General features: G+C 39.8%; 1 protein-coding gene and 2 pseudogenes across 1 annotated transcript; 1 reads left to right on the forward strand and 2 right to left on the reverse strand.

Annotated features, from left to right (window-relative positions):
* On the reverse strand, positions 28,330-107,377 carry LOC108636117 (annotated as a pseudogene).
* Positions 126,822-130,139, reverse strand: LOC102186205 (killer cell lectin-like receptor subfamily B member 1; the record flags this gene model as incomplete). Its single annotated transcript, XM_018049059.1, is given in 4 exon segments — positions 126,822-126,941; positions 127,332-127,486; positions 128,909-128,983; positions 130,052-130,139. Coding segments are annotated over 4 exon segments (438 nt in total), but the record flags the coding sequence as incomplete, so codon positions are not given.
* The window catches only part of LOC102181205, a 15,416-nt pseudogene continuing 13,939 nt past the window's right edge, over positions 131,437-132,913 (forward strand).

Genomic DNA, 132,913 nt, shown 5'->3' on the forward strand with positions numbered 1-132,913 from the left:
CTCTCTGCTACTGACAGTCATAGGACAAGGGCTTTTATAGATGGAGGGAAGGTGCTACATGTAAGAACAGCACATTCAGCCTTGACGGTCATCTTGAAATTGGTCATATATCATCTGACCAGCATCATCTCGACTGTTTTAAGGACAGCTAATCTCCAGTTCTAGGGCTGGTTTGTTCCCATTTCCTTGAGGCCAATTTCCAGAATAGTGGCAGCTTATGTCATGACTACAGTCTGGTCCTCATGTAGTTAACTTCACCACTTGGGGTTTCAGGATATGTAACACAGTTCACAGCATATGGTTCAGAATAAAATACATAGCCTTGGAGGAGAAACTAAGGGTCCTTGACTTTGCTTACTGGCTAAATTGTTATTTGATCCCTGTTGACTATTGAACTTTGTGTCTGCATTTTCTTACTTGTATGATTATTCTTTGGCTAAAGTTTTTCCATAGACAAAAGGAAGGCTGAGGACCTGATAGGGTGGTGGGGAGGATCACTGGGTTCTGCTCCATTTCAGTCTCACTTATTCTAAGCTTAGAGGTTGACTTCCAACAGCAAGCTTCCCTAGAGCTTCTCAGTGTAGGTGGAAGTGGCACTGATTTTCATGATTTAGCAAGAGATGCTACTTTGGCTGAAAACAAATTCAAGGGCAGTGGGCACACCTCTATTCTCAAAGGTGAGGTCAAAGAAACTGGAGGTTACATTTTAAATTGATGCTAAAATTTGAGGGAACAATCAAATCACTGTCCATAATGGACTCATCTCATATGCTAGCAAAGTAAAGCTCAAAATTCTCCAAGTCAAGCTTCAATAGTAAGTGAACTGAGAACTTCTAGATGTTCAAGCTGGATTTAGAAAAAGCAGAGGAACCATAGATCAAATTGCCAACATCTGTTATATCATAGAAAAAGCAAGAGAATTCCAGAAAAACATATACTTCTGCTTCCTTGATTAGGCTAAAACCTTTCATTGTGTGGATCACAGCATACTGGGGAAAATTTCCATCTTTTCAAGAGATGATAATACCAGACTATCTTGCATGCCTCCTGAGAAGTCTGTATGCAGGTCAAGAAGCAACAGTTAGAACTGAATGTGAAACAATGGACTGGTTTCAAATCGGGAAAGGAGTACATCAAGGCTGTATATTGTCATCTTGCTTATTTAACTTAAATGCAGAGTATATCATGTGAAATGCTAGACTGGATGAAGCACAAGTTGAAATCAAGATTTCAAGAAGAAATATCAATAACCTCAGACATGCAGATGACACCACCCTTATGGCAGAAAGTGAAGAAGAATTAAAGAGCCTCTTGATAAAAATTAAAGAGGAGAGTGATAAAGCTGGCTTAAAGCTCAACATTCAAAAAACGAAGATCATGGCAAATAAACACTTTACATGGAGGGGCTCCTAAATCACTACAGATGGTGATTGCAGCCATGAAATTAAAAGATGCATGCTCCTTGGAAAAAAAGCTATGACAAACCTAGACAGTGTATTAAAAAGCAGAGACATACTTTATCGACAAGGTCCGTGTATTTGAAGCTATGGATTTTCCAGTAGTCATGTATGGATGTCAAAGTAGAACTATAAAGAAAGCTGAGCACCAAAGAAGTGACGCTTTTGCACTGTGGTGAAGTTTGGAGAAGACTCTTGAGAGTCCCTTGGACTGCAAGGAGATCCAACCAATCAATCGTAAAGGAAATCAGTCTTGAATATTCATTGGAAGGATTGATGCTGAAGATAAAGTTCCAATACTTTGGCCACCTGATGGGAAGAATCACCTCATTGGAAAAGACCCTGATGCTGGGAAAGCTTGAAGGCAGGAGGAGAAGTGGATGACAGAGGATGAAATGGCTGGATGGCATCGCCGACTCAATAGATATGAGTTTGAACCAGCTCCGGGAATTGATGACGGACAAGGAAGCCTGGCATGCTGCAGTCCATGCTGTCGCAAAGAGTTGGACAGGAATGAGCAATTGAACTGAACTGAACTGATCCATAATGCAGGACATTCTACAATAAAATGGACCTAGACTCTTTAATAAATGAATGCAGTGATAAAACAAGGAAGAGTAGATGGACAATTCTTTAATAAAAGACACCAAAGTAATGTTGAAAACAAGTAAACAAAACTCCAAATGGATTCACTTGCGCTAAGTCCCATGTCACTAAACCAAGATTTAATTACACTTTAGTCTCTCTCGGAATTGGAATCTTAAACAAGTCAATCAGAAATTGTTTGATCAGCACTAGTTAGGTCATCTGCCTGAGAGTTGTCTGTCATCCATTAAAGCTAAGTAGCTTTGCAATAACCAATCTGCTTTTACGCCTACATCAAATTCCTTGTTCCTGTTCCCTTCTGCCTAATAAATATTGTTCATTTTGCAAAGCACACAGGAGTTCCTTTCTGTTTGCTAGATTGAAAACTGCCTGATTTGAATCAATTTTTGCTCAAATGAACTCTTAAAGATTTTCTAATATTCCTCATTTTCTCTTTAAACAGGGACAGTAACCCAATGAAAAGTGCAAACTTTCACTAGCTCCTGCACTGAGGAGGAAAGGGATTCTAAACATTTTGGGAAGACTTGTCAAATATATCTTCAGTTCAGTTGTTCAGTCGTGTCTGACTCTGCGACCCCATGTATCGCAGCACACCAGGCCTCCCTGTCCATCACCATCTCCCAGAGTTCACTCAGACTCACGTCCATCAAGCCGGTGATGCCATCCAGCCATCTCATGCTCTGTCATCCCCTTCTCCTCCTGCCCCAAATCCCTCCCAGCATCAGAGTCTTTTCCAATGAGTCAACATTTCGCATGAGGTGGCCAAAGTACTGGAGTTTCAGCTTCAGCATCATTCCTTCCAAAGAACACCCAGGGCTGATCTTTCTTAGGATGGACTGGTTGGATCTCCTTGCAGTCCTAGGGACTCTCAAGAGTCTTCTCCAACACCACAGTTCAAAAACATCAATTCTTTGGCACTCAGCTTTTTTCACAGTTCAACTCTCACATCCATACATGACTACTGGAAAAACCATGACCTTGGCTAGATGGACCTTTGTTTGCCAAGTAATGTCTCTGCTTTAGAATATGCTATCTAGGTTGGTCATAAGTTTCCTTCCAAGGAGTAAGTGTCTTTTAATTTCATGGCTGCAATCATCATCTGCAGTGATTTTGGAGCCCCCAAAAATAAAGTCTGACACTGTTTCCACTGTTTCCCCATCTATTTCCCATGAAGTGATGGGACCGAATGCCATGATCTTCGTTTTCTGAATGTTGAGCATTAAGTCAACTTTTTCACTCTCCTCTTTCACTTTCATCAAGAGGCTGTTTAGTTCCTCTTCACTTTCTGCTATAATGGTGGTATCATCTGCATATCTGAGGTTATTGATATTTCTCCCAGCCATCTTGATTCCAGCTTGCGTTTCTTCCAGTCCAGCATTTCTCATGATGTACTCTGCATATAAGTTAAATAAGCAGGGTGATAATATACAGCCTTGACCTACTCCCTGTCCTATTTGGAACCAGTCTGTTGCTCCATGTCCAGTTCTAACTCTTGCTTCCTCACCTGCATACAGGTTTCTCAAGAGGCAGCTCAGGTGGTCTGGTATTCCCCTCTCTTTGAGAATTTTCCACAGTTTCTTGTGATCTACACAGCCAAAGGCTTTGGCATAATCAATAAAGCAGAAATAGATGTTTTTCTGGAACTCTCTTGCTTGTTCCATGATTCAGTGGATGTTGGCAATTTGATCTCTGGCTCCTCTTCCTTTTCTAAAACCAGCTTGAATATCTGGAAGTTCACAGTTCACTTATTACTGAAGCCTGGCTTGGAGAATTTTGAGCATTACTTTACTAGCATGTGAGATGAGTGCAATTGTGCAATCTTTGGGATTGGAATGAAAAACTGACCTTTTCCAGTCCTGTGGCCACTGCTGAGTTTTCCAAATTTGCTGGCATATTTAGTGCAGCATTTTCACAGCATCATCTTTTAGTATTTGAAGTAGCTCAACTGGAATTCCATCATCTCCACTGGCTTTGTTCATAGTGGGCTTTCTAAGGCCCACTTGAGTTCACATTCCAGGATGTCTGGCTCTAGGTGAGTGATCACACCATCTTGATTATCTGGGTCGTGAAGCTCTTTTCTGTACAGTTCTTCTGTGTATTCTTCCCACCTCTTCTTAATATCTTCTTCTTCTATTAGGTCCATACCATTTCTGTCCCTTATTGAGCCCATCTTTGCATGAAATGTTCCCTTGGTATCTCTAATTTTCTTGAAGAAATCTCTAGTCTTTCCCATTGTGTTGTTTGCCTCTGTTTCTTTGCATTGATTGCTGAAGAAGGCTTTTTATCTCTTCTTGCTATTCTTTACAACTCTGCATCCAGATGCTTGTATCTTTCCTTTTCTCCATTGCTTTTTGCCTCTCTTCTTTGCACAGCTATTTGTAAGTCTTCCCCAAAGAGCCATTTTGCTTTTTTGCATTTCTTTTCCATAGAGATGGTCTTGATTCCTGTCTCCTGTACAATGTCACGAACCTCAGTCTATAGTTCATCAGGCACTCTATCAGATCGAATCCCTTAAATCTATTTCTCACTTCCACTGTATAATCATAAGGGATTTGACTTAGGTCATACCTGAATGGTCTAGTGATTTTCCCTACTTTCTTTAATTTAAGTCTGAACTTGGCAATAAGGAGTTCATGATGTGAGCCACAGTCAACTCCCAGTCTTGTGTTTGCTGACTGTATAGAGCTTCTCCATCTTCGGCTGCAAAGAATATAATCAATCTGATTTCAGTGTTGACCATCTGGTTACGTCCATGTGTAGAGTCATCTCTTGTGTTGTTGGAAGAGGGTGTTTGATGTGACCAGTGTGTTCTCTTGGCAAAACTCTATTAGTCTTGGCCCTGCTTCATTCCGTATTCCAAGGCCAAATTTGCCTGTTACTGTTAGAGACCAAACGACAGGCTCTAGGACCTCAGTCATGTTTACCAGAAAGAGACAGGATATGTGCTCATCCTGCCTGGCCAATCATGTAACGCCAGCTACTCCTGAGACAAAGAGCTGCCTGTATATAAGCTGCCATACTCCTTTGTTCGGGGCTCTTGTTGGATTCCCTTGTGTGGGATGAGACTTGGGCCCTAGTGTGCTAAGAATAAACAAACTTTCTTCTTGCTTTTGCATTACTGTGGTGGACTTGCTCTCTCGGTCAGTTCGGAGATACGGGCTCGGAGCATAACATTTGGGGGCTCGTCTGGGATCTCCGTCCCGCCAGGGAGGACAACTCTCCTGGTAGAAGGGAGTAACCTCGTTAGGAGATAAGAGCTCTGAGCACCGGTGCTAACGTTGCAAAAGCCCAGATTAAGTCCGGGGCCCAGTATCGTACTGGGGAGGCATCTGGGTGTAAATTGCAGAGGCAAGTCCAGCATAAGGCCAGGGCCCGGTTTCATGCTGGGGAGGCGGCTGGCTCTGGTTACTGGATTAAGTCCAGCGTAAGGCAGGGGCTTGGTTTCATGCTGGGGAGGTGGCTGGCTCTGGTTACTGGATTAAGTCCAGCATGAGGCCGGGGCCCGGTTTCGTGCTGGGGAGGCGGTTGGCTCTGTGAACATCCTGCAGGTAAGATTGAGTGCATTGTCGGTGGCCACATTATGTTTGTTATCTGTTTGTCTATTCGTGGTGTCTGTGTTGCTCTTTGTGTGCTCTGTTGGCTCCCAGTGTACTTTTCTGTGATCATGGGACAAACAACTTCTACTCCTTTATCTCTTATGATTAACCACTTCTCTGATTTCAAGTCTAGAGCACAGAATCTATCATTGCTGGTGAAGAAAAGCAAGTTAGTAACTTTTTGTTCTGCCGAGTGGCCTGCTTTTGATGTCAGCTGGCCACAAAAAGGCACCTTCAGCCTGCCTACTATTCAAGCGGTCAGAGAAAAGGTGCTCGCCCCCTACCCTTCAGGACACCCAGCCAGACCAAACTCCATACATTTTGGTCTGACAGGACCTGGTGTAAAACCCCCTGGCCTGGCTAAAACCTTTTGTTTTTCAGCCCCTCACTTCCCTTCCCTTTTCCCCGCCCTTGCTTCCACAGGTTCCACAGGTTTCATTGGGAGAAGCCAGAAAGAGAACCAAGCCTTCAGCTCCTCCCAGAAAAAGGGGCCCCGCCTAGGGAACTTGGGGAAAGGTGAAAAAAAATGGCCGGAGTAGCAGAAGAAGACCTGGAGGTTCCCTCCTCCACCATTCATGCATTTCCGGTCCGGGCGGGGCCAGCCAGAGAGGGTGGAGAACGGACATATCAGTATTGGCCCTTCTCCACTAGTGATTTGTAGAATTGGAAAACCCAGACTCCCTCCTTCTCTGAAAAACCACAGGGTCTTATTGATCTTTTAGAGTCTATCCTGTTTACTCACAATCCCACTTGGGATGAGTGACAGCAACTGTTACAGGTACTTTTTACTACAGAGGAGCATGAACGGATCCTGTCAGAAGCCCAGAAAAATGTGCCAGGGGTGGATGGGAGGCCCACAATACAGCCTAACCTCATTGAGGAGGGGTTCCCCTTGGTGCGACCCAACTGGGACTTCGAACGCGCTGAAGATAGAGAGCGTCTCCGAGTGTACCGTCAGACTCTCATGGCTGGCCTTAGAGTGGCCACCAAAAAGCCAACTGATTTGGCCAAAATAAATTCAGTGAGACGAGAGACAAATGAGAGCCCAGGAGCCTTCCTGGAAAGGATAATGGAAGCTTTTAGACAGTATACCCCTATGGACCCACAGGCAGATGAGTCACAAGTGGCAGTTATGTTAGCATTTGTAAATCAAGCAGCCCCCGACATTAGAAAAAAGTTACAAAAGATAGAGAGGTTAAGTGAACAATCCTTGCAAGATCTAGTGAGGGCAGCCGAGAGAGTTTTTAATCATAGAGAGACCCCAGAAGAGAGAGAGGACCACATTTAAAAAAAATCTAAAAGAGGGGCCCAAGAACCCCCAAAACGAGACTCCCTCCCTAGACAGTCATATCCTCTATGCGGGTGAGGATAGCGACTAGGGGGGTCAGGGCTCAAAGCCCCTCCCCAAGTCCTGGGTAACTATAGATGTGGAGGGGAAACAGGTTGGCTTCATGGTGGACACGGGAGACCAGTACTCAGTCTTAAACCAAAAAGATGGACCTATGTCTAAAAAAAAAAGTAGCTGGGTGCAGGGAGCAACTGGGACTAAACGATATGGATGGACTACAAAACGGCAAGTGAAATTAGGGGCCCACCAGGTGACCCATTCTTTTCTGGTGATACCTGAGTGTCCAGCGCCCTTGTTGGAAAGGGATTTACTGTCTAAAGTAAATGCCCAAATTCATTTCAACCATGGACAAGGTGTTGGTTCTAGATGGGACCGGGCATCCTCTTCAGGTCCTGTCTCTGGCATTAAAAGATGAATACAGACTACTTGCCAGAGGCCCCAGCGACAATAAGCCCCAAAGTACAACCATGGGTTCAAAGATATCCTCAGGCCTGGGCTAAAACAGCAGGAATGGGACTAGCCAAACAGAGGCCCCCTATTATTGTGGAACTGAAAGCCAGTGCTTCCCCGGTGAGGGTACAACAGTATCCCATGAGTCAAGAGGCTCGACAAGAAATTACTCCTCATATACAATGCCTCATAGACGCTGGGGTCCTGAAAAGGTGCCGGTCCCCATGGAACACTCTCCTGTTGCCTGTGAAAAAGCCTGGGGGAACTGATTTTAGACTGGTTCAAGATCTACGAGAAGTCAACAAACGGGTAAATGATATTCATCCTATGGTTCCTAAGCCTTATACATTGCTAAGCAACTTGCCTCCAAACTACATTTGGTACACTGTTTTAGATTTAAAAGATGCCTTTTTCAGTTTGCCTCTTGCCCCTGGCAAGCCAAGAGATCTTTGCCTTCGAATGGCAGGAAGACGGTGGTCAGACCCCTGTGCAGCTGACATAGACTCGCTTACCACAGGGTTTCAAAAACTCGCCCACGTTATTTAATGAGGCCCTGGACAAAGACCTCTGTGAGTATCGGGTTGAACACCCTACCATTGTTTTATTACAATATGTTGATGACCTTATGCTGGCAGCGGCTACAGAGAAACAGTGCCAAGAGGCAACAGGTGACCTTCTCCAAACCTTGGGGACTTTAGGTTACAGGGCCAGTGCCAAAAAGGCCCAGATTGCCAAGCAAGAGGTTACATGCCTCGCTTATAAGATAAAACAGGGCCAGAGGTAGCTAACACAGGCTATGAAAAAACCATCCTCCAGATCCCTGAGCTGGCTAACCCTAGACAAGTGAGAGAATTTCTGGGAACTGTGGGATATTGCCGGTTATGGATCTTGGGGTTTGCAAAAAAGGCCAGGCCCCTATATGAAGGGACCAAAGAAAACAAGGACTGGAAATGGACTGAGCCAATAAAAGAGGCCTTCCAAGAGCTCAGGCGAGCCTTGCTAGAAGCTCCTGCCCTTGCCCTCCCTGATCCATCTAAGCCTTTCCAATTATTTGTAGATAAAAAGCGGGGGATTAAAAAAAGGGGTACTAACACAGAGATGGGGACCATGGAAGCGACCTGTAGCTTACCTTTCCAAGAGAATGGACCCAGTGGCAGCCGGATGGCCACCTTGCCTCCGTATCATTGCAGCCACCACGCTCTTAGTCCACGATGCTAATAAACTGACTTATGGACAGAGACTCTTGGTCTACACTCCTCATGCCATAGAGAGAGTTTTAAAGCAACTCCCAGGTAAATGGATTTCTAATGCCTGCTTGATGCACTACCAGGCCTTGCTACTTGACACCCCACGGATTCATTTCCAAACGCCCTGCACTCTAAATCTGGCCACTCTTTTGCCCAATCTGGAGGAAAATAGCCCCCTCCGTGATTGTGATGAGATACTGGCCGGGGTAACAGCAATGCAAAAGGACTTAACCAATACTCCACTGGATAACAGTGAGCTAAAATGGTTCACAGATGGCAGCAGTTATGTAAAAGATGGACAGAGACGGGCGGGAGCCGCAGTAGTAGATGACTCTGGACAGACGATATGGGCAGAGGCCCTTCCCCTGGATACCTCAGCACAAAAGGCAGAGTTAATTGCCCTGATTCAAGCATTAGAGAGAGCCAAAGGAAAAAGAATAACTATTTTCACTGACAGTCGCTATGCTTTTGGCACGGTACACATCCAGGGCCCGATATATCGGTAACGGGGGTTTTTGACAGCTGAAGGAAAAGAAATTAAAAACTTGCCTGAAATCCGTAGACTTTTAGAGGCTGTACAGATGCCTCGGACTGTGTCAATAGTACACATACCTGGACATCAGAAGGGTGACAGCCCCACGGTACGAGGGAATCGTGCCACAGACCTGGCAGCTCGAAAAGTAGCTGATGAAGATTTCATCACCCCTATGTTGGCGATCGGACTTCCACCTCCAGGTATAGGAACTCTGCCCCCAACCCCTGAGTATTCATCCACAGACCTTGCTTGGATCCAAAAACACACCAACCTTCAAAAAGGTGAAGATGGATGGTACCGAGACTCAGACGGCTACCTGATACTCCCTGCTCAGTTGGGACGGCAACTATGTGAGCATTTACACTTGTCTACTCATCTGGGAAAAAAGAAGACTCTGATGCTCTTTCAAACTGCCCCCTTGCGATTTCCCCGGCACCAGACAACTGTAAAGAACATAGTGCATGCTTGTAAGGCGTGTCAACAGATGAGGCCAGAAAAAGGACAACATGCAGGACTGAGGTATCGGGGAGAAGGACCAGGGCAACACTGGAAAATAGATTTCACCGAGGTAAGGCCAGGCAAATATGGTTACTGGTACTTGTTAGTGTTGGTGGATACCTTCTCAGGGTGGGTGGAGGCTTTTCCTACAAAGGGAAAAACTGCGATGATAGTGGCAAAAAAAAGATTTTAGAAGAAATAGTTCCCAGGTTTGGCCTGCCAGTGACCATCGGCTCTGATAATGGACCTGCTTTTGTGAGTCAAATAGTTCAGAGCCTTGCCCTAGCCCTGGGGACTAAATGGAAGTTACATTGTAAATACAGTCCACAGAGCTCAGGGCAAGTAGAAAAAATAAATTAGACTCTAAAAAAAACTTCAACTAAATTGGCTATAGAGACTGGCGGGGACTGGGTGACCCTCCTTCCCTTTGCCCTCTTCCGTGCGCGTGATACTCCTTATCAACTTAATCTGACTCCATTTGAAATTCTGTATGGGAGACCTCCCCCTGTATGTCCAATATTTAAAGGGAAAAATCTACCGCCTCCCACAATGGGACAATTCCAAGAGGCCTTGATGGCCTTAAGCGAGGTGCACACTCGTGTCTGGAAACTGCTCCGGGAAATACATGTGGGTCAAAATAAGGGAACTATTCCCTCACATGACATTGGCCCAGGAGACTGGGTATGGGTCAAAAGGCACCAAACCAAGGCACTAGAACCCAAATGGAAGGGTCCTTATGTTGTTCTTCTTACCACCCCAACTGCCCTAAAGGTCGACGGTATCGGGCCTTGGGTGCATTGCAACCACGTATGCCCAGCTGCTTCAGCAGAGCAGGAAGACGCTAAAAAAAAAATGAGAAGCATCTCTGCACCTGCCCAACCCCCTGAGGCTAAAGCTTCGAAGGCGCCAACAGGACCAGGACAGCTCGGCTGGGCCATCTTGTGGATGACCCAGTTACTCTGCTCTGGAGCTGCCAGCGTGAACCCGCATCAACCCGTCAAAATCACCTGAAAACTGCAAAATAGACTAACACGTGAGATGCTTAACTCCACCACTGCAATACATCCATCAAATACTTGGTGGCCAGACTTATACTTTGACCTTAAGCTGGTAGTAAATATACCCTGGAAGAGGGGCAAGCTCCGAAATCATGCATTCTGGGCATGTCCAGGTGTGCCCAGACATAACTAAAAGATCTGTGGGGAGATACAGGGGGGACTCTGTGCTGCCCTAAAAAAAAGAGTGTTGTTTTTATGCTGATTATACAAAAATAGTTTAAAAATCTATGGCCAAAATAAGAGAGGGACTAGCCCAACGTAAACGAGAACGTGAGGCTCAACAAAGGTGGTTTGAGTCTTGATTTCAACAATCCCCTTGGTTGACCACCCTAATCTCCACCTTGCTGAAACCCCTGCTAATACTTTTACTAATGCTTACCTTTGGCCCATGTATTATCAATAGACTTGTAGCCTTTGTAAAGAAACGCATAAATACAGTACAGCTGTTTGTGCTTCAACAACAATATCAAACTGTGTCTCAGGACCGAGAGGAAGATTCCTCTATATGATCTAAGGACATGGGGGAATGTTAGAGACCAAACGACGGGCTCTAGGACCTCAGTCATGTTTAGCAGAAAGAGACAGGATATGCGCTCATCCTGCCTGGCCAAACATGTAACGCCAGCTACTCCTGTAACTGAGACAAAGAACTGCCTGTATATAAGCCGCCATACTCCTTTGTTCGGGGCTCTTGTCGGATTCGCTTGTGTGGGATGAGACTTGGGCCCTAGCGCACTAAGAATAAACAAACTCCCTTCTTGCTTTTGCATTACTGTGGTGGACTTGCTCTCTCGGTCGGTTCAGAGATACGGGCTCAGAGCATAACAATTACTCCAGGTGTTTCTTGACTTCCTACTTTTGCATTCCAGTCCCCTATAATGAAAAGGACATCTTTTTTGGGTGTTAATTCTAAAAGGTCTTATAGGTCTTCATAGAACCGTTCAACTTCAGCTTCTTCAGCGTTACTGGTTGGGGCATAAACTTGGATTACTGTGATATTGATTGGTTTGCCTTGGAAATGAACAGAGACCATTCTGTCTTTTTTGAGATTGCATCCAAGTACTGCGTTTCGGCACTCCACTCCAGTACTCTTGCCTGGAAAATCCCATGGACTGAGGAGCCTGGTAGGCTGCAGTCCATGGGGTCGCGAAGAGTCAGACACAACTGAGTGACTTCAATTTGACTTTTCACTTTCATGCATTGGAGAAGGAAATGGCAACCAGTATTCTTGCCTAGAGAATCCCAGGGATGGGGGAGTCTGGTGGGCTGCTGTCTATGGGGTCGTACAGAGTTGGACACGACTGATGCGACTTAGCGTAGCGACTGCATTTCGGACCCTTTTGTTGACCATGATGGCTACTCCATTTCTTCTAAGGGATTTCTGCCTGCAGTAATAGATATAATAGTCATCTTAGTTAAATTCACCCATTCCAGTCCATTTTAGTTCGCTGATTCCTAGAGTGTCGAGTTCACTCTTGCCATCTCCTGTTTGACCACTTCCAATTTGCCTTGATTCATGGACCTAACATTCCAGGTTCCTATGCAATATTGCTCTTTACAGCATCAGACCTTGCTTCTACCACCAGTCACATCCACAACTGGATATTGTTTTTGCTTTGGCTCCATTTCTTCATTCTTTCTGAAGTTATTTCTCCACTGATCTCCAGTAGCATATTGGGCACCTACAGACCACGGGAGTTCCTCCTTCAGTATCCTATCATTTTGCCTTTCCATACTGTTCATGGGGTTCTCAAGGCAAGAATACTGAAGTGGTTTGCCATTCCCTTCTCCAGTGGACCACATTCTGTCAGACCTCTCCACCATGACCCGCCTGTCTTGGGTGGCCCCACAGAGCATGGCTTAGTTTCACTGAGTTAGACAAGGCTGTGATCCATGTGATTAGATTGACTAGTTTTCTGTGAGTATGGTTTCAGTGTGTCTGCCCTCTGATGCCCTCCCGCAATACCTACCATCTTACTTGGGTTTCTCCCTGGTGGCTCAGAGGTTAAAGCGTCTGCCTGCAATGCGGGAGACCCGGGTTCAATCCCTGGGTCAGGGAGATCCCCTGGAGAAGGAAATGGCAACCCACTCCAGTATTCTTGCCTGGAGAATCCCTTGGATGGAGGAGCCTGGTAGGCTACAGTCCACGGGGTCGCAAAGAGTCGGACACGACTGAGTGACTTCATTTCACTTCACTTCACTTCACCTTGGACGAGGGGTATCTCCTCACCACTGCCCCTCCTGACCTTGAATGTGGAGTAGCTCCTCTCGGCCCTCCTGCTCTGGCGCAACCACCGCTCTTTGGATGTGGGGGTGCTCCTCTCAGCTGCCACCCCTGACCTTGGACGGGGGGGGGTAGCTCCTCTCGGCTGCTGCCCCTATATATTAAATTATTTTTATTTCCTTAAATTTATTTATATATGCAACTTACTAATCATCACATTCAGAAAAAAAAGTAATAGGAAACAAGTGAGGGGAAGTAAAGGATATATTGGAAAATTGTAATAATTGTTAGATTTAGGTGAGAAAACATTGATATTGAACAAATTGTTCTTGAAACAATTGGTATTGAACGAATTGTTCTTGAACGTTTTTGCACATGTGAAACTGCTTTTACTGTTGCAACTACCTACTATAGTCACAAGGTGGTGATAGGCTCACTTATGAATTCGTACAAGAACACTCCTGTGAAAGGAGAGTCCAGAAAGAAATATTTCTCAACATAACATCCTCAAATACTGGTTCTAAGAGGAGAAATGTGAAAATCCCAGAAGGCAAAAATCATTGAGAAAATTCACACCATATTTGAATAGTTAATGTTCAAATCAGCATGCTGGAAAGTGGAAGAAACCCTGAAGTAGGAAGAAGCAAGGACTGATACTTGTTTCAGGGAAAACCTAGTCTCTAGTCCTAGCTTCATCAACGTCTCATTCTGTGACCTTACTCAAGTCAGGAATGAGTAGCTGTCACGTGTAAAGTGAGGAATAGTTGAAGAAAAAGCTGGAGAGCAATTTCAGTCAGAATTGGAATTGCCTTTAAAAGTTATGCCTATTAGAGTTCTTTGTTAGAAATTTTTAGCCACATACCAGTTTAACTAATTCTTGTCATAGAACATCAGCAATTTCCCATGAAGCACAGAGGGTGAATCCAAAGCATATTCTGGTTATACAGACTTCAAAGTTAATTTTGAAAGAATCCTTATAGATTGTTTTGACAGGGAGTGCAGTTGGATCCATATACCTGGGTGGTTGTATTTAGGTTCTAGCCTTATTAGTGCATCGCCTCCTGTTCTCATGTGCTCAGTTGTGTCTGACTCTTTTCAGCTCCATGGACTGCAGCCCACCAGGCACCTCTGTCCATGGAAATTTTGCAGGCAAGAATACTGGGGTGGGTTGCCTTTTCCTCCCCTACAGGATCTTCCAGACCCAGGGATCAAACCCTCATGTCTTGCATCTTCGGCATTGGCAGGTAGATTTTTTAGCACTACCACCACCTGGAAAGTCTCAGATCACCTCCTAAATGCTGACACATCATTCTATGCTGCTTATTATTTGAAAAATGGTCCTTTCAGAAAACTGCTCTTATAACTCAGTCATCCTCCTGAGGTTTTGAGTAATCAGTAACCACGTATATGAGTGACAAAGACTTTGAGCTAACCCCAGTCCAGTCACCATCTCACTCCAGTTGCAAGAGAGACTCCAAACAAGAATCACCTAAGAGAGCTCATTCAGTAAACAAATTCCATTAGATAATTATTTGTTTGTTGTTCAGGAAATACTTATTGAACATTTACTATGTGTCAAAACCATGCATGGACTAAAATGCTATGAAGGTCTTGATCTCATGGAGCTCAAATGGCAATAGTGGTAATAAAATGATAACAATAATACAATGATACATAAATAAATATCAAATTTCATATCATTTCAGTTCAGTCGCTCAGTCGTGTCCGACTCTTTGCGACCCCATGAATCGCAGCACGCCAGGCCTCTCTGTCTATCACTATCTCCCGGAGTTCACTCAGACTCACGACCATCGAGTCCGTGATGCCATCCAGCCATCTCATCCTCTGTCGTCCCCTTCTCCTCCTGTCCCCAATCTCTCCCATCATCAGAGTCTTTTCCAATGAGTCAACATTTCGCATGAGGTGGTCAAAGTACTGGAGCTTCAGCTTTAGCATCATTCCTTCCAAAGAAATCCCAGGGTTGATCTCCTTCAGAATGGACTGGTTGGATCTCCTTGCAGTCCAAGAGACTCTCAGGAGTCTTCTCCAACACCACAGTTCAAACGCATCAATGCTTCGGCGCTCAGCCTTCTTCACAGTCCAACTCTCACATCCATACATGACCACAGGAAAAACCATAGCCTTGACTAGGCGGACCTTAGTTGGCAAAGTAATGTCTCAGCTTTTGAATATACTATCTAGGTTGGCCATAACTTTTCTTCCAAGAGTAAGAGTCTTTTAATTTCATGGTGCAGTCACCATCTGCAGTGATTTTGGAGCCCCCCCAAAATAAAGTCTGACACTGTTTCCACTGTTTCCCCATCTATTCCCATGAAGTGATGGGATCAGATTCTGTGATCTTCGTTTTCTGAATGTTGAGCTTTTTTTTTTTTAATTTTAATTTTTACTTTATTTTACTTTACAATACTGTATTGGTTTTGCCATACATTGACATGAATTCACCATGGGCGTACATGCTTTCCTAAACATGAATCCCCCTCCTTTAACCCAACTTTTTCACTCTCCTCTTTCACTTTCCTCAAGAGGCTTTTTAGTTCCTCTTCACTTTCTGCCATAAGGGTGCTGTCATCTGCATATCTGAGGTTATTGATATTTCTCCCGGCCATCTTGATTCCTGCTTGTGTTTCTTCCAGTCCAGCGTTTCTCATGATGTACTCTGCATAGAAGTTAAATAAGCAGGGTGACAATATACAGCCTTGACGTACTCCTTTTCCTATTTGGAACCAATCTGTTCTTCCATGTCCGATTCTAAGTGTTGCTTCCTGACCTGCATACAGATTTCTCAAGAGGCAGGTCAGGTGGTCTGGTATTCCCATCTCTTTCAGAATTTTCCATAGTTTATTGTGATCCACACATCAAAGGCTTTGGCATAGTCAATAAAGCAGAAGTAGATGTTTTTCTGGAACTCTCTTGCTTGTTCCATGATCCAGCAGATGTTGCCAATTTGATCTCTGGTTCTTCTGCCTTTTCTAAAACCAGCTTGAACATCAGGGAGTTCCCGGTTCAAGTATTGCTGAAGCCTGGCTTGGAGAATTTTGAGCATTACTTTACTAGCATGTGATATCAGTGCAATTGTGCAGTAGTTTGAGCATTCTTTGGCATTGTCTTTCTTTGGAATTGGAATGAAAACTGACCTTTTCCAGTCCTTTGGCCACTGCTGAGTTGTCCAAACATGCTGGCATATTGAGTGCAGCACTTTCACAGCATCATCTTTCAGGATTTGAAACAGCTCAACTGGAATTCCATCACCTCCACTAGTTTTGTTCGTATAGATGCTTTCTAAGGCCCACTTGACTTCACATTTCAAAATGTTTGGCTCTAGACTAGTGATCACATCATCATGATTATCTGGGTCGTAAAGATCTTTTCTGTACAGTTCTTCTGTGTATTCTTGCCACCTCTTCTTAATATCTTCTGCTTCTGTTAGGTCCAGACCATTTCTTTCCTTTATTGAGCCCATCTTTGCATGAAATGTTCCCTTGGGATCTCTAATTTTCTTGAAGAGATCTCTAGGCTTTCCCATCATTTTGTTTTCCTCTATTTCTTTGCATTGATAGCTGCAGAAGGCTTTCTTATCTCTTCTTGCTATTCTTTGGAACTCTGCATTCAGATGCTTTTATCTTTCCTTTTCTCCTTTGCTTTTTGCCTCTCTTCTTTTCACAGCTATTTCTAAGTGCAGGCGGCTGCGAGCCGGCTCTCCCTAAGCATAGGCGGCTGTGAGCCGGCTCTCCCTAAGCGCAGGCGGCTGCGAGCAGGCTCACTAAGCGTGGCAGAGAGGAGCTACCCACGTCTGAGGTCAGGAGCAGCGGCCTAGAGTGCCAGGCTGCGAGGGCACAGGAACAGCCGAGAGGAGCTACCCTGCATCCCAGGTCAGGGGCGGCAGCCCAGAGGAGCTACCTTGTGTCCGATCTCTGTGGCGGTGGCTGGGAGGAGCTACCCCGTGTCCAAGGCCAGTGGCGGCCGGGTGAAGAGACCCCGCATCCGAGATCAGGGGCAGCCAAGAGAAGCTACATTGCACCCGAGGCCAGGGGCAGTGACCTTGAGGAGCCACCCCGAGCCCAAGGCCAGGCCCCGGCAGCTGGGAGGAGCCACCCACACCCGAGGCGAGGGCCAGCGGCCTGGTGGAGCAACCCGAGGAGTGGTGGCTGCGTAGGCACAGGAGGGCCTAGAGGAGCTATCCCAATTGAAGGTCAGGAACGGTGGCGATAAGGAGATAAACCCTCATCCAAGGTAAGGAAGGGCAGCTGTGCTTTGCTGGAGCAGCCGTGAAGAGATACCTCATGCCAAGGTAAAAGAAACCTAAGTAAGATGCTAAGTGTTGCAAGAGGGCATCACAGGGCAGACACACTGAAACCATACTCACAGAAAACTAGTCAATCTAATCACACTAGGACCACAGCCTTGTCTAACTCAATGAAACCAAGCCATGCCTGCGGGGCAATCCAAGATGGGCGGGTCATGGTGGGGAGGTCTGACAGAATGTGGTCCACTGGAGAAGGAAATGGCAAGCTACTTCAGTATTCTTGCCTTGAGAACCCCATGAAGAGTAGGAAAAGGCAAAATGATAGCATACCAAAAGAGGAACTCCCCAGGTCATTAGGTGCCCAATATGCTATTGGAGATCAGTGGAGGTATAACTCCAGAAAGAATGAAGGGATGGAGCCAAAGCAAAAACAATACCCAGTTGTGGATGTGACTGGTGTTAGAAGCAAGGTCCGATGCTGTAAAGAGCATATTGCATAGGAACCTGGAATGTCAGGTCCATGAATCAAGGCAAATTGGAAGTGGTCAAACAAGAGATGGCAAGGGCGAGTGTCAACATTCTAGGAATCAGGGAACTAAAATGGTCTGGAATGGGTGAATTTAACTCAGATGACCATTACATCTACTACTGTGGGTAGGAATCCCTCAGAAGAAATGGAATAGCTATCATGGTCAACAAAAGAGTCTGAAATGCAGTACTTGGATGCAATCTCAAAAACGACAGAATGATCTCTGTTCGTCTCCAAGGCAAACCATTCAATATCACAGTTATCCAAGTCTATGCCAAACTGAAGTTGTATGGTTTTATGAAGACCTACAAGATCTTTCATTTTATTTTTATTTTATTTTATTTTTACTTTATTTTACTTTACAATACTGTATTGGTTTTGCCATACATTGACATGAATCCACCACAGGTGTATACAAGCTCCCAATCCTGAATCCCCCTCCCACCTCCCAGCCCATTATCATCTGTCTGGATCATCCCCATGCATCAGCCCCAAGCATCCTGTATCCTGTATTGAACATAGACTTGTACTTCTTACATGATAGTATACATGTTTCAATGCCATTCTCACAAATCATCCCACCCTCTCCCTCTCCCTCAGAGTCCAAAAGTCCGTTCTATACATCTGTGTCTCTTTTGCTATCTCGCGTACAGGGTCATCATTACCATCTTTCTAAATTCCATATATATGTGTCAGTATACTGTATTGGTGCTTTTCTTTCTGGCTTACTTCACTCTGTATAATCGGCTCCAGTTTCATCCATCTCATTAGAACTGATTCAAATGTATTTTTAACTGCTGAGTAATACTCCATTGTGTATATGTACCACAGCTTTCTTATCCATTCATCTGCTGATGGACATCTAGGTTGTTTCCATGTCCTGGCTATTATAAACAGTGCTGCGATGAACATTGGAGTACATGTGTCTCTTTCAATTCTGGTTTCCTTGGTGTGTATGCCCAGCAGTGGGATTGCGGGGGGTGCTCCACAGAAAGAGAGAGGCAGTGGAACTTCCCTCAGCAAAGCCCAGGGGTCCCGAGGATAGGTGAGCCTGCTGTCTTCCAACACAGCCCCTCATGGAGAGAGAGACAATCAGACACAACAGGGGTTCCATCTGAGCAGTTTCGCTTTATTGCCACAAACTCTTGGTTTATATAGGCAAGCAAGGGGTTTTGCGAGGGACTTTCTGTAGTTGCACCAATCACATTAAAGGTCAAATTGTAATATGCCATAGTTGCACCAATCACATTAAAGGTCAAATTGTAATATGCCATAGTTGCACCAATCACGTTAAAGGTCAAATCTTAATATGCCATAGTTGCACCAATCACGTTAAAGGTCAAGTCGTCATGCGCTTCATTGTAACAGGAGTCTATGGTGATCACGCGCTGTCCACATGCACGGAAATCAGGAGAGCCAATCAAAAACTGTAACAGACCATGCCCCATATCTTCCACCAGGCACCATCTTAGCTCTAAACCGCAGAGCTAGCCCTTCTTTTTCAAGGTTTCCCATTTAGGGCCCCACAATAAGGTAGCTCTATTTGCAATTTTTTTAAGGAATCTCCACACTGTTTTCCATAGTGGCTATACTAGTTTGCATTCCCACCAACAGTGTAAGAGGGTTCCCTTTTCTCCACATCCTCTCCAGCATTTATTGCTTGCAGACTTTTGGATCACAGCCATTCTGACCGAAGCAATCTACAGATTCAAGCAATCCCTATCAAGCTACCAGCGGTATTTTTTCACAGAACTAGAACAAATAATTTCATGATTTGTATGGAAACACAAAAAACCTTGAATAGCCGAAGCAATCTTGAGAAAGAAGAATGGAACTGGAGGAATCAACTTGCCTGACTTCAGGCTCTACTACAAAGCCACAGTCATTAAGACAGTATGGTTCTGGCACAAAGACAGAAATATACATCAATGGAACAAAATAGAAAGCCCAGAGATAAATCCACACACCTATGGACACCTTATCGTCAACAAAGGAGGCAAGAATATACAATGGAGTAAAGACAATCTCTTTAACAAGTGGCGCTGGGAAAACTGGTCAACCATTTGTAAAAGAATGAAACAAGATCACTTTCTAACACCACACACAAAAATAAACTCAAAATGGATTAAAGATCTAAACGTCAGACCAGAAACTATAAAATTCCTAGAGGAGAACATAGGCAAAACACTCTCCGACATAAATCACAGCAGGATCCTCTATGATCCACCTCCCAGAATACTGGAAATAAAAGCAAAAATAAACAAATGGGATATAATTAAAATTAAAAGCTTCTGCACAACAAAGGAAAATATAAGTAAGGTGAAAAGACAGCCTTCTGAATGGGAGAAAACAATAGCAAATCAAGCAACTGACAAACAACTAATCTCAAAAATATAGAAGCAACTTATACAGCTCAATTCCAGAAAAATTAATGACCCAATCAAAAAATGGGCCAAAGAACTAAATAGGCATTTCTCCAAAGAAGACATACAGATGGCTAACAAACACATGAAAAGATGCTCAACATCACTCATTATCAAAGAAATGCAAATCAAGACCACAATGAGGTACCATTTTACAAGATCTTTCAGAACTAACACTCAAAAAAGATGTCCTTTTCATTATAGGGGACTGGAATGCAAAAGTAGGAAGTCAAGAAACACCTGGAGTAACAGGAAAATTTGGCCTTGGAATGCGGAATGAAGCAGGGAAAAGACTAATAGAGTTTTGCCAAGAAAATGCACTGGTCATAGCAAACACCCTCTTCCAACAACACAAGAGAAGACTCTACACACGGACATCACCAGATGATCTACACCGAAATCAGATTGATTATATTCTTTGCAGCCAAAGGTGGAGAAGCTCTATACAGTCAGCAAAAACAAGACCAGGAGCTGACTGTGGCTCAGATCATGAACTCCTTATTACCAAATTCAGACTCAAAATGAAGAAAGTAGGGAAAACCGCTAGACCATTCAGGTATGACCTAAATCAAATCCCTTATGATTATACAGTGGAAGTGAGAAATAGATTTAAGGGCCTAGATCTGATAGATAGAGTGCCTGATGAACTATAGACTGAGGTTCGTGACATTGTACAGGAGACAGGGATCAAGACCATCCCCATGGAAAAGAAATGCAAAAAAGCAAATGGCTGTCTGGGGAGGCCTTACAAATAGCTGTGAAAAGAAGAGAGGTGAAAAGCAAAGGAGAAAAGGAAAGATATAAGCATCTGAATGCAGAGTTCCAAAGAATAGCAAGAAGAGATAAGAAAGCCTTCTTCAGTGATCAATGCAAAGAAATAGAGGAAAAGAACAGAATGGGAAAGACTAGAGATCTCTTCAAGAAAATTAGAGATACCAAGGGAACATTTCATGTAAAGATGGGCTCAATAAAGGACAAAAATAGTCTGGACCTAACAGAAGCAGATATATTAAGAAGAGGTGGCAAGAATACACAGGAGAACTGTACAGGAAAAAAAAAAATCTTCACGACCCAGATAATCATGATGATGTGATCACTCACCTAGAGCCAGACATCTTGGAATGTGAAGTCAAGTGGGCCTTAGAAAGCATCACTACGAATAAAGCTAGTGGAGGTGATGGAATTCCAGTTGAGCTGTTTCAAATCCTGAAAGATGATGCTGTGAAAGTGCTGCACTCAATATGCCAGCAAATTAGGACATCTCAGCAGTGGCCAAAGGACTGGAAAAGGTCAGTTTTCATTCCAATTCCAAAGAAAGGCAATGCCAAAGAATGCTCAAACTACCGCACAACTGCACTCATCTCACATGCTAGTAAAGTAGTGCCCAATATTCTCCAAGCCAGGCTTCAGCAATACGTGAACCTTGAACTCCCTGATGTTCAAGCTGGTTTTAGAAAAGGCAGAAGAACCAGAGATCAAATTGGCAACATCTGCTGGATCATGGAACAAGCAAGAGAGTTCCAGAAAAACATCTACTTCTGCTTTATTGACTATGCCAAAGCCTTTGGCTGTGTGGATCACAGGAAACTGTGGAAAATTCTGAAAGAGATGGGAATACCAGACCACCTGACCTGCGTCTTGAGAAATCTGTATGCAGGTCAGGAAGCAACAGTTAGAACTGGACATGGAACAACAGACTGGTTCCAAATAGGAAAAGGAGTACGTCAAGGCTGTATATTGTCACCCTGCTTATTTAAATTCTATGCAGAGTACATCATGAGAAATGCTGGACTGGAAGAAACACAAGCTGGAATCAAGATGGCTGGGAGAAATATCAATAACCTCAGATATGCAGATGACAGCACCCTTATGGCAGAAAGTGAAGAGGAACTAAAAAAGCCTCTTGAGGAAAGTGAAAGAGGAGAGCGAATATGTTTTCTTTAAGTTCAGCATTCAGAAAACGAAGATCATGGCATTCGGTCCCATCACTTCATGGAAAATAGATGGGAAACTGGAAACAGTGTCAGACTTTATTTTTTGGGGGGTCCAAAATCACTGCAGATGGTGATTGCAGCCATGAAAGTAAAAGACGCCTACTGCTTGGAAGAAAAGTTATATCCAACCTAGATAGCATATTCAAAAGCAGTAACATTACTTTGCCAACTAAGGTCCATCTAGTCAAGGCTATGGTTTTTCCTGTGGTCATAAGTGGATGTGAGATTTGGACTGTGAAGAAGGCTGAGTGCTGAAGAATTGTTGCTTTTGAGCTGTGGTGTTGGAGAAGACTCTTGAGAGTCCCTTGGACAGCAAGGAGATCCAACCTGTCCATTCTGAAGGAGATCAACCCTGGGATTTCTTTGCAAGGAATGATGCTAAAGCTGAAGCTCCAGTACTTTGGCCACCTCATGTGAAGAGTTGACTCATTGGAAAAGACTCTGATGCTGGGAAGGATTGGAGGTAGTAGTAGGAGGGAACGACCGAGAATGAGATGGCTGTATGGCATCACAGACTTGATGCACCTGAGTCTGAGTGAACTCTGGGAGATGGTGATGGACAGGGAGGGCTGGCGTGCTGCGATTCATGGGGACGCAAAGAGTCGGACATGACTGAGCGACTGAACTGAACTGATGGCAGTTCTATTTCCAGTTTTTTTTTTTGCCTTTACTCTTTTCACTGAATCAAGGACTTGTCTACTTTTCATTGTTTTATTGTGATACTTGTCCAGCTCTAGCCAGGAGAGAAGCAGAGCAGTCTTACAATCACAAAAAAAGGACTAATTATAATATTGCGAAGAAGAAACTAAGTTCTGTTTTAGAAAAGTGGAAAGAAAGAGAGTCAGAGAGATTTGAGGAAATTTTCAGAAAGAAATGAACATTTGATTCAAGCTTTCTACAGTTCCTAGGCTTTTTCTAGGCAAAGAATAAAAGGATTATATGAAAGGAGCCTGTCGCATGTATGGCGCGACCATGAAATCCTAAAACATCAGAATGTGTTCAAAGAGTGGTCAGGAGCCTTCATCTGAAGCATGGGCTGCACAGGGGAAGTATAGATGGCCGATGCTGAATGACGTAATAGGTTGATATGACTTGGCTTTGCAGTGAGTTTATTGTCAGTAAAAAGTGAAAGTCACTCTATTGTGTCCAACTCTTTACGACCCCATGGACTATAGAGTCCATGGAATTCTCCAGGCAAGAATACTGGTATGGGTAACCTTTGCCTTCTCCAGGGGATCTTCCCAACTGAGGGATCGAATCCAGGTCTCACATTGCAGGCGGATTCTTTACCAGCTGAGCTACACAAACATTGACTCAAATACTTCAACCAAAAAATGTTCTCTTAGATCTGATATTTTTTAATCTGTCTAGAATATGGTTAGACTTGTCTTCCTCCTGGCATTGCATCTTTATAGTTTGAGTTTCAGAGATGACCTTAGCCTTATCATATCCAAGAATGAATTCATGTGATTATCTAATAGTGCAGGAGGAGGAAATGGCAACCCACTCCAGTACTATTGCCTGGAAAATCCCATGGACAGAAGAGCCTGGTAGGCTACAGTCCATGGGGTCGCAGAGTTGGACACGACTGAGCGACTTCACTTTATCACTTTTCTTTATCTAATAGTGCAATAGCAAATGACAGTTCAAGAACCTAACTTCTTGGGCTTAGTTTCATTGTAAAAGGTTCTTACGGATGTGTGCTTTAGGGGTGGTTAATTTCAGATCACACAAATATACGAGAAAAAATGTGTTATATTTGTTTTTTTTTGTTTTATTTTTTATTTTCATTTTTTTTAATTTAAAAATCTTTAATTCTTACATGCGTTCCCAAACATGAACCCCCCTCCCACTTCCCTCCCCATAACATCTCTCTGGGTCATCCCCATGCACCAGCTCCAAGCATGCTGTATCCTGCATCAGACATAGACTGGCGATTCAATTCTTACATGATAGTATACATGTTAGAATGTCATTCTCCCAAATCATCCCACCCTCTCCCTCTCCCTCTGAGTCCAAAAGTCCATTATACACATCTGTGTCTCTTTCCCTGTCTTGCATACAGGGTCGTCATTGCCATCTTCCTAAATTCCATATATATATGTGTTAGTATACTGTATTGGTGTTTTTCTTTCTGGCTTACTTCACTCTGTATAATCGGCTCCAGTTTCATCCATCTCATCAGAACTGATTCAAATGAATTCTTTTTAACGGCTGAGTAATACTCTATTGTGTATATGTACCACAGCTTTCTTATCCATTCATCTGCTGATGGACATCTAGGTTGTTTCCATGTCCTAGCTATTATAAACAGTGCTGCGATGAACATTGGGGTACATGTGTCTCTTTCAATTCTGGTTTCCTCGGTGTGTATGCCCAGCAGTGGGATTGCTGGGTCATAAGGTAGTTTTATTTGCAATTTTTTAAGGAATCTCCACACTGTTCTCCATAGGGGCTGTACTAGTTTGCATTCCCACCAACAGTGTAGGAGGGTTCCCTTTTCTCCACACCCTCTCCAGCATTTATTGCTTGCAGATTTTTGGATCGCAGCCATTCTGACTGGTGTGAAGTGGTACCTCATTGTGGTTTTATTTGCATTTCTCTAATAATGAGTGATGTTGAGCATCTTTTCATGTGTTTGTTAGCCATCCCTATGTCTTCTTTGGAGAAATGTCTATTTAGTTCTTTGGCCCATTTTTTGATTGGGTCGTTTATTTTTCTGGAATTGAGCTGCATTAGTTGCTTGTATATTTTTGAGATTAGTTGTTTGTCAGTTGCCTCATTTGCTATTATTTTCTCCCATTCAGAAGGCTGTCTTTTCACTTTGCTTATATTTTCCTTTGTTGTGCAGAAGCTTTTAATTTTAAGTTGATCCCATTTGTTTATTTTTGCTTTTATTTCCAGAATTCTGGGAGGTGGATCATAGAGGATCCTGCTGTGATTTATGTCTGAGAGTGTTTTGCCTATGTTCTCCTCTAGGAGTTTTATAGTTTCTGGTTTTACATTTAGATCTTTAATCCATTTTGAGTTTATTTTTGTGTGGGGTGTTAGAAATCAATATAGTGAAAATGAGTATACTACCCAAAGCAATTTACAAATTCAATGCAATCCCTATCAAGCTACCAGCAACATTTTTCACAGAACTAGAACAAATAATTTCAAGATTTGTATGGAAATACAAAAACCTCGAATAGCCAAAGCAATCTTGAGAAAGAAGAATGGAACTGGAGGAATCAACTTGCCTGACTTCAGGCTCTACTACAAAGCCACAGTCATCAAGACAGTATGGTACTGGCACAAAGACAGACATATAGATCAATGGAACAAAATAGAAAGCCCAGAGATAAATCCACACACATATGGACACCTTATCTTTGACAAAGGAGGCAAGAATATACAATGGAGTAAAGACAATCTCTTTAACAAGTGGTGCTGGGAAAACTGGTCAACCACTTGTAAAAGAATGAAACTAGATCACTTTCTAACACCCCACACAAAAATGTGTTATATTTGGAATGAATTCTGAACTAACTGAATGAACTTAGCTTTATCCTGATCTGCTTTAGAAGGTTTCTTTGAACATCATTCCAAGGAGGTAGGAACATACATTGTCAATTGTGGGAACATTTTTTCTAAAATCTGTTCTTTATAGGTCTTTTCCCTCGAAGGAAGAAACAATTCAAAAATCTCACTTTTATCATTTATTATTTTGTAAAGATAATCTTGTCTAGAATGTTTTTCTAAAAATGTATTGATGTTTCCCAAGTAACTGGCACAAAATGAATTATCCTTTGAATATTTGATGTGTTCAAAGATTTACATTAATAAGTATTATAAATCAACAGGCATGGAAAACAGAAACTAAAATTTTATTTTGATCATTATAGTATTATTTGAATTTATATGATTCAGGCTGGCACTGACATAAAAGGGAACGAAATTGGGTCATTTGTAGAGATGTGGATGGATCTAGAGTCTGTCATACAGAGTGAAGTAAGGAAGAAAGAGAAAAATAAAATTAGTATTAATGCATATACGTGGAATCTAGAAAAATCGTATCAGTTCAGCTCAGTTCAGTTCAGTTCAGTCGCTCAGGCCCTCAGTCGTGTCCGACTCTTTGTGATCCCATGAATCACAGCACGCCAGGCCTCTCTGTCCATCACCAACTCCCGGAGTTCACTCAGACTCACGCCCATCGAGTCTGTGATGCCACCCAGCCATCTTATCCTCTGTCGTCCCCTTCTCCTGCTGCCCCCAATCCCTCCCAGCATCAGAGTCTTTTCCAGTGAGTCAACTCTTCGCATGAGGTGGCCAAAGTACTGGAGTTTCAGCTTTAGCATCATTCCTTCCAAAGAAATCCCAGGGCTGATCTCCTTCAGAATGGACTGGTTGGATCTCTTTGCTTTTCAAGGGACTCTCAAGAGTCTTCTCCAACACCACAGCTCAAAAGCATCAATTCTTCAGCACTCAGCCTTCTTCACAGTCCAACTCTCACATCCATACATGACCACAGGAAAAACCATAGCCTTGACTAGACGGACCTTAGTTGGCAAAGTAATGTCTCTGCTTTTGAATATACTATCTAGGTTGGTCATAACTTTTCTTCCAAGCAGTAAGCATCTTTTAATTTCATGGCTGCAATCATCATCTGCAGGTGATCCTATCTGCAAAATAGAAATAGAGACACAGACATAGAGAACAAACGTATGGATAGCAAAGGAGAAACGGGGTGGTGGGAGGAACTGGGGGATTTGATTGACACATATAGACTATTGATACTATGTACATATATAAAATAGATAACTAATGAGAACATACTGTATAGCATGGGTCCCAAATTTCCCATATCTAATGCCTGATGATCTGAGATGGAGCTGATATAATGATAATAGAAATAAACAAACAAATGTACAATGAATATAGGGCCCTCGAATCATCCTGAAACCACAGGCCACTCCCTGATTGGTGGAAAAATTGTCCTCCCGAAATTGGTATCTAGTGCCCCAAAGGAATTGATACCTGGTGCACAGTGCATATAGCACATGGAACTCTAATTAATGCACTGTGGGAAGGAAGTTCTAAAGGGAGGAGACAAATGTATACGTAAGACTGGTTCAATTTGCTGTACAGTAGAAACTAATACAACATTATAAGGCAATTATACTCCAATAAAATTATGTTTTAAAGAACCAAGGATACAATTAAAATGGGAAGAACTTTACAGTGATGGGGAAGAGTTAAGTTCCCTTCCTCAAATTCCTTTAGTAATGGAGCTCTGATATAAAAGTCAAGAGAATGGAGTTTAATCAATGCTTTGCCACAAAGCATAAAAACAGAAAATAGAGGCTGTGGAAGAAGCAGAACACTTTAGAAATATTGACTAAAACTTTTCGGAGTTGAGATAAGGCACAGAGGGGGATTGATGAGAGCTGCAGGATTAGAAACCATTCCCCTTAGCTGGTCTGGACTTTTATCCATAGCGCATCACTGTCTCTTAAAATGAGACTTTTCATTAGAGTATAGCTATTTTACAGTGTTGTGTTAGCTTCTGCTGTACAATGAAATGAATCAGCTATAAGTACACATATATCCCCTCCTTCCTGCCTCCCATCTGCCCCCCTACCCATCCGACTCCTCTAGGTCATCACAGAGCACCGAGATCAGTTCCCTGTGCTATATAGCAGCTTCCCACTAGCTATCCACTTTACATATGGTCATGTATTTATGTCAAAGCTAACAAATCCGTCAGAATGACCATCATGAAAAAAATCTACAAACAAGAAATGCTGGAGAGGGTGTGGAGGAAAGGGAACCCTCCTACACTATTGGTGGGAATGTAAATTGATACAGCCACTATGGAGAATGGTATGGCAGTTCTATAAAAAAAATTAAAAATAGAACTATCATATGATACAGTGATCTGACTCCTGGGCACATGCCCTGAGACATCTTTTCTTTAGGTATATGTTTTCTCAGTTATTCAGTGAGGGGCTTAGACATGAACTTTTGTAAAATTCACAAAAATTAGAATTCTCAGTGTGTGTTCACAAAATGTACATGGAGCCACTATGATAATATATACAGTTAAAATGACAGAAATCTGAAGTGGAAATGAAAGAGATGGAGGGGGATGGCTAGTCAACTGGAAGAACATACTACTTTATTTCTGACATGTATTAGTTCTTTTTGGCAGATCCGTCTATTTTCTGCAGCACAGGTTTCAGAAATAAATTGTGTCTTCGATATACAAACGCAGCTATCTTCTTTAGAATCACCAGAAACTGTAATCTGTGGAGCAAAAGAAAAGACTCTCTTTAGAGTTCATGATTTTCTCACATAATTCTCCTCATCCAGCCAGTATTTTCTGTAACTTTCAGGAAACAACGAGATGCTCAGTTATTAAGCTTTGGCTAAGTAAACAGTCTATGGCAGAAAGTGAAGAGGAACTAAAAAGCCTCTGAAAGAGGGTGAAAGAGGAGAGTGAAAAAGCTGGCTTGAAACTCAACATTCAAAAGCTAAGATTTTAGTATCTGGTCCTATCACTTCATGGCAAATAGAACAGGAAAAAATCCAAGCAGTGACAGACTTTGTTTGCTTGGGCTTCAAAATCTCTGCAGACAATGCCTAAAGCCCTGAAATTAAAAGACACTTGCTACTGGGAATGGCTACCCACTCCAGTATTCTTTTTTTTAAAAAATTTTTATTTTTACTTTATTTTACTTTACAATACTGTATTGGTTTTGCCATACATTGACATGAATCCACCACGGGTGTACATGCATTCCCAAACATGAACCCCCCTCCCACCTCCCTCCCCATAACATCTCTCTGGGTCATCACCGTGCACCAGCCCCAAGCATGCTGTATCCTGCATTGGACATAGACTGGAGATTCAATTCTTACATGATAGTATACATGTTTCAATGCCATTCTCCCAAATCATCCCACCCTCTCCCTCTCCCTCTCTGAGTCCAAAAGTCTGTTATACACATCTGTGTCTTTTTTGCTGTCTTGCATACAGGGTCGTCATTGCCATCTTTCTAAATTCCATATATATGTGTTAGTATTCTGTATTGGTGTTTTTCTTTCTGGCTTACTTCACTCTGTATAATCGGCTCCAGTTTCATCCATCTCATCAGAACTGATTCAAATGTATTCTTTTTAACAGCTGAGTAACACTCCATTGTGTATATGTACCACAGCTTTCTTATCCATTCGTCTGATGATGGACATCTAGGTTGTTTCCATGTCTTGGCTATTATAAACAGTGCTGCGATGAACATTGGGGTACATGTGTCTCTTTCAATCCTGGTTTCCTCGGCGTGTATGCCCAGCAGTGGGATTGCTGGGTCATAAGGCAGTTCTATTTGCAATTTTTTAAGGAATCTCCATACTGTTCTCCATAGTGGCTGTACTAGTTTGCATTCCCATCACTCCAGTATTCTTGTCCAGAGAAATTCCATTTCTGTGGACAGAGGAACCTGGCAGGGTACAGTCCATAGGGTGGGAAAGAGTCAGACAGGACTGAGGGACTAACAGTTCCACTTTTTTTCACTTGCTCCTTGGAAGGAAAGCTATGACAAACCTAGACAGCATATTCAAAAGCAAAGACATCACTTTGCCAGCAAATGTCAGTATAGTCAAAGCTACAGCTTTTCCATTACTCATGTACTGATGTGAAATTTATACCATAAAGAGAGTAAGTGCCAAAGAATTGATGCTTTCAAATCGTGGTGCTGGAGAAGATTCTTGAGAGTCCCTTGGACTGCCTGCAAATCAGGCCAGTCAATCCTAAAAGATATCAACCCTGAATATTCCTTGGAAGGACTGATGCTGAAGCTTTGGGAGGACTGATGCTCCAATATTTTGACCACCTGATGGGAAAAGCCAACTCATTGGAAAAGACCCTGATGCTGGTAAAGACTGAGGACAAAGGAGAAGGGGGAGGCAGAGGATGAGATGGTTAGATAGCATCACTGACTCAAATGGACATGAATTTGAGCAAACTGGGAGACACTGGAGGACAGAGGAACCTGGAGAGCTGCAGTCTATGGGGGTCACAAAGGGTGGGACACGACTTAGCAACTGAACAGTGATAACTACACAGTCAGTCATAAATATAAACTTTTAATAGAAAGCTCATATAAACATCTGGAACTTGCAAGTTCATCTTCACTGGAAGCGAAGCATTCTAAACAGAAATGTCATCATGATATATACAAAATGAAGCTTTAGAAATTGGAAACTGAATCTCCTATTAACATATCACATGAAAAACGTATTGCTTTCACAGAACTTTCATTTTCTTTTTTTTTTTAATTTTTATTTTTTTCTTAAATATTTAGGATATAACGACCTAGTATTTGGGGAGGCATTGAGATGATACCTATACAAGTGTGATCAGACTTAAACAGAATATGTGCTCAGGAAATGCAGTTAATTACGTTTAGACACACAGGGTCTGCAGAATTTGAATGTGGCCCGAAAAGGAGGCTCAGTTCATGTTGTATGTAGTGGAAGGTTCCTTTTTTCCCGTTCCAAACAGTTCACGAGTGTCTGCTGTGATCAATGTTCTCTTGGTTCCAAAGATGCAGGAGTGTTGTGGCTCATTGCAGATGTGGTGTGAGTAGCCGTCAAAGAATGGGATGGCAACACAGAACTGGCACGCCAGGATGGGGTATGCACAAGACATTCACCTGTTTGTCCTAAATTGAAAGCAAAGTGGCACGGTGGGCAGGGCTCCATCACAGATTTTCTTTGTTCCTTTGTTCCATTTCTTCATAAAACCCCTTGGCCCTGAGAAGTTCACCTTAATTCCCTCCTAGTGCCTGACAGTCTAGTCACATCAGCATTTCTTTTAAGAGAGTAATAGAAAAAGTCTCTTTTGCTATTTTATGTCTTTCACCTTTCTGGCCCCTTCAACTTTCAAGATAACCTTTTTAATGCTCAATTGACCAAGCCCGTTTCCAAAAGGCCCTTGCTGACTTCCGAGGCTTGCTTTGACCAGATCTCTGCCTAGTTCTTTAGTGTTAACTTCTTTAATCCCCAAAGCAGTCCTGTGAAAAAAAATTATTATCATTCTATCTTTTACTTTACTTGAAAACCAGGGTTCAGTTCAATTCAGTTCAGTCGCTCAGTCATGTCCGACTCTTTGTGACCCCATGGACTGCAGTACAGCAGGCCTCCCTGTTCATCACCAACTCACGGAGTTTACTCAAACTCATGTTCGCTGAGTTGGTGATGCCATCCAACCATCTCATCCTCTGTCGTCCCCTTCTCCTCCTTCCTTCTATCTTTCCCAGCATCAGGGTCTTTTCAAATGAGTCAGTACTTCACATCAGGTGGACAAAATTTTGGAGTTTCAGGTTTAGCATCAGTCCTTCCAATGAATATTCAGGACTGATTTCCTTTGGGGTAGATTAGTTGGATCTCCTTGCAGTCCAAGGGATTCTCAAGAGTCTTCTCCAACACCACAGTTCAAAAGCATCAATTCTTCTGCACTCAGCTTTCTTTATGGTCCAACTCTCACATCCATACATGACTACTGGAAAGATATAGCTTTGACTAGATGGACATTTGTTGGTAAAGTAATGTCTCTACTTTATAATATGCTGTCTAGTTTAGAGCACTACATAAAAGCAGTGTCTAACTGCTGCTGTTTTACTATCATATGATACCTTCCAGATTTACCTGATCGCAGTCTTACTGAAACCATTACTTTACTCTTCAGAATAGAAGAGAATGTTCAGTCACATTTAATCTATCAACTAGGCCTGTATTTCTTGTCATACACCTCAGAGTTTTCCAATTTTATAATAAACCTTTATAAAATAAACATAATGCCCCAGTAAGAAACATACACACATGTAACCAAAATTAATCTTTTGTAATGACAAAGAAATAAAAGTAAGCTAATATCAGAGTTGCATTTATATGTCAATGAAGTATAGATAATAATCCCTATAAAACAAATAAAAATTCAGAATAGATTTTATTTAACAAAATACATTTGCCTTTTAATACGTTTATTCTAGTCCAGAACACTTTATTTAAAAATATTCATGTACGGCAAAACCAATACAGTATTGTAAATTAAAATAAAAAATTATACTAATTTTAAAGTACTGCACTTAAAAAAATACTGTATTTTAGAATGAGTCAAACAAATGAAAACTTGGTCATTAAACCAACATATCTCAATGTTTGGTAACTTTCCACACAATAAAGTATTACTATATTTTGGATAAACTTGAATATGCTCCTGGGTCTTAAACTTCAATGTCTTGGTGTTTTGAATGAGAAAAAGAATTGATTTTAACTGTAATTTATACAAATGTCAATAAATCTTTTGCAGGCTCAAAAAACCATACCACAATGTCATCTGCTCTGGAAAACTCAACAAAAGTTCTTTTCAGAAACTAGGTTGGATGCCTGAACACTTTCACTTTCTAGGGAAAAATAGTGTCCTGCCCTTTGATGTACAAAAATGATGAAGTCCGTTAAAGATTTGTAATTTAATTTGTAACATCAATCCTAAAACATTCACAGTTATCCTGGCCATCTTGCAAAAAGAGACTATAGTGAGACAACCAGAAAGAAATGGCAAGGGCTTCCCTGACGACTCAGCGAAGAAGCCACCTGACAAAGCAGGAGACACAGGTTCGATCCCTAATCTGGGAAGATCCTACATGCTGTGGAGCAACTAATCCTGTGCAAGACAACTATCATGTCTGCGCTCTAGAGCCTGTACCCTGCAACTACTGAAGCCCGAGTGCCCTAGAAGCTGTGCTCTGCAACAAGAGCAACTATCACAGTGAGAAGCCCGCATACCACAGCTAGAGAGTGGCCCCCACTCTGAGCAACTAAAGAAAACTCTGAGCAGCAATGAAGACCCAGCACAGACAAAAATAAATCAATACAATGGAAGAAAAAGAAATGGCAAATAGCTCTGTTGTGGCTCATGCAGGTTTATTACACCTCCTCAAAGAACTCTTTTTCTACACTACTGGTTACAATAGGCTCCAATATTTATCACAGTTTGGCTAGTTCCCAAATATCTGGATTCCACATACTCTGATACGTGCTATATTTTTCTTCTCATATTTATCGTTCCAGCATGGCCCACTAAGGTATGTGGTCCCACAGGTTGAAAAACTATTTAACAATTCTTTGTGTCAGTATCTTCTAGCTAGAAAAATCTTTATTTTAAAATTTTATTCTCTGAAAAACTTTTTTTTTGTGTCCCTCCCAAAGGAATTAATCTATTCCTTATCTCCTGAAACTCCATTTCAGATAAAATATATGTTGTAACAAAGAGTTGGTGTTTTCATATATAGAACTTTTTTTTTAATTTTTATTTTTACTTTATTTTACTTTACAATACTGTATTGGTTTTGCCATACATTGACATGAATCCACCACGGGTGTACATGCGTTCCCAAACATGAACCCCCCTCCCACCTCCCTCCCCATAACATCTCTCTGGGTCATCACCGTGCACCAGCCCTAAGCATGCTGTATCCTGCGTCGGACATATATAGAACTTTTTAACCAACTTCAGAAACATTCTTTTTCTCAGGCTATTAACTATAAATCTCAGTCTTCAATAACAATGTTACTATCTTGCCAATTGATGTAAATGCTGTAAATTGAATATTAAAGTTAGCTTATCTAGTACTCACATATTAGAGTTTAAAAAGGAACCATTTATCCACTTCCATTTCTTCTCTGGTAATGTAAAATTTAATCCAACCCAAAACAGCATTCCTTTCTCATTTATCAGGTTTTATATGAGTCTCTGTAAATGAAAGAGAAGAAATGACTGAATATTGAATCTGTTTATCTGTTGCTGGTTTGCATTCTTATGCTCATCCTCTGAAACCCAGTCCAAGTATTACCTCTTCTATGAGGCCTTTCCTGACTCCCTGTTGGCGTTAATTAATCCTTATTTATGATATTTCTATTTGTTCATTTATATATTAATATACACAAATGTTTATGTTTATATTGTTGTACTCATTAAATTATATTTATTTTGTTTACATGTCTATTTAGTCTCTCAGATTGTGAGCTTCTTGAAGTCAAGGTTGATATTTTCATCTGCATAGAACCCTTAAGGCTAAAGCACAAAGATCTTGATGTGGCTAGAAGTCAGTGCTAAGTTGTATTAAAGTATTTTAGTTAATTATTTACCAGTTCTTCCTTATCTGGAATAAGCAGCAGACTGGATTCTCTTGCAGAACAGTCAGCTAGACTGTCATTCCAAGTTTTGAAAGCTTCATGAAAATACAAGCATTTATCTCGGATTTGTTGCCAAGACATTGGGCACGTTAACGGAACTGGTCTCTAAAGTAAGAAAGAAGGGGAGCAATAAAGTAAGAAAGAGGAAGAAGAAATAAATGTTATGTTTCTAACCTGTCCCCACCCCACTAACACTAACCACGCATGCACTAGTCGTCATAAATTCAGGAAAGACTTTGCTCATCGCTGTGAGGACAATTATGTATTTAGAATTTAATATAACTGTGAAGCTTTTGAGACCATTGTTCATTCTGTTACTAAGATTTGAAAAATAGTGACCCGTTAAAACACTAACAGAGAGAATAACTTATTCAAGTCCACACAAGCAGATGGTGATAGAGACAAAACTCTTTCTAGGATTCCTTAAATTCCTCACCAGTGCTCTTTCTACTCCATGGACAACAATATCAAAATCTTCTAAAAAATACACTTGAAACAATATAACTTGAAAGCAAATAATAATTCATAAATTAATGGCAAATACCATGAAGAAAAATTATAAATTTGTAATGCTAAATTATATATTTAAATATTCAGTTCAACTCAGTTACTCAGTCTTGTCCGACTCTGTAAACCCATGGATTGCAGCATGGAGCTTCCTTGTCCAACACCAACTCCCAGAGCTAGCTCAAACTCATGTCCATCGAGTCAGTGATGTCATCCAAGCATCTCAACCTCTGTCATCCCCTTCTACCTCCTGCCTTCAATCTTTCCCAACATCAGGGTCTTTTCCAATGAGTCAGCTCTTTGCATTACGTGGCCAAAGTATTGGAGCTTCAGCTTCAGCATCAGTCTTTGCAGTGAATAGTCAGGACTGAGTTCCTTTAGGATTGATTGGTTTGATCTCCTTGCAGTCCAAGAGATTCTCAGGAGTCTTCTCCAACACCACAGTTCAAAAACATCAATTCTTCAGCACTCAGTTATCTTTATGGTCCGAGTTTCACATCCATACAAGACTACTGGAAAAACCATAGCTTTGACTAGAAGGACCTCTGTTGGCAAAGTAATGTCTCGGATTTTTAATATGCTGTCTAGGTTGGTCACAGCCTTTCTTCCAAGGAGCACATGTCTTTTAATTTCATGGCTATAACACCATCTGCAGTGATTTGGGAGCCCTAGGAAATAAAGTCTGTCACTGTTCCCATTGTTTCCCCATTCATTTGCCATGAAGTGATGGGACCAGATGCCATGATCTTCATTTTTTGAATGTTGAGTTTTAAGCCCACTTTTTCACTCTCCTCTTTCACTTTCATCAAGAGGCTCTTTAGTTCTTCTTCACTTTTTGCCATAAGGGTGGTGTCATCTGCATATCTAAGATTATTGATATCTCTCCTGGTAATCTTGATTCCAGCTTGCGCTTCATCTAGCCGGGCATTTCACATGATGTACTCTGCACATAAGTTAAATAAGCAGAGTGACAACACACAGCCTTGATGTACTCCTTTCCCAAATTGGAATCAGTCCATTGTTTTTTGCATTTCTTCTTCTTGGGGATGGATTATTAACAGGATCTATTGAATAACATTTCCTAGAAGGATTTCCCAAGTTTCTTAACATTTCTGTTCTGTACAAGGTAAATAATAAATGATCACTTTCCGCTGCAGTCACTCATCACTAGTGTATTAAAACACAATACTTATAAACTATAAGAACATGATCAATGTCTTCATGATTAATACAATAAATTTAAATAATTTATTTCACATTTGTGTTTCATTAATTAACTTCAGGCAAAAATTAACTGCTTGACATGTTCATTGAAATCACCAAATAGCCCATGTAAATGAATATTTGAATATAGCTTGGTTTTTGACTATTAGTCAATTCTTGACTCTCCTGGCAGGAGTATTCATTAAGACAGTATTATCTGGTTAAGATCATAGGCTCTGAATATAGACCACCAAAGTCTCAGTGTCACCTTGTAGGACTTGTATGACTCTGATGAGTGGCTTAAGCTTTCCATGTCTCAGTTTTGTCAAAGGTAAAATCAGAGTGATAATACTATCATAATGTATTGGTTGTTACTAGTCTTAACTAAGAAAAGGCAATAATATCTATTAAATTTTAGCCATTATTCTTAGGAAATTCAAGGCAAAAAACAGACCTGTTGTTTCCTTCCTGTTTTCTTGGAAATCCACACTCTTTTTTTCCTTTGGTGAGTTTAGTATTAAGGATATCACTGGTAAATAAAGAGAAACTATTAAAAAGATTAATGCTAAAAGCTGCAGTGAAATGGATACACTATATTTATCACTTCCGGAAATGATTGCAACAAGCTTGAAATGAACAGAAGATAAAAGTAATAGCAATGTAGTAACGGAGAGTGCATTTAGAAGACAATGTAAACAAACACATAACAAGTAAACCCACAGAAACATTGAGTTACTTGCTTCTACTGTAAATAAGACTTTACTGATTGACTGAAACTTTCTTTGCTTGCTTATCAGCCTACAATGCAGGGGGCCCTGGTTGGATTCCTGGGTCGCGAAGATCCGCTGGAGAAGGGGTAGGCTACCTACTCCAGTATTCTTGGGCTTCCCTGTGGCTCAGCTGGCAAAGAATCCAAAAGCCCCTGGAGAAGGAAAAGGCTACCCATTCCAGTATTCTGACGTGGAGAATTCCATGGACTATATCGTCCTTGGGGTTGCAAAGAGTCAGACACCGCTGAGCGACTTTCACTTTCACATGTTTTTACTTGTTTTCAGTAACCCGGTGTTACTTAAACTTTTGTATTGCTTCCACTCCTGTCTGCATGCTCCACCTTCACAATGAGTATAATTGTGCCTATCCTATGTGAGACATTGCCCAGGACAATCTGAAAGTTCGTAGGCACTTAAGAAAGTATAGAGAGTTCCTAGTCCATCCAGTGTTAAGCCTGCCTTCCAGTGCATGGGCAGTAGGTGTGATCCCTGGTTGGAAAGCTGAGATCCCACAAACGTCTTGGCCAAAAACAAAGAACAAAAACAAACAAAAACCCAGAACATAGGAACAACTGAAGCAATATTGTAACAAGTTCAATAAAGACTTAAAAACTAAGCTTTACAAAATCTAAATACAAATCAAGTATTTCTGATGAATCTGTTCAGTTCAGTTCAGTCGCTCAGTCGTGTCCGACTCTTTGCAACCCCATGAATCACAGCACTCCAGGCCTCCCTGTCCATCACCAACTCCCGGAGGTCACTCAAACTCAAGTCCTTCAGGTCAGTGATGCCATCCAGCCATCTCATCCTCTGTTGTCTCCTTCTCCCCCTGCCCCCAATCCCTCCCAGCATCAGAGTGTTTTCCAAAGATCAACTCTTTCCATGAGGTGGCCAAATAATTGGAGTTTCAGCTTCAGCATCAGTCCTTTCAAAGAACATCCAGGACTGATCCCCTTTAGGATGGACTGGTTGGACCTCCTTGCAGCCCAAGGGACTCTCAAGAGTCTTCTCCAACACCACAGTTCAAAAGCATCAATTCTTTGGTGCTCAGCTTTCTTCACAGTCCGACTCTCATGTCCATACATGACTACTGGAAAAACCATAGCTTTGACTAGATGGACCTTTGTTGGCAAAGTAATATCCCTGCTTCTTAATATGCTATCTAGGTTGGTCATAAGTTTCCTTCCAAGGAGTAAGCGTCTTTAATTTCATGGCTGCAATCACCATCTGCAGTGATTTTGGAGCCCCCAATAACAAAGCCTGACACTGTTTCCACCGTTTCCCCATCTATTTCCAATGAAGTGATGGGACCAGATGCCATGATCTTAGTTTTCTGAATGTTGAGATTTAAGCCAACTTTTTCACTCTCCTCTTTCACTTTCATCAAGAGGCTTTTTAGTTCCTCTTCATTTTCTGCCATAAGGGTGGTGTCGTCTGCATATCTGAGGTTATTGATATTAGTGGCTAATTTGAAATGTACTGTAGATAGAAAACTTACACAGTAGATTTCAAAGATCTAAAACAATCTGTAAAAAGAATGTAAAATAGCTCAATAATTTTTGTATTACTTTGTGTTGAAATATTTTGGTGTAGTACATAAAATATATTTTAAAATAAAAAATCTGTGAATAATTGGAAATTTTCTTCGTTATTGTCACCCTTTTATCGTAATTACAATTTTAAAAAAATTCCTGGAGCACATGTGAAATCTCTTGCGATGACTTCGAACAATTATAAAGAGTAATACCCGAGGCAAAGCTTGCAGAATGAATATGGGCTGAGCACTAATAGAGCACTGTTTTGTGACTCTTTTTATTTCATTGCTCTTCCAGTAAGTTTGGGGTAGTCATATTGATGGTACAAGTAGAATAAGTAGAAAAATAAAAATAAATGATCTTGTACCACTTATCTGAAAATTTTAACCCAATCAGAGTCAAGGCAAGAAGAATAATCCCAGCACATCCAAGTTACCAAGCAAATTTATGCTGACATGGACCCCGACAAACATCTGAGAGGTTAAGAAAATATACCAGATTAACTCCATTGAGTTCATTTGGCACAAAATGCACAGGTTGTTAGGATCACATAAGAAAGAGCTAGATTTCAGATGAGAGCTAGGGGCAGGAAAGAACATTTACCAGTAATCTTAACGTAAGATTCTGAAGACTTCCCTGGTGGCCCAGTGGTTAAGAATTTGCCTGCCAATGCAGGGCCTGGAGTTGGATCTGTGGTCCAGGAAGATTTCACGTGCCACAGCACAACTGAGTCCATGCCCCACAACAAGAGAAGCCGCCACAGTGAGAAGGCCACGCATTGCAAATGAAGAGTAGCCCCCTCACCACAACCAGAGAAAGGCTGCATGCAGCAACAAAGCCCAGTGCAGCTAAAATAAACAAGCCAGAGACCAAGGGGGTGGAAATGAAAATACATGTAAAGTTTTCTCTTTTGCATTTCATAGCATCTAAGACATAATATACTTATTCATTTATATGTATGTCTTCCTAGCAGTATCATATAAACACAAGAATAGAAAATATTTTTTCACTATTTTGTTCACTTACAGTCACCCCGGCACCAGGGCACATCTGCCTCATATGCTTATTTTTGGATGAAAAGATAAACACTAGAGGCATTTTGCCAACACTTATCTACTTTTATAAGAAATTATAAACTAAATAAGTCACAACTCACATCTCTGTCTGGTTTTCCCGAATATCTTAAATATAATCACTATTCCACAGTTCCCACAGCCTGAACAGTTCAGCCAAAGAGCTCAGGGGTAGTTTCACAATAACTGTAATACCAGGTTAATGTGCAGAAAAAGAATGTCACCTGCCATTTCAAGAAACAAGAGATGTTGCGACCATAAAGCCATCAACCCGGGCAGCTGTCCTGATGGTGAAGCCTGAGGGAAATTCAGGATAGAGGAAAAACAGGATAAAAGCCTGGGTATTTAAAATACATGTGGATGATTGATTTTAATAAGAATAATTGATTTCTTGTGTCTTCCCACATGTAGAAAAGCACTAAAATCATGAACTTGAGATATCTGTTTTTGTGATCAGCAGTCGTCTCTGATAGTCAACTACATGTGTTTCGTTTTGTTTTAAGCAAAAACTCCTATAAATTCTTGCTCCTCCGTCACCTTTGGGGAAAATTCCTTAGAGTTATCCAAGAGGCTACCGTCTTGGCTATAGTCCTCAGTAAAGTCACCAAATACATAATTCTCACTTTTTTTCTCTTTATTTTATTTTTTTTTAGTGTTTTATTTTTTTAAATTTTAAAATCTTTAATTCTTACATGTGTTCCCAAACATGAACCCCCCTCCCACTTCCCTCCCCATAACATCTCTCTAGGTCATCCCCATGCACCAGCCCCAAGCATGCTGTATCCTGCATCAGACATAGACTGGCGATTCAATTCTTACATGATAGTATACATGTTAGAATGCCATTCTCCCAAATCATCCCACCCTCTCCCTCTCCCTCTGAGTCCAAAAGTCCGTTATACACATCCGTGTCTTTTTTGCTGTCTTGCATACAGGGTCGTCATTGCCATCTTTCTAAATTCCATATATATGTGTCAGTATACTGTATTGGTGTTTTTCTTTCTGGCTTACTTCACTCTGTATAATCGGCTCCAGTTTCATCCATCTCATCAGAACTGATTCAAATGAATTCTTTTTAACAGCTGAGTAATACTCCATTGTGTATATGTACCACAGCTTTCTTATCCATTCATCTGCTGATGGACATCTAGGTTGTTTCCATGTCCTGGCTATTATAAACAGTGCTGCGATGAACATTGGGGTATGTGTGTCTCTTTCAATTCTGGTTTCCTCGGTGTGTATGCCCAGCAGTGGGATTGCTGGGTCATAAGGTAGTTTTATTTGCAATTTTTTAAGGAATCTCCACACTGTTCTCCATAGGGGCTGTACTAGTTTGCATTCCCACCAACAGTGTAAGAGGGTTCCCTTTTCTCCACACCCTCTCCAGCATTTATTGCTTGCAGATTTTTGGATCGCAGCCATTCTGACTGGTGTGAAGTGGTACCTCATTGTGGTTTTGATTTGCATTTCTCTAATAATGAGTGATGTTGAGCATCTTTTCATGTGTTTGTTAGCCATTCGTATGTCTTCTTTGGAGAAATGTCTATTTAGTTCTTTGGCCCATTTTTTGATTGGGTCGTTTATTTTTCTGGAATTGAGTTGCATAAGTTGCTTGTATATTTTTGAGATTAGTTGTTTGTCAGTTGCCTCATTTGTTATTATTTTCTCCCATTCAGAAGGCTGTCTTTTCACTTTGCTTATATTTTCCTTTGTTGTGCAGAAGCTTTTAATTTTAATTAGATCCAATTTGTTTATTTATGCTTTTATTTCTAGAATTCTGGGAGGTGGATCATAGAGGATCCTGCTGTGATTTATGTCTGAGAGTGTTTTGCTTATGTTCTCCTCTAGGAGTTTTATATTTTCTGGTCTTACATTTAGATCTTTAATCCGTTTTGAGTTTATTTTTGTGTGCGGTGGTAGAAAGTGATCTAGTTTCATTCTTTTACAAGTGGTTGACCAGTTTTCCCAGCACCACTTGTTAAAGAGATTGTCTTTACTCCATTGTATATTCTTGCCTCCTTTGTCAAAGATAAGATGTCCATATGTGTGTGGATTTATCTCTGGGCTTTCTATTTGTTCCATTGATCTATATGTCTGTCTTTGTGCCAGTACCATACTGTCTTGATGACTGTGGCTTTGTAGTAGAGCCTGAAGTCAGGCAAGTTGATTCCTCTAGTTCCATTCTTCTTTCTCAAGATTGCTTTGGCTATTCGAGGTTTTTTGTATTTCCATACAAATCTTGAAATTATTTGTTCTAGTTCTGTGAAAAATGTTGCTGGTAGCTTGATAGGGATTGCGTTGAATTTGTAAATTGCTTTGGGTAGTATACTCATTTTCACTATATTGATTCTTCTGATCCATGAACATGGTGTATTTCTCCATCTATTAGTGTCCTCTTTGATTTCTTTCATCAGTGTTTTATAGTTTTCTATATATAGGTCTTTAGTTTCTTTAGGTAGATATATTCCTAAGTATTTTATTCTTTTCGTTGCAATGGTGGATGGAATTGTTTCCTTAATTTCTTTTTCTACTTCCTCATTATTCGTGTATAGGAATGCAAGGGATTTCTGTGTGTTGATTTTATATCCTGCAAATTTACTATATTCATTGATGAGCTCTAGTAATTTTCTGGTGGAGTCTTTAGGGTTTTCCATGTAGAGGATCATGTCATCTGCAAACAGTGAGAGTTTTACTTCTTCTTTTCCAATATGGATTCCTTTTATTTCTTTTTCTGCTCTGATTGCTGTGGCCAAAACTTCCAGAACTATGTTGAATAGTAGCGGTGAAAGTGGACACCCTTGTCTTGTTCCTGACTTAAGGGGAAATGCTTTCAATTTTTCACCATTGAGGATAATGTTTGCTGTGGGTTTGTCATATATAGCTTTTATTATGTTGAGGTATGTTCCTTCTATTCCTGCTTTCTGGAGAGTTTTTATCATAAATGGATGTTGAATTTTGTCAAAGGCCTTCTCTGCATCTATTGAGATAATCATATGGTTTTTATTTTTCAATTTGTTAATGTGGTGAATTCCATTGATTGATGTGCGGATATTGAAGAATCCTTGCATCCCTGGGATAAAGCCCACTTGGTCATGGTGTATGATCTTTTTAATGTGTTGTTGGATTCTGATTGCTAGAATTTTGTTGAGGATTTTTGCATCTATGTTCATCAGTGTTATTGGCCTGTAGTTTTCTTTTTTTGTGACATCTTTGTCAGGTTTCGGTATTAGGGTAATGGTGGCCTCATAGAATGAGTTTGGAAGTTTACCTTCCTCTGCAATTTTCTGGAAGAGTTTGAGGAGGATAGGTGTTAGCTCTTCTCTAAATTTTTGGTAGAATTCAGCTGCAAAGCCGTCTGGACCTGGGCTTTTGTTTGCTGGAAGATTTCTGATTACAGTTTCAATTTCTGTGCTTGTGATGGGTCTGTTAAGATTTTCTATTTCTTCCTGGTTCAGTTTTGGAAAATTGTACTTTTCTAAGAATTTGTCCATTTCTTCCATGTTGTCCATTTTATTGGCATACAACTGCTGATAGTAGTCTCTTGTGATCCTTTGTATTTCTGTGTTGTCTGTTGTGATCTCCCCATTTTCGTTTCTAATTTTATTGATTTGATTTTTCTCTCTTTGCTTCTTGATGAGTCTGGCTAATGGTTTGTCAATTTTATTTATCCTTTCAAAGAACCAGCTTTTGGTTTTTTTGATTTTTGCTATGGTCTCTTTTGTTTCTTTTGCATTTATTTCTGCCCTAATTTTTAAGATTTCTTTCCTTCTACTAACTCTGGGGTTCTCCAATTCTTCCTTTTCTAGTTGCTTTAGTTGTAGAGTTAGGTTATTTATTTGACTTTTTCCTTGTTTCTTGAGGTATGCCTGTATTGCTATGAACTTTCCTCTTAGCACTGCTTTTATAGTGTCCCACAGGTTTTGGGTTGTTGTGTTTTCATTTTCATTAGTTTCTATGCATATTTTGATTTCTTTTTTGATTTCTTCTGTGATTTGTTGGTTATTCAGAAGTGTGTTGTTCAACCTCCATATGTTGGAATTTTTAATAGTTTTTCTCCTGTAATTGAGATCTAATCTTAATGCATTATGGTCAGAAAAGATGCTTGGAATGATTTCGATTTTTTTGAATTTATCAAGTTTAGATTTATGGCCCAGGATGTGATCTATCCTGGAGAAGGTTCCATGAGCACTTGAAAAAAAGGTGAAATTCATTGTTTTGGGGTGAAATGTCCGATAGATATCAATTAGGTCTAACTGATCTAATGTATCATTTAAAGTTTGCGTTTCTTTGTTAATTTTCTGTTTAGTTGATCTGTCCATAGGTGTGAGTGGGGTATTAAAGTCTCCCACTATTATTGTGTTATTGTTGATTTCCCCTTTCATACTTCTTAGCATTTGTCTTACATATTGCGGTGCTCCTATATTGGGTACATATATATTTATAATTGTTATATCTTCTTCTTGGATTGTTCCTTTGATCATTATGTAGTGGCCTTCTTTGTCTCTTTTCACAGCCTTTGTTTTAAAGTCTATTTTATCGGATATGAGTATTGCCACTCCTGCTTTCTTTTGGTCTCTATTTGCATGGTGTATCTTTTTCCTGCCCTTCACTTTCAGTCTGTATGTGTCCCTTGTTTTGAGGTGGGTCCCTTGTAAGCAGCATATAGGGGGGTCTTGATTTTGTATCCATTCGGCCAGTCTTTGTCTTTTGGTTGGGGCATTCAACCCATTTACATTTAAGGTAATTATTGATAAGTATGATCCTGTTACCATTTACTTTATTGTTTTGGGTTTGGGTTTATACACCCTTTTTGTGTTTCCTGTCTAGAGAATATCCTTTAGAATTTGTTGGAGAGCTGGTTTGGTGGTGCTGAATTCTCTCAGCTTTTGCTTGTCTGTAAAGCTTTTGATTTCTCCTTCGTATTTGAATGAGATCCTTGCTGGGTACAGTAATCTGGGCTTTAGGTTATTTTCTTTCATCACTTTAAGTATGTCTTGCCATTCCCTCCTGGCCTGAAGAGTTTCTATTGAAAGATCAGCTGTTATCCTTATGGGAATCCCCTTGTGTGTTATTTGTTGTTTTTCCCTTGCTGCTTTTAATATTTGTTCTTTGTGTTTGATCTTTGTTAATTTGATTAATATGTGTCTTGGGGTGTTTCGCCTTGGGTTTATCCTATTTGGAACTCTCTGTGTTTCTTGGATTTGGGTGATTATTTCCTTCCCCATTTTAGGGAAGTTTTCAACTATTATCTCCTCAAGGATTTTCTCATGGTCTTTCTTTTTGTCTTCTTCTTCTGGGACTCCTATAATTCGAATGTTGGAGCATTTCATATTGTCCTGGAGGTCTCTGAGATTGTCCTCGTTTCTTTTAATTCATTTTTCTTGTTTCCTCTCTGATTCATTTATTTCTACCATTCTATCTTCTATTTCACTAATCCTATCTTCTGCCTCCGTTATTCTACTATTTGTTGCCTCCAGAGTGTTTCTGATCTCATTTATTGCATTATCATCATATTTTGACTCTTTTTTATTTCTTCTAGGTCCTTGTTAAACCTTTCTTGCATCTTCTCAATCCTTGTCTCTAGGCTATTTATCTGCGATTCCATTTTGATTTCAAAATTTTGGATCGTTTTCACTATCAATATTCGGAATTCCTTCTCCGGTAGATTCCCTACTTCTTCCTCTATTGTTTGGTTTGGTGGGCAACTGTCCTGTTCCTTTACCTGCTGAGTATTCCTCTGTCTCTTCATCTTGGTTATATTGCTGCGTTTGGGGTGGCCTTTTTATATTCTGGTAATTTGTGGAGTTCTCTTTATTATGGAGCTTCCTCACTTTGGGTGGGGTTCTATCAGTGGCTTGTCAAGGTTTCCTGGTTAGGGATGCTTGTGTTGGAGTTCTGGTGGGTGGAGGTGGGTTTCTTCTCTCTGGAGTGCAATGGAGTGACCCGTAATGGGTTATGAGACATCAAAGGTTTTGGGATAATTTTGAGCTGCCTGTATATTGAAGCTCAGGGGAGTGTTCCTGTGTTGCTGGAGAATTTGCATGGTATGTCTTGTTTTGGAACTTGTTGGCCCTTGGGTGGAGCTTGGTTTCAGTGTAGGTATGAAGGCATTTGATGAGCTCCTATTGCTTAATGTTCCCTGAATTCAAGAGTTCTTTAATGTTTTCAGGCTTTGGATTTAAGCCTCCTGCTTCTGGTTTTCAGTTTTATTTTTACAGTAGCCTCTAGACTTCTCCATCTATACAGCACCGATGATAAAACATCTAGGTTAAAGATGAAAAGTTTCTCCACATTGAGGGATACTCAGAGAGGTTCACTGAGTTACAAGGAGAAGAGAAGATGGAGGGGGTAGTTAGAGGTAACTGGAATGAGATGCGGTGAGATCAAAAGAGGAGAGAGCAAGCTAGCCAGTAGTCACTTCCTTATGTGCGCTCCATAGTCTGGACCGCTCAGAGGTATTTACAGAGTTATACGGGGCAGAGGAGAGGGAGGAAGTACACAGAGGTGACCAGGAGGATAAGAGAGAGGAATGAGTAGGAGAGAGACAAATCCTGCCAGTAACCAGTTCCTTAGGTGTTCTCCACCGTCTGGAACACACAGATATTCACAGAGTTGGATAGAGAAGAGATGGGGGAGAAAAGAGACATAGGTCACCTGGTGGAGAAAAAGGAGAGTCCAGAGGAGGAGAGAGTGATCAAGCCAGTAATCTTGCTCTCAGGTAAACTTGGGTAGTGAAGTTTGGGTTTTTAAATGTACAAAATTGACAACAAAAACCTAAGAGCAAAGATTAAAAATCTAGAGTAGAGGTTGGATTTTCAAAGATACAATATTAAAGAAAAGCAGAAGGAGAAAGGAAGAAAAGAAAAAAAAAGAATTATTAAAAAACAAACAAACAAACAAACAAACAAAACACCAACAACCATCCAAAGACTATATATGGTGTTTGCCTTAAAAAAAAAAAAGTCTTTTTTTAAAAATAGTAATAATAGGTTATAGAAATAAAAATTAGAGGAGAAATAGAAGACTTAACAATTAAGGTAATTAAAAAAAAAGTTTGAAAAAAAAAGAAAAACAAAAAAGCAAAAAAAAAAAAAAAAAAAAAGGAATGATTTTAAAAATAGTCAAAAATATATCTGGCCCTTCTCTGATGTTATGGGCCGTGTGGGATCACTTCCAAGGTGGTTCCCTCTGTTTAACTTCTTCTGTTTGCTGGTTTTTTAGGCTCACTAGTTCAGTTGCGCTGTGGGGAGGGGGGATGCTGCAAACAAATAGCGCTGTCGTGTGCACCCAGTATCTCAGCCCCGCTTGACCTGTCCTTTCTCGTGGCGCACAAACCTCTCCGGCTCTGCGATGCTCAGCCGGGAACCGTCTGGGGCCGGCGCTAGGCTGCGTGCACTTCTCCGGTCCAAGCCGCTCAGGTTCGGTGCTCAGGCAGCCCTCAGAGGCACAAATTCGGCTGGGACTGTGCTTTGTGCCCTTCCCAGATCCGAGTAGCTCAGGAGTTTGGCGAGCACGATCACCGCGGCTTGTCACCTTTTCTGCTGCTGCTGCTCAGCTTTCTGGGTGGACCGCTGGCGCACCTGGTGAGGCAGATTGTGACTGTCCAGCACCCCCAGAAGTCTTAGCAAAGGAGCCTGCTTGCAGTTAGGTGAGTAAAGTCTCTCCGGGTCTGCAATTGCCCCTTTCCAGTCCTTATGGCTCTGGCTGCCTGTCCCTGGTGGGGGATGGTCTGCAGCCGGCTTTTTCCTTCCGTCCTTTGTTCTGTGCTCGGTCCTGGCGGTGTCTTATGTTCAAGCTTTTCACGTGGTAGCTATCCCACAGTCTGGTTTGCTAGCCCAAGTTAGATCGTTCTGGTTGCGCGTGGGGCGTTCCTGCCCGATTCTTACAAATCTCTGCAGCCTGCGCCTCCCGCGTGTCCCTGCCCTGCCCCCACGTCCCAATGGCGGATGCAGGCGTCTGTGCTGCTTTTCCGCTGGGGGAGTTACTGTTGGGCTTTAATCTGTTGGTTTTAATTATTTATCTATTTTTCCTTCCTGTTATGTTGCCCTCTGTGTTTCCAAGGCTCGCCACAGACTCGGCAGGGAGAGTGTTTCCTGGTGTTTGGAAACCTCTCTTCTTCAAATTCCCTTCCTGGGACGGGCTTCCCTTCCTGGGACGGAGCTCCCTCCCCACCTCCTTTGTCTCCTTTTTCATCTTTTATATTTTTTCCCACCTGCTTTTGAAGGCAATGGTCTGCTTTTCTGGTTGCCTGATGTCCTCTGCCAGCCTACAGAAGTTGTTTTGTGGAGTTTGCTCAGTGTTGAAATGTTCTTTTGAGGAATTTGTGAGGGAGAAAGTGGTCTTTCCGTCCTATTCCTCCGCCATCTTTCCCTCCCCCCATAATTCTCACTTTTAGGTTATGTATTTTTTTCAGTCAAGTGTTTTATAATCATGCATTTTGTTCTGACTTTATTTTATTTTGTTTTTCATATTTACTTTTAGAATGATATGTTGTGGAATAATGATTGCAATCAAAAGAGACATATTTTCTGGCCCCATTGATTTGGGATCATAGATAGTAGCTTTGAGGAAAAGCTTGCCATCTTTCTGTATACTCATTCTCCAAAATGTCCTTTCAACACCATCCTCCTTTCTTCCACTTTAGCTTGATTTGAATAGGTAACAAAAAGCCTTGCTCCTTCACATCAAAAAATAGCCATAGCTTAATCAAACTCTCATTGTAGTTATCAAAATTCCCCAAATTTCCATTACCCCATATGAAAGGATCATCAAACTCTTTTGTAACCCTAAGACTTTTCAATCTCCAATTTAGAATGTTGATAATTTAACAGTTTCAAATTATACCAAATGATCTTAAAAAGATACAACCCATGTGCTAAGTACACTATGAAATGAATATCATGTGGGATAAAAATTGCAGTATTAGAAAATTTGGTTTGATATCAGAAGGCAGTCCTATATTATGATGATTTTATACATTTTTCTTCTTAGTTTCTAGTTTCTTTTCATACATCCCCAGCCCATGGAATCCATTACCTCATGTTAGAATCCCTATCTCCTTCACTCAAAATACTAGATCACACACACACAAAATTGCCAACTTCAACAAATGTCAAACAGTTTCATCAGTGATATTCTCCCATGTCCTGTGGCTTACCTCCTTCTAAGCTGATGCACATTTTAATTTAAAAATCATCAGATTGTGATTATATTCAAGTCTTTGATCTTGAATATCATTTTTTTTCAGAACAGTTTTTCCGTTCCTTTTTTAGAGTGAAAGATGTCAATCATTAAGAGTACACTCCAGTGTTTTGAAGGGAACATCATGGATGCAAATGCATTGGAACTAACGGTAATTACATAAAGAAATTTGGAATAAAGTAGGTTACTATTACAGCAAGGTAGTAAAGTATCTCCAAATATACTCCTTTGTTAAAAAACAAACAAACTAAAAAACAAAAGGGGACTTTCTGGTGGTTCAGTGGTTAAGCCTCCAAGCTTCCACTGTAGGGAGCATAGATTTGAACCCTGGTATGGGAACAAAGCTCATGCATCGTGCATGGTGAAGCGAAAAAACCAACAAGACAAAGAAAAATACTTCTTTGTTCATATGTTCATAGATGTAGAATATTTCCTAAAGAATCTTTTTGCCGAGGTTTAGTGATAAGAGCGAGGTTTACTTTTCACAAAATTATCTTGATAAAAAACAAACCTACAAGATGTGAGTTTTTTCCCATATCTGTGATTACTTATAGACAGGCCCTGCTATATCTATTTAACATTAGCATATGACTGCTGCTCATCTTCAAAGTCATGATTTAAAACCACAAATTTAAGCAAAAAATCTAAGTATTGGAAGATATACCAATGCCAGAAGGAAAATTAAAGTCACTTACTCTGACGAAGGGAAGAGGGTGATGACTTTTCAATGGCAGAATCCCTGGGTAGGGTTGAATTTTCATAAATCGACTGATTGTCCATTGCAAATGGAAGAATGTGGCACTAATGTTGTATAAAAGAAAAAAATATCTCAGTTCTATGAGGCAAGATCAGCTAAAAGAAGTGCCCTTTCGTGAAAAGCTCTCTTGTCTTTCTATGTTATCACCTACCCACATCTACCCACACAGCTGTGGGTTTTCTATGAATTAGTGAGAAAACCCACTTACTCAGTGTCAAGCATACTTAGACATGTGATATTGGGATAGCCAAAAAGTTCATTTGAGTTAAAATGCAAACAATTTTTTTGGATAACCCAATATCTACTTTCTTTAATTAACTGTCCTGTTTGACAAATTCTAAGAAGGTTTGCTATTGTCTTCATAGTCATCCATTTTGAATACCTTTCTCTGTGTTGGGACCAGAGTGGAGGAAATGAAGCACTCTAATTTGGCTCAAAAAAGTTAGAATTAAGATAAATATTATTTAATACAAGGTTGTAAAACATAAACACTAATGCAAAAACCAAACCAAACCAAAACCCTGCAGGACACCTGTCAAAACGTCTAAAATATTCTTTAAATAATTGTCCTCGCCCCTCAAGAATGTGAAATGTGGGAAATGAAGCTGTAAATGTGCAAAAGGCCACTGAGTAATAGAAGAGAGAAAACAAAGAGCCAAACATCCAGACTATTCTTAGCTTAAAAGAATGCTGTGTTTCAATGCCATCGTCCCAAATCATCCTGCCCTCTCCCTCTCCCACAGAGTCAAAAAGTCTGTTCTGTACATGGGAACTTATGTACACCCATGGTGGATTCATGTTGATGTATGGCAAAACCAATACAGTACTGTAAATAAAAAAAAAAAAAACAACAAAGAATGCTGTGCACTGAAATTTAATTTCAAGTTATGCAGCATGACTATGACCACATGGAATCCACAATGGCCACATTAAAAAGAGTTGATGATGAAAAAGTATTCTTTTGAATCAGAATCTTGCAAAATTATGTGAGCTTCAAAAGTATAAACTGGCCAGAAATATAAACCACAGGAAAGTCTTCATTTGTCCATATGAAGTGTGAGGCATATTGATGGATCTTTTTGTTTAACCGTTTTCACAATTATGTAATTGAAAAGACCCTTATTATTCAATTACCTTTATATACATATAAAATAAAATCCTCAAGAGAACTTACATTTGGAGACTTTTTTAGTTGTGATATTGAATTCATAGATCATCTAACCTCCTCTGTAACCCTTTCTACAGCTTCTTAGAAATAAGAAATTTAGTAGAGGTAGAAAGATAAATACAGATGATACACACACACAGCAGAGAACCATGACAAACATGACAAAACATAGCAAGAAAAGAGAATCTCCAGGAGCTGATTCCAAAAGAGTCAGAGCAATGAGCTACCTGGCAAAGAGTTTAAAATAACTGATGAGGATATAGGGATATATTAAAGAAGAGAATATTATGAATAATTGAATACCAACAAGTTGGATAATCTAGAAGAAATGACTATTGCTCTAGAATGTACTAAGACTGAAACAGGAAGAAACAGGAAATGTGAACAAGTCAACAATGGGTAAGATTTAAGCACTATTTAAGAAGTAAATAGTATTTTTAAATCTCATAGCAAAGAAAAGATCAATTGGTTAGAAACGTCTACCTAACATTTAAATAAAAATTAACACTAACTCTCCAGAAATCTGAAGAAGATGGAACACGTCCAGCTCTATGAGAACAGCATCGCCCTGATACCAAAGCCATATAAAGACACTAAAGGAAGACTATACTAATATTCCTGAGGAACACTGCTAAAAATTGCAGCAACCTACAAATGCACTGAATTCAACAGCACAATAAAAAGATTATATGTCATGACTAAGTGGATTTATGTCTGGGATAGTTGAATGGTTTAACATAGGAAAATCAGCCAATGTAATACACCATATTAATAAAATGAGGGACAAAAGCCACATGATTTGCCGGGGTCCAGCCCCAGTGGATCCAGGGAATTTGAAGGGTGGATGGAGTCGTCAAGGAGAGATATTTAATTAGAAATATAAGATTAGGTTAGGAAAGAATAGTGTAGTAGGAAAATTAGTGGAGAAAAGAGGCTGAAGAACTTGGTTTACGTGGAGAACTAATAAAACCTCGAGACAAGAGGTTTGCACCATCTATGTTAGGCCACCACCACCCATTTGAATAGTGGAGGGTGCCCCGTCTTGGGCTCCCTTTTGCGTGGGTCTTAGAAGCCAGGGAAAGTAAGTATACATGGTGAGCTTCTACACCCCAGATGGGAATTCAGCCAGAAAATAAAGAAGACATGGGGTGACCAAGCTGCTTTGGTGAGCGAGGACCCAATAATTTTCCTTTTTAAAAGGACTTTTATACTTTTCCCACAAATGATGTTGTTGTCATTATCTTCTTGTCTTGGAGGCCTGTGAAACATTTGGAGACCTTCTTTTGATAAAGGCTGCTCAACCAGAAAACTTATTTTCCCTTGAAGTGTTTTTTCTTTATATTTCTAATCTATGTCAGCCTCAGAAAGTATCAAACAAAGTTACATTTTCACGAAGCAAAAGTGCAGTAAGTTACAACAAAGAAAGAACCAATTAGCTCAAAAGTCTGATGTGGTCAGTTTCAAGGGTACACTTGTTTTTTCTTACATTCTAACTATGTTAACGAATGTGCTCTCTGGTGCACAGTGGATAAGAGATATGGGAACTTAGCAACAAGCATTGGCTCAGCAGTGAAATCTTACACCAGCACTACTTTAATAACTTTTAAACTCTTTGAAAGACTTTATGTTTTAGGCTTCCCATGCCTCTCACAATTGGGGGGGCTGTAAACGATCACATGCGTAGTTGTAAAATTTCGGGTAAGGCAAGTTAGAGAGCCACCAGAGGTGTTTGAGCTGAAACACTCCTTTCAAATGCAGAAGACTGAAGCCCTAAGTTAACTTTTTCCACAGAGTGTCAGAAGAGTGGAAAAGCACAGTACAATGAAATCAGGCCAACTCTGGTGTTTTGGGGGTAGATGTTCAGGAAAACTCAGGGGGAACCCCTGAAGCCACATCATGCCTTTGCGTTTTGTCAGGCTTCCTTCTTCATGACCTTTGCCATGGGCGGGATTCCTCACGCTGGCTCCCAGCAATGATTTTTTTAACTGATGGAGAAAAAACCATTTGAAAAATTCCATACGTGTTCATAACAGAAACACTCAACAAACTAGGAAAAGAAGGAAATTACCTCTACAGAATAAAGATCGCTTATGAAAAGGCCACAGCTGACAGTACAAGAATACACAGAAGAACTGTCCAAAAAAGGATCTCCTAACCCACATAACCATGATGGTGTGATCTCTCACCTACAGCCAGACATCCTGGAGTGTGAAGTAAAGAGGGCCTTAGGAAGTATTACTTTGAACAAAGCTAGTAGAGGTGATGGGATTCCAGCTGAGCTATTTCAAAGCCTAAAAGATGATGCTGTGAAAGTGCTACACTCAATAGGCCAGCAAATCTGGAAAACTCAGCCATGGCCACAGGACTGGAAAATATCTGTTTTCATTCCAATCCCAAAGAAAGGTAATGTCAAAGAATGTCCAAACCACACAATTGCACTCATTTCACATGCTAGCAAGGTTACTCTCAAAATCCTCCAATTTAGGCTTTGACAGTACACGAACTGAGAATTTTCAGGTATACAAGCTGGATTTAGAAAAGGCAGAGGAACTAGAGATCAAATTGCCAACATCCATTCGATCATAGAAAAGGCAAGAGAATTCCAGGAAAACATCTACTTCTGCTTCATTGACTAAGCTAATACCTTTGACTGTGTGGATCACAAGAAACTGTGGAAAATTCTTCAAGAGATGGGAATACCAGACCACTTTACCTGCCTCCCATGAAATCTGTATGCAGGTCAAGAAGCAGCAGTTAAAACAGGACATGGAACAATGGACTGGTTGTAAATTGGGAAAGAAGTATGTCAAGGCTATATATTGTCACTCTGCTTATTTAACATATATGCAAAGTGTATCATGTGAAATGCCAAGTTGGATGAATCTTAAGCTGGAATCAAGATTGCCAGGAGAAATATCAATAACCTCAGATATGCAGATGATATCACCCCAATGACAGAAAGTGAAGATGAACTAAAGAGCCTCTTGATGAAGTGAAAGAGGAGAGTGAAAAAACTGGCTTAAAACTCGACATTCAAAAGACTCAGTTCATGGCATCCGGTCCCAGCACTTCATGGCAAATGGATGGGAAAACAATGGAAACAGTGACGGATTTTATTTTCTTGGCTCCCAAATCACTGCAGATAGTGACTGCAGCCATGAAATTAAAAGACGCTTGCTCCTTCAAAGAAAACTATGACCCGCCTAGACAGTGTATTAAGAAACAGAGACATCACTTTGCCAACAGATGTCCATGTAGTCAAAGCTATGGTTTGTCCTGTAGTGCTGTACAGATGTGAGAGTTGTACCATAAAGAAGGCTGAGCACTGAATTGATTCTTTTGAACTGTGGTGCTGGAGAAGATTTTTGAGAGTCCTTTGATTTGCAAGCAAGGAGGTCAAGCCAGTCAAACCTAAAATAAATCAACCCTGAATAATCGTTGCAAGGACTGATGCTGAAGCTCCAATGCTTTGGCCACCTGATCAAAGAGTTGACCCATTGGAAAAGACCCTGAGGCTGGGAAAGATTGAACAGAGGAGAAGGGGCCAACAGAGGATGAGATGGTTTGGTGGCATCATCAACTCAATGATGCCACCAAACCATTGAGCAAGCTCTGGTAGTTCGTGAAGGACAGGGAAGTTCTGTGTGCTGTAGTCCATTGGCTGGCAAAACGTCAGATACTACTAAGCGACTGAGCAACCAACACCAGCACAATCAATGGTATAAAACTGAGAGCTTTTCCTCTGGGGTCTAGAACAAGACAAGGATACCTGCTCTCACCACTTCTCTTCAACCTAGTATTGGAAATACTAGACAAGAAAAGCAAATCAAGACATTTAAGTTAAAAAAAGAATAAAGACGTTATTGTATCTCTGTTCGGAGAGAACATAACTTCATAGGGAGAAACACATCAGGATTCCACACACAAAAACAATTATTGGACTAATAAATGTATTTGGCTAGGTTTCAGAATAAAAAGTCAATACACAGAAAGCAGTTGCATTTGTATACACTAATTAATGATCTGGAAAGGAAGTTAAATTTGTTCATTAGCAATAGCATCAAGAAGAATAAAATACTTAGGAAAAATTTAAGGACGTTACTGACTTGCATACTGAAAACTACAAAATATTGCTGAAAACCATTAAGGAAGAAATAAATAAATGAAGAGGCATGGATTGAAAGACTTAAGATTAATAGTCTTAGTTTGTGCATAATGGATCTGCCATATGACCCGGAAATCCTTCTCCTGGCTATGTATTCATAAAAATGAAAACACTAATATGAAAAGATACATACCCCCAATTTTTTATAGCAGCATTAATGACAATCGCCAGGATGTGGAAGCAACCTGTGTCCATCAACAGATGAATGGATTAAGAAGATGCGGTGTATATATATAATGGAATACTTGTTGTTGTTCAGTCACCCAGGCGTGTCCAACTCTTTGCGACCCGTTGGACTGCAGCACACCTGTCCTCTCTGTCCCTCACCATCTCCTGAGGTTTTCCCAAGTTGACGTTCATTGCATCAGTGATGCTGTTCAGACATCTCATCCTCTGACGCCCTCTTCTCCTTCTGCCCTCAATCTTTCCCAGCATCAGGGGCTTTTCCAAAGAGTCATTTGTTTGCATCAGATGACCAAAATAGTGGAGCTTCAGCTTCAGCATCAGTCCTTCCAGTGAATAATCAGGGTTGATGTCCCTTAAGATTGATTGGTTTGATCTCCTTGCTGTCCAGGGGACTTTCAGGAGTCTTCTACAGCACCACAGTTTGAAGGCATCGATTCTTTGGGGCTCTGCTTTCTTTACAGTCTAGCTTTCACAACTGTATGTGACCACTGGGAAGATCATAGCCTCGACTATAGAGAATTTTTATCAGAATAATGTCTCTGCTTTTCACACTGTTTAAGTTTGTCATTGCTTTCCTGCCAAGAAGCAATTGTCTTCTGACTTCATGGCGGCAGTCACCATCTGTAGTGATTTGGGAGCCCGAGAAGAGGAAATTTGTCACTCCTTCCACCTTTTCCCCTCCCAGGGAAGCCCACAATGTCTTTTCACTCAGACATAAGAAGACAAGCTCTTGCCATTTGCAACAACATGGATGGCATTGGAAGGTATTGTGCTAAGTGAAATAAGTCAGAGAAAGAAAGATAAATACTGTATGAGATCACTTACAAGTGTAATCTAAAAGGTAGAGTAAACTAGTGGAAATAACAAAGAAGAAACGGACTCATAGAGGACAAACTAGTGGTTACCAATAAGAAGAGGGAAGGCAAGAGCAGCAAGATAAGGGTAGTGGATTAAGAGGTACACATTGCTATGAATAAAATAAAAATAAGCCTCAAAGATATGTTTTACAATACAGAGAATATAGCCAAAATTTTAAAGGTAGAAATACAGAATGACCTTAAAAAATGTGAATCATTATGTTGTATACGTGAAAGATATTTTATACCAGCTATACCTCAATTAAAAAAAGAAGATGTACATAGTATCCAAACTGATCTATAGATTCAGTACAATCCCTATCTATATCCCAGTGGCTTTTTTAAGAAATATAAAAGAATCATTCTTAAAAAGAGTAAGGGGGTGGTCCTAAGATGGCGGAGGAATAGGACGTGAAGACCACTTTCTCCCTCACAAATTCCTTAAAAGAACATTTCAACACTGAGCAAACTCCACAAAACAACCTCTGTAGGCTGGCAGAGGACATCAGGCAACCAGAGAAGCAGACCATTGTCTTCAAAACCAGGTAGGAAAAAATATAAAAGACGAAAAAGGAGATAAAGGAGGTGGGGAGGGAGCTCCGTCCCGGGAAGGGAAGCCCGTCCCGGGAAGGGAATTTGAAGAAGAGAGGTTTCCAAACACCAGGAAACACTCTCCCTGCCGAGTCTGTGGTGAGCCTTGGAAACACAGAGGGCAACATAACATGAAGGGAAAAATGAAGAAATAATTAAAACCAAGAGATTACAAGCCCAACAGTAACTCCCCCAGTGGAAAAGCAGCACAGATGCCTGCATCCGCCACTGGGAAGAGGGGGCAGGGCAGGGAAGCGCGGGAGGCACGGGGTGCAGTGCTTTGTAAGAATCGGGCAGGAACGCCCCACGCGCAACCAGAACGATCTAACTTGGGCTAGCAAACCAGACTGTGGGATAGCTACCACGTGAAAAGCTTGAACATAAGACACCGCCAGGACCGAGCACAGAACAAAGGACGGAACGGAAAAAGCCGGCTGCAGACTATCCCCCACCAGGGACAGGCAGCCAGAGCTGTAAGAGCTGGAAAGGGGCAATTGCAGACCCGGAGAGACTTCACTTACCAAACTGCAAGCAGGCTCCTTTGCTAAGACTTCTCGGGGTGCTGGACAGTCACCATCTGCCTCACAAGGTGCGCCAGCGGTCCACCCAGAAAGCTGAGCAGCAGAGGCAGAAAAGGCGACAAGTCGCAGCTATCGCGCTCGCCAAACTCCTGAGCTACTCGGACCCGGGAAGGGCACAAAACGCAGTCCCAACTGAATCTGTGCCTCTGAGGGCTACCTGAGCGCCGAACCTGAGCAGCTTAGACCGGGGAAGTGCACGCAGCCTAGGGCTGGCCTCTGATGGTTCCCGGCTGAGCATCGTAGAGCCGGAGCAGTTTGTACGCCGTGAGAAGGGACAGGTCCAGCAGGGCTGAGACACTGTGTGCACACAACAGTGCTATTTGTTTGCAGCATCCCCCCTCCCCACAGCGCGACTGAACTAGTGAGCCTAAAAAACCAGCATAAAGAAGAAGTTAAACAGAGGGAACCGCCTTGGAAGTGACCCCACAATGCCCACAACATCAGAGAAGGGCTAGATATATTTTTACTATTTTTAACATCATTCCTTTTTTTTTCTTTTTAAAAATTTTTTCTGACTTTTTAAAAAAATAGTTAAGTCTTCTATTTCTCCTCTAATTTTTATTTCTATAACCTATTATTAATATTCAAAAAAAAGACTTTTTTTTTTTTTAAGGCAAACACCATATATAGTCTCTGGGTGGTTATTGGTGTTTTTTTTTTTTTTAATTCTTGTGGCTTTTTTTTTTCTTTTTTCCTTTTTCCTTCTACTTCTTTTCTTTAATATTGTATTTTTGAAAATCCAACCTCTTCTCTAAATTTTTATTCTTTGCTCTTCAGTTTTTGTTGTCAATTTTGTACATTTAAAAACCCAAACTTCACTACCCAATTTTACCTGAGAGCGAGATTACAGACTTGACCACTTTCTCCTCCTTTGGACTCTCCTTTTTCCCCACCAGGTGGCCTCTGTCTCTTTCCTCCCCCATCTCTTCTCTATCCAACTCTGTGAATCTCTCTGTGTTCCAGACGGTGGAGAACACCTAAGGAACTGGTTACTGGCAGGATTTGTCTCTCTCCTTCTCATCCCTCTCTCTTATCCTCCTGGCCACCTCTGTCTACTTCCTCCCTCTCCTCTTCCCTGTATAACTCCATAAATACCTCTGAGCAGTCCAGACTATGGAGCGCACATAAGGAAGTGACTACTGGCTAGCTTGCTCTCTCCTCTTTTGATCTCACCGCATCTCATTCCAGTCACCTCTAACTACCCCCTCCCTATTCTCTTCTCCTTGTATCTCAGTGAACCTCTCTGGGTGTCCCTCAATGTGGAGAAACTTTTCATCTTTAACCTAGATGTTTTATCATTGGTGCTATATAGATGGAGAAGTCTAGAGGCTACTGTAAAAATAAAACTGAAAACCAGAAGCAGGAGGCTTAAGTCCAAAGCCTGAAAACATCAGAGAACTCCTGAATTCAGGGAACATTAAGCAATAGGAGCTCATCAAATGCCTCCATACCTACACTGAAACCAAGCTCCACCCAAGGACCAACAAGTTCCAGAACAAGACATACCACACAAATTCTCCAGCAACACAGGAACACACTCCTGAACTACAATGTACAGGCAGCTCAAAGTTACTCCAAAACCTTTGACGTCTCATAACCCATTACTGATCACACCACTGCACTCCAGAGACAAGAAACCCAGCTCCACCCACCAGAACTCCAACACAAGCCTCCCTAACCAGGAAACCTAGACAAGCCACTGATACAACCCCACCCACAGTGAGGAAGCTCCATAATAAAGAGAACTCTACAAATTACCAGAATATAAAAAGGCCACCCCAAACGCAGCAATATAATCAAGATGAAGAGACAGAGGAATACTCAGCAGGTAAAGGAACAGAAGGGTTGCCCACCAAACCAAACAAAAGAGGAAGAGGTAGGGAATCTACCTGAGAAAGAATTCCAAATATTGATAGTGAAAATGATCCAAAATCTTGAAATCAAAATGGAATCACAGATAAATAGCCTAGAGACAAGGATTGAGAAGAGGCATGAAAAGTTTAACAAGGACCTAGAAGAAATAAAAAAGAGTCAAAATATAATGAATAACGCAATAAATGAGATCAGAAACACTCTAGAAGCAACAAATAGCAGAATAACGGAGGCAGAAGATAGGATTAGTGAAATAGAAGATAGAATGGTAGAAATAAATGAATCAGAGAGGAAATAAGAAAAACTAATTAAAAGAAATGAGGACAATCTCAGAAACCTTCAGGACGATATGAAACGCTCCAAACTTCGAATAGGAGTCCCAGAAGAAGAAGACAAAAAGAAAGATCATGAGAAAATCCTTGAGGAGATAATAGATGAAAACTTCCCTAAAATGGGGAAGGAAACAATCACCCAAATCCAAGAAACACAGAGAGTTCCAAATAGGATAAACCCAAGGCGAAACACCCCAAGACACATATTAATCAAATTAATAAAGATCAAACACAAAGAACAAATATTAAAAGCAGCAAGGGAAAAACAACAAATAACACACACAAGGGGATTCCCATAAGGATAACAGCTGATCTTTCAATAGAAACTCTTCAGGCCAGGAGGGAATGGCAAGACATACTTAAAGGGATGAAAGAAAATAACCTACAGCCCAGATTACTGTACCCAACAAGGATCTCATTCAAATACGAAGGAGAAATCAAAAGCTTTACAGACAAGCAAAAGCTGAGAGAATTCAGCACCACCAAACCAGCTCTCCAACAAATTCTAAAGGATATTCTCTAGACAGGAAACACAAAAAGGGTGTATAAACCCAAACCCAAAACAATAAAGTAAATGGTAACAGGATCATACTTATCAATAATTACCTTAAATGTAAATGGGTTGAATGCCCCAACCAAAAGACAAAGACTGGCTGAATGGATACAAAATCAAGACCCCCCTATATGCTGCTTACAAGGGACCCACCTCAAAACAAGGGACACATACAGACTGAAAGTGAAGGGCTGGAAAAAGATATACCATGCAAATAGAGACCAAAAGAAAGCAGGAGTGGCAATACTCATATCCGATAAAATAGACTTTAAAACAAAGGCTGTGAAAAGAGACAAAGAAGGCCACTACATAATGATCAAAGGATCAATCCAAGAAGAAGATATAACAATTATAAATATATATGTACCCAATATAGGAGCACCGCAATATGTAAGAGAAATGCTAAGAAGTATGAAAGGGGAAATCAACAATAACACAATAATAGTGGGAGACTTTAATACCCCACTCACACCTATGGATAGATCAACTAAACAGAAAATCAACAAAGAAACGCAAACTTTAAATGATACATTAGACCAGTTAGACCTAATTGATATCTATCGGACATTTCACCCCAAAACAAAGAATTTCACCTTTTTCTCAAGTGCTCATGGAACATTCTTCAGGATAGATCACATCCTGGGCCATAAATCTAAACTTGATAAATTCAAAAAAATCGAAATCATTCCAAGCATCTTTTCTGACCATAATGCATTAAGATTAGATCTCAATTACAGGAGAAAAACTATTAAAAATTCCAACATATGGAGGTTGAACAACACACTTCTGAATAACCAACAAATCACAGAAGAAATCAAAAAAGAAATCAAAATATGCATAGAAACTAATGAAAATGAAAACACAACAACCCAAAACCTGTGGGACACTATAAAAGCAGTGCTAAGAGGAAAGTTCATAGCAATACAGGCATACCTCAAGAAACAAGAAAAAAGTCAAATAAATAACCTAACTCTACACCTAAAGCAACTAGAAAAGGAAGAATTGGAGAACCCCAGAGTTAGTAGAAGGAAAGAAATCTTAAAAATTAGGGCAGAAATAAATGCAAAAGAAACAAAAGAGACCATAGCAAAAATCAACAAAGCCAAAAGCTGGTTCTTTGAAAGGATAAATAAAATTGACAAACCATTAGCCAGACTCATCAAGAAGCAAAGAGAGAAAAATCAAATCAATAAAATTAGAAATGAAAATGGAGAGATCACAACAGACTACACAGAAATACAAAGGATCACAAGAGACTACTATCAGCAGTTATATGCCAATAAAATGGACAACGTGGAAGAAATGGACAGATTCTTAGAAAAGTACAATTTTCCAAAACTGAACCAGGAAGAAATAGAAAATCTTAACAGACGCATCACAAGCACGGAAATTGAAACTGTAATCAGAAATCTTCCAGCAAACAAAAGCCCAGGTCCAGACGGCTTCACGGCTGAATTCTACCAAAAATTTCGAGAAGAGCTAACACCTATCCTCCTCAAACTCTTCCAGAAAATTGCAGAGGAAGGTAAACTTCCAAACTCATTCTATGAGGCCACCATCACCCTAATACCAAAACCTGACAAAGATACTACAAAGAAAGAAAACTACAGGCCAATATCACTGATGAACATAGATGCAAAAATCCTCAACAAAATTCTAGCAATCAGAATCCAACAACACATTAAAAAGATCATACACCATGACCAAGTGGGCTTTATCCCAGGGATGCAAGGATTCTTCAATATCCGCACATCAATCAATGGAATTCACCACATTAACAAATTGAAAAATAAAAACCATATGATTATCTCAATAGATGCAGAGAAGGCCTTTGACAAAATTCAACATCCATTTATGATAAAAACTCTCCAGAAAGCAGGAATAGAAGGAACATACCTCAACATAATAAAAGCTATATATGACAAACCCACAGCAAACATTATCCTCAATGGTGAAAAATTGAAAGCATTTCCCCTTGAGTCAGGAACAAGACAAGGGTGCCCACTTTCACCGCTACTATTCAACATAGTTCTGGAAGTTTTGGCCACAGCAATCAGAGCAGAAAAAGAAATAAAAGGAATCCAAATTGGAAAAGAAGAAGTAAAACTCTCACTGTTTGCAGATGACATGATCTTCTACATGGAAAACCCTAAAGACTCCACCAGAAAATTACTAGAGCTCATCAATAAATATAGTAAAGTTGCAGGATATAAAATCAACACACAGAAATCCCTTGCATTCCTATACACGAATAATGAGAAAGTAGAAAGAGAAATTAAGGAAACAATTCCATTCACCATTGCAACGAAAAGAATAAAATACTTAGGAATATATCTACCTAAAGAAACTTAAGACCTATGCATAGAAAACTATAAAACACTGATGAAAGAAATCAAAGAGGACACTAATAGATGGAGAAATAAACCATGTTCATGGATTGGAAGAATCAATATAGTGAAAATGAGTATACTACCCAAGGAAATTTACAAATTCAACGCAATCCCTATTAAGCTACCAGCGATATTTTTCACAGAACTAGAACAAATAATTTCAAGATTTGTATGGAAATACAAAACACCTCGAATAGCCAAAGCAATCTTGAGAAAGAAGAATGGAACTGGAGGAATCAACTTGCCTGACTTCAGGCTCTACTACAAAGCCACAGTCATCAAGACAGTATGGTACTGGCACAAAGACAGAAATATAGATCAATGGAACAAAATAGAAAGCCCAGAGATAAATCCACCCATATATGGACACCTTATCTTTGACAAAGGAGGCAAGAATATACAATGGAGTAAAGACAATCTCTTTAACAAGTGGTGCTGGAAAAACTCGTCAACGACTTGTAAAAGAATGAAACTAGATCACTTTCTACCACCACACACAAAAATAAACTCAAAACGGATTAAAGATCTAAATGTAAGACCAGAAATTATAAAACTCCTAGAGGAGAACATAGGCAAAACACTCTCCGACATCAGGATCCTCTATGATCCACCTCCCAGAATACTGGAAATAAAAGCAAAAATAAACAAATGGGATCTAATTAAAATTAAAAGCTTCTGCACAACAAAGGAAAATATAAGCAAAGTGAAAAGACAGCCTTCTGAATGGGAGAAAATAATAGCAAATGAAGCAACTGACAAACAACTAATCTCAAAAATATACAAGCAACTTCTGCAGCTCAATTCCAGAAAAATAAACGACCCAATCAAAAAATGGGCCAAAGAACTAAATAGACATTTCTCCAAAGAAGACATAGGGATGCCTAACAGACACATGAAGAGATACTCAACATCACTCATTGTTAGAGAAATGCAAATCAAAACCACAATGAGGTACCACTCACACCAGTGAGAGTGTCTGCGATCCAAAAATCTGCAAGCAATAAATGCTGGAGAGGGTGTGGAGAAAAGGGAACCCTCTTACACTGTTGGTAGGAATGCAAACTAGTACAGCCCCTATGGAGAACAGTGTGGAGATTCCTTAAAAAATTGCAAATAGAACTACCTTATGACCCAGCAATCCCACTGCTGGGCATACACACCAAGGAAACCAGAATTGAAAGAGACACATGTACCCCAATGTTCATCGCAGCACTGTTTACAATAGCCAGGACATGGAAACAACCTAGATGTCCATCAGCAGATGAATGGATAAGAAAGCTGTGGTACATATACACAATGGAGTATTACTCAGCCGTTAAAAAGAATTCATTTGAATCAGTTCTGATGAGATGGGTGAAACTGGAGCCAATTATACAGAGTGAAGTAAGCCAGAAAGAAAAACACCAATACAGTATACTAACACATATATATGGAATTTAGGAAGATGGCAATGACGACCCTGTATGCAAGACAGGAAAAAAGACACAGATGTGTATACCAGACTTTTGGACTCAGAGGGAGAGGGAGATGGTGGGATGATTTGGGAGAATGGGAATTCTAACATGTATACTGTCATGTAAGAATTGAATCGCCAGTCCATGTCTGACATAGGGTGCAGCTTGCTTGGGGCTGGTGCATGGGGATGACCCAGAGAGATGTTGTGGGGAGGGAGGTGGGAGGGGGGTTCATGTTTGGGAACGCATGTAAGAATTAAAGATTTTAAAATTTAAAAAAAAATAAAAAATTAAAAAAAAAAAAAGAAAAACACCAATACAGTATACTAACACATATATGGAATTTAGAAAGATGGCAATGATGACCCTGTATGCAAGACAGCAAAAAAGACACAGATGTGTATAACGGACTTTTGGACTCAGAGGGAGAGGGAGAGGATGGGATGATTTGGGAGAATGGCATTGAAACATGCATAATATCATGTAAAAATTGAATCGCCAGTCTATGTCCGATGCAGGATACAGCATGCTTGGGGCTGGTGCACGGTGATGACCCAGAGAGACGTTATGGGGAGGGAGGTGGGTGGGGGGTTCATGTTTGGGAGCGCATGTACACCCGTGGTGGATTCATGTCAATGTATGGCAAAACCAATACAGTATTGTAAATTAAATAAAGGAAAAAAAATTAAAAAATGAAACAAAACAAACAAACAAAAAAAAGTAAAAGTGACACAGAATCTTTAGGGAACCTCAAATAAACAAAGCAATTCTGTAAATGAAGAAGAAAGTTGAAGGACTGAACTTCCTGATTTGAAAACATCTTAGAAATTAACAGTAAACAAAACAGCATAGTACTAGCCTAGAGATAGACAAGCAGATCAATGAAACAGAATAAAGAATCCAGAAATACACCTGCATATAATGGCCATAAGATCTTTAACAGCAGTGCCAGGGATATTAAAAAGGCCCAAACCCATCTTTTCCAAAAAAGATATTGGGAAAACTACATGTCTTCATGCCAAATGATAAAGTTAACCCTTATCCTACACTACACACAAAAATTAAATCAAAATGGATCAAGGTCTGTAGGGACATAATACCTAAAGCTATAAAACTCCTACAAGAAAAGATATAGGAAAATCTTCATGACTTGACAATAATTTCTTTTCTATGATATCAGAAACACAGACAACAAAAGCAAAAATAGACAAATGGGGCAGCATTAAACTTAAAAACTTTTGTGCATTAAAGAACACAATCAACAGAGTGAAAAGACAGCCTACTCAACAGGAGAAAGTATTTGGAAAATACATGATAAGGGGTTGATATGTAACCCCATATGTTATGAACTTCTATGACTCATCAACAGAAAAGGTCAAAGAGCCTGACTAAAAAAATGAGCAAAGGATTTGAATGAATATTTCTCCAAAGATGATATCAAAATGACCAACAAGCATATGGAAAGATGATCATCATCACTAACCATCTGAAAAATGCAGGTCAAAACCACAATGTGGTTTTCACCTCACATGTTAGGATAATTAATATAAAAGAATTAAAGACAATATCAAGTTCTGTCAAGATGTAGAGAAACTGGAACCCTTGGGCCTGTTGGTTCAATTGCAAAATAATGCATTCACTATGGTAAAGAACATACTTTCTCAAAATTTAAAAATAGAACTATTATATTTTCCAATAATCCAACTTTTAGGAACATATTCAAAAGAATTGAAAACAGAGTCTCAAAGATGTTTGCATACCCATGTTTATAACAACACTTTGCACAATAGCCAAGAGCTGAAGTGATCTAAATGTCTTTCAAAGATAAATGGTTATAGAAAATGTGGTATATACATATAACAGAATATTATTCATTCTAAAAGGGGAAGGAGATTCTGTCACACTCAGCAATAGGGATGAATCTAGAGGATATTATGTTATGTGAAATAAGTCAATTATCAAAAGACAGTATATTAATCCACTTATAAGAGATATCCAAAGCATAAAATTCACAGAAGCAGAAAATAGACTACTGGCTGGGAAGTGGGGAGGGAGTTGCTTAATAGTTATAAAGTTTCAGATTTGACCGCTGAAAAAATTCTGGACCTCAGTCACCCAATATGAATATAGCTAACATTACTTAAATGTATGCTTAAATAGTATTAAGAAGGTAATTTTATATGATGTATTTTTACAACAGAAAAAAATACAAGAAAAGTTACATAGCTGATGGAAAGCAAGTGTTCAGTAATGATAAATAAAAGAAGGAAGGATATGTTATTTGAAAATAGTAAAAACTTAAGAGGATTGTTTTCAATGGAATCTCTTTCCTCTCCCACACTAGAGAATAGGAAAAGGTCAATTGTTGGAGGAATACAGTGGGACAATGGATATGGAAGATGTAGGAAAAATCTCTAAGATTAGAGAGTATAGCAGAGTCACCCCAATACGTGCTGGACTGACACATGAAACGGTGCACATTTGACTAGCTTATCCAGCTATGGAATCATAAACAAAATGATCCGGCTAAATTTAAGCAATTCAGTTCAGTTCAGTTCAGCCTCTCAGTCGTGTCCAACTCTTTGCAGCCCCATGAATTGCAGCACGCCAGGCCTCCCTGTCCATCACCAACTCCCGGATCTCATTCAAACTCACATCCATCGAGTCGGTGATGCCATCAGACCATCTCATTCTCTGTCATCCCCTTCTTCTCCCGCCCTCAATCTTCCCCAGTATCAGAGTCTTTTCAAATGAGTCAGCTCTTAGTATCAAAGTGTTGGAGTTTCAGCTTCAACATCAGTCCTACCAATGAACACCCAGGACTGATCGCCTTTAGGATGGACTGGTTGGATCTCTGCAGTTCAAGGAACTCTCAAGAGTCTTCTCCAACACCACAGTTCAAAAGCATCAGTTCTTTGGCACTCAGCCTTCTTCGCAGTCCAACTCTCACATCCATACATGACCACAGGAAAAACCATAGCCTTGACTAGACGGACCTTTCTCAGCAAAGAAATGTCTCTGCTTTTGAATATGCTATCTAGGTTGGTCATAAATTTTCTTCCAAGCAGTAAGTGTGTTTTAATTTCATGGCTGGAATCACCATCTGTAATTATTTTGGAGCTCCAAAAAATAGAGTCTGACACTGTTTCCAGTGTTACCCCATCTATTTCCCATGAAGTGATGGGACTGGATGCCATGATCTTCATTTTCTGAATGTTGAGCTTTAAGCCAACTTTTTCACTCTCCCCTTTCACCATCATCAAGAGGCTTCTTAGTTCCTCTACACTTTCTACCATAAGGGTGGTGTCATCTGCATATCTGAGGTTATTGATATTTCTCCTGACAATCTTGATTCCAGCTTGTGTTTCTTCCAGTCCAGCATTTCTCATGATGTACACTGCATAGAGATTAAATAAGCAGGGTGACAATATACAGCCTTGATATACACCTTTTTCTATTTGGAACCAGTCTGTTGTTCCATGTCCAGTTCTAACTGTTGCTTCCTGACTTGCATACAGATTTCTCAAGAGGCAGGTCAGGTAATCTTGTATTCCCATCTCTCTCAGAATTTTCCACAGTTTATTGTGATCCACACAGTCAAAGGCTTTGGCATAGTCAATAAAGCAGATATCGATGTTTTTCTGGAACTCTCTTGCTTTTTCGATGATCCAGCGGATGTTGGCAATTTGATCTCTGGTTCCTTTGCCTTTTCTAAAACCAGCACCAACATCAGGGAGTTCATGGTTCATGTATTGCTGAAGCCTGGCTTGGAGAATTTTGAGATTTACTTTACTAGCATGTGAGATGAGTGCAATTGTTCAGTAGTTTCAGCATTCTTTGCATTGTCTTTCTTTTGGATTGGAATGAAAACTGACCTTTTCCAGTCCTGTGGCCACTGCTGAGTTGTCCAAATTTGCTGGCATATTGAGTGCAGCACTTTCACAGCATCATATTTTAGGATTTGAAATAGCTCCACTGGAATTCCATCACCTCCACTAGCTTTGTTCATAGTGGTGCTTTCTAAGGCCCACTTGACTTCACATTCCAGGATGTCTGGCTCTAGATGAGTGATCACACCATCGTGATTATCTCGGTCATGAAGATCTTTTTTGTATAGTTCTTCTGTGTATTCTTGCCACCTCTTCTTAATAGCTTCTGCTTCTGTTAGGTCCATACCATTTCTGCCCTTTATGGAGCCCATCTTTGCATGAAATGTTCCCTTGGTAGCTCTAATTTTCTTGAAGAGATCTCTAGTCTTTTCCATAGTTATGGTCAATAAGTGTGTCAGGAAACAGAGTCCTAATTTAACAGTTGTCTAAAGTTCAATCACTAAAATGTGTATTAATATTCCTAAATATATCTTTTATAGTCTAAAATTGCATTTATTTTGATGATAATACTCTAATGGCAGAAGTTAAGAGGAACAAAAGAGGCTTTTAATGAGGGTGAAAGAGGAGAGTGGAAAAAGTTGGCTTAAAATGCAACATTCAGAAAACGAACATCATGGTATCCAGTGCCATCACTTAATGGCAAGGAGAAGGTGAAAAGGTGGAAACAGTGAGAGATATTCTTTTCTTCGACTCCAAAATCACTGAAGACAGTGACTTCAGCCATGAAATTAAAAGACACTTACTCCTTGGAAGGGAAGCTATAAGAAACTGAGACAGCATATTAAAAATCTGAGACATCACTTTGCCGGCAAAGGTCCAGGTCATCAAAGCTATGGTTTTTCAGGTAGTCATGGAAGATGTGAAAGATGGATCATAGAGAAGGTTGAGCACACAAGCATTGATGCTTTTGAGCTGTGGTGCTGGAGAAGAATCTTGAGAGTCCCTGAGACTGCAGAAAGATCAAACCAGGCAATCGTGAAGGAGGGCAACCCTGAATATTCACTGGAAGGACTGATGCTGAAGCTGAAGCCTCAATACTTTGGCCACCATATGCAAAGAGCTGTGTCTTTGGAAAAGACCCTGATGGTGGGAAAGATTGAGAGTGGGAAGAGAAGTGGGTAACAGAGGGTATTATGGTTAGATGGCATTGCTCAGTCTGAGCAAACTCTGGGAGATGTTGAAAGACAAGGAAACTGGGCCTGGTTGCAATGAGTCAGACACAGCAACAACTAGGGAAAGTATAAAGAGTTTCCATTTGTTTTTGAAAATTTTGACCTTGAATGCTAGACTCAACCAAGTTATCAAGCTGTCAATACACTTAATAAAGTATGCTATATAACATCTTTCATGGAGAAAAAAAATCATCATTTGATGCACTTCCTTCTTCTTGGTAGCACTTCTTCACTTGCCCAGCAGGACACCGGCCTCTATGGTTTTCCTTCTCCTCAGTGGTGTCTTATCCACAGTCTATTTTGTTGATCCCTTCAATTCTCCCCAATTTTGCAGTACTGGGGGTACCACCTGGGCTAAGTCCAATGCCCCTTGTCCATCAACATTCTCTCTCTTTGTGATCTCATTTAGTTCCTTAGTTTTATATGCTATTGAAGTGGAGTGAAGTGAAAGTCACCCAGTCGTTTCTGACCCTTTGCAACCCCAGGGACTGTAGCCAGGCAGGCTCCTCTGTCCACGGAATTCTCCAGGCTAGAATACTGGAGTGGGTAGTCGTTCCCTTCTCCAGGGGATCTTCTCAAGCCAGGATTGAACCCAGGTCTCCTGCATTACAGGCAGATTCTTGACCATCTGAGCCACCAGGGAAGCCCAGAATACTGAAGTGGGTAGTTTATCCCTTCTCCAGTGGATTTTCCTGACCCAAGAATTGAATTGGGATTTCCTGTATTGCAGGAGGATTCTTTACCAATTGAGCTATGTTAACCCCCATAAACTCACCTGTAGCCCAGAGCTTTCTCCCTAACTGCAAACTCATGCATTGAGTTCCATCCTAGGAATCTGGAGTTGGGTATCTAATGGATATCTTGATTTCATTCATCCAAAATGGAGGTGCTATTCACCATTGCAATGAAAAGAATAAAATAGTTAGGAATATATCTACCTAAAGAAACCAGAGACCTATATATAGAAAACTATAAAACACTAATGAAAGAAATCAAAGAGGACACTGATAGATGGAGAAATATACCATGTTCATGGATCAGAAGAATCAATATAGTGAAAATGAGTATACTACCCAAAGCAATTTACAAGTTCAATGCAATCCCTATTAAGCTACCAGCGATATTTTTCACAGAAGTAGAAGAAATAATTTCAAGATTTGTATGGAAATGCAAAAAACCACGAATAGCAAAAGCAATCTTGAGAAAGAAGAATGGAACCAGAGGAATCAACTTGCCTGACTTCAGGCTCTACTACAAAGCCACAGTCATCAAGACAGTATGGTACTGGCACAAAGACAGAAATATAGATCAATGGAACAAAATAGAAAGCCCAGAGATAAATCCACCCATATATGGACACCTTATCTTTGACAAAGGAGGCAAGAATATACAATGGAGTAAAGACAATCTCTTTAACAAGTGGTGCTGGGAAAACTGGTCAACCACTTGTAAAAGAATGAAACTAGATCACTTTCTACCACCACACACAAAAATAAACTCAAAACGGATTAAAGATCTAAATGTAAGACCAGAAAATATAGAACTCCTAGAGGAGAACGTAGGCAAAACACTCTCAGACATAAATCACAGCAGGAACCTCTATGATCCACCTCCCAGAATACTGGAAATAAAAGCAAAAATAAACAAATGGGATCTAATTAAAATTAAAAGCTTCTGCACAACAAAGGGAAATATAAGCAAGGTGAAAAGACAGCCTTCTGAATGGGAGAAAATAATAGCAAATGAAGCAACTGACAAACAACTAATCTCAAAAATATTCAAGCAACTTATGCAGCTCAATTCCAGAAAAATAAACGACCCAATCAAAAAATGGGTCAAAGAACTAAATAGACATTTCTCCAAAGAAGACATACAGATGGCTAACAAACACATGAAAAGATGTTAAACATCACTCATTATTAGAGAAATGCAAATCAAAACCACAATGAGGTACCACTTCACACCAGACAAAATGTCTGCGATCCAAAAATCTGCAAGCAATACATGCTGGAGAGGGTGTGGAGAAAAGGGAACCCTCCTACACTGTTGGTGGGAATGCAAACTAGTACAGCCCCTATGGAGAACAGTGTGGAGATTCCTTAAAAAATTGCAAATAGAACTGCCTTAAGACCCAGCAATCCCACTGCTGGGCATACACACCAAGGAAACCAGAATTGAAAGAGACACATGTACCCCAATGTTCATCGCAGCACTGTTCATAATAGCCAGGACATGGAAACAACCTAGATGTCCATCAGCAGATGAATGGATAAGAAAGCTGTGGTACATATACACAATGGAGTATTACTCAGCCGTTAAAAAGAATTCATTTGAATCAGTTCTGATGAGATGGATGAAACTGGAGCCGATTATACAGAGTGAAGTAAGCCAGAAAGAAAAACACCAATACAGTATACTAACACATATATATGGAATTTAGAAAGATGGCAATGACGACCCTGTATGCAAGACAGCAAAAGAGACACAGATGTGTATAACAGACTTTTGGACTCAGAGGGAGAGGGAGAGGGTGGGATGATTTGGGAGAATGGCATTGCTACATGTATACTATCATGTAAGAATCGAATCTCCAGTCTATGTCCGATGCAGGATACAGCATGCTTGGGGCTGGTGCACGGTGATGACCCAGAGAGATGTTATGGGGTGGGAGGCGGGAGGGGGGTTCATGTTTGGGAACGCTTGTACACCCGTGGTGGATTCATGTCAATGTATGGCAAAACCAATAGAGTATTGTAAAGTAAAATAAAGCAAAAAAAAAAAAAAAACCCACAAAAAACAGAAACAAAACAAATGGAGGTGCTAATGTATCTCCAATACTGCTTTATCCAAAGCCTTTCCACATTTCACTTGATAAGTGTCCCTTTGTCCTGCTCCATAACATCTGGAGTCACTCTCGGCTGTCCATTATCTCTCATATCCCACACCAGTCTGTCAACAAATGCTGTTAATTTTGCCTTCAAAATACATCCTTAACCCAAGTACCTCTGATGATCCCCAAGGCTATCACATGCTTGGAACCTCAATCATCTCCTCCTTATTTGATTATTATTGCACCCTAAACTTCATCGTGATTTTTTTCTTTTTTTTGGTTTGGTCCATGCCATGTAGCATGTGGGATCTTAGTTCCCCAGCAGGGTTGGAGCCCCTGTCCTTGCGGTGGGGCCACAAAGTATTAACACTGGACCCACAGGGAAGTTCCTAGAGGAGGGAAACCCTACAAGTAACCTTTCCCCCCTTAAACCCAACTTTGCCCTCCACAGTCTTTTGTCAACACAGAAACCAAACTGATCCTCTAAAACTAAAATACAAGCCTGATCAAGTTCTTACTGTGTTCTTCAGCCCCACATGAGTTTTCCATTCTCTTCAGAGGAAAAGCCCAAGTCCTTACATTGACCTACAGGTATTATATGGTCTCACCTTGTCACCTTGCTGTGTCATTTACTCAGCTCCAGTGGTTTTCACCTTCCCCCTGTTTCTGGAACATACCAGCCATATTTTTATTTTCATTGGCTCATCCTTCTCCCTAAAACTCTCTTTCATAGGGGGATATTGCCTAACTCTCTTATCTTTTTGATATTCTGTTGGCTATATCTCTCACCAACTCCTAGTCCTTGCTTACTATGTCTGATCTTCACCATTTTACTTAGTACAGAAGTCCACACCTCCATCCTCCACTTCTTTCACCTTTTCTTACCTTTTTTTTCCTCTCCTTCGTACTTATGTGGAGAAGGAAATGGCAACCCACTCCAGTACTTCTGCCTGGAAAATTCCACGGATGGAGGATCCTTGTATGCTATAGTCCCTGGTGTCACAAAGAGTCAGACACAACTGAGCGACTTCACTTTCACTTTCATATTTATTACCTTTTGCATCTTTACTTATTGTTATTGTTTATTGTTACTCTGTTTGAGAATGTAAACTCTATGAAACCTGGGATCTTCATGTATTCTCTTCACTGATGTATCCCAAGAGACAAAAATATTGGTGTACATTGTACGTCAATAGCTATTCAATGACTAATTGCTTCTGAACTTCAATGGAACACAAGTATAGAGTAAGAATATCTGAAGAAATGTGGTTCTAAAATATATGTGGAAGATATAGGGACCAAACTATGGTGGGAAGCTTTGCCTTAGCACACGTTACACTTGTGAGGTTCACTTGATTAAAGATTTACTAGGATCAGTTTAGTTCAGTCACTCAGTTGTGTCCGACTCTGCCACCCCATGAATCGCAGCACACCAGGCTTCCCTGTTCATCACCATCTCCTGGAGTTCACTCAAATTCACATCCGTCGAGTCGGTGATGCCATCCAGCCATCTCATCCTCTTTTGTCCCCTTCTACTCCTGCCTCCAATCCTTCCCAGCATCCGAGTCTTTTCCAAAGAGTCAACTCTTTGCATGGGTGGGCAAAGTCCTGGAGTTTCAGCTTCAGCCTCATTCCTTCCAAAGAACAACCAGGGCTGATCTCCTTTAGAATGGACTGGTTGGATTTCCTTGCAGTCCAGGGGACTCTCAAGAGTCTTCTCCAACACCACAGTTCAAAAGCATCAATTCTTTGGCGCTCAGGTTTCTTCAGAGTCCAACTCTCACATCCATACATGACCACTGGTAAAACCATAGCCTTGACCTAGGATATAACAGACTAAACAAATATTTGGTCAAATTTATAAGCTTTGTGAATTGTGCACCTCATAGAGCACATAATTTCTTTCAAAAAATAGAGTTAACTATTTTGTAATTATTTTAGAAATTACTAAAACAGTTTAAATTAAAAAACTCAGTAGGTGGAAGAAAGAAAAATCATTCCCTAAATATTTCTTGAACTGAGAAGAATTTCAAATGATATGTATGGAGTACATCAAGGCTGTATATTGTCACCCTGCTTATTTAACTTATATGCAGAGTACATCATGAGAAATGCTTGACTGGAAGAAACACAAGCGGAATCAAGATTGCCGGGAGAAATATCAATAACCTCAGATATTCAGATGACACCACCCTTATGGCAGAAAGTGAAGAGGAACTGAAAAGCGTCTTGGTGAAAGTGAAAGGGGAGAGTGAAAAAGTTGGCTTAAAGCTCAACATTCAGAAAATGAAGATCATGGCATCCTGTCCCGTCACTTCATGGGAAATAGTGGGGAAACTGGAAACAGTGGCAGACTTTATTTTTTTGTGCTGCAAAATCACTGTAGATGGTGACTGCAGCCATGAAATTAAAAGACGCTTACTGCTTGGAAGAAAAATTATGACCAACCTAGATAGCATATTGAAAAGCAGAGACATTACTTTGCCGACTAAGGTCCGTCTAGGCTATGGTTTTTCCAGTAGTCATGTATGGATGTGAGAGTTGGACTGTGAAGAAGGCCGAGCACTGAAGAATTGATGCTTTTGAACTGTGGTTTTGGAGAAGACTCTTGAGAGTCCCTGGGGCTGCAAGAAGATCCAACCAGTCCATTCTGAAGGAGATCAGCCCTGGGATTTCTTTGGAAGGAATGATGCTAAAGCTGAAAGTCCAGTACTTTGGCCACCTCATGCAAAGAGTTGACTCATTGGAAAAGACTCTGATGCTGGGAGGGATTGGAGACAGGAGGAGAAGGGGACGACAGAGGATGAGATGGCTGGATGGCATCACTGACTCGATGGACGTGAGTCTGAGTGAACTCTGGGAGTTGGTGATGGATAGGGAGGCTTGGCGTGCTGCGATTCATGGGATCACAAAGAGTCGGACACGGCTGAGCGACTGAACTGAACTGAACAGGGTCTTATATAAAAAATGATAGTGTCAGCATAATCTAAATGTGTGCCTTTTGACCTACGTCTTACCCAGAACAAACATCACTGTCTCAAATGCTTTTATTATTGATGAACAATAATCTACACACTTATTTAGGATCACACAGTTCAGTTGGTTGGATTAGGACTTGAACCTACTTATTTTCTCGTTTTATTGAGCAAAAGTCAGTAAAGAGACAAGGTTCGTTGAAAGGGAATTTTTCTTAATTTTAGAGGCCAGCTACCAGGCAGCGGGGTGTGGGTGTGGGTGGGGAGACTCCTGTTCAAAGGCTGACTCTTTGTCACTGACAATCAGTTGACAAGGGCTTTTATAGATGGAGGGAAGGTACTACATGTAGGAACAGTGCAGTCAGTTCTGATGGTCATCATGAAATCGGTCATTGCAGTCTGACCAGTGTCACCTTGATTGTTTCAAGACCATTCATCTTCAGTTCCAGGGTTGGATTGTTTCCATTTCCTTGAGGCCATTTTTCAGAACTGTGCCTGCTTATGTCGTGACTACAGTCTGCTCCTCATGTAGTTCACTTCTCCACTTGGGGTTTCAGGATATGTAACACAGCTCACAGCATATGGCTCAGAATAACATCTATAGCCTTGGAGGAGGAGCTAAGGATCCTGGGAGAGGAGGATGATAGGGCCCTGCTCCATTTCAGTCTCGCTTATAAGCTTAGAGGCTGACTTCCAACAGCAAGCCTCCCAGGAACTTCTCAGTGGAGGTTGAAGCAACACTGATTTTCATGATCTAGCAAGAGATGTTATGTTGGTATACAGAGTGAAGTAAGCCAGAAAGAAAAACACCAATACAGTATACTAACACATATATATGGAATTTAGAAAGATGGTAATGATGATCCTGTATGTGAGACAGCAAAAGAGACACAGATGTGTAGAGCGGACTTTTGGACTCTGAGGGAGAGGGAGAGGGTGGGATGATTGGGAGAATGGCAGTGAAACCTGTATAGTATCATGTAAGAAATGAATTGCCAGTCTATGTTCGATGCAGGATAGAGGATGCTTGGGGCTGGTGCAAGGGGATGATCCAGAGAGATGATATGGTGTGGGAGGTGGGAGGGGGGTTCATGTTTGGGAACTCATGTACACCCGTGGTGGATTCATGTCAATGTATGGCAAAACCAATACACTACTGTAAAGTAAAATAAAGTAAAAATAAAAATTAAGAAAAAAAAGGAAAACACATTCAAGGGCAGTGGGCACAGACCTCTATTCTCAATGGCAAATGTCAAAGAAACTGGAGGTTTCATTTATAAATTGATGCTAACATTTAAAGAAACAATCAAATCACTATCCATAATGCAATAATGCATTTTTATTTTAATGCAATTTTATTGACAATAATATTGACCTAGCCTCCTTAATAAATGAATTCCAAGGTAAAACGAGCAAGAGTAGAGGCAAAATTCTTTAATAAAACACACCAAAGTGATGTTGGAGACAAGCAAAGAAAAAATCCCGATGGATTCACTTGTGTTAAGCACCATGTCACTAAACCAAGTTTTAATTACAGCTTATTCCTAGGTTTCATTTAAACAGCGACAGGAACCAAATGCAAAGTGTAAACTTTGATTAGCTCCTGCATTGAGGAGGAAAGGGGTTCTAAAAAAACATTTTGGAAGGACTAGGATCTAAAATATATATTAGAATATATATTAAAATATTTTGATTTACTTGTGGAGTGAAGTTGCTCTGTCGTGTCCGACTCTTTGCGACCCCGTGGATTGCAGCCCACCAGGCTCCTCTGTCCGTGGGACTCTCCAGGCAAGAATACTGGAGTGGGTTGCCATCTCCTTACCCAGGGGATCTACCCAACTCAGGGACTGAACCCGGGTCACCTGCATTGCAGGCAGACGCTTTAACCTCTGAGCCACCAGGGAATTGTATGTATATATGCAACTTACTAATCACCACATTCAGAAAAAAAGGTAATAGGAAGCAAGTGAGAAGAGGTAAAGGCTATACGGGAAAACTGTAATAATTGTTAGATCTAGGTGAGGAAAACGTTGGTATTGAACAAACTGTTCTTGAGCCTTTTTGTGCACGTGAACCTGCTTCTACGGTTGCAACTACACACTGTAGTCACAAGGTGGCGATAGGCTCACGTATGAATTCGTACAGAAACACTCCTGTGAAAGGAGAGTCCAGAAAGAAATATTTCTCAACATAACATCCTTAAATGCTGGCTCTACGAGGAGAAATGAGAAATTCCCAGAAGGCCAAAATCATTGAGGAAGTTCACGCCTTATTTGAGTAGTTAACATTGAAATAAGTGCGGGAAAGTGGAAGAAATCCTGAAGTAGGAAGAAGGGATACTTGCTTCCGAGAAAACCTAGTCTCTAGTCGTGGCTTCATTAACGTCTCATTCTGTGGCCTTACTCAAGTCGGAAATGAGTAGCTGTCACGTGAAACATGAGGGACATATCTGAAGAAAAACTTGGAGAGTGACTTCAGTTAGAATTGGAATTGCCTTTAAAAATGATGCTTATTAGAGGACTTTGCTTAGAAATTTTTAGCCACGTAGCACTTACCTAATTCTTAAAGTATAACATTGACAATTTCTCATGAAGCACAGAGAGTAAATCCAAAGCACACTGTGATTATGCAGCTTTCTAAGTTTATTTTGAAAGGACCCTTACAGACTGTTTGATAGAGAGTGCAGTTGGATCCATACACCTGGGTGGTTGTATTTGGGTTCTAACCCTGTTAGTGGCTCACCTCCTGTGCTCACATCCTCAGTTGTGTCAGACTGTTTGCAGCTTCATGGAATGTAGTCTCCAGGCACCTCCATCCATGGAAATTTTGCAGGCAAGAATATTGGGGTGGGTGGCCATTTCCTCCTCCAAGGTGTCTTCCTGACCCAGGGATCAAACCCTCATCTCTTGCATCTTCTGCGTTGGCAGGTGGATTCTTTAGCACCACCACCAGGAGAGACTCAGATCACCTCCTAAAGGCTGATGCATCATTCTATGCTGCTTATTATTTGAAAAATGATCCTTTCAGAAAACTGCTCTTGTAACTCAGTCATCCTCCTGAGGTTTCAAGTAACCAGTCACCACATATAGGAGCAACACAGACTTTGAACTAACCCCAGTCCAGTAACCGTCTTACTCCCGTTGCATGAGAGACCTCAAGCAAGAATCATCTAGGAGAGCTCATTCAGTGAACAAATTCCATCTGATAATTATGTGTTTGTTGTTCAGGAAATACTTACTGAACAACTACTATGTGCCCAAACCATGCATTGACTTACAATACTACAAAGGTACTTGATCTCATGGAGCTCAAATGGCAATAGTGGTATGCAATAATAACAATAGTAAAATGAGAGGTAAATAAATGATCAAATCTCATATGTGATGAAGGAAATAAACAAGCTGTGCAAAAGGACAAAACAGATTAAGCACTTCTTATTGATATACAACTTTGTTTGCTTTTTTTTTTTTACTTTGTTTTTGCTTTGTTGGAAGGGACCAAGCATACTTAAACACACACACACACACACTCACATACACAACAAAACCCAATAAGTCCACAAGAGGACAGAATGGAGTTTACCAAACACCTGCAGATGCAAACCAGCTGCTGTCAAGGGGTGAATTAAAAACTATGCCCATCTCACCTGGTTACCTTAGTTGCTTCAAGAGTTTCTAGATGTTTAGAATTTAAAACTATTTTATAATTACCTTGTTATTCTTAGATTTTCCTTTCCCACACTGCTTGGTATGAAAGTAAAAACTTATTCTTGTTTATCCATACTTGAAACATGCACTATGCGTTATTTTTTTTTTTTAATTTAAATAGAGTTACTTTCAGTGCTGTGATAGTTTCCAGTGTATAGCAAAGGGATATACAGTATGTCCTTGCTGTTTATTTTACATGTAATAGTGTATATATGTTAACCATGATAGTTGCTTGAACACAGACTGTGTATATTGAGGAGCTCTGTCAATGGGTAGAACAGGAAGGTAAAATAGTGGGAAATGAATTTCAAATTCAAATACATGGCATAGAAAATGAACGGAAGATATGTCACTGGTCCAGTCTCAAGGGTGAGTCAATGCAGCATAAACAGACCATTGTTATGCCCTTACTCTTGTAATTGAGTCAGAGACCTCCCTTCATTGTTCTATCATGATATTTGTTCAACTTTAGCCAGGAGAGAAGCAGAGCCAGTCTTACAGTCATAAAATGAACTAATTATAACATGGCAAAAGTGAAAGGAAAGGAAAGTGAAGTCGCTCAGTCGTGTCTGACTCTTTGGGACCCCATAGACTGTAGCCTACCAGGCTCCTCTGTCCATGGGATTTTCCAGGCAATAGTACTGGAGTGGATTGCCGTTTCCTTCTCCAGCGGATCTTCCCAACCTAGGGATGGAACCCAGGTCTCCCACATTGTAGACAGACGCTTTCCTGTCTGAGCCACCAGGGAAGTCCATATAACATGGCAAAGAAGAAGCTAAATCCTGTTTTAGAAAAGTGGGGAGATAAAGATTAAAAATGGTGAGAACCAGGGAGATTTGAGGAAAAGCTCAGAAAGAAATGAACCTTCGATTCATGCTTTCTACAGTTCCTAGGCTTTTTCTAGGCAAAGCATCAAAGGATTATATGAAAGGAGTCTGTCACACTTATGGGGCAAAAGTGAAATCCTAAAACATGAGGATCCATTTGGAGAGTGGTCAGGAGCCTGCATCTGAAGCATGGGCTCCACAGAGGAAGTGTAGATGGCCGATCCTGAATGACGTAATAGGTTGACGTGACTTGGCTTTGCAGTGAGTTTATTGTCAGGAAACGTTGAGTCAATACTGCAAACAAAAACATGGTCTCTTATCTGATACTTTTTAATCTGTCTATAATATGGTTTAGACTTGCCTTACTCCTGGAATTGCATCTTTATAGTTTGAGTTCCCGAGATGACCTCAGCCTTAATATATCCAAGAATGAATTCACGTGATTATCTAATAGTGCAATAGCAAATGACAGAGCAAGAACCTAACTTCTTGGGCTTAGTTTCATTGTAAAAGTTTTGTACAGATGTGTGCTTTAGGGGTGCTTGATTTCAAGTCTCAGAAGTATAGGAGAATGAACTTAGCTTTACCCTGATCTACTTTAGAAGGTTGTTTTGAATGTCATTCCAAGGAGGTAGGAATGTATATTGTCAATTGTGGGAACATTTTTTCTAAAGTATCTGTTCTTTACAGATCTTTTCCCCCAAAGTATCAAAAACTTCAAAAATCTCACTTTTTATCATATATTGCTTGTAATGATACTCTTGTCTAGAATCTGTATCTAAAAACTTATTGTTATTCCCTAAGCAATTGGAACAAAATGAATTATACTTTGAATTTTTGATATGTTCAAAATTTTATATGAATAATTATTATAAATCAACATGCATGGAAAGCAGAAACTCAAATTTTATTTTCGTCAGTATACTATTATTCAAATTTATATGATTCAGGTTGGCACTGTCTTAACAGAGTAAGTAGATATCTATTTTTCAGGAATTTTATTATGAATCTCCTTAAAGGATAAATTCAATATTACCATTTATTTGATTTCCACAGAAAGTTTGCCATGTGTTTTCTAAAAACAGAATACTCGAGAGATCTATCAGAATAAACATGTCTTTTCTGTAACTTTAGCTTCCCCAACTGTGGAGTTGGAAAAAAAAAAAGTCACATTTTCCACAATAGCAATAAAAATTTTGATTACATATTTCCTATATCATGAACCATAGAAAGAAGTAAACAACAACAACAAAAAAGAAATAAGCATAGAAGAAAAATAAGCAAGCATTGAAGAGAAAATCATAATTCAAAAAGACACATGCAGTACAATGTGTACAGCAGCACTATTCACAGTAGCGAGGACACGGAAACAACCCAAGTGTTCATCAGCAGAAGTGTGAATAAGAAGATATGGTGCATATCGACAACGGACTATTTACTCCGTCATATAAAGGAATAAAGTTGGGTTGCTTGTAGAGACGTGGAAGGACCTAGAGACTGTCATACAAAGTGAAGTAAGTCAGAAAGAGAAAGATACATTTTGTATTATTGCATACATGTGGAATCTAGAAAAATGGTACAGGTGATCATATTTGCAAAAGAGAAGTAGAGACACAGACATAGAGAACAAACGTTTGGACACCAAAGGAGAAAGGGGATGGTGGGAGGAAATGAGGGATTTGATTGACATAAACCCACTATTGATACTATTTAGAAAATAGATAACTAATGTGGATGTACAGTATGGCAGGTCCTCAACATCCTGGATCTAATGCCTGATGATCTGATGTAAAACCAGTTGGAGCTGATATAATAATATAGAAGTAAGTAAACAAATGAACAATAAAAATCATGCACTTGAATCATCCTGAAACATACCCCCTTCCCTGGTTGGTGGAAAAAATGTCTTCTCGAAATTGGTCCCTGATGCCAAAAAGGTATAGCACAGTGCATAGCACATGGAACAATACTTAGTGCACTGTTGGAAGGAAGTTCTAAAGGGAGGGGATATATGTATATGTATGGTTGGTTCATTTTCCTGTACAGTAAAAACTAATACTGTACAGAAAAGATCATCATGACACAGATAACCATGATGGTGTGATCACTCACCTAGAGCTGGACATCCTGGAATGCAAAGTCAAGTGGGCCTTAGGAAGCATTGCTATGAACAAAGCTCGTGGAGGTGGTGGATTTCCAGCTGAGCTATTTCAAATCCTAAAAATGATGCTGTGAAAGTGCTGCACTCAATATGCCAGCAAATTTGGAAAACTCAGCAGAGGCCACAGGACTGGCAAAGGTCCGTTTTTATTTCAATCCCCAAAAAGGCATGCCAAAAATTCCTCAAACTACCACACAATTGCACTCATCTCCCAACGCTAGCATTGTAATGCTCAAAATTCTCCAAGCCGGATTTCAATAGCACATGAACCAACAACTTCCAGATGTTCAAGCTGTATTTAGAGAAGGCAAAGAAACCAGAGATCAATTTGCCAACATCTGTTGCATAATCAAAAAGCAAGAGAATTACCGAAAAAACATCTACTTCTGCTTTATTGACTATGCCAAAGCCTTTGACTGTGTGGATCACAAGAAACTGTGGAAAATTCTGAAAGAGATGGGAATAACAGACCACCTGACCTGCCTCCTGTGAAATCTGTTTGCAGGTCAAGGAGTAACAGTTAGAACTGGACATGGAACAATGGACTGATTCTATATTGGGAAAGGAGTACGTCAAGGCTGTATATTGTCACCCAGTTTATTTAACTTACGTACAGATTACATCGTGCGAAATGCTGAGCTGGATGAAGCAAAAGCTGGAATCAAGATTGCAAGAAGAAATATCAATAACCTCAGATATGCAGATGACATCAGCCTTATGGCAAAAAGTGAAGAAGAACTAAAGAGCCTCTCGATGAAAGTGAAGAGAAGAGTGAAAAAGTTGACTGAACTCAACATTCAGAAAACCAAGATCATGGCATCCAGTCCCATGATATAGCCACTACGGTGAACGGTATGGCAGTTCCTTAAAAAACTGAAACAGAACTATCATATGATCCACCTATCCAACTCCTCAGTACATGCCCTGAGACATCTTTTCTTTAGGTGTATGTTTCCTCAGTTATTTAATGAGGAGGTTAGACATGAACTGTTGTAAAATTCACAAAAATTAGAATTCTCAGTGTGTGTTCACTTTGTACCACAAAATGTGCAAGGAGCCACTATGCCAATATATACAGGTAAAATGCAGAGATCTGAAATGGAAATTAAAGAGATGGAGGGGGATGTCTAGTCAATTGGAAGAACATATTGCTCTATTTCTGACAGATTTTAGTTATTTTTGGCAGATCCCTCTATTTCTTACAGCACAGTAATCAGAAATAAATTGTGTCCTTGATAGGCAAACACAGCCGTCTTCTTTAACATCACCAGAAACGGGTAATCTGCAGAGCAAAAGAAAAGACTCTCTTTAGAGTTCATGATTTTCTCACATAATTCTCCTCATCCAGCCAGTATTTTCTGTAACTTTCAGGAAACAATGAGATGCTCAGTTATTAAGCATTGGGTAAGTAAAGAGTCTAAGGGCAGAAAGTGAAGAGGAACTAAAAAGCCTCTGAAAGGGGGTGAAAGAGGAGTGTGAAAAAGGTGGCTTGCAACTCAATATTCAAAAGCTAAGATTTCAGCATCCAGTTCCATCACTTCATGGCAAATAGCAGGGGAAAAAATGCAAGCAGTGACAGAGTTTCTTTGCTTGGGCTCCAAAATCTTTGTAGACAATGACTAAAGCCCTGAAATTAAAAGACACTTGCTCGTGGGAATGGCTACCCACTCCAGTGTTCTTGTCTGGAGAATTTCATTTCTGTGGACAGAGGAACCTGGAGGGATACATCCATAGTGTGGGAAAGAGTCAGACCGGACTGAGGGACTAACACTTTCACTTTCATTTTTTTTCACTTGCTCCTTGGAAGGAAAGCTATGACAAACCTAGACAGCATATTCAAAAGCAAAAACATCACTTTGTCAGCAAATGTCAGTATAGTCAAAGCTTCGGCTTTTCCATTACTCATGGAGTGATGTGAAATTTATACCATAAAGAGAGTAAGTGCTGAAGAATTGATGCTTTCAAATCGTGGTGCCGGAGAAGATTCTTGAGAGTCCCTTGGACTGCATGCAAATCAAGTCAGTCAACCCTGAAAGAAATCAACCCTGAATATTCCTTGGAAGGACTAATGCCGAAGCTTTGGAAGGACTGATGCTCCGATACTTTGACCACCTGATGGGAAAAGCCAGCTCACTGGAAAAGACCTTGATGCTGGTAAAGACTGAGGCCAAAGGAGAAGGGGGAGGCAGAGGAAGAGATGGTTAGACAGCATCACTGACTCAAATGGACATGAATTTGAGCAAACTGGGAGACACTGGAGGACAGAGGAACCTGGAGAGCTGCAGTCTATGGGGGTCACAAAGGGTGGGACACGACTTAGCAACTGAACAGTGATCACTACACAGTCATAAATATAAACTTTTAATAGAAACATCTGGAACTTGCAAGTTCATCTTCACTGGAAGCGAAGCATTCTAAACAGAAATGTCATCATGATATATACAATATGAAGCTTTGAAGATTGGAAACTGAATCTCCTATTAACATATCACATGAAAAACGTATTGCTTTCACGGAACTTTGATTTTCTTAAATATTTAGGATATAACAACCTACTATTTGGGGAGGCATTGAGATGATACCTATAGAAGTGTGATCAGACTTAAACAGAGTATGTGCTCAGGAAATGTAGTAAGTATGTATAGATACACAGGGTCTGCAGAATTTGAATGTGGCCCGAAAAGGAGGCTCAGTTCATGTTGTGTGTAGTGGAAGGTTCCTTTTTTCCCGTTCCAAACAGTTCACGAGTGTCTGCTGTGATCAATGTTCTATTAGTTCCAAAGATGCAGGAGTGTTGTGGCTCATTGCAGATGTGGTGTGAGTAGCCGTCAAAGAATGGGATGGCAATGCAGAACTGGCATGCCAGGATGGGGTATGCGCAAGACGTTCACTTGCTTGTCCTAAATTGAAAGTGAAGGGGTACGGTGGGCAGGGCTCCATCACAGATTTTCTTTGTTCCTTTGTTCCATTTCTTCATTAAACCCCTTGGCCCTGAGAAGTTCACCTTAATTCCCTCCTAGTGCCTGACAGTCTAGTCACATCAGCATTTCTTTCAAGAGAGTAATAGAAAAAGTCTCTTTTGCTATTTTATGTCTTTCACCTTTCTCGTCCCTCCAACTTTCAAGATAACTTTTTTAATGCTCAACTGACCAAGCTCATTCCCAAAAGGCCCTTGCTGACTTCCTAGGCTCGCTTTGACCAGATCTCTGCCTAGTTCTTTAGTGTTAACTTCTTTAATCCCCAAAGCAGTCCTGTGAAAAAAAATTATTATCATTCTATCTTTTACTTTACTTGAAAACCAGGGTTCAGTTCAATTCAGTTCAGTCGCTCAGTCATGTCCGACTCTTTGTGACCCCATGGACTGCAGCACGCCAGTCCTCCCTGTTCATCACCAACTCACGGAGTTTACTCAAACTCATGTCCGCTGAGTTGGTGATGCCATCCAACCATCTCATCCTCCATTGTCCCCTTCTCCTCCTTCCTTCTATCTTTCCCAGCATCAGGGTCTTTTCAAATGAGTCAGTACTTCACATCAGGTGGACAAAATTTTGGAGTTTCAGGTTTAGCATCAGTCCTTCCAATGAATATTCAGGACTGGTTTCCTTTAGGATAGATGATTTGGATCTCCTTGCAGACCAAGGGATTCTCAAGAGTCTTCTCCAACACCACAGTTCAAAAGCATCAATTCTTCTGCACTCAGCTTTCTTTATAGTCCAACTCTCACATCCATACATGACTACTGGAAAGATATAGCTTTGACTAGACGGACATTTGTTGGTAAAGTAATGTCTCTACTTTATAATATGCTGTCTAGTTTAGGGCACTAAATAAAAGCAGTGTCTAACTGTTGCTGTTTTACTATCATATGATACCTTCCAGATTTACCTGATCACAGTCTTACTAAAACCATTACTTTACTCTTCAGAATAAAAGAGAATGTTCAGTCACATTTAGTCTATCAACTGTGCCTGTATTTCTTCTCATAAACACCTCAGAGTTTTCCAATTTTATAATAAACCTTTATAAAATAAACATAATGCCCCAGTAAGAAACATACACACATGTAACCAAAATTAATCTTTTCTAATGACAAAGAAATAAAAGTAAGTTAATATCAGAGTTGCATTTAAATGTCAATGACGTATAGATAAGAATCCCTGTGAAACAAATAAAAATTCAGTATAGATTTTAACAAAATACATTTGCCTTTTAATACGTTTATTCTAGTCCAGAACACTTTATTTAAAAATAATATTCATGTGTGGCAAAACCAATATAGTATTGTAAATTAAAATAAAAAAATTCATTTAAAAATACTGCACTTAAAAAATACTGTATTTTGGAATGAATCAAACAAATGAAAACTTGGTCATTAAACCAACATACCTCAATGTTTGGTAACTTTCCACACAATAAAGTATTACTATATTTTGGATAAACTTGAATATGCTCCTGGGTCTTAAACTTCAATGTCTTGGTGTTTTGAATGAGAAAAAGAATTGACTTTAACTGTAATTTATACAAATGTCAATAAATCTTTTGCAGACTCAGAAAAGCACAACACAATGTCATCTGTTTTGGAAAACTCAACAAAAATTATTTTCCGAAACTGGGTTGGATGCCTGAACACTTTCACTTTCTAGGGAAAAATAGTGTCCTGCCCTTTGATGTACAAAAAGATGAAGTCCGTTAAAGATTTGTAATTTAATTGGTAACATAAATCCTAAAACCCTCACAGTTTTCCTGGCCATCTTGCAATGAGACTATAGTGAGACAACCAGAAAGAAATGGCCAGGGCTTCCCTGACGACTCAGCGAAGAAGTCACCTGCCGAAGCAGGAGACACAGGTTCCATCCCTAATCTGGGAAGATCCTACATGCTGTGGAGCAACTAATCCTGTGCAAGACAACTGTCGTGTCTGTGCTCTAGAGCCTGTACCCTGCAACTGCTGAAGCCCGAGTGCCTTAGAAGCTGTGCTCTGCAGCAAGAGCAACTACCACAGTGAGAAGCCTGCACACCACAGCTAGAGAGCGGCCCCCACTCTGAGCCACTAAAGAAAACTCTGAGCAGCAATGAACACCCAGCAGAGACAAAAATGAATCAATACAATGGAAGAAAAAGAAATGGCAAATAGCTCTGTTGTGGCTTATGCAGGTTTATTACATCTCCTCAAACAACTCTTTTTCTACACTACTGGTTACAATAGGCTCCAATATTTCTCACCATTTGGCTAGTTCCCAAATATCTGGATTCCACATACTCTGATACGTGCGATATTTTTCTTCTCGTATTTATCGTTCCAGCATGGCCCACTAAGGTATGTGGTACCACAGGTTAAAAAACTATTTAACAATTCTTTGTGTCAATATCTTCTAGCTAGAAATTTCTTTATTTTAAAATTTTATTCTCTGAAAAGCTTTTGTGTGTGTGTCCCTCCCAAAGGAATTGGTCTCCTAAGACTCCTTGTCTCCTAAAATTCCATTTCAGATAAAATATATGTTGTGACAAAGGGTTGGTGTGTCTCTACATATTGAACTTTTTAACCAACTTCAGAAACATTCTTCTTCTCAGGCTATTAACTGTAAATCTCAGTCTTCAATAACAATGTTACTATCATGCCTATTGATGTAAATGCTGTAAGTTGAATATTAAAGTTAGCTTATCTAATACTCACATATTAGAGTTTAAAAAGGAACCATTTATCCACTTCCATTTCTTCTCTGGTAATGTAAAATTTAATCCAACCCAAAACAGCATTCCTTCTTTGTTTATCAGGTTTTGTATGAGCCTCTGTAAATGAAACAGAAGAAATGACTGAATATTGAATCTGTTTATCTGTTGCTGGTTTGCATTCTTATGCTCATCCTCTGAAACCCAGTTCAAGTATCACCTCTTCTAGGAGGCCTTTCCTGACTCCCGGTTGGAGTTAATTAATCCTTATTTATGATATTTCTATTTGTTCATTTATATATTAATATATACAAATGTTTATGTTTATATTGTTGTATTCATTAAATTATATTTATTTTGTTTACATGTCTATTTAGTCTCACAGATTGTGAGCTTCTTGAAGTCAAGGTTGATATTTTCATCTGCATAGAACCCTCAAGGCTAAAGCACAAAGATCTTGACATGGCTAGAAGTCAGTGCTAAGTTGTATTAAAGTATTTTAGTTAATTATTTACCAGTTCTTCCTTATCTTGAATAAGCAGCAGACTGGATTCTCTTGTGGAACAGTCAGCTAGACTGTCATTCCAAGGTTTGAAAGCTTCATGAAAATACAAGCATTTATCTCGGATTTGTTGCCAAGGCATTGGGCACGTTAGCGGAACTGGTCTCTCTAAAGTAAGAAAGAAGGGGAGCAATAAAGTAAGAAAGAGGAAGAAGAAATAAATGTTATGTTTCTAACCTGTCCCCACCCCATTAACACTAACCACACATGCACTAGTCGTCATAAATTCAGGAAAGACTTTGATCATCTCTGTGAGGACCATTATGTATTTAGAATTTAATATAACTGTGAAGCTTTTGTGGAGAAGGCAATGGCACCCCACTCCAGTACTCTTGCCTGGAAAATCCCATGGACGGAGGAGCCTAGAAGGTTAAAGTCCATGGGGTCGCTAGGAGTCAGACACAACTGAGCGATTTCACTTTCACGTTTCGCTTTCACGCATTGGAGAAGGAAATGGCAACCCACTCCAGTGTTCTTGCCTGGAGAAACCCAGGGACGGGGGAGCCTGGTGGGCTCCCGTCTATGGGGTAGCACAGAGTCGGACACGACTGAAGTGACTTAGCAGCAGCAGCAGCAGTGAAACTTTTGAGACCATTGTTCATTCTGCTACTAAGGTTTGAAAAATAGTGACCAGTTAAAACATTAACAGACAGAATAACTTGTTCAAGTCCACACAAGCAGATGGTGATAGAGACAAAACTCTTCCTAGGATTCCTGAAATTCCTCACCAGTGGTCTTTCTACTCCATGGACAACAATATCAAAATCATCTAAAAAATACACTTGAAACAATATAACTTGAAAGCAAGTAATAATTCATAAGTTAATGGCAAATACCATGGAGAAAAATTGTAAAAAATTTCTAAATGCTCAATTATATATTTGAATACTCAGTTCAACACAGTTACTCAGTCTTTTCTGACTCTGTGAACCCATGGATTGCAGCATGGAGCTTCTTTTTCCATCACCGACTCCCAGAGCTAGCTCAAACTCATGTCCATCGAGTCATGACGGACTCCTTTTTTTCTTTGGTAAGTTGTGTATTAAGGATATCACTGGTAAATAAAAAGAAACTATTAAAAAGATTAATGCTAAAAGCTGCAGTGAAATGGATACACCATATTTATCACTTCCGGAAATGATTTCAACAAGATTGAAATGAACAGAAGATAAAAGTAATAGCAATGTAGTAACAGAGAGTGCATTTAGAAGACAATGTAAACAAACACATAACAAGTAAACCCACAGAAACACTGAGTTACTTGCTTCTACTATAAATAAGGCTTTACTTATTGACTGGAACTTTCTTTGCTTGCTTATCAGCCCACAATGCAGGGGGCCCCGGTTGGATTCCTGGGTCGTGAAGATCCACTGGAGAAGGGATAGGCTACCTACTCCAGTATTCTTGGACTTCCCTGTGGCTCAGCTGGCAAAGAATCCAAGAGCCCCTGGAGAAGGAAAAGGCTACCCGTTCCAGTATTCTGACCTGGAGAATTCCATGGACTGTATAGTCCATGGGGTTGCAAAGAGTCAGACACCGCTGAGCAACTTTCACTTTCAGATGTTTTTACTTGCTTTCAGTAACCTGGTGTTACTTAAACTTTTAAATTGCTTCCACTCCTGTCTGCATGCTCCACCTTCAGAATGAGTATAATTGTGCGTATCCTATGTGAGACATTGCCCAGGACAATCTGAAATTTCGTAGGCACTTAAGAAACTATAGGGACTTCCTGAGCCATCCAGTGTTAAGCCAGCCTTCCAGTGCATGGGGAGTAGATGTGATCCTGGTTGGAAAGCTGAGATCCCACAAGCGTCTTGGCCAAAAACAGAGAACAAAAACAAACAAAAACCCAGAACATAGGAACAACTGAAGCAATATTGTAACAAGTTCAATAAAGACTTTAAAATTGTAAGCTTTACAAAATCTAAATACAAATCAAGTATTTCTGATGAATCGGTTCAGTTCATTTCAGTCACTCGGTTGTGTCTGACTCTTTGCGACCCCATGAATCACAGCACGCCAGGCCTCCCTGTCCATCACCAACTCCCGGAGGTCACTCAAACTCAAGTCCATCAGGTTAGTGATGCCATCTAGCCATCTCATCCTCTGTCGTCCCCTTCTCCTCCTGCCCGCAATCCCTCCCAGCATCAGGGACTTTTCCAATGATCAACTCTTCGCATGAGGTGGCCAAATTATTGGAGTTTCAGCTTCAGCATCGGTCCTTTCAAAGAACATCCAGGACTGATTCCCTTTAGGATGGACTGGTTGGACCTCCTTGCAGCCCAAGGGACACTCAGGAGTCTTCTCCAACACCACAGTTCAAAAGCATCAATTCTTTGGTGCTCAGCTTTCTTTATAGTCCAACTCTCACATCCATACATGACTACTGGAAAAACCATAGCTTTGACTAGAAGGACCATTGTTGGCAAAGTATTATATCTGCTTTTTAATATGCTATCTAGGTTGGTCCTAAGTTTCCTTCCAAGGAGTAAGCGTCTTTAATTTCATGGCTGCAATCACCATCTGCAGTGATTTTGGAGCCCCCCAAAACAAAGCCAACACTATTTCCACTGTTTCCCCATCTATTTCCAATGAAGTGATGGGACCAGATGCCATTATCTTCATTTTCTGACTTATGAGCTTTAAGCCAACTTTTTCACTCTCCTCTTTCACTTTCATCAAGAGGCTTTTTAGTTCCTCTTTACTTTTTGCCATAAGGGTGGTGTCGTCTGCATATCTGAGGTTATTGAGATTAGTGGCTAATTTGAAATGTACTGTAGATAGAAAACATACACACTAGATTTCAAAGATCTGAAACAATCTGTAAAAAGAATGTAAAATAGCTCAATAATTTTTGTATTACTATGTGTTGAAATATTTTGGTGTAGTACATGAAATATATTTTAAAATAAAAAATCTGTAAATAATTGGAAAATTTCTTTTTTATTGTCACCCTTTTATCATAATTACAATTAAAAAAAATTATTGGAGCACATGTGAAATCTCTTGCGATGACTGAGAACAATAAGGCCAAGGAATTTACCAGAGGCCAAAGCTTGCAGAATGAATATGGGCTGAGCACTAATAGAGCACTGTTTTGTGACTCTTTTTATTTCATTGGTCTTCCAGTAAGTTTGGGGTAGTCATATTGATGGTACAAGTAGAATAAGTAGAAAAATAAAAATAAATGATCTTGTACCACTTACCTGAAAATTTTAACCCAATCAGAGTCAAGGCAAGAAGAATAATCCCAGCACATCCAAGTTACCAAGCAAATTTATGCTGACATGGACCCCGACAAACATCTGAGAGGTTAAGAAAATATACCAGATTAACTCCGTTGAGTTCATTTGGCACAAAATGCAAAGGTTGTTAGGATCACATAAGAAAGAGCTAGATTTCGGATGAGGGCTAGGGGCAGGAAAGAACATTTACCAGTAATCTTAACGTAAGATTCTGAAGACTTCCCTGGTGGCCCAGTGGTTAAGAATTTGCCTGCCAATGCAGGGCCTGGAGTTGGATCTGTGGTCCAGGAAGATTTCACGTGCCACAGCACAACTGAGTCCATGCTCCACAACAAGAGAAGCCGCCACAGTGAGAAGGCCACGCATTGCAAGTGAAGAGTAGCCCCCTCACCACAGCCAGAGAAAGGCTGCATGCAGCAACAAAGCCCCAGTGCAGCTAAAATAAACAAGCCAGAGACCAAGGGGGTGGAAATGAAAATACATGTAAAGTTTTCTCTTTTGCATTTCATAGCATCTAAGACATAATATACTTATTCATTTATATGTATGTCTTCCTAGCAGTATCATATAAACACAAGAATAGAAAATATTTTTTCACTATTTTGTTCACTTACAATTGCCCCAGCACCTGGGCACATCTGCCTCAGGTGCTTATTTTTGGATGAAAAGATAAACACTAGAGGCATTTTGCCAACACTTATCTACTTTTATAAGAAATTATAAACTAAATAAGTCACAACTCACATCTCTGTCTGGTTTTCCCGAATGTCTTTAATATAATCACTATCCCACAGTTCCCACAGCCTGAACAGCTCAGCCAAAGAGCTCAGGGGTAGTTTCACAATAACTGTAATACCAGGTCAATGTGCGGAGAAAGAATGTCACCTGCCATTTCAAGAAACAAGAGATGTTGTGACCATAAAGCCATCAACCCGGGCAGCTGCCCTGATGGTGAAGCCTGAGGGAAATTCAGGATAGAGGAAAAACAGGATAAAAGCCTGGGTATTTAAAATACATGTAGATAATTGGTTTCAATAAGAATGATTGATTTCTTGTGTCTTCCCACATGTAGAAAAGCACTAAAATCACTAACTTGAGACATCTGTTTTTGTGATCAGCAGTCATCTTTTAATAGTCAACTACATGTTTTTCATTTTGTTTTAAGCAAAAACTCCTATAAATCCTGGCTCCTCCGTCACCTTTGGGGAAAGTTCCTTAGAGTTATCCAAGAGGCTACCGTCTTGGCTATAGTCCTCAGTAAAGTCACCAAATACATAATTCTCAATTCTCAGGTTATGTATTTTTTTGAGTCAAGTGTTTTATAATAATGCATTTTGTTCTGACTTTATTCTATTTTGTTTTTCATATTTACTTTTAGAATGATATGTTGTGGAATAATGATTGCAATCAAAAGAGACATATTTTCTGGCCCCATTGATTTGGGATCATAGATAGTAGCTTTTGAGGAAAAGTAGCTTGCCATCTTTCTGTATACTCATTCTCCAAAATGTCCTTTCAACACCATCCTCCTTTCTTCCACTTTTGCTTGATTTGAATAGGGAACAGAAAGCCTTGCTCTTTCACATCAACAAATACCTGTAGCTTAATCAAACTCTCATTGTAGTTATCAAAATTCCCCAAATTTCCATTACCACATATGAAAGGATCATCAAACTCTTTTGTAACCCTAAGACTTTTCAATCTCCAATTTAGAATGTTGATAATTTAACAGTTTCAAATTATACCAAACGATCTTAAAAAGATACAACCCATGTGCTAAGTACACTATGAAATGAATATTACGTGGGATAAAAATTGCAATATTAGAAAATTTGGTTTCATATCAGAAGGCAGCCCCATATTATGATAATTTTATACATTTTTCTTCTTAGTTTCTAGTTTCTTTTCATCCATCCCCAGCCCATGGAATCCATTACCTCATGTTAGAATCCCTATCTCCTTCACTCAGAATACTAGATCACACACACACAAAATTGCCAACTTCAACAAATGTCAAATAGTTTCATCAGTGATATTCTCCCATGTCCTGTGGCTTACCTCCTTCTAAGCTGATACACATTTTAATTTAAAAATCATCAGATTGTGAATATATTCAAGTCTTTGATCTTGAATATCATTTTTTCAGAACAGTTTTTCCCTTCCTTTTGTAGAGTGAAAGATGTCAATCATTAAGACTACACTCCAGTGTTTTGAAGGGAGCATCATGGATGCAAATGCATTGGAACTTACAGTAATTTATAGAGAATTTGGAATAAAGCAGGTTAGTATTACAGCAAGGTAGTAAAGTATCTCCAAATATACTCCTTTGTTAAAAAACAAACAAACTAAAAAACAAAAGGGGACTTTCTGGTGGTTCAGTGGTTAAGCCTCCAAGCTTCCACTGCAGGGAGCATAGATTTGAACCCTGGTCTGGGAACAAAGATCACGCATTGTGCATGGTGAAGCAAAAAAACCAACAAGACAAAGAAAAATACTTCTTTGTTCATATGTTCATAGATGTAAAATATTTCCTAAAGAATCTTTTTGCCTAGGTTCAGTGATAAGAGCGAGGTTTACTTTTCACAAAATTATCTTGATAAAAAACAAACCTACAAGATGTGGGTTTTTTCCCATATCTGTGATTACCTATAGACAGGCCCTGCTATATCTATTTAACATTAGCATATGACTGCTGCTCATCTTCAAAGTCATGATTTAAAACCACAAATTTAAGCAAAAAATCTAAGTATTGGAAGATATACCAATGCCAGAAGGAAAATTAAAGTCACTTCCTCTGACGAAGAGAAGAGGGTGATGACCTTTCAATGGCAGAACCCCTGGGTAGGGTTGAATTTACATAAATCATCTGATTGTCCATTGCGAATGGCAGAATGTTGCACTAATGTTGTATAAAAGAAAAAAACTCTAAGTTCTATGAGGCAAGATCAGCTAAAAGAAGTGCCCATTCGTGAAAAGCTCTCTTGTCTTTCTATGTTCTCACCTACCCACATCTACCCACATAACTGTGGGTTTTCTGTGAATTAGTGAGAAAACCCACTTACTTGGTGTCAAGCATACTTAGACATGTGATATTGGGATAGCCAAAAAGTTCATTTGAGTTAAAATGCAAACGAATTTTTTAGCCAACCCAATATCTACTTTCTTTAATTAACTGGCCTGTTTGACAAATTCTAAGAAGGTTTGCTGTTGTCTTCATAGCCATCCATTTTGAATACCTTTCTCTGTGCTGGGACCAGAGTAGAGGAAATGAAGCACTCTAATTTGGCTCAAAAATGTTAGAATTAAGATAAATAATATTTAATACAAGGTTGTAAAACATAAACACTAATGCAAAAACCAAACCAAACCAAAATCCTGCAGGACACCTTTCAAAACCTCTAAAATCTTCTTTAAATATTTGTCCTCTCCCCTCAAGGATGTGAAATGTGGAAAATGAAGTTATAAATGTGGAAAAGAGCACTGAGTAATAGAAGAGAGGACACAAAGAGCCAAACATCCAGACTATTCTTAGCTTAAAAGAATGCTGTGTTTCAATGCCATTCTCCTAAATCATCCTGCCCTCTCCCTCTCCCACAGAGTCAAAAAGTCTGTTCTGTACATGGGAACTTATGCACACCCGTGGTGGATTCATGTTGATGTATGGCAAAACCAATACAGTATTGTAAGGTGAAAAATACATAAAAATTAAAAAAAAAAGATAGGAAAAAAAAATGTTGTGCACTGAAGTTTAATTTCAAGTTATGCAGCATGACTATGACCACATGGAATCCACAATGGTCACATTAAAAAGAGTTGATGAGGAAAAAGTATTCTTTTGAACCAGAATCTTGCAAAATTATGTGAGCTTCAAAAGTATAAACTGGCCGGAAATATAAACCACAGGAAAGTCTTCATTTGTCCATATGTAGTGTGAAGCATATTGATGGATCTTTTTGTTTAACCATCTTCACAATTATGTAATTGAAAAGAGCCTTATTATTCAATTACCTTTATATACATATAAAATAAAATCCTCAAGAGAACTTACATTTGGAGACTTTTTTAGTTGTGATATTGAATTCATAGATCATCTAATCTCCTCTGCAACCCTTTCTACAGCTTCTTAGAAATTAGAAATTTACTGCCACTAGTAGAGGTAGGAAGATAAATACAGATGATACACACACACACACAGCAGAGAACCATGACAAACATGACAAATCATAGCACATAAAGCAAGAAAAGAGAAACTCCAGGAGCTTATTCCAAAAGAGTCAAAGCAATGAGCTACCTGGCAAAGAATTTAAAATAACCGATGAGGATATAGGGATATATTACAGAAGAGAATATTATGAATAATTGAATACCAACAAGTTGGATAATCTAGAAGAAATGCCTATTGCTCTAGAATGTACTAAGACTGAAACAGGAAGAAACAGAAAATGTGAACAAGTCAACAATGGGTAAGATTTAAGCACTATTTAAGAAGTAAATAGTATTTTTAAATCTCATAGCAAAGAAAAGATCAATTGGTTAGAAACGTCTACCTAACATTTAAATAAAAAATAACACTAACTCTCCTGAAATCTGAAGAAGATGGAATACGTCCAGCTCTAGGAGAACAGCATTGCCCTGATACCAAAGCCATAAATAAAGACACTAAAGGAAGACTATACTAATATTCCTGATGAACACTGATAAAAATTGCAGCAACCTACAAATGCACTGAATTCAACAGCACAATAAAAAGATTATATGTCATGACTAAGTGGATTTATGTCTGGGATAGTTGAATGGTTTAACATAGGAAAATCAGCCAATGTAATACACCATATTAATAAAATGAGGGACAAAAGCCACATGATTTGCAGGGGTCCAGCCCCGGTGGATCCAGGGAATTCGAAGATGGACAAAGTCGGTGAGGAGAGATTTATTTAATTAGAAATATAAGATTAGGTTAGGAAAGAATAGTGTAGTAGGAAAATTAGTGGAGAAAAGAGGCTGAAGAACTTGGTTTACGTGGAGAACTAATAAAACCTCGAGACAAGAGGTTTGCACCATCTATGTTAGGCCACCGCCACCCATTTGAATAGTGGAGGGTGCCCTGCCTTGGGCTTCCTTTCACGTGGGTCTTAGAAGACAGGGAAAGTAAGTAGACATGGCGAGCCTCCACACACCAGATGGGAATTCAGCCAGAAAATAAAGAAGACATGGGGTGACCAAGCTGCTTTGGTGAGTGAGGCCCCAGTAATTTTCCTTTTTAAAAGGACTTTTATACTTTTCTCACAAATGATGTTGTTGACATTATCTTCTGGTCTTGGAGGCCTGTGAAACATTTGAAGACCCTCTTTTGATAAAGGCTGCTCAACCAGAAAACTTATTTTCCCTTGAAGTGTTTTTTCTTTATATTTCTAATCTATGTCAGCCTCAGAAAGTATCAAACAAAATTACATTTTCACAAAGCAAAGGTGCAGTAAGTTACAACAAAGAAAGAACCAATTAGCTCAAAAGTCTGATGTGGTCAGTTTCAAGGATACACTTGCTTTTTCTTACATTCTAACTATGTTAATGTTAACGGATGTGCTCTCTGGTGCACAGTGGATAAGAGATATGGGAACTTAGCAACAAGCATTGGCTCAACAGTGAAATCTTACACCAGCACTACTCTAATAACTTTTAGCTCTTTGAAAGACTTTATGTTTGAGGCCTCCGGTGCCTCTCACAGTTGGGGGGCTGTAAACAATCACATGCATAGTTGTAAAAGTCCAGGTAAGGCAAGTTAGCCATCAGAGGGGTTTGAGCTGAAACACTCCTTTCAAATGCAGAAGACTGAAGCTCTAAGTTAATTTTCCAGAGAGTGTCAGAAGAGTGGAAAAGCACAGTACAATGAAATCAGGCCAACTCTGGTTTTTTGGGGGTAGATGTTCAGGAAAACTCAGGGGGAACCCCTGAAGCTACATCACGCCTTTGCGTTTTGTCGTGCTTCCTTCTTCATGACCTTTGCCATGGGAGGGATTCCTCACGCTGGCTCCCAGCAATGATTTTTTTAACTGATGGAGAAAGAACCATTTGAAAAATTCCATACGTGTTCATAACAGAAACACTCAACAAACTAGGAAAAGAAGGAAATTACCTCTACAGAATAAAGATCACTTATGAAAAGGCCACAGCTGACAGCACAAGAATATACAGAAGAACTGTGCAAAAAAGGATCTCCTAACCCAGATAACCATGATGGTGTGATCTCTCACCTACAGCCAGACATCCTGGAGTGTGAAGTAAAGAGGGCCTTAGGAAGTATTACTTTGAACAAAGCTAGTAGAGGTGATGGGATTCCAGCTGAGCTATTTCAAAGCCTAAAAGATGATGCTGTGAAAGTGCTACACTCAATAGGCCAGCAAATTTGGAAAACTCAGCCATGGCCACAGGACTGGAAAATATCTGTTTTCATTCCAATCCCAAAGAAAGGAAATGCCAAAGAATGTCCAAACCACACAATTGCACTCATTTTACATGCTAGCAAGGTTACTCTCAAAATCCTCCAAGTTAGGCTTTGACAATACGCGAACTGAGAATTTTCAGGTATACAAGCTGGATTTAGAAAAGGCAGAGGAACCAGAGATCAAATTGCCAACATCCATCAGATCATAGAAAAGGCAAGAGAATTCCAGGAAAACATCTACTTCTGCTTCATTGACTAAGCTAATACCTTTGACTGTGTGGATCACAAGAAACTGTGGAAAATTCTTCAAGAGATGGGAATACCAGACCACTTTACCTGCCTCCTATGAAATCTGTATGCAGGTCAAGAAGCAGCAGTTAAAACCGGACATGGAACAATGGACTAGTTGTAAATTGGGAAAGAAGTATGTCAAAGCTATATATTGTCACTCTGCTTATTTAACATATATGCAAAGTGTATCATGTGAAATGCCAAGTTGGATGAATCTTAAGCTGGAATCAAGATTGCTAGGAGAAATGTCAATAACCTCAGATATGCAGATGATATCACCCCAATGACAGAAAGTGAAGATGAACTAAAGAGCCTCTTGATGAAGGTGAAAGAGGAGAGTGAAAAAGCTGGCTTAAAACTTGGCATTCAAAGGACTCAGTTTGTGGCATCTGGTCCCATCACTAAATGACAAATGGATGGGGAAACAATGGAAACAGTGACGGATTTTATTTTCTTGGGCTCCCAAATCACTGCAGATAGTGACTGCAGCCATGAAATTAAAAGACGCTTGCTCTTCAGAGAAAAGCTATGACCAGCCTAGACAGTGTATTAAGAAACAGAGACATCACCTTGGCAACAGATGTCCATGTAGTCAAAGCTATGGTTTGTCCTGTAGTGCTGTACAGATGTGAGAGTTGGACCATAAAGAAGGCTGAGCACTGAATTGATTCTTTTGAACTGTGGTGCTGGAGAAGATTTTTGAAAGTCCCTTGATTTGCAAGGAGGTCTGGCCAGTCAAACCTAAAAGAATATTCATTGCAAGGACTGATGCTGAAGCTCCAATACTTCCTTTCACCTGATGCAAGGAGCTGACTCATTGGAAAAGACCCTGAGGCTGGGAAAGGTTGAACAGAGGAGAAGGGGCCAACAGAGGATGAGATGGTTTGGTGGCATCATCAACTCAATGATGCCACCAAACCATTGAGCAAGCTCCGGTAGTTCGTGAAGGACAGGGAAGTTCTGTGTGCTGTAGTCCATTGGTTGGCAAAACGTCAGACACGACTAAGCGACTGAGCAACCAACACCAGCACAATCAATGGTATAAAACTGAGAGCTTTTCCTCTGGGGTCTAGAACAAGACAAGGATGCTTGCTGTCACCGCTTCTATTCAACCTAGTATTGGAAATACTAGACAAGAAAAGCAAATCAAGGTATTTAAGTTAAAAAAAGAATAAAGAAGTTATTCTATCTCTGTTTGGAGAGAACATAATTTCATATGGAGAAACATCAGGATTCCACACACAAAAACAATTATTAAACTAATAAATGTATTTGGCTAGGTTTCAGAATAAAAAGTCAATACACAGAAAGCAGTTGCATTTGTATACACTAATTAATGATCTGGAAAGGAAGTTAAATTTGTTCATTAGCAATAGCATCAAGAAGAATAAAATACTTAGGAAAAATTTAAGGACGTTACTGACTTGCATACTGAAAACTACAAAATATTGCTGAAAACCATTAAGGAAGAAATAAATAAATGAAGAGGCATGGATTGAAAGACTTAAGATTAATAGTCTTAGTTTGTGCATAATGGATCTGCCATATGACCCAGAAATCCTACACCTCACTATGTATTCATAAAAATGAAAACACTACTATGAAAAGATACATACCCCAAATTTTTTATAGCAGCATTAATGACAATCACCAGGATGTGGAAGCAACCTGTGTCCATCAACAGATGAATGGATTAAGAAGATGCGGTGTATATATACAATGGAATACTTGTTGTTGTTCAGTCACCCAGGCGTGTCCAACTCTTTGCGACCCCATGGACTGCAGCACACCTGTCGTCTCTGTCCCTCACCATCTCCCGAGGTTTGCCCAAGTTCATGTTCATTGCATCCATGATGCTGTTCAGATATCTCATCCTCTGATGCCCTCTTCTCCTTCTGCCCTCAATCTTTCCCAGCATCAGGGACTTTTCCAATGAGTCATCTGTTTGCATCAGATGGCCAAAATACTGGAACTTCAGCTTCAGCATCAGTCCTTCCAGTGAATATTCAGGGTTGATGTCCCTTAAGATTGATTGGTTTGATCTCCTTGCTGTCCAGGGGACTTTCAGGAGTCTTCTTCAGCACCACAGTTTGAAGGCATCGATTCTTTGGGGTTCTGCTTTCTTTACAGTCTAGCTTTCACAACTGTATGTGACCACTGGGAAGATCATAGCCTCGACTATCGAGAATTTGTTATCAGAGTAATGTCTCTGCTTTTCAACACACTGTTTAAGTTTGTCATTGCTTTCCTGCCAAGAAGCAATTGTCTTCTGACTTCATGGTGGCAGTCACCATCTGCAGTGATTTGGGAGCCCAAGAAGAGGAAATCTGTCAGTCCTTCCACCGTTTCCCCTCCCAGGGAAGCCCACAATGTCTTTTTACTCAGACATAAAAAGACAAGCTCTTGCCATTTGCAACAACATGGATGGCCTTGGAAGGTATTGTGCTAAGTGAAATAAGTCAGAGAAAGAAAGATAAATACTGTATGAGATCACTTACAAGTGTAATCTAAAAGGTAGAGTAACCTAGTGGAAATAACAAAGAAGAAACGGACTCATAGAGGACAAACTAGTGGTTCCCAATAAGAAGAGGGAAGGAAAGAGTGGCAAGATAAGGGTAGTTGGTCAAGAGGTACACATTGCTATGAATAAAATAAAAATAAGCAACAAAGATATGTTTTATAATGCAAAGAATATAGCCAAAATTTTAAAGGTAGAAATACAGAATAACCTTTAAAAATGTGAATCATTATGTTGTACACGTGAAACATATTTTATATCAGCTAAACCTCAATTAAAAAAAGATGTACATACTATCCAAACTGATCTATAAATTCAGTACAATCCCTATCTATATCCCAGTGGCATTTTTAAGAAATATAAAAGAATCATTCTTAAAAAACAGTAAAAATGACACAGAATCTTTAGGGAACCTCAAATAAACAAAGCAATTCTGTAAATGAAGAAGAAAGTTGGAGGACTGAACTTCCTGATTTGAAAACATCTTAGAAATTAACAGTAAACAAAACAGCATAGTACTAGCCTAGAAACAGACAAGTAGATCAATGAAGTAGAATAAAGAATCCAGAAATACACCTGCGTGTAATGGCCATGAGATCTTTAACAGCAGTGCCAGGGAAATTCAACGCGCCAAAAACCATCTTTTCCAAAAAAGATATTGGGAAAACTACATGTCTTCATGCCAAATGATAAAGGTAACCTTCATCTTACACTATACACAAAAAGTAACCCAAAATGGATCAAAGGTCTATAAGGACATAATACCTATAAAACTCCTTCAAGAAAAGATATAGGAAAATCTTCATGACTTGACAATAATTTCTTTTCTATGATATCAGAAGCACAGACAACAAAAGCAAAAATAGACAAATGGGGCAGCATTAAACTTAAAAACTTTTGTGCATTAAAGAACACAATCAACAGAGTGAAAAGACAGCCTACTCAACAGGAGAAAGTATTTGGAAAATACATGATAAGGGGTTGATATGTAACCCCATACGTTATGAACTTCTATGACTCATCAACAGAAAAAGTCAAAGAGCCTGACTAAAAAATGAGCAAAGGATTTGAATGAATATTTCTCCGAAGATGATATCCAAATGACCAACAAGCATATGAAAAGATGACCATCATCACTAACCATCTGAAAAATGCAAGTCAAAACCACAATGTGGTATCACTTAATATGTTAGGATAATTAATATAAAAAAATTAAAGACGATAACAAGTGTTGGCAAGATGTAGAGAAACTGGAACCCTTGGGCCTGTTGGCTCAATTGCAAAATGATGCATTCACTATGGTAAAGAACATACTTTCTCAAAATTTAAAAATAGAACTGTTATATTTTCCAATAATCCAATGTTTAGGAATATATTCAAAAGAATTGAAAGCAGAGTATCAAAGAAATATTTGCATACCCATGTTTATAACAACACTTTGTACAATAGCCAAGAGCTGAAGCAATCTAAATGTCTGTCAAAGATAAATGGTTATAAAAAATGTGGTATATACATACAACAGAATATTATTCATTCTTAAAGGGGAAGGAGATTCTGTCACACTCAGCAATAGGAATGAATCTAGAGGATATTATGTTATGAGAAATAGGCCAGTTATCAAAAGACAGTATATTATTCCACTTATAAGAGGTATCCAAAGCATAAAATTCACAGAAGCAGAAAATAGACTACTGGCTGGGAAGTGGGGAGGGAGTTGCTTAATAGCTATGGAGTTTCAGATTTGCCAGATGAAAAAATTCTGGACCTCAGTCTCACAATATGAATATAGCTAACATTACTTAAACATATGCTTATAAAGTATTAGGAAGGTAAATTTTATATGATGTGTTTTTACAACAGAAAAAAATACAAGCAAAGTTGCATAGCTGATGGAAAGCTAGTGTTCAGTAATGATAAATAAAAGAAGGAAGGATATGTTATTTGAAAACAGTAAAAATATAAGAGGATTGTTTTCAATGGAATCTCTTTCCTCTCCCTCACTAGAGAATAGGAAATGGTCAATTGTTGGAGGAATACAGTGGGACAATGGATATGGAAGATGTAGTAAACATCTCTAAGATTAGAGAGTATAGCAGAGTCACCTCATTCTGTTCTAGATTGGCACATGAAATGGTGCACATTTCACTTGCTTATCCAGGTATGGAATCATAAAAAAAAATGATTCCTGGTAAATTTAAGCAATTCATTTCAGTTCAGTTCAGTCGCTCAGTCGTGTCCGACTTTTTGTGGCCCCATGAATTGCAGCACGCCAGGCCTCCCTGTCCATCACCAACTCCCGGAGTTCACTCAGACTCACATCCATCGAGTCGGTGATGCCATCTGACCATCTCATTCTCTGTCATCCCCTTCTTCTTCTGCCCTCAATCTTTCCCAGCATCAGGGTCTTTGCAAATGAGTCAGCTTTTCGCATCAGGTGGTCAAAGTATTGGAGTTTCAGCTTCAACATCAGTCCCAACAATGAGCAACCAGGACTGATCTCCTTTAGGATGGACTGGTTGGATCTCCTTGTAGTCCAAGGGACTCTCAAGAGTCATCTCCAACACCACAGTTCAAAAGCATCAATTCTTCGGTGCTCAGCTTTCTTTATAGTCCAACTCTCACATCCATACATGACCACTGGAAAACCCATACCCTTGACTAGATGGACCTTTGTTGACAAAGTAATCTCTGCTTTGTATTATGCTGTCTAGGTTAGTCATAACGTTCCTTCCAAGGAGTAAGTGTCTTTTAATTTCATGGCTGCAATGACCATCTGCAGTGATTTTGGAGTCCCCCAAAATAAAGTCAGCTACTGTTTCCACTGTTTCCCCATCTATTTGCCATGAAGTGATGGGACCGGATGCCATGATCTTCGTTTACTGAATGTTGAGCTTTAAGTCAACTTTTTCACTCTCCTCTTTCACTTTCATCAAGAGGCTCTTTAGTTCATCTTCACTTTCTGTCATAAAGGTGCTGTCATCTGCATATCTGAGGTTATTGATATTTCTCCTGGCAGTCTTGATTCCAGCTTGTGCTTCCTCCAGCCCAGTGTTTCTTGTGATGTACTCTGCATATAAGTTAAATAAGCAAGGTGACAATATACAGCCTTGACATACTTGCTTTCCTATTTGGAACCAGTCTGTTGTTCCATGTCCAGTTCTCACTGTTGCTTCCTGACCTGCATACAGGTTTGTCAAGAGGCAGGTCAGGTGGTCTTGTATTCCCATCTCTTTCATTCATGAGCATATAGCTGTATTGATTAAGTATCAACTTCTAGTTTAAGTCTCAGGACTTCATTGTAAAATCAATTTTATCCCTTCTTCCTCTGAAAACCTATGGTATTATCAAACTATGTCTGTTTTTCTACTGAAAGGAAATTTTCTCTGGAATCATGACTGTTTTCTAATGCCAGAGAATAAGCTGAACAAGAGGACAAGCTTGAATTCGCATTGGGTCTATTCTGTACGCTCTAACCTTATGTCCAGTTGTGTGTGCCTCTTAATGTGAGCCCTATACCTTTGTAAAATAATGTTACCTGAAGAAGAGCCCTTCTCGAGGACTGCCTCCCAGTTTTGGTCTTTAAAGCCACAGCAGTTTTCATAGGTATAAAGATTATAAGCTACAAAACAGAAAGTAACACTAGTCTTGTTTGAGGTTTAGAGGAACATTATGATCAGACCCATGTGGACAGCGAGTGCAACAACGAAGAATTGTCACACGGTCTCTGGGTACTGACCAGCACCAAGAAGTCTGTAGTAAACAGCCACACCACTCCATTTTTTGCATAAAAGAAGTCTCATATCCAACTAGGGCAAGATCCTTCTCTCGGACATTAGTCCTCCATCTTCTCAAACAGCTCATTTTCCAAAGTCACTATTCCTTGCTCCAACACTTCATCTCTTGATTTACTGGCCTGTTGTATAGGGAAGAGTACAAGCTTAGACTCAGTAGCATGATTTTACATGGATATATACTAAAGGAATAAATGAATATTGGATGAAGTCTTGTCTTCATATTCTAGGCTCTCCAGGGGGCACTAATGGTAAGAACCAGCCTGTCAGTGCAGGTTAGACATAAGAGATGTGGGTTCGAACCATGGGTCAGCAAGAACCCCAGAAGGAAGTCATAGCAAGCCACTCCAGTATTCTTGTCTGGAGAATTCCATTGACAGAGGAGCCTGGCAAGCTATAGTCCATAGGATTACAAAGAGTGGGACACAACTGAAGCAACTCATCACATACGCATGCTTCTAATTTGCACTCGGGAGGAGATCACATTACAAAAATTAAAGTCTTCTAAACACCAACTGAACGTCCTGATTGACACAAGACCAATACAAACTCTTCTATGTTGTCAACGCACTCTAGCTTGTTTCAGAATGCATTATATCAATATTCAAAACATTTTCAACATGACAATGAGAAAAAAAATAGTGGAGATTTGTGTGTGTAAGGTTCAAAAATTTCCACTGCAAGAGAATTAGGCTAGTTACCTTTATGCACAGGAAATACTTGATATAAATATCTTCCTAGATCTTTAAAATATTTATCAGTTCAATTCAGTTCAGTTGCTCAGTCATGTCCGACTCTTTGCGACCCCATGACGCAGCACGCCAGGCCTCCCTGTCCATCACAAACTTCCGGAATTCACTCAGAATTATGTCCATCGAGTCAGTGATGCCATCCAGCCATCTCATCTTCTGTTGTCCCATTCTCCTCCTGCTCCAAATCCCTCCCAGCATCAGAGTCTTTTCTGATGAATCAACTCTTCGCAAGAGGTGGCCAAAGTACTGGAGTTTCAGCATTAGCATCATTCCTTCCAAAGAAATCCCAGGGCTGATTCACAGTCAAAGGCTTTGGCATAGTCAATGAAGCAGAAATCGATGTTTTTTCTGGAACTCTCTTGCTTATTCCATGATCCAGCAGATGTTGGCAATTTGATCTCTGGTTCCTCTGACTTTTCTAAAACCAGCTTGAACATCAGGAATTTCACGGTTCACGCATTGCTGAAGCCTGGCTTGGAGAATTTTGAGCATTACTTTCCTAGCATGTGAGATGAGTGCAATTGTGCGGTATTTTGAGCATTCTTTGGCATTGTCTTTCTTTGGGATTGGAATGAAAACTGACCTTTTCCAGTCCTGTGGCCACTGCTGAGTTTTCCAAAGGTGCTGACATATCGAGTTCAGCACTTTCACAGCATCAACTTTCAGGATTTGAAATAGCTCCACTGGAATTCCATCACCTCCACTAGCTTTGTTCATAGTGATGCTTTCTAAGGCCCACTTGACTTCACATTCCAGGATGTCTGGCTCTAGATTAGTGATCACACCATCGTGATTATCTGGGTCATGAGATCTTTTTCGTACAGTTCTTCTGTGTATTCTTGCCACCTCTTCTTAATATCTTCTGCTTCTGTTAGGTCCATACCATTTCTGCCCTTTATCGAGCCCATCTTTGCATGAAATGTTCCCTTGGTAGCTCTAATTTTCTTGAGGAGATCTCTAGTCTTTTCCATAGTTATGGTCAATAAGTGTGTCAGGAAACAGAGTCCTAATTTAACAGTTGTCTAAAGTTCAATCACTAAAATGTGTATTAATATTCCTAAATATAACTTTTATAATCTAACATTGCATTTATTTTGATGATAACACTCTAATGGCAGAAAGTTAAGAGGAACGAGCCTCTTAATGAGGGTGAAAAAGGAGAGTGGAAAAAGTGGGCTTAAAACGCAACATTCAGAAAACGAATATCATGGCATCCAGTGGCATCCCTTCATGGCAAGGAGAAGAGGAAAAAGTGGAAACAGTGACAGATATTCTTTTCTTCGACTCCAAAATCACTGAAGACAGTGACTTCAGCCATGAAATTAAAAGACACCTACTTCTTGGAAGGAAAGCTATAACAAACTGAGACAGCATGTTAAAAATCTGAGACATCACTTTGCCAGCAAAGGTCCAGGTCATCAAAGCTATGGTTTTTCAGGTAGTCATGGAAGATGTGAAAGATGGATCATAGAGAAGGTTGAGCACAGAGCACTGATGCTTTTGAGCTGTGGTGCTGGAGAAGAATCTTGAGAGTCCCTTGGACTGCAGAGAGATCAAACCAGGCAATCGTAAAGGAGGGCAACCCTGAATATTCACTGGAAGGACTGATGCTGAAGCTGAAGCCTCAATACTTTGGCCACCATATGCAAAGAGCTGTGTCTTTGGAAAAGACCTTGATGCTGGGAAAGATTGAGAGTGGGAAGAGAAGTGGGCAACAGAGGGTGTGATGGTTAGATAGCATTGCTCAGTCTGAGTAAACTCTGGGAGATGTTGAAAGACAAGGAATCTGGGCATGGTTGCCATGAGTCAGACACACAACAACAAGGGAAAATATAAAGAGTTTCCATTTGTTTCTGAAAATTTTGACCTTGAATGCTAGACTCAACCAAGTTATCAAGCTGTCAATAGACTTAATAAAGTACGCTATATAACATCTTTCCTGGAAAAAAAATCATCATTTGATACACTTCCTTCTTCTTGGTAACACTTCTTCACTGGCCCAGCAGGACACTGGCCTCTATGGTTTTCCTTCTCCTCAGTGGTGTCTTATCCACAGTATATTTTGTTGATCCCTTCAATTCTCCTCAATTTTGCAGTATTGGGGGTACCACCTGGGCTAAGTCCAATGCCCCTTGTCCATCAACATTCTCTCTCTTTATGATCTCATTTAGTTCCTTAGTTTTATATGCTATTGAAGTGAAGTGAAGTGAAAGTCACTCAGTCGTTTCTGACTCTTTGCAACCCCAGGGACTGTAGCCAGGCAGGCTCCTCTGTCCATGGAATTCTCCAGGCTAGAATACTGGAGTGGGTAGTCGTTCCCTTCTTCAGGGAATCTTCTCAAGCCAGGATTGAACCCAGGTCTCCTGCATTGCAGGCAGATTCTTGACCATCTGAGCCACCAGGGAAGCCCAGAATACTGAAGTGGGTAGTTTATCCCTTCTCCAGTGGATTTTCCTGACCCACGAATTGAATTGGGATTTCCTGTATTGCAGGAGGATTCTTTACCAATTGAGCTATGTTAACCCCCATAAACTCACCTGTAGCCCAGAGCTTTCTCCTTAACTGCAAACTCATGCATTGAGTTCCATCCTAGGAATCTGGAGTTGGGTATCTAATGGATATCTTGATTTCATTCATCCAAAATGGAGGTGCTAATGTATCTCCAAAACTGCTTTATCCAAAGCCTTTCCACATTTCACTTGATACGTCTCTCTTTGTCCTGCTCCATAACATCTGGAGTCACTCTCAGCTGTCCATTATCTCTCATATCCCACACCAGTCTGTCCGCAAATGCTGTTAATTTTGTCTTCAAAATACATCCTTAACCAAAGTACCTCTGATGATACTCAAGGCTATCACACTGCTTGGAACCTCAATCATCTCCTTATTTGATTATTATTGCACCCTAAACTTCATCTTGATTTTTTTTTTTTTTTTGGTTTGGTCCAGGCCACGTAGCATGTGGGATCTTAGTTCCCCAGCAGAGTTGGAACCCCTGTCTTTGCGGTGGGATGACAGAGTATTGACACTGGACCCCCAGGGAAGTTCCTAGAGAAGGGAAACCCTACAAGTAAACTTTCCCCCCTTAAACCCAGCTTTGCCCTCCACAGTCTTTTTTCAACACAGAAACCAAACATCTTCTAAAACTAAAATACAAGCCTGATCAAGTTCTTACTGTGTTCTTCAGCCCCACACGGGTTTCTATTCTCTTCAGAGGAAAAGCCTAAGTCCTTACAATGACTGACAGGAATTATAAGGTCTCACTTTCTCACCTTGCTGTGTCTTTTACTCAGCTCCAGTGGTTTTTCACCTTCCCCCTGTTTCTGGAACATACCAGCCATATTTTCATTATCACTGGCTCATCCTTCTCCCTAAAACTCTCTTTCATAGGGGGATATTGTCTAACTCTCTTATCTTTTTGATATTCTGTTGGCTAAATCTCTCACCAACTCGTAGTCCTTGCTTACTATGTCTGATCTTCACCATTTCAATTAGTACAGCAGTCCACATCTCCATCCTTTACATCTTTCACCTTTTCTTACTTTTTTTTCTCTCCTTCATACTTATGTGGAGAAGGAAATGGCAACCCACTCCAGTACTTCTGCCTAGAAAATTCCTCGGATGGAAGATCCTTGTATGCTACAGTCCCTGGTGTCACAAAGAGTCAGACACAACTGAGCGACTTCACTTTCACTTTCATACTTATTACTTTTTACTCCTTTACTTATTGTTATTGCTTATTGTTACTCTGTTTGAGAATGTAAACTCGATGAAACTTGGGATTTTCATGTATTCTCTTCACTGATGTAGCCCAAGAGACAAAAATATTGGTGTAAATTGTATGTCAATAGTTATTCAATGAATAATTGCTTCTGAACTTCAAAGCAACACAAGTAAAGAGTAAGAATATCTACAGAAATGTGTTCTAAAATATATGTGGAACATATGGGGACAAATTTATGGTGGAAAGCTTTGCTCTAGCACACGTTATACTTGTGAGGTTCACTTGAATAAGATTTACTAGGATCAGTTCAGTTCAGTTCAGTCACTCAGTCGTGTCCGACTTTTTGCCACCCAATGAATCACAGCACGCCAAGCCTCCCTGTTCATCATCATTTCTGGAGTTCACTCAAACTCATATTCATCAAGTCGGTGATGCCATCCAGCCATCTCATGCTCTGTCGTCCCCTTCTCCTCCTGCCCCTAATCCTTCCAGCATCAGAGTCTTTTCCAATGAGTCAACTCTTTGCATGGGTGGCCAAAGTCCTGGAGTTTCAGCTTTAGCATCATTCCTTCTAAAGAACACCCAGGGCTGATCTCCTTCAGAATGTACTGGTTGGATCTCTTTGCAGTCCAAGGGACTCTCAAGGTTCTTCTCCAACACCACAGTTCAAAAGCATCAATTCTTCGGTGCTCAGCTTTCTTCAGAGTCCAACTCTCTCATCTATACATGACCACTGGAAAAACCATAGCCTTGACTCGACGGACCTAGGATATAAGAGACTAAACAAATATTTGGGCAAATTTATGAGCTTTGTGAATTGTGCACCTCATAGAGCACATAATTTCCTTCAGAAAATAGAGTTAACTATTTTGTAAGTATTTTAGAAATTACTAAAACTGTTTAAATAAAAACCTCAGTAGTTGGAAGAAAGAAAAATCACTCCTCTAAATATTTCTTGAACTGAGAAGAATTTCAAATGGTAAGTACGGAGTACGTCAAGGCTGTATATTGTCACCCTGCTTATTTAACTTATATGCAGAGTACATCATGAGAAATGCTGGACTGGAAGAGACACAAGCTGGAATCAAGATTGCCGGGAGAAATATCAATAACCTCAGATATGCAGATGACACCACCCTTATTGCAGAAAGTGAAGAGGAACTAAAAAGCCTCTTGATGAAAGTGAAAGAGGAGAGTGAAAATGTTGGCTTAAAGCTCAACATTCAGAAAATGAAGATCATGGCATCCGGTCTCATCACTACATGGGAAATAGATGGGGAAACAATGGAAACAGTGTCAGGCTTTATTTTTTTTTGTGCTCCAAAATCACTGCAGATGGTGACTGCAGCCATGAAATTAAAAGACGCTTACTGCTTGGAAGAAAATTTATGATCAACCTAGATACAATATTCATAACAGAGACATTACTTTGCTGACTAAGGTCCGTCTAGGCTATGGTTTTTCCAGTAGTCATGTATGGATGTGAGAGTTGGACTGTGAAGAAGGTTGAGCGCCGAAGAATTGATGCATTGAAATGTGGTGTTGGAGAAGACTCTTGAGAGTCCGTTGGACTGCAAGGAGATCCAACCAGTCCATTCTGAAAGAGATGAGCCCTGGGATTTCTTTGGAAGGAATGATGCTAAAGCTGAAACTCCAATACTTTGGTCACCTCATGAGAAGAGTTGACTCATCGGAAAAGACTCTGATGCTTGGCGGGATTGGAGGCAGGAAGAGAAGGGAACAACAGAGGATGATATGGCTGGATGGCATCACTCACTCGAAGCACATGAGTCAGGGAACTCCAGGAGTTGGTGATCGACAGGGAGGCCTGGCGTTTTGCTGTTCATGTGGTTGCAAGGAGTCGGACACAACTGAGCGACTGAACTGAACCGAACAGAGTACTTATATATAAAATGATAGTGTCCGCATAATCTAAACGTGTGCCTTGTGACCTACGTCTTACCCAGAACAAACTGTCTCAAATGCTTTTATTATTGCTGAGCAAGTTAATTTTCCAAGAGATCTACACACTTATTCAGGATCACACAGTTCAGTTGGCTGGATTAGGACTTGAACCTACTTATTTTCTTTTTGTTGAGCAAAGTCAGTAAAGAGAGAAGGTTTGTTGAAAGGGAAGTTTGCTTTATTTCAGAGGCCAGCTACCAGGCAGCGAGGTGGGGGTTGGGGTGGGGAGACTCCTGTTCAAAGGCTGACTCCTTGTTCCTGACAATCAGTTGACAAGGGCTTTTATAGATGGAGGGCAGGTACTACATGTAGGAACAGTGCAGTCAGTTCTGATGGTCATCACGAAATCCGTCATTGCAGTCTGACCAGTGTCACCTTGTTTCAAAGACCATTAATCGTCAGTTCCAGGGTTGGATCGTTTCCATTTCCTTGAGGCCATTTTTCAGAACTGTGCCTGCTTATGTCGTGACTACAGTCTGCTCCTCATGTAGTTCACTTCTCCACTTGGGGTTTCAGGATATGTAACACAGCTCACAGCATATGGCTCAGAATAACATCTATAGCCTTGGAGGAGGAGCTAAGGGTCCTGGGAGAGGAGGATGATAGGGCCCTGCTCCATTTCAGTCTCGCTTATAAGCTTAGAGGCTGACTTCCAACAGCAAGCCTCCCAGGAACTTCTCAGTGGAGGTTGAAACAACACTGATTTTCATGATCTAGCAAGAGATGTTATGTTGGTTGAAAACACAGTCAAGGGCAGTGGGCACAGACCTCTAATCTCAATGGCAAATGTCAAAGAAACTGGAGGTTACATTTTAAAATTGATGTTAACATTTAAAGAAACAATCAAATCACTATCCATAATGCAATAATGCATTTTTATTTTAATGCAATATTATTGACAGTAATATTGACCTAGACTCCTTAATAAATGAATTCCAAGGTAAAACGAGCAAGAGTAGAGGCAAAATTCTTTAATAAAACACACCAAAGTGATGTTGGAGACAAGTAAACAAAAATCCCAATGGATTCACTTGTGTTAAGCACCATGTCACTAAACCAAATTTTAATTACAGCTTATTTCTAGGTTTCTTTTAAACAGTGACAGGAACCAAATGCAAAGTGTAAACTTTGATTAGCTCCTGCATTGAGGAGGAAAGGGGTTCTAAAAAAACATTTTGGAAGGACTAGGATCTAAAATATATATTAGAATATATATTAAATTATTTTGATTTCCTTGTAAAGTGAAGTTGCTCAGTCGTGTCCGACTTTTTGTGACCCTGTAGACTGTAGCCCACCAGGCTCCTCTGTGCATGGGATTCTCCAGGCAAGAATACTGGAGTGGGTTGCCATTTCCTTCCCCAGGGGATCTTCCCAACCCAGGGATTTTCCCAGGTCTCCTGCATTGTAAGCAGATGCTTTAACTTCTCAGCCACCAGGGAATTGTATGTATATATGCAACTTACTAATCACCACATTCAGAAAAAAAGGTAATAGGAAGCAAGTGAGAAGAGGTAAAGGCTGTATGGGAAAACTGTAATAATTGTTAGATCTAGGTAAGGAAAACGTTGGTATTGAACAAACTGTTCTTGAACCTTTTTGTGCACGTGAACCTGCTTCTACGGTTGCAGCTACACACTGTAGTCACAAGGTGGCGATAGGCTCACGTATGAATTCGTACAGAAACACTCCTGTGAAAGGAGAGTCCAGAAAGAAATATTTCTCAACATAACATCCTTAAATGCTGGCTCTCCGAGGAGAAATGAGAAATTCCCAGAAGGCCAAAATCATTGAGGAAGTTCACGGCTTATTTGAGTAGTTAACATTGAAATAAGTGCGGGAAAGTGGAAGAAATCCTGAAGTAGGAAGAAGGGATACTTGCTTCCGAGAAAACCTAGTCTCTAGTCGTGGCTTCATTAACGTCTCATTCTGTGGCCTTACTCAAGTCGGAAATGAGTAGCTGTCACGTGAAACATAAGGGACATATCTGAAGAAAAACTTGGAGAGTGACTTCAGTTAGAATTGGAATTGCCTTTAAAAATGATGCTTATTAGAGGACTTTGCTTAGAAATTTTTAGCCACGTAGCACTTACCTAATTCTTAAAGTATAACATTGACAATTTCTCTTGAAGCACAGAGAGTAAATCCAAAGCACGCTGTGATTATGCAGCCTTCTAAGTTTATTTTGAAAGGACCCTTAAAGATTGTTTTGATAGAGAGTGCAGTTGGATCCATACACCTGGGTGGTTGTATTTGGGTTCTAACCCTGTTAGTGGCTCACCTCCTGTGCTCACATCCTCAGTTGTGTCAGACTGTTTGCAGCTTCATGGAATGTAGTCTCCAGGCACCTCCGTCCATGGAAATTTTGCAGGCAAGAATATTGGGGTGGGTGGCCATTTCCTCCTCCAAGGTGTCTTCCTGACCCAGGGATCAAACCCTCATCTCTTGCATCTTCTGCGTTGGCAGGTGGATTCTTTAGCACCACCACCGGGAGAGACTCAGATCACCTCCTAAAGGCTGATGCATCATTCTATGCTGCTTATTATTTGAAAAATGATCCTTTCAGAAAACTGCTCTTGTAACTCAGTCATCCTCCTGAGGTTTCAAGTAACCAGTCACCACATATATGAGCAACACAGACTTTGAACTAACCCCAGTCCAGTAACTGTCTTACTCCCGTTGCATGAGAGACCTCAAGCAAGAATCATCTAGGAGAGCTCATTCAGTGAACAAATTCCATCTGATAATTATGTGTTTGTTGTTCAGGAAATACTGAACAACTACTATTTGCCAAAACCATGCATTGACTTACAATACTACAAAGGTACTTGATCTCATGGAGCTCAAATGGCAATAGTGGTATGCAATAATAACAATAGTAAAATGAGAGATAAATAAATGATCAAATCTCATATGTGATGAAGGAAATAAATAAGCTGTGCAAAAGGACAAAACAGATTAAGCACTTCTTATTGATATACAACTTTCTTTTCTTTTTTTTTTACTTTGTTTGGTTGTGCTTTGTTGGAAGGAACCAAGAATACTTAAGCACACACACACGGAACCCAATAAGCCTACAAGAGGACAGAATGGAGTTTGCCAAACACCTGCAGATGCAAACCAGCTGGTGTTAAGGGGTGAATTAAAAACTATGCCCATCACACCTGATTACCTTAGTTGCTTCAAGAGTTTCTAGATGTTTAGAATTTAAAACTATTTTATAATTGCCTTGTAATTCTTAGATTTTCCTTTCCCACACTGCTTGGTATGAATGTAAAAACTTACCCTTGTTTATTCATACCTTAAACAGAATTTGATTGGTGGCTACTTACACATAACAGATCGGAAAAAAAAATGGATTAAAAAAGGCTAGGCTAATGCGCTATGCTTTATTTTTAATTTTTCCCATGATAATTGATTTTTTAAAAAATTGAATTACAGTTACTTTTCTTTGCTGTGTTAGTTTCCAGTGTACAGCAAAGGGATATACAGTATGTTCTTGCTGTTTATTTTACATGTAATAGTGTATATATGTAAACCATGATACTTGCTTTAACACAGACTGTGTATATTGAGGAACTCTGTCAATGGGTAGAACAAGAAGGTAAAATAGTGGGAAATGTATATCAAATTCAAATACATGGCATAGAAAATAAACAGAAGATATGTCACTGGTCCAGTCTCAAGGGTGATTCAATGCAGCATAAACAGACCATTGTTATGCCCTTACTCTTGCAATTGAATCAGAGACCTCCTTTCATTGTTCTATCATGATATTTGTCCAACTTTAGCCAGGAGAGAAGCAGAGCCAGTCTTACAATCATACAATGAACGGATTATAACATGGCAAATGTGAAAGGAAAGTGAAAGTGAAGTCGCTCCGTCGTGTCCGACTCTGCGACCCCATAGATTGTAGCCTACCAGTCTCCTTCGTCCATGGGATTCTCCAGGCAATAGTACTGGAGTGGATTGCCGTTTCCTTCTCCAGCGGATCTTCCTGACCCAGGGATGGAACCCAGGTCTCCCACATTGTAGACAGATGCTTTCCTGTCTGAGCCACCAGGGAAGTCCATATAACATGGCAAAGAAGAAGCTAAATCCTGTTTTAGAAAAGTGGGGAGAAAAAGATTAAAAATGGTGAGAACCAGGGAGATTTGAGGAAAAGTTCAGAAAGAAATGAACCTTCGATTCACGCTTTCTACAGTTCCTAGGCTTTTTCTAGGCAAAGAATCAAAGGATTATATGAAAGGAGTCTGTCACACTTATGGGGCAAAAGTGAAATCCTAAAACATGAGGATCCATTTGGAGAGTGGTCAGGAGCCTGCATCTGAAGCATGGGCTCCACAGAGGAAGTGTAGATGGCCGATCCTGAATGACGTAATAGGTTGACGTGACTTGGCTTTGCAGTGAGTTTATTGTCAGGAAACGTTGAGTCAATACTGCAAACAAAAACATGGTCTCTTATCTGATATTTTTTAATCTGTCTATAATATGGTTTAGACTTGCCTTACTCCTGGAATTGCATCTTTATAGTTTGAGTTCCCGAGATGACCTCAGCCTTAATATATCCAAGAATGAATTCACGTGATTATCTAATAGTGCAATAGCAAATGATAGAGCAAGAACCTAACTTCTTGGGCTTAGTTTCATTGTAAAAGTTTTGTACAGATGTCTACTTCAGGGGTGCTTGATTTCAAGTCTCAGAAGTATAGGAGAATGAACTTAGCTTTACCCTGATCTGCTTTAGAAGGTTGCTTTGAACGTCATTCCAAGGAGGTAGGAATGTATATTGTCAATTGTGGGAACATTTTTTCTGAAGTATCTGTTCTTTACAGATCTTTTCCCCCAAAGTATCAGACACTTCAAAAATCTCACTTTTATCATAAATTACTTTGCAATGATACTCTTGTCTAGAATCTGTTTTTAATGGACAAATTCTTAGAAAAGTACAATTTCCCAAAACTGAACCAGGAAGAAATAGAAAATCTTAACAGACCCATCACAAGCACGGAAATTGAAACTGTAATCAGAAATCTTCCAGCAAACAAAAGCCCAGGTCCAGACGGCTTCACGGCTGAATTCTACCAAAAATTTCGAGAAGAGCTAACACTTATCTTACTCAAACTCTTCCAGAAAATTGCAGAGGAAGGTAAACTTCCAAACTCATTCTATGAGGCCACCATCACCCTAATACAAAAACCTGACAAAGATGTCACAAAAAAAGAAAACTACAGGCCAATATCACTGATGAACATAGATGCAAAAATCCTCAACAAAATTCTAGCAATCAGAATCCAACAACACATTAAAAAGATCATACACCATGACCAAATGGGCTTTATCCCAGGGATGCAAGGATTCTTCAATATCCGCAAATCAATCAATGTAATTCGCCACATTAACAAATTGAAAAATAAAAACCATATGATTATCTCAATAGATGCAGAGAAGGCCTTTGACAAAATTCAACATCCATTTATGATAAAAACTCTCCAGAAAGCAGGAATAGAAGGAACATACCTCAACATAATAAAAGCTATATATGACAAACCCACAGCAAACATTTTCCTCAATGGTGAAAAATTGAAAGCATTTCCCCTAAAGTCAGGAACAAGATAAGGGTGCCCACTGTCACCGCTACTATTCAACATAGTTCTGGAAGTTTTGGCCACAGCAATCAGAGCAGAAAAAGAAATAAAAGGAATCCAAATTGGAAAAGAAGAAGTAAAACTCTCACTGTTTGCAGATGACATGATCCTCTACATGGAAAACCCTAAAGACTCCACCAGAAAATTACTAGAGCTCATCAATGAATATAGTAAATTTGCAGGATATAAAATCAACACACAGAAATCCCTTGCATTCCTATACACGAATAATGAGAAAGTAGAAAAAGAAATTAAGGAAACAATTCCATTCACCATTGCAACGAAAAGAATAAAATACTTAGGAATATATCTACCTAAAGAAACTAAAGACCTATATATAGAAAACTATAAAACACTGATGAAAGAAATCAAAGAGGACACTAATAGATGGAGAAATATACCATGTTCATGGATCGGAAGAATCAATATATTGAAAAGGAGTATACTACCCAGAGCAATTTACAAATTCAATGTAATCCCTATCAAGCTACCAGCCATATTTTTCACAGAACTAGAACAAATAATTTCAAGATTTGTATGGAAATACAAAAAAACCTCGAATTGCCAAAGCAATCTTGAGGAAGAAGAATGGAACTGGAGGAATCAACTTGCCTGACTTCAGGCTCTACTACAAAGCTACAGTCATCAAAACAGTATGGTACTGGCACAAAGACAGAAATATAGATCAATGGAACAAAATAGAAAGCCCAGAGATAAATCCACACACATATGGACACCTTATCTTTGACAAAGGAGGCAAGAATATACAATGGAGTAAAGACAATCTCTTTAACAAGTGGTGCTGGGAAAACTGGTTAACCACTTGTAAAAGAATGAAATTAGATCACTTTCTAACACCGCACACAAAAATAAACTCAAAATGGATTAAAGATCTAAATGTAAGACCAGAAACTATAAAACTCCTAGAGGAGAACATAGGCAAAACACTCTGAGACATAAATCACAGCAGGATCCTCTATGATCCACATCCCAGAATTCTGGAAATAAAAGCAAAAATAAACAAATTGGATCTAATTAAAATTAAAAGCTTCTGCACAACAAAGGAAAATATAAGCAAGGTGAAAAGACAGCCTTCTGAATGGGAGAAAATAATAGCAAATGAAGCAACTGACAAACAACTAATCTCAAAAATATACAAGCAACTTCTGCAGCTCAATTCCAGAAAAATAAACGACCCAATCAAAATATGGGCCAAAGAACTAAATAGACATTTCTCCAAAGAAGACATACGGATGGCTAACAAACACATGAAAAGGTACTCAACATCACTCATTATCAGAGAAATGCAAATCAAAACCGCAATGAGGTACCACTTCACACTAGTCAGAATGGTTGGGATCCAAAAACCTGCAAGCAATAGATGCTGGAGAGGGTGTGGAGAAAAGGGATCCCTCTTACACTGTTGCTGGGAATGCAAACTAGTACAGCCCCTATGGAGAACAGTGTGGAGATTCCTTAAAAAATTGCAAATAGAACTGCCTTATGACCCAGCAATCCCACTGCTGGGCATACACACCGAGGAAATCAGGATTGAAAGAGACACATGTACCCCAATGTTCATGGCAGCACTGTTTATAATAGCCAGGACATGGAAACAACCTAGATGTCCATCAGCAGATGAATGGATAAGAAAGCTGTGGTACATATACACAATGGAGTATTACTCAGCAGTTAATAAGAATACATTTGAATCAGTTCTGATGAGATGGATGAAACTGGAGCCGATTATACAGAGTGAAGTAAGCCAGAAAGAAAAACACCAATACAGTATACTAACACATATATATGGAATTTAGAAAGATGGCAATGACGACCCTGTATGCAAGACAGCAAAAAAGAGACGGATGTGTATAACGGACTTTTGGACTCAGAGGGAGAGGGAGAGGGTGCGATGATTTGGGAGAATGGCATTCTAACATGTATACTATCATGTAAGAATCGAATCGCCAGTCTATGTCCGACGCAGGATATAGCATGGTTGGGGCTGGTGCATGGGGATGACCCAGAAAGATGTTATGGGGAGGGAAGTCGGAGGGGGGTTCATGTTTGGGAACACATGTAAGAATTAAAGATTTTAAAATTAAAAAAAAATAATAAAAAACATTGATATTCCCTAAGTAATTGGCACAGAATTAATTAAACTTTGGTGTTTGATGTGTTCAAAATTTTATATTAATAATTATTATAAATCCACATGCATGGAAAGTAGAAACTCAAAGTTTATTTTGGTTGGTATACTATTATTTGAATTTATATGATTCAGGTTGGCACTGACTTACCAGAGTAATAGATATCTATTTTTCAGGAATTTTATTATGAGTCTCCTTAAAGGATAAATTCAATATTATCATTTATTTGGTTTCCACAGAAAATTTGCCAGGTGTTTTTTTAAAACAGAATATTCGAGAGATCTATCAGAATAAACATGTCTTTTCTGTAACTTTAGCTTCCCCAACTGTGGAGTTGGAAAAAAAAAAGTCACATTTTCCACAATAGCAATGACAATTTTGATTACATGTTTCCTATATCGTGAACCATAGAAAGAAGTAAACAAAAAAATAAAGAAGTTAACAAGAAGAAAAATAAGCAAGCACTGAAGAGAAAATCATAACTGAAAAAGACACATGCAGTACAATGTGTACAGCAGCACTGTTTACAGTAGCAAGGACATAGAAACAACCCAAGTGTTCATCAGCAGAAGTGTGAATAAGAAGATGTGGTGCATGTCTACAATGGACTATTACTCTGTCATATAACGGAATGAAGTTGGGTTGCTTGTAGAGACATGGATGGACATAGAGACTGTCATACAAAGTGAAGTAAGTCAGAAAGAGAAAGATAAATTTTGTATTATTGCATGCATGTGGAATCTAGAAAAATGGTACAGGTGATCATATTTCCAAAACAGAAGTAGAGACACAGACATAGAGAACAAGCATTTGGACACCAAAGGAGAAAGGGGATGGTGGGAGGAAATGAGGGATTTGATTGACATATACCCACTATTGATACTATCTAGAAAACAGATAACTAATGTGGATATACCATATGGCAGCTCCTCAACATCCTGGATCTAATGCCTGATGATCTGATGTAAAACCAGTTGGAGCTGATATAATAATATAGAAGTAAATAAACAAATGAACAATAAAAATCATGCACTTGAATCATCCTGAAACATACCCCCTTCCCTGGTTGGTGGAAAAAATGTCTTCTCAAAATTGGTCCCTGATGCCAAAAAGGTATAGCACAGTGCATAGCACATGGAACAGTACTTAATGCACTGTTGGAAGGAAGTTCTAAAGGGAGGGGATATATGTATATGTATGATTGGTTCATGTTCCTGTTCAGTAAAAACTAATACTGTACAGAAAAGATCATCATGACACAGATAACCATGATGGTGTGATCACTCCCCTAGAGCTAGACATCCTGGAATGCAAAGTCAAGTGGGCCTAAGGAAACATCGCTATGAACAAAGCTCGTGGAGGTGGTGGATTTCCAGCTGAGCTATTTCAAATCCTAAAAATGATGCTGTGAAAGTGCTGCACTCAATATGCCAGCAAATTTGGAAAACTCAGCAGAGGCCACAGGACTGGCAAAGGTCTGTTTTTATTTCAATCCCAAAAAAGGCGTGCCAAAAATTCCTCAAACTATCACACAATTGAGCTAAGCTGAAAACACTTGCAAAGTAATGCTCAAAATTCTCCAAGCCAGACTTCAATAGCACATGAACCAAGAACTTCCAGATGTTCAAGCTGTATTTAGAAAAGGCAAAGAAACCAGAGATCAAATTGCTAACATCTCTTGCATAATCAGAAAGCAAGAGAATTAGAGAAAAACACCTACTTCTGCTTTATTGATTATGCCAAAGCCTTTGACTGTGTGGATGACAAGAAAATGTGGAAAATTCTGAAAGAGTTGGGAATACCAGACCAGCTGACCTGCCTCCTGTGAAATCTGCATACAGGTCAAGGAGCAACAGTTAGAACTGGACGTGGAACAATGGACTGATTCCATATTGGGAAAGGAGTACATCAAGGCTGTATATTGTCACCCAGCTTATTTAACTTAAGTACAGAATACATCATGCACAGTGCTGAGCTAGATGAAGCAAAAGCTGGATTCAAGATTGCAAGAAGAAATATCAATAACCTCAGATATGCACATGACATCACCCTTATTGCAAAAGGTGAAGAACTAACAAGCCTCTTGATGAAATTGAAAGAGGAGAGTGAAAAAGTTAGCTCAACATTCAGAAAACAAAGATCATGGCATCCAGTCCCATCACTTCATGGCAAATAGATGGGGAAACAATGGAAGCAGTAAGATACTTTATTTTCTTGGGCTCCCAAATTACTGCAGATGATGGCTGCAGACATGAAATTAAAAGATTCATGCTCCTTTGAGGAAAAGCTATGATGAACCTTGAAAGAATATGAAAAAGCAGAGATGTTACTTTTCCAATGAAAGTCTGTCTAGTCAAAGCTATGGTTTTTCCATTAGCCATGTATGGATGTGACAGCTGGCTATAAAGAAAGCTGAGCACTGAAGAATTGGCGTGTTTTTTTTTAATATAAATTTATTTATTTTAATTGGAGGTTAATTACATTACAATAATGTATTGGTTTTGCCATACATCAACATGTATCCGCCACAGGTATACACGTGTTCCCCATCCTGAACACCCCTCCCTCCTCCCTCCTCGTACCATCCCTCTGGGTTGTCTCAGTGCACAAACTGTGGTATTGTTGAAGATTCTTGAGAGTCCCTTTGACTGCAAGGTCAAACCAGTCAATCCTAAGGATAATCAGTCCTGAAAATTCACTGGAAGGACTGTTGCTGAAGCTGAAGTCATAATACTTTAGCCATCTGATATGAAGAACTGACTCACAGGAAAAAACCGTGATGCTGGGAAAGATTGGAAGCAGGAGGAGAAGGGAATGACAGAGGATGAAATGGTTGGATGGCATCACTGACTTGATGGACATGAGTTTGAGTAAAATCCGGGAGTTGGTGATGGACAGGGAAGCCTGGTGTGCTGAAGTCCATGGGTTCGCAAAGAGTCAGACATGGCTGAGCAACTGAACTGAACTGAGAAACTAACACAACATTTTAAAGTGATTATACTACAATAAAATTTAATTTAAAAAAAAAGCAGGAATAAAATTAAAATGAAAAGAACTTTGCAATGATGGGGAAGAGTTAAGTCCCGTTCCCCAAATTCCTTTAGTAATGGATCTCTGATATAAAAATCCAGAGAATTGATTTTAGTCAGTGCTCTACCACAAAATATAAAAGCAAAACATAGAGGCTGTGGAAGAAGCAGAAGACTTTAGAAATATTGACTAAAACTTTTTGGAGGTGAGATAAGGCACAGAAGGGGATGAATGAAAGCTGCTGGATTAGAAATCATTCCCCTTAGCTGGTTTGGGGTTTTATCCATAGTGCATCACTGTTTCTTAAAATGAGACTTTTCATGAGAGTATAATTATTTTACAAAGTTGTCTTAGCTTCTGCTGTACAATGAAGTGAATCAGCTAAAGTATATATATGTGTTCCCTCCTTCCTGGGCCTCCTGCCTGCCCCCCTCCTCATCAGACTCTTCTAGGTCATCACAGAGCACTGAGCTCAGTTCTCTGTGCTGTATAGTAGCTTCCCACTAGCTATCCATTTTACATATGGTTGTGTACTTATGTCAAAGCTACCTGTCAGAATGACCATCATGAAGAAAATCTACAAACAGGAAATGCTGGGGAGCGTGTGGAGGAAAGGGAGCCCTCCTGCACTACTGGTGGGGATATAAATTGATACAGCCACTATGGAGAATGGTATGGCAGTTCCTTAAAATACTGATAAATAGAACTACCATATGACGCACCTATCCATCTCCTGAACACATGCCCTGAGACATCTTTTCTTTAGGTATATGTTTTCTCAGTTATTTAATGAGGAGGTTAGACATGAACTTTTGTAAAATTCACAAAAATTAGAATCCTCAGTGTGTGTTCACTTTGTACCACAAAATGTACATGGAGCCACTATGACAATATATACAGTTAAAATGACAGAGATCTGAAATGGAAATTAAAGAGATGGAGGGGGATATCTGCTGGGGTCCAGCCCCGGTGGATCCAGGGTGATTCGAAGGGGAGATGGATAGGCGAGGAAAACTTAATTTAATTAGAAATATTAAGATTAGATTAGGAAAAAATGGTGTAGTAGGAAAATGAGTGGAGGAAAGAGGCTGATTAACTTGGTTTATGTGGAAAACCAATAAAGTTCCAGACAAGGAACTTGCACCATCTACGCTGGACCACAGGCTCCCGCTTGAATAGCGGAGGGTGCCCCACCTTGGGATCCCTCTCACGTGGGTCTCAGAAGCCTGGGCAAGTAAGTAGACTTGGAGAGCCTCCGTGTTCCAAGGGATCAACCTGAAAAGGAGAGGGAGGGAGAGGGAGCAAGAGAAAGAATCTACACCGGAGAGGCCAGGTTTGTGCAAAACCCCCCTCCAACTTTATTATTCAAAAGGTGTTTATATACCCTAAATTTTACATAATGGAAGATACAGAGTCATACAGGGGCAGCAGTCCTGACCCTTTCTGTATATCTTTTTGTATACAAAAGGTCTCAGGTGATTTACATTATCTTCTGGCCAAGAGGCTTGTTAACACTTTTTGGCTCTCTTCCTTAATGAATGGTGATCTCATTTTCCCTGAAGTGTTTTTCTTTAATCTGCATCTCCTTAAAGCGTTAAGTTACATCTCTATAGAACAAAGGCGCAGTGGGTTATAACAAAGAAGGTACTTAACTCAAAGATCTAATGTTGCTACTTGTTTTTTCTATATACCAACTATATCAACAAATAAAAGATATGAAAATTTGGCAGCAAGTATTGGCTCAACAATGAAGCGCTTAATCAGTTTTATTCTAATGATCTTGACACCTTGGAAGCCCCTGCATTTCTAGGATGTTTTAAGCTTCCTGTGCCTCTGGCGGTTGGGAGACTGCGAACAATTCACAAGCTGTAAAAAGTTTAGGGGAACCTGTTAGGCAAGCTAGAGAGTTATCAGAGGGGGTTTTAAGCTGAGACATTCTTTTGCAGGAGACTGAAGCCCTGAATTAACTTTTTCCAGAGAGTGTCAGAAAAGTAGAAAAGCACAATGCAATAAGGCAGGCATATTCTTATTTTTGGGGGGTACATGCTCAGGAAATACCAGGGGGAAAACCTGAGGCCTGATTCGTCTTTCCCATCAGGCCTCTGCCGCATGACCTTGTCACGGGTGGGATTCCTCACGCTGGCTCCCAGCAGATATCCAGTCAATTGGAGGAACATATGACTTTACTTCTGACAGGTTTAGTTCTTTTTGGCAGATCCATCTATTTTCTGCAGCACAGAGTTCAGAAATAAGTTGTGTTCTTGATATGCAAACACAGCGGTCTTCTTTAACATCACCAGAAATGTGTAATCTGTAGAGCAAAAGAAAAGACTCTCTTTAGTGTTCATGATTTTCTCACATAATTCTCCTCATCCAGCCAGTATTTTCTGTAACTTTCAGGAAACAATGAGATGCTCAGTTATTTAGCACTGGGTAAGTAAACAGTCTAAGGGCAGAAAGTGAAGAGGAACTAAAAAGCCTCTGAAAGAGGGTGAAAGAGGAGAGTGAAAAAGTTGGCTTGCAACTCAACATTCAAAAGCTAAGATTTTAGCATCCAGTTCCATCATTTCATGGCAAATAGCAGGGGAAAAAATGCAAGCAGTGACAGACTTTGTTTGCTTGGGCGCCAAAATCTTTGTAGACAATGACTAAAGCCCTGAAATTAAAAGACACTTGCTCATGGGAATGGCTACCCACTCCAGTGTTCTTGTCTGGAGAATTTCATTTCCGTGGACAGAGGAACCTGGAAGGATACATCCATAGCATGGGAAAGAGTCAGACCGGACTGAGGGACTAACACTTTCACTTTCATTTTTTTTTTTCACTTGCTCCTTGGAAGGAAAGCTATGTTAAACCTAGACAGCATATTCAAAAGGAAAGACATCACTTTGCCAGCAAATGTCAGTATAGTCAAAGCTACGGCTTTTCCATTACTCATGGAGTGATGTGAAATTTATACCATAAAGAGAGTAAGTGCCAAAGAATTGATGCTTTCAAATCGTGATGCTGGAGAAGATTCTTGAGAGTCCCTTGGACTGCACGCAAATCAAGTCAGTCAACCCTAAAAGAAATCAACCCTGAATATTCCTTGGAAGGACTGATGCCAAAGCTTTAGAAGGACTGATGCTCCGATACTTTGACCACCTGATGGGAAAAGCCAACTCATTGGAAAAGACCTTGATGCTGGTAAAGACTGAGGCCAAAGGAGAAGGGGGAGGCAGAGGAAGAGATGGTTAGACAGCATCACTGACTCAAATGGACATGAATTTGAGCAACCTGGGAGACACTGGAGGACAGAGGAACCTGGGGAGCTGCAGTCCATGGGGGCCACAAAGGGTTGGACACGACTTAGCAACTGAACAGTGATAACTACACAGTCAGGCATAAATATAAACTTTTAACAGAAAGCTAATATAAACATCTGGAACTTGCAAGTTCATCTTCACTGGAAGCGAAGCATTCTAAATAGAAATATCATCATGATATACCCAAAATGAAGATTTGAAAACTGGAAACTGAATCTCCTATTAACATATCACATGAAAAACTGATTGCTTTCACTGAACTTTGATTTTCTTAAATATTTAGGATATAATAACCTAGTATTTGGGGAGGCATTGAGATGATACCTATAGAAGTGTGATCAGGCTTAAACAGAGTATGTGCTCAGGAAATGTATTAAGTACGTATTGATACGTAGGATCTGCAGACTTTGAATGTGGCCAGAAAAGGAGTCTCAGTTCATGTTGTATGTAGTGGAAGGTTCCTTTTTTCCCGTTCCAGACAGTTTACGAGTGTCTGCTCTGATCAATGTTCTCTTGGTTCCAAAGATGCAGGAGTGTTGTGGCTCATTGCAGATGTGGTGTGAGTAGCCGTCAAAGAATGGAATGGCAACACAGAACTGGCACGCCAGGATGGGGTATGCGCAAGACGTTCACCTGCTTGTCCTAAATTGAAAGTGAAGTAATACAGTCGGCAGAACTCCATCACAGATTTCCTTTGTTCCTTTGTTTCTTTTCTTTATAAGGGCCCTTGGCCCTGAGAAGTCCACCTGATTCCCTCCTAGTGCCTGACAGTCTAGTCACATCAGCATTTCTTTCAAGTGAGTAATAGCAAAAGTCCCCTGTGTTTTACCTCTTTTACCCTTCTGGTCCCCTTCTTCAAATTTCAAGATAACTTTTTAAATGCTCATTTGACTTTTTTCAAAAGACCCTCAGTGACTTCCCAGGCCTTCTTTGACCAGATCTCTGCCTAGTTCTTTAGTATTATCTTCTTAATCCCCAAAACAGTACTTGAAAACCAGGGTAGAGAACTAAATAAAAGCAGAATCTAACTGCTACTCTTTCTACTATCATATGATACCTTTCAGGGTTACCTGATCACTGTCTTAACCAAAGCATCCTTTCAGTCTTCAGAATAGAATAGAATGCTAATTGAATTTAGTTTATCAACTTTTCCTATATTTCTGTTCATAGACACTACAGAGATTTCTAATTTTATCATAAAGTTTAATAGAATAAACATAATGGCCCGATAAGAAACATACTCATGCAGAAACCAAAGTTAACCTTTTCTATGTTCAGAAAAATAGAAATAAGTTAATATCAGAGTTGCATTTATATGTAAATAAAGTATACAATATAATCCCTGGAAAACAAATAAAAATCAGAATAGATTTTATGTAATGAAATATATTTGCCTTTTCATACATTTATTCTTGTCCAGGACCCTTTATTTGAAAGTGATATTTATTTTAAAGTACTATATTTAAAAATATTATATTTTAGAACATGGGCAAAGCAACATAAAAATTTGCTAATTAAAGCAATATGTCTCTGAAATTTTTAAATAATTTTTCATATAACAAATTATTGCTCTGTTTTAGATAAATTTTTATCTGCTCCTGTGTCTTCAATTTTAATGTCTTATTTTTTTGAATGATAGAAAATCAATTTTAACTGTACTTTATACAAATGTAAATAAATCATTCACAGACTCAAAAATCATAACAGGATATCATCTGTTCTGAAACGCTCATCAGAATTTCTTTACAGAGCCTGTGCTCTGCAGCAAGAGAAGCCACTCCAAGGAGAAACCCACACACTACAGCTAGAGAGTGCCCCTACTCTGAGCAACTAGAGAAAGGTCTGAGCAGCAGTGAGATCCAGAACTGCCAAAAATAAATACAGAAATAAATAAAAAGTTTAAAGAAATAGCAAATAGCTCTTTTGCAGCTTACGCAGTTTCATTGCATCTCCTCAAACAACTCTCTCTCTACACCACCGATTAAAATAGGCTACAATATTTGTCACAAGTTGGCCAATTCTCTCAAATGCCTGGATTCCACAATCTGATATTTACTATACTTTTTTCTTCTTGTATTCATATTTCAATGTTCTATGTGGCCTACTTATTTGGTCCCACAGTTTGAAAAGTTCAACTTAAATTCTTTATATTTAGTAATATTGGTACAAAAATTCTTTTTCCAATAGCGTCCAGCTAGAAATTTCTTTATTTTTAAATTTTGTTATTAGAATTTTTTTTGGTGTCCCTCCCAAAGGAGTTGGTCTATCCCGTTTCCTAAAACTCCATTGCAATTAAAAATATACATTGTGACAAAGAGTGATGTCTTTTCGTATATGGAGATTTTCAACTAACTTCAAAAATCATTCTTCTTCTCAGACTATACTGCTTCTTCTGAAAATTCCTAGACTAAATTAAAACTATAAATCTCAGTCTTCAATAGCAATGTTACTATCTTGCCTTGCAAACCTGATACAATAGAATATTCAAATTAGCTTATCTAATACTTACATATTAGAATTTAAAATGGATCCATTTATCCACTTCCAGTTCTTCTCTGATAATGTAAAGTTCAATCCAATCCAAAACAGAATTCCTCTTTTGTTTATCAGGTTTTGTATGAGTCTCTGTAAATGAAACAGAAGAAATGAGTATTGAATCCGTTTATCTATTGCTGGTTTGCATTCTTCTATTCATCCTCTGAAACCCAGTTCAAGTATCACTTCCTCTATGAAACCTTTCCTGACACCCCATTGGAGTTAATTATTCCTTACTTGTGATATTTCTATTCCATTCATTTATACATCCAAATATTTATGTTTATATTTTTGTATTCATTAAATAATATTTATTTTGCTTATATGTCCATTTAGTCTCTCAGATTGTGAGCTCCTTGAAGTCAAGGTTAATACTTCCATCTGCATAGAACCCTCGAGACTAGAGCACAAAAGTCTTGATATGGTTAGAAGCCAATGCTGAGTTTTATTGAAGTATTTTACTTATTAATAATTATTTACCAATTCTTCATGATCTTGAATAAGCAGTAGACTGGATTCTCTTGTGTAACAGTCAGCTAGACTGTCATTCCAAGGTTTGGAAGTTTCAATAAAATATAAGCATTTATCTCGGATTTGTTGCCAGTGCATTGGACACCTTAACAGAACTGGTCTCTCTAAAGTAACAAAGAAGAGGGAAAATAAAAATAAAGAAAGAGGAAGAAAAGAAATGAATGTTATATTTCTTGTCCCCATCCCACTAACACTAACCACACATACACAGTTCAGTTCAGTCACTCAGCAGTGTTCAACTCTTTGTGACCCCATGGACTGCAGCACGCCAGGCCTCCCTGTCCATCAATAACTCCCGGAGTTTACTCAAACTCATGCCCATTGAGTCCGTGATGCCATTCAACTGTCTTATCCTTTGTCATCCTCTTCTTCTCTGTCCTTCAAACTTTCCCAGCATCAGGGTCTTTTCAAATGAGTCAGCGCTTTGCATCAGGTAGACAAAGTATTGAAGTTTCAGCTTCAATATCAGTCCTTTCAATGAATATTCAGGATTGATTTCCTTTAGGATGGACTGGTTGGATCTCATACAAGTTATTATAAATTCAGGAAAGTCTTTGACCATCATTGTGAGAACAATTCATGAATTTAATACAATTGAGGGTTTTGAGACCACTGTTCATCCTGCTATTAAAATTTGAAAATTGGTGACCAGCTAAAACACTGACAGACAGAATAACTTGTTCAACTCCACACAAGCAGGTGGTGATAGAGCCAAAACTCTTTTTGAGATTCCTTAAATTCCTTATCATTGCTTTTCCTACTCCATGGACAACTATATCAAACGCTCTTTAAAAAAAGTCTACTTGAAACAACATGTAAAATGTAAAGCAAATAATAATTCGTACCCACAATTAATGGCAAGTATCATGGAGAGAAATTATTTGAAAGTTTCTAACTGCTAAATTATATATTTGCCTAATAATGAGATCTATTGGATAGCATTTTTTAGAGGGATATTCTCATTTTCTTAAAATTTCTCTTCTGTACAAATGTATACAATAAATGATCGCATTTTGCTATAGTCTCTCAACAATAGAGTATTAACACACACCGTTTAGTAAGTATAAGGACAAGATCAATATCTTAATGATTAATACAATAAGTATTAAAGAATTCATTACAAGTTTGTGTTCTATTCATTAGCTTTAGTCAAAGGTTAGCTGTTTGACATATTAAAATCACCAAATATCTCACTTAATGTATATTTTACTTTATGGCTTGGATTTTGACTAATAATTATTGACTCTCCTAGCCTGAGTACTCAGAAGGCAGTATTATCTGGTAGTTAAGGTCATAGGCTCTGACGATAGACCACTGAAGTACAATTCTCAGTGTCACCCCTTAGCACATGTATGACCCCAGATGAATTGCTTAACCTTTCCATGCCTCAGCTTTGTCAAACATAAAATCAGAGTGATAAAACTAATCTTAACACATGGGTTGTAATGAGCCTTAACAAAAATAATACAATGATAACTATCAAATTTTAGCTGTTATTCTTAGAAAATTCAAGCCACAAAATATACCTGTTGCTTCCTTCCCATTCTCTTGAGCATCCATGCTGGTTTTTTCTATTGATGTATTTTGTCTTATGAGTATCACTGGTAAATAAAGAAACACCATTAAGAAGATAAAATGCTGAAAGGTGCAAAGAAATGGATATGCTATATTTATCACTTCAGGAAATTGTTGTCTTAGTACTACTCAACAAGCTTGAAATGAACAGAAGATAAGAGCAATAGCAATTTAGTAACAGTGGGTCTGCTTAGAAGACAACATAAACAAACACATAAGTAAACACAGAGAAACACTGAGTTACTTGCATCTAATATATAAGTAATCTGGAGAAGGGAATGGCAACCCATTCCAGTATTCTTGCCTGGAGAATCCCATGAACAGAGGAGCCTGGAGGGCTGTGGTCCGTAAGATCTCAAAGAGTCAGACATGACTGAAGTGACTTAGCATGCACACACCCACTATATAAGTTAAATCCCATGTGTTATTTAAATTCTTAAATTGTTTACACTCCTGTCTACATGTTCCGTTTACAGAATGAGTATAACAGTGTCTGTCCTATGGGAGACATTGCCTAGGACAATCTAGAATTTAGTAGGCACCTAAGAAACTGTAGGGATGTCCCAGGAAGTCCAGTGGTTAAGATTTCGCCTTCCAATGCAGAGGATGCTGGTTTGATCCCTGGTGGGGAAGCTAAGATCCCACATGCCTTGGGGCCAAAACACAAACAACAACAACAAGAAAAACCCAGAACATAAAAACAGCAGAAGCAGTATTGTAACATATTCAATAGACTTTAAAAATGGTCCACATTAAAAACAAAACAAAACAAAACAAAAAACTTCTAAGCAATTATAAACTTATTTTCTTTGTTATTATCAAGCTTTTATCATAATTGCAATTTTAAAAAAAGTTCTTGGAGCACATGTAAATCCCCTTTGAAGATTCTCAGAACAATTAGAAAGAGAAATATGAAAGCCTAGGCTTTGCAAAGTGGATATGGGCTGGGCACTATTAGAGCACTGTTTCGTAACTGTTTTTATTTCATCAGTCTTCCACTAAGTTTGGGGTGGCCAAAATGTTTAACATACTTTACTATTTATGGCAGAAGGAGAATAAGTAGAACAAGAAATAAATGGTCTTGCATCACTTACCTGAAACACTCAACCCAGTCACAGTCAAGGCAAGAAGTATAATCACAGCACAACCAAATTTCAGGGCAAAGTTATGCCAACGTGGACCATGACGAAGATCTGAGACATTAAGAAAACATGCTTGGTTAACTCAGTTGAGTTCATCTGGTACAAAAAGCAAAGGCTGTTTGGCTCACATAAGAAAGAGCTAGATTCAGGTTGGGGGTTAGGGGCAGGAAAGAACATTTATCAGTTATCTTAAAGTAGGGTCCTAAGGACTTTCCTGGTGGTCCAGTGGTTAAGAATCTTCCTGCTAATGCAGGGGACACAGGTTCAATCCCTGATCCAGGAAGACCCCACCTGCTGTGGCAGGGTAACTAAGCCTGTGGGCCACAAGTATTGAAACTCAAGCACCCTAGAGTCTGTGCTCCACAATAAGAGAAGCCACTGCAATGAGAAGCAACTAAAGAGTTGCTCACTACAACTAGAGAAAGCCCACACAGCAACAAAGATCCAGCACAGCCAAAAATAAATAAAATTAATTAATTGATTAAAAAAAAAAGTTCCAGAGTGACCTGCAAGTCCATTTATTTCTACTTTAGTTTTTTACAGTCCCCCAGGCGACCGAGTTGTGTGATCCAGTTTTCAGCCAACTACTACCGATCTCTACTGTTAGGATGTTGACATTTGTATAAGATTTAGCCCTTTCTAAAACATCCTTGTAGAGATGGAATTTAAGATAGCTAAATGTGATAAAAGATTAAGGTAGGAAACAGAATGTATTAAATTTTAGATAGTGACACCTGGATAATCATGTGAAGGAGAGAGAGAAAAGATAACACCTAAAGGAGCTCCAAGGTCCCGGGTGTAATCTGAAAATGAGACAAACCGCACTGGAGAATATTGACCTAGAACTTCTAATGTGATCCTGTGTGACACAGAGCAGTTAAACTTAGTGAGCCTGAGACTTAGTTCTAGGCGAACTTTCCTGACAGCTATATGGTATTTTACCTTTCTGTCTCTTTTCTTCCTTATTCTTTCCTGCCTTGAAATTTTGAAACATGGAGAAAGTTTCATATAGTCACTATCTTATTTATTACTGAAGGAGAGCAGTGGTTAAGAGCAAAGGCTCTCAAATGTAACAGATTTGTATTTGAGCATGTTACTTTAAGCCTGTAACCTTCATAAAATACTAACTTCCTCACTTGTGAAACATAACATAACAGTTACTTTATGAGGTTTTGGAAAGGGTTATATGAAAAAATTCTTCTCAACATGGAGTCTAGTACACAATAACTGTTCATTGAAAATTTATGGAATTGAGAGGAGGGTCTTATGACTCTTCTGAGCTATTTTTCTTCAACACTTCATGACTTTAGAAATAATGAACTTACAACAAATTGAAGATGCCAGGTAAATTTTCAGTTCACTTCAGTTCAGTTGCTCAGTCGTGTCTGACTCTTTGCGACCCCATGAACCTCAATACGCCAGGCCTTCCTGCCCATCACCAACTCCTGGAGTTTACCCAACCTCATGTCCATTGAGTCGGTGATGCCATCCAACCATCTCATTCTGTCATCCCCTTCTCCTCCTTTAGTTATCTGGAAATATCCATGCAGGGCTATTTTTTGTTTGAATATAAACAATATGCCAAGGACTTCCCTGGTGGTGTGGTGGATAAGGATCTGCCTGCTAATGTAGGGCAGTCACGTTCAATCCCTCATCTGGGAAGATTCTGCCACAATTACTGAGCCCATGCTCTAGAGCCCACAAGCCCCAGCTGCTGAGACCCCATTCTGCGACTACTGAAGCCGTGATCCGTAACAATGTGAAGCCCTTGGACTGCCACGAAGACCCAGTGCAGCCAAAAATAAATAAATACATAAATACATAAAATAAAAAAAAATAATAAACAGTATGCCAAATCATCTCACTCCATTGCTCTAAACCTTTCCTTGGCCTTCTCTCAAGCAGATTTAAGACTGTATATCTGTAAAAGAGCCTACAAATTCCTGTTCAATCCATTTCCCGTTACATCTCTGACTTTATCTCCTGCTGCTTTCAACACAGACATGCTCCATCATTTCACACCCAACCTATGTGCTCCTCCTACAAAAGGACAGGAACGTTCTCATCCCAGGGAACTTGCCCTTGCCCTGGTCCATCTTCTAAAAAGCTCTTCTCCAAGGAAACATATCTTTGTCCTTTAATTCTTTCAGGTCTTGGCTCAGATGTCATCCTGTGAGGCAGGCCTTCTACTTGATATCATACCCTCTCTGAAGTTAACTCTCAATTCCATCACAAATAAAAAACAGTTTCTCAGGACTTTTCTAGTGGTCCAGTGGTTAAGAATCCACCTGCCAAAGCAGGGCACAGGGATTCTATCCCTGATCTGGGAAGATTCCACATGCTGTGGAACGACTAAGCAGTGCACATCTGGTACCAAGTCTGAGCTCTGCAACAAGAAAAGCCACCACAAATGAGAAGCCTGTGTACTACAGCTAGTGAGGAGCCCTTGAATAGCCCACAACTCGATAAAGTCCACAGGCAGCAGCGAAGTCCCAGTGCAGCCATAAATAAATAAATAAAGGATAAAAAAAGCCGAGGGTGAATATGCTGGAGTACAAAATATAGATAAAATTTTCTCTCTTGCGTTTAATATTATCTAATCCTCAATATTATGTATTATATGTAGCTAATTTGTTTATTTGTATGTCGCTTCCTTAGCATGTAGTAAAATAAGCACATATTGCACACCAAAAAATAGAAAATCATTTTTCCACTATTTTTTTTCACTTGTCCCTAACTCAAGCAGCGCAAGGGCATAGCCCTGGCACAGGTGCTTATTTTTGGATGAAATAGATAGACTCTAGAGGCATTTTG

This window comes from Capra hircus, chromosome 5, assembly GCF_001704415.2.
Source record: "Capra hircus breed San Clemente chromosome 5, ASM170441v1, whole genome shotgun sequence".
NCBI lineage: Eukaryota > Metazoa > Chordata > Mammalia > Artiodactyla > Bovidae > Capra > Capra hircus.